Below are 140,623 nucleotides of genomic sequence, written 5' to 3'. Positions count from 1 at the left end.
CTAAAGACGAGACTTGAATGGGGCACATTCTTGGAAGGCATGTAAAGAAGAAAAGAAGGAAAACATTTGGTTATGCCATTGATGATACCATAAGTAAAATGTACATAAATTGTATAAGTTAACATACCCCAATCCCCATCAACATGGAGGGTGACCATCGTCCTGCAATTGACGCTTTCTCCTCACCAGTTAGCTTGAATATGAAGACGTCTAAACGCACGGCAGAAAATATCATCTCCCTTTAAGTAAATTTGAACTAGCCTGCATCGAATCACAAAATCTCTTTAGAATTTCGCATTTCTGTGGTAATAAAATTTGCGATGGGTGTGAATGCAATCAACATTTTTTCTTACCTGGAAGGCTGTGAATTTGAAAGGGCTTTCTTGATGCAAATGGCCATTTTCGTCAAGCCATCTATCTGGCCAAAACACTTCTGCGCCATCACCCGGTAGATAATTTCGCCGAGCCATCCCTCCTTTTGACGTTAATTTCATCTGGCCAAGTATCATTCGGAAAACAAGTCTTTGCATCCTATGATAGCATGCTACAGTTGGCTGCCAGCTTTGTATTCCATGGTGAGCATAACACTGGAAGGAATTCATATTGGCTGGCCAAATTGCTGTGACAAATTATTAAGGGTACAAGTCAGTAATACAATTAGAAATACAGTTAGCAATACAGTTAATAAGTTTGTTAGTATTTGGTTAAAGTAGTTAGGATTTCTCTTATAAAAACAGTGTGTAATTTTCATTCAGTAAGTCAATATAAATCATATTTCTCTCTCTAAACTCTCTCTCTCTAGATCTCTGTATTCATCCTTCTATTCATCATTTCTTCTTGATTTTTTCTTCAATTCCCAAACATTTCAATGTAGTTAACACAAATGCCCTCATCCCATAAATATTGCTTGGCAACAATATACAGTGAAATAATTTCGTGAGCAAATGAGGACAAATTTGGAGTACGGACGCTGGCTACCTGCCAAATAAAGTAAGAATGTACTGTGATGAAGGCCTGAATTTTAGGGAGGTGGATTCTCTCTTCCTCATCTCTCTCAATTTTTCTCCATTCTTACTTAAACGTTACGATTAAGCAATATTAAGATTTTATATTGATTTTTACATAGAAACAATAAAATAAAAGGGAGAGTGTGAGAAGAGATGAAGGAAAAAGAGATGAAAAAAAGAGATAAGAGAATCTTACTCTGAAGTGTACCTCAAGAAAATTCTTCCACAACTAAGTTCATTCCATAAGCAAAATTATAGTTCTCATCCGTGTGAAATATTTCTTTAGTAAAGAGATAGACTTCCATATCCTCATACTGAATTTTCATCTCTCACATTACACTAACGTTTTTATTAAAATTTTAATTAAATTTTAATGATTTAAATTATTTTTTTAGAAATGTTTAGGAGACTCTCTCAAAAGTATAACTCTTTATGGACTCTCTGCTACTTCATAGTTTAACTTTAGCATCAATGCATGTGTCAACATTATAAAATATTGTTCTAAAAACATGAGGTGAAAGAGAATTCATCGAAAGTCCCAATTATGAGAAAGTCTTCTTCGCATTTCTTTTTACTTTTTATGGGAACTGTTATTAGCACTCCAAAAATCTTATTCTACACTCCTGACAAGTGCATTTTTCTTCTTAATTATGGAAAGTTGGAGTGCAAAATAAGATTTTTAGAGTGACAATAATAATTCTCATTTTTATATAGTTTTGAAAATTTATCCATGTAGCACTATTTAATTAGACTCACAGGTCTCGCATATGTTCCACATAAACCACTAATAGAAGTTTTGACAAAATTTTAACAGAATGACAACATTGATTAGCGTCATTCATATTCAGGAACTACAATGATTAATTTTTAATTTTAAAAATCATCTTAATTAAAATGGGTCAATTTTTAGAGATTATTTGTGATAAATATCCTTTTTTAAAGTATGACAATTCTTTTAGCCCAAAAGTTTGATGTTGAGAGTCTTGATACCTAACAATTTTTATTTTGTAACCCTTCTCCTCTGATTTTATTTTTGTTTTTTTATTTCTTATATGGATAAAATTGGAAGAAAAAAAAAAGAAGAAGAAATTCTTATTGTTGCATGATGGGCTTAGTTGCACTCTCCTTTGGTAAATACAATTAGTGGGTAAGAAAATTAGGCCCTTAAGATGATTCATATCAGCCCAAGGTTTATGGTCTGGCCTGCTAGAGGTCAATTTCACACGTGACATTGCATGGGAATTTTTTTTGGTAGAAACTTCCCTATCACGTTATTCGTGCGCCCAAAACGCGCGTATGGAGATATCCTGCATTCCGATCCTCTAAAATGGGTTGTTACAAAATCTGAATGCGGGAATCTCTCTATATGTGTATCTTGAATGAGGGAGTGATCTGGTACAAAAATCCCTATCCAAAAATCTCTTTTTCATTGCTTTTGTAGTTTTATTTTTGTTTTGAATTAGTTGTATGAACATGGTTGTAGTTGTATCCTTATTTTATGTGTAGCCGAAGCATATGAAACCTTACAAAATCGCACCTAATTATAGTGACAGATTGTCCTTGACGATCCACAACCTAACCCCATTATGTGGCCTTCATAGTATTTGAAATATCTAAGCATGTTTCACGGTATGCTTTGCGTACATCAATATTCTCCACTAAAGCGTCCATATTCTTCTTCTAGAAAGACAGTCACTGTGAGAGATTTTCACACATGACATTGCATGGGAAATTTTTTTGGTAGAAACTTTCTTATCACGTTATTCGTGCGCCCAAAACGCGCGTATGGAGATATTCTGCATTCCGATCCTCTAAAATGGGTTGTTACAAAATCTGAATGCGGGAATCTCTCTATATGTGTATCTTGAATGAGGGAGTGATCTGGTACAAAAATCCCTATCCAAAAATCTCTTTTTCATTGCTTTTGTAGTTTTATTTTTGTTTTGAATTAGTTGTATGAACATGGTTGTAGTTGTATCTTTATTTTACGTGTAGCCGAAGCATATGAAACCTTACAAAATCTCACCTAATTATAGTGACAGATTGTCCTTGACGATCCACAACCTAACTCCATTATGTGGCCTTCATAGTATTTTAAATATTTAAGCATGTTTCATGGTATGCTGTGCGTACATCAATATTCTCCACTAAAGCGTCCATATTTTTCTTCTAGAAAGACAGTCACTGTGAGAGATTTTCTCACCCTCCAAAGTCAATAACCCATGTAATGGAGATGTTCTGTTTTGCAATATAGTTTCCGTCGCGACACTTTTATGATAAATACTTGTAGAATTTTCAAAATATGAACTACTCATCTAATAAAAGCTTGTTATGATAAATTGGTGATGGGAGATGTTTATCCATACAATGATCCTTCGCCTATGCACTCAGACCAAAAGGCAAGAAATCCGTGAACGATTGTATCACATGCAACAACAATTGCAAAGATTAAGTGAAGAAAACAAAAATTCATGCAGAAAAAGGTTGCTTGGTGTCATGCATGTTTGGCTTTCTTTATTGGGAGAATATTCTCTTACATTACATGTGTTTGGTCCCTCTATTCCCACTTCTAAATAATTCACTTTTCGTGAAGAATTATTAGTTGTTGTTGTTGCTTTCGCATTTCTCCATCAATCTCTCCATGCTTGGTCCTCATCTACATCCTTTTTAGTTTATAAATGATTTTCTTGGACATTTTCCCTTGATTTTTTTTTATTGATGTATGCTTGTTTAGTTGTTTTCATTTGGTTGGGTTTGTTTAGATTGTTTTCATTTTAATTCTAAAAATAACAGCAAGTTTGAGCTGAGAATCAGAACAATGTATTCACATGCACTCAAGTTCGAATATCTCTCTTCATAGATTAAATTGAATTAGAAAACCGCTAGAATAGAAAAAGAAACCCTTAAAATAGTAAATACTCTAGCAATTATAATGTACATGCAAGAGTTTCAACAAGAAACAAAACTAAAATTGTGCAAATTAAGTAACATAAACCCAAAAAGATATATAAGAAAGAAAAAGAGAGTGAGATAAACCCTATGAGGCCAATTTCAACTTCTGGGATTTATTGTGGTTACAAAATTTCCAGTCCTATTTAAAAGGTGCTAAATAGACAACAAAGAAAAGAACTCAACAGGCCAAGGCCATTATAATTATGGCTAAAATATGGTGCTCTTTGTGGATAATCGCATTCTTTCAGCTGTGCACTTGCACCTTCTCCAAGCTTGAGCAAGTCCCAACACCTCCACTGCCAATCCTGCCCCTTCCCACATACGCCCAGCTCAAATGGCAGCAAAGGGAGATCATCATGTTCCTCCACTTCGGAGTGAACACATTCACCGACTCCGAATGGGGAACGGGGCACGAAAGCCCCGGAATATTCAACCCAGTCGGTCTCGACGCCAACCAATGGGCCAGAACAGCGTCGGACGCCGGCATATCACTGATGATACTGACTGCCAAACACCACGATGGGTTTTGCTTGTGGCCTTCAAAGTACACGGATCACTCCGTGGCAAATAGTCCTTGGCGAAATGGTCACGGGGATGTTGTGCATGAGCTGGTTGATGCAGCAAATCCCCGTGGGATTGATATAGGGCTCTATCTCTCACCGTGGGATAGACATGATCGGAGATACGGGCATGAGATTGCCTACAACCAGTACTACTTAGCTCAACTGCAAGAGCTCCTCAGCAGGTAAGGCCTCGCCGCATTGATCAACTGATGTAACTCAAGTCTGTTACAAAATATTAACTTTAATAGTTAAGAATACTAAACTTCTATTGATTTTTGGTTTTGTTGTTGATAGATATGGGGGTGTGAAAGAGATTTGGTTTGATGGGAATAAGGGGAAGAATGCACCAAACATGTCCTATTATTTCACAGATTGGTTCTCCATGGTGAAGGAGTTGCAGAGCTCCATTAACATATTTTCGGATGCTGGTCCGGATGTTAGATGGGTTGGAAATGAGCAAGGGTTTGCCGGGAGTACGTGTTGGTCCACCATTAATCGGACCTCACTATCAATTGGCAATGCAAGCATTGAAGAGTGAGTACCATTTTTTTTTATTTTCTACTTCACGGAAATTCACTTTTCTTCTCTTTGTAATAAAATCCCATCATTTTGGTATATCTTGTTTTATATTTGTTTTTTTTTCCCTGACAATGCAATATTTTGAACAACTCTAGTTTACGAAAAAGTAGATGTACTTGAATGCAAGACAGACTGATACGTTGTCTTAGTCAACTATCCTAACCCGCACCTGTCATTTGGTTTTGTTTAAGATGGAAGTGTTTAGGCCGGCGAGCACTGCCTAACTTACAAGCTTAACCCACCTCTGTCATTTTATTTTGTTTAAGATGGAGTGTTTTGTAGATTGCCAAACTCTTAGCATTACAGATTAATTGAAGTTGTAGCTAGTTTAGTGATGGATGGGAGGGTTACAAGTTAGAATTAGGGTAGATTCAGGATTACGATTCATTTCGATATAACTCGTAACTGTAGCTCATTTGGCTTAACGTGTATACAGGGACACTGGTTGATTGATTGATGTTATTGTAGGAAAGTGACCTCTCTCATATCTTAATCCACCACCTAACGAATGTCTTGTTACTGAATGCAGTTATCTCAACAAGGGCGATCCAAAAGGGACGGATTGGTTGCCGGCAGAGTGCGACGTTTCGATCCGAGATGGATGGTTTTGGCATAAATCAGAGTCACCCAAGAGGCTAAGCAAGCTACTTGAAATTTACTACAACTCGGTGGGGAGAAATTGTGTGCTGCTACTCAATGTGCCTCCTAATCCGACTGGGCTCATAGCCGACGAAGATGTTCAAAGACTGAGAGAATTCAGAAGTGCAATCGACGCAATATTTTCTACCAATTTAGCAGAGAAATGTTCTATCAAAGTTAGTAGCCGAAGAGGAGGCAAAGGAGGAGGTTTTGGACCTGAAAATATGCTAGACAATGACCATTTGTGGACATATTGGGCTCCAAGGGATGATGAAAAGGAGAGCCATTGGATTGAATTTAGAAGCACAGGATCAGATGAAGGGCTGAGATTCAATGTGATTCGGATCCAGGAGGCGATCGGGCTTGGTCAGAGGATCAAACGGCACGAAATTTACGTGGACGGTAAAAGAGTGGTAAATGGAACCACAGTAGGGCACAAGAGGCTTCACAGACTTGGAGGGGGAGTTGTACATGGCAAACTTGTAAGAATAAAAATTGGAGATTCAAGGGGGCTGCCCTTAATTTCTTCCATTGGCCTGCATTTTGATCCCTTTTGGCACCCAATTGGGCAGCCATCGCAATAAAAATAGGGCTAAAACAATAAAAAATAAAAGTGTAGGCTCTGAGAATTTCTCTTCGTATTTTTTTTATGCCTTTTCTGCATCTGTTGTCTGAAAGGGCTCTGTTTTTTTTATAGCCAACGGACCATGCTCTGCGTTTTCTGTAGACCAAGACAAAATTAAGGCACGTTTTCTAACAGTAATCGGCTTCCTAAGTTCGTTTTGACTCCTTAACGACACATATGAAGAAATCACTGTTTGACACAGGCAAAAATATTTTGTTAAAAACAAGGGAATTGTTATTAGCACTTCAAAATTTTCTTTCACTCCAAACTTTCTATATTAGGAAAACAAAATACACTTGTGAAAAGTGTAGAATGAGATTTTTGGAATGCCAATAAGGGCTGGTTTGGTATTGCTGTGCTTTGAAAAAAAAACTGTTTTTGATATACTGTGAGAATAAGCTCATTTTTGCTGCTTCACATTTTCAGTTTTTTTTTTTCATCCAAAACTGTGAAAATAAGCTGTTTTTAAGTGTTTACCAAACATTTTTTTGAGCTCAATTTTTTTTATACCCACTTTTTTTATAAAAACATCTCAGTACCAAACTGGAATTAACACTTCCCAAAAACAATAAGAAAAGCTTGTGCGCAAGTCTCAAGTTGTGGTTAGTAGTTGAGTTTTTTTTGGTCAATTAGCAGTAGGTTTTTTTTTTTTTGTCAAAGGTTCAATTATTAGTAGTTAAGTAGGACAGAATACTTTCAAAAAAGGAGCCTGTATTTTCCATTTTGGACGACATTATTGATGGAGACACATTACCTGCAAGCTCCAATACCGAATGCGAGTTCGGTAATGATTACTTTCTTAGACATACAGTCAGAAACTTCGATAGGGCTCGTTTACAAGGATAGGTTTCACCTGATGAGATAAAAAGTTCCGTGTTTAACTTTTTGTGATGATTCGGTCGGAGTGTCCTACCCAAGTTTTTCTCTAAGACTTGAATGAGGCACGTTCTTAAAAGGCAAGTATAGAAGAAAAGAAGGAAAACATTTGGTTATGCCATTGATAAGAAAAGAAGGAAAACATTTGGTTATGCCATTGATGATACCATAAGTAAATGTACATAAATTGTATAGTGATGACACTGATGAGGAGCAAGTGAGCAACACACTGCCTACAGTAGAGTTAAGCGGTAAACTAAATACCCCAATCTTGTAGAAGAATGCACATAAAGGCCCCCATCAACGTGTAGGGTGACCATCGTCCTGCAGTTGATGCCTTCTCCTCATCACTTAGCTTGAATATGAAGCTGTCTAAACGCACAGCAGAAAATATCTTCATCTCCCTGTAACTGAATTTCTTTCGGATACATATTCTTGGACTCTCCTGCGTAGAATCACAAAATCTCTTTAGTATTTTGCATTCCTGTGTTCAAAGGATGTGTGATGGATGTGAATGCAATCAATATTTTCCTTCTTACCTGGAAGGCTGTGAATTTAGAGGTCGCACTTGGTGCGATGGCAAGTGCCTTCGCCCATGAGCGGTAGGTCTCGGGTTCGAGACTTGGGAGCAGCCTCCTCATAAATAGGGGTAAGGCTAGCCGACATTCACCTCTCCCAAACCCTGCGTAAAGCGGAAGCCTTGTGCACTGGGTACGACCTGGAAGGCTGTGAATTTGAAAGGGCTTTCTTGATGCAAATGGCCATTTTCGTTGAGCCAGCTATCTGGCCGAAACACTTCTGCATCATCACCCAATAGATATTTCGTCGAGCCATCCCCCCTTTTGACACTAAATCCATCTGACCAAGTTTCATCCGATAAGTCTTTGCATCCTATGATAGCATCCGACAGTTGGCTGCAAGCTTTGTATTCCATGGTGAGCACAACACACATTGGCTGGCCAAATTGCTGTCGCACATGCCCTCATCCCATAACTATTGCTTGGCAACAAGACACAATGAAATAATTTCATGAGCAACTGAGGACAAATTTCGAGTACAGATTTTGTCTACCTGCCAATAAAGTAAGAATCACGTGGTGATTAAGGCCTGAATATTAGAGCATACCTCGGGAAAATTCTTCCAGCAACTGAGTTCATTCCATAAGCAAAATTATTCTCATCCGTAAGAAATACTTCTTTTGTAAACAAATAGACCACGATATACTGAATTTTCATCTCTCATTACAGTGATTCCCTGAAGCGTGTGTCATTGTCTCTAGATATATCGTTATTCAACTGATTCAAGATCCACAATAATCCCTCCATTTCGACATTTGGTGATCCTCTCACGGAGAATTCAAGAACAAACCCATTGATTTCAATCATGCTACAGCCCGGGACTTCCTTTTTTATACCTCTTTCTTTCATTAATGACTTGATTCGCTTTACGTCATTAAATCTACAAGCTTTGGCATATATATCGCACAAGTTCACATAAAAAGCATGGTTCAGAGGCTCCAAATCAATTAAATACTGTGCCACCCTTGCTCCTAACTCCACCTTTCCATGTATTTGACAGCCTCCAAGTAATGCACCCCAAACAAATGTGTCTGGTTTCATTGGCATACTTCTTATACACTGTTCTGCCTCTTCAATCAGCCCGGCACGGCTGAGTATATCAACCATGCAAGCATAATGATAGAGCTGTGGTTCAATTAAGTAAACATGCTTCATTGCATCAAAACACCAGCGACCTTTCTCTACAAAACCAGAATGAGCACAAGCTGAAAATAGCGCAACAAATGTCACATGGTTCGGCTTCACCCCGGCTGTTTCCATCTGTTTAAAAAGACCAAAAGCCTCATTACCTAACCCATGGAGAGCCATCACTGAAATCATAGCTGTCCATGCCAGAGTATCCTTCTTCGGCATTTCCTGGAATACCTCATATGCTTTGTCCACAAATCCACACTTACCATACATGTCAACCAGCGCTGTCCCGATAACCACATCACTGTCCAAACCACTTCTCCTCAGATACCCATGAACCCATATCCCATGATCAATTGCACCAAGATGAGCACAGGCTGCTAGCACACTAGCAACTGTAATCTTATCCGGTCTAACAATATCACCACCGGTGATCTGCATTTCGTGAAAAAGTTCCAAGGCCTGCTTTGGTCGTCCACCTTGAACAAACCCTGTGATCACGGAATTCCAAGTAAAAATGTTTCTCTTCTTCATCTTCCGAAACAGCTTCAATGCCTCATCAAGACTCCCACTTTTCAAATACCCCTTAATCATCGAGTTCCAAGAGACAACATCCCTCCCCGGCGTTTCATCAAACAGTTTACGTGCACTACTAAAAAACCCGCACTCAGAATACATACTCATCAAAGAATTCTGAACAAAAACATCACTGTCCAACCCATACTTAACGGCTTGACCATGGATGCTCCTTCCTGCGCTGCCATCAACCCTGCTCGTGCATTCTTTCACAAGGAACGGAAAAGTGAGACAATTCGGCGAAATCCCATCACAGAGCATCTGCTTATACAGCAACAAGGACCCAAAAGAAAGAGCTTCATCCCTGCCGCCGATCTTTCTACACGCATATGTTCTGATCATGACGTTATACACGTAGAGATTCGGGTTCTCTATGGCTCGAAAAACATCGATGGCGTAGCCATGAGAACCCGAATCAGAAATGGCCGAGAAGAAAAGGAGACGAGTAATGAGAAAATTTTGGTCATCTTTGGGTAAAAGTGGAGACTTTATGATTTGGGTATGGATTTGTTTAAGCTCTCTCATGTTCTTGCATTCATGGAGCAAATGTAGTAGTGTGCTCCTAACACTTGCCATTTGGGTTTCAATCATCCTCTCTAAATACAGAGAGTTCTAAAATTGGGCGCGAGGCCATTGTCGTGTTAACATGCTTTTTCTGAATAAAAAAAGGGAAGCAGCGGCGGGCCCAAGATTTGAACTTGGGGTTCCTAGTGTCAAAAAAAAGTTTTTAAGATAAGAACAGGGCACGAAGTGCAAAAAAAAAAAAGAAAAAAAAAGTTTATTAACTTAGTGGGATATGTCAACAAATATCGGTATATGCCGAAGTAATCTAATGAGTGATATAGAAAACTTGTCAAGTACTATCAACGCAATATGTCGAGATATCCCTCGCATGTATTACATCAAACTTTTAGTAAGCACAAAAAAGACGCGTACCAAACATTAGGAGAGTCCTGAGAAAACCTTCACATGTATATTTCCAAAACATTAAAGTTTTGACATGCCAGGACAAATGTGGCATGCACCATGTATTTCACAAATTGTACACATAGATGTGACTCATCGAAATTGGACGAGTCATCAAGAATGACACGTGTCAGCATTTGACGAAAATGAATTATTTGATTTTAATTTAATTTAATCAAATAATTCATTTTCGTCAAATGAATTATTTGATTTCATCAAGAAGCACTACTACCCGTGCCTGTTCTTTAATCACCACAAGCTAAATCCTTACGGCAATCGTGCATCTGATATCAAGTCATCATGACCCTCGGATCAACAAGTCATATCTACACATCTTCAGAGATCGAATCAGAGGAACTTTGTAAACAGAGATTGTAACTCTACATTTACATTAATACAATAACAATTATTTGGTACACGTGTTCTTGTTTCATTTGTCACAGAATTTTTGTGTTTACACTTATATTGTTATATCATGAAAGAATGCAAAAGACGATGATCGTAAAAGAAGTAGGCTAATTTTAACAGCACAAAAAAAATCAATGGAGAACCCTATTTCTATCAAAAGGACCGATCACAAGAGAAATGACGGGAAAAAAAGAAAAAGAAAAGAGAAGTATGAGTTTGAGAGAAGATTTGAAGGAGTGGTAGGTATAACTTTATGTAGAAGAGTGAAAGGTCTTGGCCCTTTATCTCCTCTTTTAAATAATTTTTTTTTAATAAACGATATTATTTACATTAAAAGATAAAAGAGTGTTCTAAGCCTTACAAAAAAACACCTTTTAGCGAACACAAAATTCGTTCTAATAATTCCAAAATTGTCGTACAAATGGTTCAGCGTTTAAACAATTCCTCACGAGGTCGTAGGCCCCCGGGGAAAGCCTACCGCGAAGAAATATGTTTGGTTGACCATTTAGTAGCAAAACGTTTCCTCCCTCAAAGTTCCCATTTCTCGCTATAATCTGTTTCCCCATAGGATATAGCGAGAATAGGAAAAACCTGAAAATTTTAAGGGAAATCAGCGAGGAAAACATCACTCGCCATGCTATTCCTATTGCTAGAAAACTAAATTTCCTACAGTAAGATGATCATTATTATTTTTTTCTTTTTGTTTACAAATACCCAATAATTCAGAATTTAAATGGAAACAAAAATATCTTATATTGCAAATCAAACTTAATGTTTTACAACCAAAGTTACTTATTTTAATGTAACCAGCACTACATATATATATATATATATATATATATATATATATATTTATTCTGACACAACGATTGAATATATATTATCATAGGACATACATGATTATGATCGAATACGTAAAGAAGGCTTCATTTTAGTAACTCTTCTTTTATTATCTAATACAGTAGTATATATTCTGATAATTATATATTAAGCAAACTGCATGGGGGTGGAAAGGAGGCATCTGTTTAAGGCCTTGGAGAGGCATGCACATAAAGTCCCCCGTCGATATGGAGGGAGATCTTGGTCAAGTAATGAGCCACCCACTTCTCGTCACTCAGCTTGAATTTGAAGCATCCTACAAGTGTGGCACACATGATCTTTGTCTGCCTATAGGCAAAGTCCCTTCCTATACAAATTCTTGGCCCAGCCTGTATACGTGAATGACATATATATATCAAAATTCTTCAGAAATAATCTCATCCTTTGTGCATATTTTTTCATTAATCAACATGCATGTAATTTCTTACATACATTAAAAGCTGTAAATTTGAAGGGGCTTTCTTGCTGGAAAAGGCCATTTTTGTCTAGCCATCTCTCTGGTCGAAATTCTTCTGCATCATCACCCCATAGATATTTCATCCTGCCCATTCCGTAAACATGGAATCCCACAAAATCCCCTTTTTTCACACTAAATCCATCTGGCCAAGTATCATCAGCTAAACAAATTTTTGCATTCTATATATGACAGCGTGCATCGCACAAAGTAAATTGTTAAATATTTAAAAAGTAACACGCAACGATTCAAATACAGAAAATTGATGAAATGTTTGATGTATTTGTGCATGCATTTAATTTTAGATAATAAGTACTTAATTACCAGTGGAACTGAAGGGTACAGCCTGAGTGTCTCAGACAAAGCTGCATGTAGATATTGCATTTTTTCAAGAGCTTCTTCAGTAAGGGTGGCAACAGCCTCATCAATGCGTGAACTGTCTTTCAGATTTGTTGCCTCTCTAACTTCCTTTGCAACCTTTTCTTGTATATGAGGATGCTTGCATAGCATATAAATAAACCACGTAAGAGTGCTCGCCGTTGTGTCTCTTCCGGCAGCAATGAGACAAAGGATCAAGTCTCTCAAGTACTTTGGATCGGCATCTGGAGATTTCAAAAGCCTTGAAATGATGTCTCCCTTCTTTAACTGCCAATATTGCCAGTCATCCACACTATTAACTTTATTATTTATTTTACAATAATACTACTCATACTAAATTTATTATTCATTTTGGAATTAATATAACAGTTCATGGAGTGGAAGGTTAAATACTCACTGCCAGTAGCTCATCTTCTGATGAAGTATCTGTTTCAATCTTTCTTTTGATTAAGTTATAAATAAATTGATCTATCAATTGGACATTCTTCCTTAGCAGTGCTTCTGATCCAATGTTTAAGAACCTTCTGATCTTCCAGGAGAAATCAACATAACGATAGATGGTCATTTCGTTTGCTACATCAAAAGCATGGGCAAACTGAATACCTTCTTCATTTGTTCCGTACATAGTGTCTAGTTCAATTCCAAGCAGAATCTTGACGATGGCGTCTAAGGTTGCTTTCATAAACAATTCCTTCGTTCCAAAAAGAAAACGCCAAGAATTCAATATATATACGCCAAGAATTCAATATATATATATATATATATATATATATATATATATATATATATATATGTGCGTGTGTGTGTGTGTGTGTTGTATTTATGTACAGGAATTAGGAACCTCATTCAAAGATAATTATCTTTACAAAATTAACCACATCTCAAAATCATTAGTCCATAAATAGACGAATGCAATGTTTTAAAAGACAATGTTTATAAATATAATCAAATCAAACTATTTGGATTCTAATGATTTTAATTTACAAGGTTGATTCTTGGATGGAGATCTAAAAACTAAACGGTTCCAATTATTTAATCCTCATTGCATAGTACTCCAGGTTTTGGTGATAACTAAACATGTGTTTGCTATTGTGCCGTGGGATCTCCTTCTGAAACTCCTAATATATATAAGGAACTAATACTAATCATGCTAAATATATAAGGAACTAATTCTACATGGCAAGCTTACTTGGATCTCAACTGCTTTGTTGCAGGTTGCAGCTTCAGAAATTATCCGGGCCAGTTTTACTGCATTGGTTTTGAAGACTGTACTGCTGAAGTCTTTCAAAACTTTGGTGGTTAATTCATTGCCCGCTACCTTTCTTTGATGCAACCATTTTTCTCCGTCCACAGCAAAAATCCCGTCTCCTAAAACATCTGACAGCACGCCGGAATGGTACCAACCCTGCAGCAGCTCAGGAATTGGAACTTCTGTTATTAGATAACTATGGTGATTAACATAAATATTATCCTTATAAAATCATTAAGATGTTCACCCTTCAAATATACACGCGACAAAGAATCAAAAAAATACTTTTGAAATTTTATAATATCATGAACTTCTCATTTAACTAGTCAGAGACAGCATACCTTGCCATAGTTTGCAAAGTTTGTTTTGAGGATGTATTCAACATTTGCAGGATCCGTGGTGATAATGTAATCTATGATCACATTATAAGCCCTGTAACTTTTGTGTTTGTGTTCAAACTCGGTCATATAATGGTGCAGCCTAGGGAAGTTGATGAGTGTGTTCAAGAAATTTGTGACGACAGGATGGTATCTCTTTTTTTTCTCAGCACCCAACCTTCTAGCACGGAATCTTATCACAAGCACAGTTAAAATTACTACCGCTAAACTTATTGCAATGGGAGGAGGAAAACGAAAGGAAAGAACATCCATGGTACTCGGTAGGATGGTGAAGAACGTACCTCCAGAAACACTTTGTATTACCTATATATAATATAGAGAAGATCGGCTCATTTAATGGAAAGCAGGGCCGGTGACGGACGAGAGACAAGTGACAGCTTCACCTCCTCAAAACCTTAGACCATTTCCAACGGAATGAGGGTCATTTTAGCCTTCTGGCCCTCCAAGATATTAATATTTTAATGAACAGTGCAAAACTATATTTGCCTACATATCCAACCAAGGGTCATACATAATTTATTATTAAAATTTAATGTTGTTTCATATTGTTTAATGTTACTTAATTTAATTTAATGTTGTATAATGACTTAGGAAGTTATAAGAAAAACATAGAATTAAAAAAAAATAATTTAATTTTGTTAAAAAAAAAAAAAAAGACCTACTATTCCTGTCAGATATAACCGACAGGAATAAGTACAATGCTATCGGATATAAGGCCATCTCCAACTGAATGGTCCATAGGGCCAGAGAGCCGAAAATAACCCAAAAATCGTCTCCAAACAAGGGCTAGGCCAGAGGGCTCGTGGCTCCCACGGGGCCGAAAATAGCCTAAAAACCGTCTCCAAACTAAGGCTAAGCCAGATGGCTCGTGGCTCCCACAGAATTTGAAAGGGGCCAAAAGGCCAATTGGCTAGCCCAATCCAGCCAGCCCTTGGTTGGGCCAGAAATTCTAGCCTTCCTGTCGGATATAACCGACAGGAGTTTTAGGCCAAATTTCAAATGCAACGGTTAGCGGACGTCAGCTAGCCGTTATTTTTTTTTTACACAATTTTTTTCCTATAACTTCTATTTTTTTTCTATAACTTAAAATTTGTTTTATATTTTTTCTATAACTTCTATTTTACAAAATTTGTTTCATATTTTTTTTAATTATATATTTTTCCTATAACTTCAATTTTACAAAATTTGTTTCATATATTTTTTAAATTCTATTTTTTTCCTATAACTTCCTAAGTCATTATACAACGTTAAATTAAATTAAGCAACATAAAACAACATTAAATAACATTAACAAACATAATAATTATACAACATAAAACTTAAATGCCTACTCCATGCTATTTTTGGCCCAAAGATGTGCAACAAGATCCTGTTGTAGGTACTTGTTTGTGGCACGGGAACGTATCATTCTATAGCACCTCATGTACTCATTTATAGAAATACTACCAGTTCTTGGATTGAAAGGCAAATTAGGCCCATCATATATTTTTGCACGAGCCCTTCTTGACATATTTGGATCTTCTTGGTCATCATCGGACTCTCCATCAATATACCCATCTCACTCATCCTCCATTATCATATTGTGTAATATGATGCAAGACATCATGATGGAGTCCAAATTTTCTCGACTCCACCCTCTTGTCAGTTCGCTGATGATCTTCTACCGTGCTTGTAGAATGCCGAAAGCTCTCTTAACATCTTTCCGGTATGCCTCTTGGTGTAAGGTAAACAACTTTTCCTCGTCATTCCTTGGGTTTGGAATTGCTTGGACAAGTGTCGCCCACTTTGGGTAGATGCCATCTACCAAGTAATACTCCATATTGTATGGACGGTCGTTGATGTAGTAGTCAAGTTAAGGTGCTTTACCTTCCGTCAGGTGATTGAAGAGGGGTGAACGCCCAAGAACTGTAATGTCATTTTGGGATCCAGGGACTCCAAAAAAAGCATGTCAGATTCATGTGTCATATGAGGCAACCGCCTCTAACACAACAGTTGGCTTTCTCGACCTTTCGCATAAGCCTCATTGCCATATGGTGGGACAGTTCTTCCAATCCTAATGCATGCAGTCTAATAACCCTTTCATGCTCGGAAACCCATGGTCTTTAGCTTTGCGAATGAGCTGATTTAGATCTTCTTGATTTGGCTCACGGAGGTACTAGTCTTTGTAAACATGAACAATTATGTCACATAATTGTTTAAGAGTATCAAGGCATGTAGACTCAAACATATCATGGGTTTCATCCATCGAATTAACTGGGGAGCCATAGGCCATCATTCGGAGTGCAACAGTAACCTTCTGATGAGGTGAGAAACCAGGGCGGCCTGCTCTGTCTCGCTTCTGTCGAAAGTATGGATTGACCTGCTGGATATCACGAAGTAAACGCTTGAAGACATGACGCCTCATTTGGAAGCGTTGTCTGAAATCCTTTTCTGTGTACACCGAGTTGAGTTTGAAGTAGTTGTTCATCAGATTGGCATGCGTCATCGCTCTGTTTTGTGGTTTGTAAGAGTAACCAACAACAAAGCCACCCCATTGAGGTTGTTCCTCAGTTGGCTGACACACCATGGCCACAGTTATGGCTGCTGCTCTATTTTGTTTGTTGCGCCTTACTTGAACTTCTTCATCAGACTCCTCATCTTCTCGTCTCATTTGCACCCATTTTTCTTCCAATTTGGAATTGGATGAGGACCCCCAGTTATAATCTGAAGATGATCCAAAGTTGGAATTCATTGCAAACTTGAATTGAAATAGATTGAATTCAAAGTTGTGTGAATTATAGCCCAATATCCACCTTATTTATAGCAAAAAATAAAAATAAAAATTCAAATCCAACGGCTAGCTGATGTCACTTAGCCGTTGGATTTGAATTTAAGTTGTAGTTTTTTAAAAATAAATTATGTTTGGCCTTTTGGCCCTCGGTTGGAGACGATTTTTTGTGATAAGGCTAAAACGAGCCCTATGACCCTTTAGCCCTCGGTTGGAGATGGAGGCAAATATGATCCTATACTGTTCATTAAAATATTAATTTCTTGGAGGGCCAGAGGGCTAAAACGAGCCATCTGGCCAACTTTCGGTTAGAGATGGCCTAACCGACAGGAATAATGAAATTTTTGGCCAGCCCGAGGCTGGCTAGCTGGCTGAGTTGGGCCAGCCGGTTAGCCTTTTGGCCCTTTTTTGTCCAGTGGGGCCTACGAGTCCTTTGGCCTAGCCCTCGATTGGAGACGATTTTTGGGCTATTTTCGACCCTCTGGACCCTTCGGTTGGAGATGATCTTATACCCATACCAGATAGCACTTATGAGATATTTTTTTAATTATTAAATGTAATCGAAAAGGTAATCATTTATTCATTCAGTTTGAATAAACAACGACCATATTTCTAGCATTTTGTCGGAACAACCCTATCCAGATTTTAATATGAGGTTCATAATTTTTTCCTATTCAAAATTAGTAAATAGTAGGGAAGAATAATGGAGGAGACAACCGACGTACAAAGAATACTCATCTTGTGTAAAAATTAGAGACTCTGATTTGGGTAATGACCTTGTTCAAGCCCTCTCCCGTACGTTCTTGCATTCACATTCGTCCAGCAAGTGTCATAAGATTGTTTTCCTATAGGACTTATGCATAATGTTGTCAACACAATGTACATATATCTTACCTGAGAAAAACAAAGTAGAGGATTCAAATCCATTTTATAAGAACTTAAGTGTGATGTGAGAAAATTACAACACTGTCATTTTTAAAATAAAAATTTAATTTATGGTCAATAAATCATTTTATATTTCAGATATTTTATTTCTAATCACATGTCAATTAAAATAGTTATCCTCTTCAACTAAAATCAATGAAATTTTTTGTCTCACACTATAGTTAAATCAATATTGAAATAAGTTAAGGTTTCATCGTTAAACAAATTGGTAATATGGGAGCAGCCTAACTCTTTAAAAGCATATGTCACGTCTCTTCTTTCTCCGGTGTATTCATTTTGAACATGTCATCTCACATGTGACGAAATTTCAAGTCTGACACGTGAATAAAACAAAGTGGATGACACGGAGAGTGTGTGCTCGTTGGGCTTTCTACATGGGTTAATCTGCTCTATAATACAATGAAAGAAGTTGAAATGAGTAGCCAAACTTTTTATAAGCACATGAAATGCCATTTCTTTCACCATATTGGCCTAGTTTCAAAATGCTTCAATGTGCGTGACAAAAAATCTTGCGGTGCTAATGTTGGAGTTAAAGTTGATACAGCTAAGGCTTTTGATACCTTAAATTGGTCCTTCCTATTACGGGTGCTTACTAATTTTGATTTCTCCACTTGTTTTGTGGACTGGGTTTCTACTATCTTGAGATCAGCTAAATTGTCCATCTTAATCAATGGTTCCCTGCATGGATTTTTCTTTTGTTCTCGAGGAGTGCAACAAAGGGATCATCTCTCTCCATTGCTTTTCTGCCTAGCTGAGGAAGCTCTATCCAAGGGTCTGAGTTGGCTCCAACTTGATAGGCTTACTAAACCAATTTTTGCTCCAGGAGGTTGTATTTCTCTTTCTCATGTACTTTATGCAAACGATATTTTCATTTTTTTGCAGAAGTGATGTCGTCACTTTGTGTAATTTGCAAGGTTTCGTAGACAGATACAGTAGGGCCTCTGGTCAATATATCAATAAGGACAAAAGTACTTTCTATTTGGGCTTTACTTCAAAGCATCGCAAAGTTGTAGTCGAGTGATACTTGGGGTTCTAAGAAGGTAAAGTACCATTTGTTTATTTAGGAGTTCCAATTTTTCATGGCAAGCATATGAGGTGTCATCTTTAGGCCTTGGCAGATAAAGCTAAAGCTAAGTTAACAGGTTGGAAAGGAAAACTTTTAACAATGGCAGGAAAAGTTTAGCTTATTCAATCTATGCTTTTGCATATTATCTCTGTTTATCAGTGACCTTCTTCCTTGCTGAGGTCTCTTTCGCGATGTGCTCACAATTTTATATAGTCAGCTGACGTGACTTCAAAGAAAATTGTCACAGTTTCTTGGTCTCAGATTTGTGCACAAAAAAATAAGGGTGATATAGGATTGTGTGATCTTGAAGGGAATTATTTGTCCTAGTTAAGAACATGTGAAAACATTTGAACACATAAGCAAACTAACAACACTTTAAAGTAGGCAAACATTAAAAAATAATTCTAAAACCCATGACTTTCAAAGCCTGGCGAATGGTGAACCACAAGACTCTTTAACAACATTAAAGAGAAGACAGGATTTTGAGATTCATTACCCTTGAAGCTCATCCTTGTTTACACAAGGTCTTCAACCAAATGAAGGGCCTTCAAGTCACCTCCTAGCTCCTCAGATCTTCCTTGTGATTTTCTTCCCTTTTGATGCTCCTTTGCTCCTTGAGGATATGAGGAAAGGAACTCCAAAGATACCAAAAGTTTGGTACCTCTAATTCTCCACACCAAGGATGATGGTGTGAAGATAAAATGGATTACCTAGAGGAAGTTGGATGCTAGTGAACTCCCCTAGGAAGGCCGGCCTTTATTGAGAAAAAAAGGGAGAAAAAATTTCTCTTCTTTGCCTCAAGAAAACCCTAGTGAGAGAATGGCTATAAAGATGCCTTTATACCACCTCACATGTGAGTGGCAAACTTGCAATTAACCCAAGTTTGCTACCATTCACCCTATGGCTGGTTTTGACTTTGTCTTTGGGTTAATTTCTATTTAGTTTTAGTTGTCACACAACTTAAACTCAATGGGCCTTGTGGACCAAAACCCTTTTGGGCCCCGAGACCCGAAATGAACTTGAAAGCGCAATACGAACCTTTCGTATAATTAATTAATCTTGACCATTCTCAATTAAACCATTTAATTGCTTATCCATCTCATTTTTATTTCTTCACTTTTATCCTTACTCGATGTACGATCCATTAGGTTCCAATTAGCGAGGCAGTAGGCGATTGTTACTCTTAACGATTGATTGTGAATTGAAACTACATTTCAATTCTCCCTTTAATGAAGATTAGTGTTTGCTAATCTTCAGGGATTCCACAAATCATGAGTGACACCTAGCAGTATGTCATGGCTACCCAGGCTAAGTAGAAGTGGTTGGAGAACCTATCCAGTTACAATTACAATGCAATACGGTCATTCTCTAATACAATACTTTTAATCACATTGTTTGAGTGATAGTTTGTTTCATGTCTACTATCCAATGTGATACTTTTCTATATGATTCAATTGAATATGATTTGGGAATAGCTTTCTAAGTTATATTCGTATGTTTTGGCCAAAGACTCCTGAATCATATCTCAGAGTATTATCCCTCTACCATGAAAGGTTAGAGATCCCTTGTTGTGCATTCATATGCCTACATGACTAGATAACTTGACCCCAACAATGTCGTGGACACTCTCAATGGAATGCCTTTGACATGATCAAAGATCAAGGACCTAACCATTAGACATCTATGATGTCTCAAGTCAAATGACTAATTTGCATATTGCAACTTACGAGTTCTTACATGACATGTATGTTTGAACTCTCTTTTGATCGTAGTTCAGTGTACTCGATTACCATTTTGAGCACCTATGTGTTTGTCTCAATGTCCAACACTAAATGACTTGACTAGTCATACTCACGCTTGAATTAATATAACACATACTAACCTTAGCGGATTGTCAATGCCTAATTGGCAATCCTATGGCTATGAACGTTTTAGGAATGAACACAAGAGAAAAGTCTCGTGAATCTAACTTACTTAGATCACTTCTCTCTTAGATTAAATACATTCCTTGGATTCCCTTATTGCTTAAATACATAATACAATAAATAGTGATTAACAATAAGCTTTGCTCTTCATTAAACATATAATAGTTTAACATAATAAGTATTCTAAAAGCTATTACATCAAATGAGTGGCTTTGTGGGCATACTTCCAAAAATTTCCCACTTGCACTCAAAGCCACCTTTCCATGTATCTAACACCCATCTTGTCCATATGACGGTTAAGTTGGATTTGAGACATTGGCTTTGTCAGTGGATCTGCTATGTTATCGGCTAAGGCAACCTTGAGGATGTTGACTTTCCCTTCGGCGGCATATCGTCTAATGATATTGAAGCGTTTATCAAAATGCTTGTTCTTTTAATAAGCTCTAGATTCCTTAGCTTGAGCTATCGCCCTACTATTATCACAGTACAAAGTTATTGGTAATGTAATGGTTGGAACCACTCCAAGTTTAGTGATGAATTTCTTCATCCATAATGCTTCTTTGCTGGCTTTAGTTGCAACGACATATTCTGCCTCCGTCGTGGAATCAACAATTACTTTTTGTTTCTTACTCTTCCAGATGACAACCCCACCATTTAAAGTGAATACATATCCAGAGTTGGAACTTCTATCATCGACATCAGATTGAAAATCTGAGTCAGTATAGCCTTCCACTCGCAACTCTGATTCTCCTCCATAAACGAGGAGCATATCCATAGTTCTTCTTAAGTACTTAAGGATCGTCTTGATAGTTGCCCAATGTTCTGATCCTGGGTTAGATTGATATCGACTAGTAATGCTCACAACATAAGCGATATCAGGCCTTGTACATATCATGACATACATGAAACTTCTTATCGCAGAAGCATAAGGAGTCCTACTCATCTGCCGTATCTCTTCAGGCGTTTTCGACCCATGGACTTAGAAAGGTGAATTCCATGTCTCACAGGAAGAATACATTTCTTAGATTGTTTCATTTGGAACCTACTTAGCACCCTATCTATGTACATAGATTGGGATAATCCAATTAATTTTCTGGATCTATTACGATAGAGCTTTATCCCCAATACATAAGATGCATCTCCCAAATCTTTCATATGGAAGGTTTTGGACAACCATACTTTTACAGAAGATAGCACTGCAGTGTCATTCCCGAATAGTAATATGTCATATACATATAGCACTAGGAATACTGCTGCATCCCCAACGACCTTTTGATAAACACAATTGTTGTCTTTATTATGAGTAAAAGCAAACAATTTGATTTCAATGTCAAAACGAATGTTCCAGCTCTTGGAGGCTTGCTTAAGTCCATAAATGGACCTTTTAAGCTTGCATACCTTAGTCTTTTCAGACTTGGACACGAAACCTTCGGGTTGAGTCATATAGAGCTCTTCCTCTAGGTAGCCATTCAGAAATGTTATCTTCACTCCATTTGCCATATCTCATAATCATGGTATGTAGCTATAATAAGCAGAATCCGAATGGACTTAATCATGGCTACATGAGAGAAGGTTTCTTCATAGTCAATCCCTTCTCATTGCCTGTAACCCTTGGCTACTAGTTTAGCCTTATAAGTCTCCATGTTCCCATCAGCGCCTATCTTCCTCTTGAAGACCTATTTGTTTCCAATAGGTACTATACCTTATGGAGGGTCTACTAGAGTCCATACCTGATTTTGATACATGGAATCCATCTCAGATTTCATGGCCTCTTGCCATCTCTTTGAATCAATATTGGACATTACTTTAGTGTAATCTCTAGGGTCCTTATTTGTGTCATTGTCACCTAGAAGGTGCAATTCTCCAAAGTTGTCATTCATACCATACCTTTGAGGTGGCTTGATGACCATTTCAGATCTTCTTGGAGCTTGAGGTTCAGGAACATGGTTGTCAACTTGTCGAGTGCTTGTTTATGGTTCATCATTAATCTCATTAATTTCCATCGTTTTACTTATAGTTCATTTGAGAACAAAATCGTCATTTAGAAACTTAGCAATTCTGGCAACAAAGACTTTCTAGTCGTCAGGATGGTAGAACTCATATCCCATATTTTCTAAAGCATATCTCACAAAATAGCACCTAATTGATCTCGCTTCAAGCGTAGTAGCTTCAAACTTCTTGACATATGCTTCACAACCCCAAATCTTAATATGATTAAAACTTGGCTTTCTGCCATGCCATATCTCATAGGGCACCTGTGAAACTGACTTGCAAGATACTCTATTAAGCAAGTAAGCTGCTGTACATAGAGCGTATCCCCAGAATGTTAATAGTTGATCGATAGAACTCATCATAGAATGAACCATGTTCATCAAGGTTCGATTTCTCATTTTAGAAACTCCATTAAGTTGTGTAGTTTCCGGTATAGTCCATTATGATATTATTCTACACTCTTTGAGATAATCTAGGAACTTGTTACTTAGATAGCTTGACCCCAACAATGTCATGGACACTCTCGATGGAATGTCTTTGACATAATCAAAGATCAAGGACCTAACCATTAGACATCTATGATGCCTCAAGTCAAAGGACTATTTTACATATTACAACTTACGAGTTCTTACATGACATGTATGTTCAAACTTTCTTTTGATCGTAGTTCAGTGTACTCGATTACCATTTTGAGCACCTATGTGTTTGCCTCAGTGTCCAACACTAAATGACTTGAGACTAGTTATACTCGCGCTTGAATTAACATAACACATACTAACCTTAGCGGATTGTCAATGCCTAATTGGCAATCCTATGGCTAGAAACGTTTTAGGAATGAACATAAGAGAAATGTCTCGTTAATCTAACTTACTTAGATCACTTCTCTCTTAGATTAAATACAATCCTTGGATTCCCTTATTGCTTAAACACATAATACAATAAATAGTGATTAACAATAAGCTTTGCCTTTCATTAAACATATAATAGTTTAACACAATAAGTATTCCAAAAGCTATTACATCAAATGAGTTGCTTTGTGGGCATACTTCCAATAGATCTTTGCTCTCTAAATATTGTGGCTCTTTTAAAGCTTGGATGGGTTGTTATTACTTCTGATTCTTTATGGAGTGTTTATTTTCGAGGGAGCTTTCAGCTTCATGGTCCTTTATACTCTACTTGTTACAAACGGTCTTCTATATGGTCTGGTATTAGATCTATTATCCCTATCTCTTGTCTTCTCTTGTTTCGCATGCAACTCCTCCTGTAAAAATTCTTCCTTTTCTGCATTCAGATTTCTTAGGCATGCATGTCGGCTTACAGATTTATCTCTTCTTCTTGATGTGTGATTTTCTTTTTTACCTAATCTTTTTGGGTTTTCCTTTCTGTTTTGCAGTTTATCTTGCAGGTAACTTTTAAGCTTTATTTTAGTTGGGATTGACTCTATGTCCCCTTCTATTACTTGTATTTTTTTTTTTCAAAAGGGATAAGGTTATATCCCCCCTCTTTTCCTATATTTTCTTTTTCAATAAGGGTAAGGTTTATGTCCCTCTCTTTTCTTGTATTTTGGTTTTCTTGTGTTATGAGGGATAAGGTTATATCCCCCCTCTTTTCCTATATTTTCTTTTTCAAGAAGGGTAAGGTTTATGTCCCTCTCTTTTCTTGTATGTTGGTTTTCTTGTTTTATGAGGGATAAGGTTTATAGTCCTTCTGACTAGGTGTAACTTTTTTTTTTTCATATCAATAAGATTTCCTCGTACCGCTGAAGTTTCTAAAATATATATAAAAGAAGTAACTCAACTTTTTAGAGCTTTCATTGACCTATCAGTTGAGGCAATAAATTGTTGATTGACGTAATCAATGTAAAGAATAATTTATAACCTTAAACAAAGGGTGGTGATATGCCCACCCAGTGTCTTATTTCTTCACCCACCTTATATGTACACCCACCACGAAAAGTAGAAAAACATATAAACTATTTTCCCACCCACCATTATTCCCAAAATAATATATTTATTCTTTAATTTTTCCTTTGCTTTAAAAAATTATCATAATTTAAAAAAAAAATCATAATTAAAAAATATATATCATTAAACAGAGGGCGAAGCCACGTGAGGGCGAGGAGTGGCGGCCGCCACTCCCCTGGCCGGAAAACACGCCTGGAGCAAAGGTTCAGCCCCTCCCCTTGTCGGAAAACTGGACTGGTTCATCCCCTCTCTGTTCCGGTGCAGTGGTTATGCTGCTGCGCAGCAGAGGTGAATCCTTTCTCTTTTTTCAAACATCCAGGCTAAAACGAAAACGAAACCGTTTTGTATATGTTTGGAAAAAATAAATATATATAAATAGGGGGGACCGCGTGTCCCTCATTCCCCTCTCAGTCTCAGACCGTGTCCACTGTCCTCCTTTTCTTTTTCAATCTTTGGCATTCACCCAATTCCCATTTTAATATTTTATATAAGAGACCCTAATAGGTAATCCTAATGCCCAATCCCTTTTTACTCTCCCCAGTTTCCTTTTTCTTTCTAACTCCATCTGACCATGCCACACCGCATGTCCACCTCCTCCTCTCAACCACCACTTCATTTCTTAATTTTATTTTTTTTATATTTTTAGCTCCATTAATTGATATGAATTTTTGTTTTAATAATTAAATGAGTAGAAATTAGGAATATGCAACACATGAAAATTATACTCGATTAGTTTAAACAATGTTATTCCGATGGAGGAGGGATGTTGGACGAGAAGGTTGAGTGGAGGGAATGAGGGTGAATTCGACGAAGGAGGGATGTTGGAGGAGAAGGTTGCGATGGTATTGATGAAGGGCTTCGATTTTGCAGATTTACCATGGTAAGGGTAATGGTAGGAGAAGGGAGGTGTTTGGTTATCAACATAGCAAAAGGTTTGGGAAAATATTAAATGGACGGGTGTTATAATGTTATTAGGGCACCTGTCTATTTTTTTGTGACCCACTTTTATTATTCTTGTATGTATTTTTCTCCCTCTTTTGAAGACCCCCAGCGTATCTATCTTGAACTTTTATATTATCTATAAATATTGTTTAAAAAAATAATATAAATATTGTTTAATGCTTATTTTACGATAAAAGAAATTTATTTAAATTCATCTAGGCTCCTACCCAAATCTTGCCTAGGCGCCTAGCTGCTACGCCCCATTTCGCTGACTGACTAGTGCCTAACGTTTTTTAGAATCTAATTCTAACCAATTTAAGCTTCTTACATGACTTTGATATTTACCGCTTACAATCTCTTTGGTAAAGAGACTGTTTTTTATATGAATATTGACTCAAAACTTTGCACTTTCTAATGTGAAAGCAACCGCTTCAATTGAACCTTACACTCTTTTGAATTTCGCCCATCCCCTCGGCAAATCCTAGCTTCGCCACTGGAGGGTGGTAGAGGTAGATAATGGAGTTATCGTGTACAACAAAAGAATTACTTTCAGAGATTACCCCATTGTTGCAGCAAACTCAACAATGAAAGCTTTTGTGGAAGATTATTGCTAAAGATTATGGGTTATCATGCTTTTGAACACCCATACCTGCTTCTCCTCGGCACTTGCGAGCGGGGGTCTTTACCTTCACAACATTAAGGGCTGGTTTGGTATTGCTGTGCTTTGAAAAAAAAGCTGCTGTGAGAATAAGCGGCTGTGCTGTGAGAATAAGCGGCTGTGAAATAAATCAGCAGAGTGTTTGGTAAACTTTTTTGTAAAAGTGCTTTTGGAAAAAAAAGCAGTCTAATAGTGGGTCTTTTTATTAAAGAAGCACTGTAGCTTCGAGTGCTTTGAAAAAAAGCCAGTTTTCCAAAGCTACAAATAGCAGCTTCAGCTTTTTCCTTTGATTTCAGCTTATTCTCACAGCAGCTTCCAAAATAAGCCTTTTTTTTTCAGTTTACCAAACACCTAAAACCCTCACAGCTTTTTTTCATGTGTGCTTTTTTTTTAAGCACCTCACTCCCAAACTAGGTCTAAGTCTTCTTTGCTAAAGCCAAAATTCAACTATTTCTTAAAGGAAATCTCTCGCCCAAAAAAGGCAAGTTGCTCTTCTAGTAAATCATAGGTCGTCTATTCGGATATTATTTATATTATCACGAACCTCCAAATATCACCAGCAGCCCCATAATTTCAGAACCGTCACTATACCAGCACCCCCAAAACCTCAACCCTCATAATTTGGTGTTGCTCTGGCTTTTTCCTGACATCAGATTCCTCCAAATTCAATATATGGCAGGTATCCAAATTGTTCCAATGCTTTTTCTTTTTCTCATTTATGATATTTTAGGTTTTTTTGTCAATATAACTAATGATGTGGCAAGACATGATTGATTGGTCTTTTAAGTTTTTGAATGTCATTTTACACAAGGATAAAGTTGTCAATTAAATTATTATTTCAAAATGAATGGAAAAATAAGACATTGATGTGAGCTTAGTAGCACTCTAAACATATAACTCCTAAAAACCACCTAACCCGGACTGGAGATGCGCTTCCTGTCTCTTTACAACCCGTTTCCCACGCCTCTTGTGTAGTCCCCTCTATCATTCTGTAGTTTATCTCTTTCTATGGCTGCTGTTTTGGCTTCTTTTATTGTCTCTAGTTGGTTTGTCCTTGGGGGTTGGAGCGTGTCCTACCTCCTTTATGCGTTCCTTGTGGGGTTCCCCCACAATATGATCTCTCGTTTTCGAACCAAAAAAAAAAAAAAACACCCTAACCTTAAGGATTGTAAATGTGGTTAATAATAATGTTTTCTCGTCTATTTTTTCATGCAGCCTTTATGACTGAAACATGAACCCCACACCCCACTTGGTGAAATATATTTTAATCAGAAAACCCTATCAAGTATATATCTATCATTTTGTCAGAAAACCATATCAACGTTTTAATCAAAGGTTCATATTCTTTACGATTCGAAGCAGTAATAACAAGAATAATAAAAAAATAGCAGAAAAGAGACAGACCATTTTAAAAATTTGTCTTCATATGCGTTTATATTGTTGTTTCATATTTATAGTTATTAAAGGCTTACAGCTCACCCCGCTCACAAATATAATTTTTGCCTACCGCAAATATTTGCAAAATGGAACATGATCTTTTATATATATAGGATCAGGATCCTCTCTTGAGCCAAGGGTAAGGATCTTCCTGATCAAGCCCATCGGTCTGTTGAAATTTTATCTAATGGCTACAATTATAATAATTTTTAGAGTGACCTTCTGTTTGTAACCGTTGAGTAAAATTTCAACAGCCTGATGAGCTTAGTCAGGAGAATCCTCACCCTTTACTCAGGAGAGGATCCTGATCCATATATATATGTTGGGAAATAGTAACCATTAATCCAAGACAAAACAGGACCTAGTCAGATGACTTGAGGTAATTCACTCTAGGGATCTCATGATCTTCTCATGAATTATGGAGTTTTTCAATTTTGCTTTTTATTAAGTTATAAACAAATTGATCTACCACTTTCACTCTTCTTCAGCACTGCTTCTGATCCGATGTTTAAGAACCGTTTGATCCTCCACAAGAAATTAGCATAATGACAAATAATCATTTCGTTTCCTTTATCGAAAGCATCAGAAAACTGGGTACCTTCTTCATTTGTGCCATTCATTTGTGCCAAATGGTGTCTAGCTCTGTTGATGCACAAAATCAGCGAGGATTTTAGTACAACAGAAAGTGTCAAGTTTGTGACCTTCACTAGACTGCTCTGGTCACTAGTGCAGATAAGTATGTAAATGGATAGAGACAGAGAAGCAAACACAAGATGCACGTGATTCACCCAGACTGGCTATGTCCACGGAGTAGAGGAGTTCTTATTAATTGTGAAGGGCTTACACAAGTACATAGGTTCAAGCTCTCCTTTAGTGAGTACTTGTGAATGATTTAATACAAATGACATTAGAGATTATTGTGGGAGAATGATCTCCTTTTATAGAAGAGGGTTTCTAGCTTTGTTCTGATATTGACACGTGTCGTGTTGTGATTGACCTCTGATATTGACACGTGTCGCGCTGTGATTAGCCTCCTGGTTAGAGGGAAACTCTTCTGGGTCCTTGACGGTATAACGTTGACCGGTAACGTTGACCGGTGCTTGGTAGTTTCAGGATTAATCAAGTATGATACAAACAAGTTCCATACCAAGGAGAATTTAACACTGAATCTAAGGCTACTTTAAAAAACATATCCTTTTCCAAACAAAACAAATTAAATGACAATATTGCTACTGATAAATGTTAAATCATACAAGAATTCCATGTCAAAGAATTGATAATATTGCATGCATCCTACCACCTACACATCACAACATGTGGGGTAAGATGAAAATTGGAGGATGTATGTGGCTAGCAGTGATTGGTGGTCCGTCTCTGTAAATCTTAATAAGTGTAACGAACTAACAATTTATGTAGGGTGCGTTTGTTGCGCTGGACTGTCTCGGACTGGACTAGCTGCCGGGACTAAGCTGGACTGGCTTAGACTGGACTAAGCTGGACTAACTTAGTGAAGCGTTTGGTGCAGTCTCGGACTAAGAAGCAGGATAAGAAAAACAGTACTGTTCACCAGATTTGTGTTTGCTTAGACTAGGACTACAAATTTTTGCCATTGTGTAATAGAGTAATGCTACAAATCTCATGATATGGGTTAATTGGAGCATATTTTTGCCATGTATATTATGAATCTTAAAAAAAATTGACAATTGTTTTGTTTCTATTACCTGCTAATAGAATTGGGTTTAATTTGCAAATGTAGCTTGATTTAAACTCTATCACCCAACAGAAGAAAAATAATAGTGGCCAATACATGCAACTTCAACAAATACAAGTACATAAGATCTCCATAATTTAGAAAATCCTAGTTAACATTAGTTAACATTAGCCAAAATAGATCTCCATAATTTACAAAATGGCTAGTTAACATAAGCCAAAATACTAGTGCAAAGCTAAGTTATAAGTCATAACATAAGATTGTATGATTAATAAAATACATCCATGTTAACGTTAATAAAATACATCCATGTTAACATTAGCCAAAATCCTCATCCGCTTGCGTTGTCGCTTAAAAGCCTTTGGACGAACACTTTCTTGAGTTCCGGTTTGATTGCCCTGAACACTCCCACATTTTTTGGTTTATCCAAAATAAGAGACAATGCATCAATTTGATCCATAGGAGAGAGACCCATTGCTTCAAGTTCATTAGCTATGTCAGTATGATCTGCAGTAGCCTTAGCCTTAGCCTTAGCCTTCTGTTTATGCTCCTCTTCTCTGCAACCAACAACTACAAAAAATTGCAATTCAGCATCAACCCCACACAATACAAAACATTCACATTGTAATATCATGGTTATAAACCAAGTACATACACACACACTCATGGACAAATGTGCAAAATACACATACATACTCACACTAACACACACACGGACATACACTCTCACACACTGACAAAGACTCACACACACCCTGCATACATACATACACACACACACACACACTGCATACACACACACACTGCACACACACACACACACTGCGCGCACACACACACTGCATACACACTCACACACACACTGCACACACACACACACACTGCACACACACACACACACTGCATACATACACACACACACACTGCATACATACACACACACTGCATACATACTGTGTTTTTATACTCTGTTTTTATACTCACACACACACACACACACACTCACTGCATACATACACACTGCACACACACTCACACTCACACTTAGACTCACACTCACACTCACTCACACTCACACTCACACTCACTCACACTCACACATACACACACACTGCACACATACACACACACTGCACACATACTGCATACACACACACACACACACTGCATACACACACACTGCACACACACTCACACTCACACACACTCACACTCACCCACAAACACAGTCACACACACACACACACGGGGACAGAATGCAACACACTAACACACACACACTGCATACACACACACACACTGCACACACACACACACACACACTGCACACACACACACATTGCACACACACACACACACACACTGCATACATACTGCATACATACACACACACACACTGCATACACACTCACACACACACTGCACACACACACACACACTGCATACATACACACACACTGCATACATACTGCATACATACACACACACACTGCGCACACACACACACACTGCATACATACACACACACACACACACTGCACACACACACACACACTGCATACATACACACACATACACTGCATACATACTGCATACATACACACACACACACTGCATACACACTCACACACACACTGCATACACACTCACACACACACTGCACACACACACACACACACACACACACACTGCACACACACACACACACTGCATACATACACACACACACACACTGCATACACACACACACACACACTGCATACATACTGCATACATACACACACACACACACACACACTGCATACACACTCACACACACTGCATACATACTCACACACACACACACTGCATACATACACACACTGCATACATACTGCATACATACACACACACACACACACACTGCATACATACACACACACTGCACACACACACATTTTACACACACAACTCACACACAGGTTACACACACAACTCACACACACACACACACACTGCAAATAACACAAGTTACACACACACACACGGATAGATTACACACACATTTTACACACACAACTCACACACACACACAGATATTACACAGGTTACACACAGATTACACACACACACACACAAACACACGCACACACACACAAACACACAGACAAATTACACACGGTACACACAAACACACACACACAGAGAGCACACACCTGAGACTAATCTCAATTTCATCTTATGAAAACCCCAAATTCTAATCTCAATTTCACCTAAATATCAAAACCCTAATTTGTTCAATTGCAAATCCACTTGTATATTATGAATTTCTCAAACCCAAAACAACAAAATCAAATAAACCTCAGTTAATATCACAAACAAATCCACACAAATCGACGAAAAAAATCCAAGATTCGAAGCTTACCAACTTGAGGCAGATGACAGCGACCAGATGCAAGGACGACGATGAGCGTGAGGACGATGTCGGAGCACGGCAAGGACGACGACGAGGGTAGACGCAGAGATGAGGACGATGTGGGATGTGAGATGTGGGAAGACGCGGTTTCTCTGGCTTACGAGTCCGCCCCAAATTGAGATCCCTCGTGAAGAACGGCTAAGCCCCCCCTTAGTCCTAGCGAATCCCACCTAAGCTCATTAAAGCTAATCCCGGTGCCCACCAAACACTGGACTATAGTCTAGTCCAGTCCAGTCCCAGCGAATCCTGTCAAACAAACGTGCCCGTAGTGTCTTATAATTCATGTTTGCCGTGACTAGTAACGACCAAGCTCTCAACTAATCAATTTAAAGTGGAATCCATAAAATCTAACCAACCTTTTTGAGGTTTGGAGATCTATAACTATAATCAATGTTTTAATAGATTTTGAAATCTGCCCAACAACCAACAGGGTTAATTTGTTTTTAGCTCAGATAATATATTCATAATTAGAACTGAGTCCATCAATATTTTGTGTTTTAAAGAAATGTCAATAAAAGAATTAGAATTGATATTGAACCTTAGTTGAAAAGGAAAAGAAATTTTTTAATATTAGTCCTTGCAAAAGATTAGAATTTAAAAAAAAAAAAAAAAACCTAATGTTAAATCACATATTCCATTTAATCCCTTAAAATGTTACTCTTATTAAAATTTATATTTTATTTTTGAATATTAGTATAACGACCAAACTCTCAACTAATCAATTTAAAGTGGAATCCATAAAATCTGAAATTATGGGACAGCTGGTGATATTTGGAGGTTCATGATAATCAAAGTAATATCTGAATGGACGACCTATGATTTACTAGAAGAGCAACTGGCCTTTTTTGGCAAGAGAATTCCTTTGAGTAAGAAATGGTGGAATTTTGGCTTTAGCAAAGAAGGCTTACGGTTACTGTTGTAAAGGTGGTCGTAAAGACCCCGCTATCAAGTGCCGAGGAGAAGCAGGTATGGGTGTTCAAAAGCACGACAACACATAATCTTCCACGATAACATTAATATTCGTTGTACAAGATAACATTAATATTCGATGTACATGATAACATTAATATTTCTGCAAATTTTATCAAGTAGTATTAAGGGAAATAATGTACCCCAATAAATTTATTATGGGTACATACAAAGACAGTGAACCCATGAACAAAAAAACGTACCAGGAAACATAAAAATTGTACGTACCCAACAACACATGAATACCAAATGATCTCTCGTTTTCGAACCCAAAAAAAAAAAAAAAAAAAAAAAAACGTAACCCTAAAGATTGTAAATGTGGTTTTAATAATATACAGCCTATATGACTGAGACATGAACCCAATCAACGTTTCAATCAAAGGTTCATATTCTTTACGATTCGAAGCTGTAAGAACAAGAATAAAATAAAAAATAAAAAGCAGAAAAGAGACGGACCATTTTAAAAATTTATCTTCGGATATGTTTATACTGTTGTTAATTTAATTTTTTTATGACAAAATTATCCCTGCTATTATGTTTCTATTATTTTCAGTTAGTTGCGGATTTTTTTGTTTGAGGCGCTTTATAGTCCAATTATTTTTTGATAAAGCGTTGAGACACTAAACTCTCTTGATTTTATAATCCTTTATCAAACAGGATCCTGATTTTGGTTGAAAAATGGGGATGGCACGGTGAGCCGTCTAATCTCTTTTAATGAGGTCGTGCAGCTGGGCTTTAGGTACCGTTTGGTACGTGGGACGGAACAGGACGAGCCGTTCCGTCCCACGTTTGGTGCATCTAAAAACTATAGAACGGGTTGTCCCATAGGACGAAATTTGGCTGATTTTTCGTTCCACCTCTTCCCCTTGGAACCACCCGTTCCACATCCGTGGAACACAAATTTATAACATTTTATGACAAAATTTCTCCTTATCTTTTTCAATATTTACATCATCTGTTCTGTCCCGTCCCGTCCTGTTCCGTCCCGTCTGCGTACCAAACGGTACCTTAAAGATGCATTTATTACATTTCTTGTTCTTTCTTTTCGTCCTTTCCTTTGGTCCTTTCCTTTCTCTGCCTCGCGAAAACAAACCAGAGGTTCAAATTCAATCAGACCCCAATCTTTCCATCTCTTCATCACGTGTTGTTTCTCAAATTCAAATACGGGTTAAACGATTTGATTTTTATTTTTTTTCTTTATAATTTTCTGGAAAAATGGGTTCAAGGAATTGGGATGTTGGGTTTTCCAGTTGGACATTGTCTGGAGAATGGATTTGGGTGTCCTCCTGCTTGATTCAAATTGCACAACACACTAGGTATCTCATGATCTTCTCATGAATTATGGAGTTTTTCAATTTTGCTTTTGATTAAGTTATAAACAAATCGATCTACCACTTTCACACTCTTCTTCAGCACTGCTTCTGATCCGATGTTTAAGAACCGTCTGATCCTCCACAAGAAATTAGCATAATGATACATAATCATTTCGTTTCCTTTATCGAAAGCATCAGAAAACCGGGTACCTTCTTCATTTGTGCCGAATGCTGTCTAGCTCCATACCAAGGAGAATTTAACACTGAATCTAAGGCTACTTTAAAAAACATATCCTTTTCCAAACAAAACAAATTAAATGACAATATTGCTACTGATAGATGTTAAATTATACAAGAATTCCATGTCAAAGAATTGATAACATTGCATGCATCCTACCACCTGCACATCACAACATGTGATGTGGGGTAAGATGAAAATTGGAGGACTTATGTGGCTAGCAGTGATTGTTGGTCCGTCTCTGTAAATCTTGGCAAGTGTAACCAACTAACAACTTGTGATTTTGCTAGTGTCTCATCATTCATGTCTGATGTGACTGGTAACAACTAAGATCTCAACTAATCAATTTAAAGTGGAATCTATAAAATCTGACCAACCTTTTGGAGGTTTGGAGATCTATAATCAATGTTTTAATAGATTTTGAAATCTGCCCCACAACCAACAGGGTTAATTTGTTTTTAGCTCAGATAATATATTCATAATTAGAATTGAGTCCATCAATATTTTGTGTTTTAAAGAAATGTCAATAAAAGAAACAATAGAAAACACGATTAACCAATCTTTCCAACATTTGATCAGTGAATGGCAATGAGAAATGATCTTTTCTAGTACCTACATTGGTCTTTCTGTAATCAACATACATACGCCACCCAATAATCAAATATGTAGTCACAAGTTCGTTATTATCATTTTTCATAATTGTAATTCCAGAACGCTTAGGAACCACTTGAGTTGAACTAACCTACTTACTATCTGAAATTGGGTAGATTATCCCAGCATCCAAAAATAATTGGACTATATATATATCTTAAATATTAGAAAGCGTGAGAGTTTGATGTCTCAAGACTTCACCAAAAATAATTGGACTATATATATATATATATTATTTATTATTAGAAAGCGAGAATGAAAGTTTGATGTCTCAAGTCTTCACCAAAAATAATTGGACCATAAAGCCCCTCAAACAAAAAAATTCACAACTAACTGAAAATACTAGAAACAAAATAACATGGATAATTTTGTCATAAAAAAATTAAATTAACAACAGTATTAACATATACGAAGATAAATTTTTAAAATGGTCCATCTCTTTTCTGTTTTTTTATTTTATTTTATATTTTATTCTTGTTCTTACAGCTTCGAATCGTAAGGGAATATGAACCTTTGATTAAAACGTTAATCGGGTTTTCTGACAAACTGATAGATATATACTTGATAGGGTTTTCTGACTAAAATATATTTCACCAGGTGGGGTGTGGGGTTCATGTCTCAGTCATAAAGGCTGTATGAAAAAATAGACGAGGAAACGAGAGATCATTTGGTATTCATGTGTTGTGGGGTACGTACAATTTTTATTATTATATTTTCTTTTGGGTTCGAAAACGAGAGATCATTTGGTATTCATGTGTTGTGGGGTACGTACAATTTTTATGTTTCCTGGTACTTTTTTTGTTCATGGGTTGTCGTGCTTTTGAATACCCAGACATGCTTCTACTCGGCACTTGATAGCGGGGTCTTTCCGACCACCTTCACAACAGTAAAGGTTGGTTTGGTATTGCTGTGTTCTGAAAAAAAACTGCTGTGAGAATAAACGGTTGTGCTGTGAGAATAAGCGGTTGTGAAATAAATCAGCAGAGTGTTTGGTAAACTTTTTTGTAAAAGTGTTTTTGAAAAAAAAAAGCAGTCTGATAGTAGGTCTTTTCATTAAAGGAGCATTGTAGCTCCGTGTGCTTTGAAAAAAAACCAGTTTTCCAAAGTTACAAATAGCAACTTCAGCTTTTTCCTTTGATTTCAGCTTATTCTCACAGCAGCTTCCAAAATAAGTCTTCTTTTTTTTTCAGTTTACCAAACACCTAAAACCCTCACAGCTTTTTTTTATGGGTGCTTTTTTTTAAGCACCTGACTCCCAAACCACCCCTAAGTCTTCTTTGCTAAAGCCAGAATTCAACTATTTCTTACTCAAAGGAAATCTCTTGCCAAAAAAGGTCAGTTGCTCTTCTAGTAAATCATAGGTCATCCATTTAGATATTACTTTGATTATCATGAACCTCCACAGGGCCCTGATAATTTGGAGGCCCTAGGCGAGTCTTCAAATTGGGGCCCTAAAGTTCTCGGACCTCCGACTCTTTGTATATTGGTATGTAGTAAAAAGAATTCGCTAATTACATAAAAAAATCTATTTCTTCATCGAATATCATTAAAAATTAATATCAAAAGAAAAAATATATACTAACATTACTTAATATACATGTCACATGTCTTTAGACGCAAATGCACTAAGTGTTTGCAGTCAAGATTGAGAGTGAAGAGCAATAAAACTTGATAATCAAGAGAGTAAAAAAATAATAAAACTTGATTGACAAATATAATAATTCAACAACGCCAATTAGTTCTCTTGTGTTCTTTCTAAAATCAACAGACACTAGCGAATTAAATTTTAGAATAACCTAGTTTAACAATAAATTATTGAAAAAGAAAATTTAAATTAAAAGTTATGGTTACCTCAAATTACAATCTTCATGACCAAGTTATAGTTGCTTAAACATTCAATAGAAATAGAAAGACTGGGAAGTTGAAAGAAAAAGGATTACAAAGTTATGATTATTCTCGTTTTTGTTATTTTTTTAGGTTATATTCAAAAGCAAAAGAAAAAAAATGCATTTGGACAAATTGAGGCCATTAATTTCACTAGCCTCTTGTCACACGAGTAGGCCTTTGTATGTTTTTTATTTAAGAAACTCAAGGTTTTTCTATTTATACAATTTTTATTTAAAATATTTTTGAAAATAAATAAGAATTTAAAAATAAACCACCCACTAACATGAGGTTTTGTTTTTTTTTTCTAAAGTTGAAAATTTTAAATTCATTCAAAATTAATATTTGTTGAATTATTTTAACTCCTTTTGATTCTTGTAATTTTAAAATTTTTAAAGAGCAATTTATCTTTAATTTTAATCTTTAATTTCATAGATTTGAAAAAAGCAAAAACTAATGCCTACAAGGTGTTTCAAACTGACCACCCCAATAAAAATGGAGTGGAACCGTTCCCACTACACCAATGAACTAATTGTAATGTTTCTTACATTTTCTTTATTTATATTTTATATACATGATGTATAAAAAAAATTGGGCCCCCCCGAACTTGGGGGCCCTAGGCGGCCGCCTACCTCGGCTACCCTAAGGGCCGACCCTGAACCTCCAAATATCACCAGCTGCCCCATAATTTCAAAACCATCACTACCAACACCCCCAAAACCTCAACCTTCATGGTTTGGTGTTGCTCTGGTTTTTCCCTAACATCAGATTCCTCCAAATTTAATATATGGCAGGTATCCAAATTGTTCCAATGCTTTTTCTTTTTCTCATATATGATATTTTAGGGTTTTTTTTTGTCAATATAACTAATGATGTGGCCATACATGATTGGTTGGTCTTTTAAGTCTTTGAAGGTCATTTTACACAAGAATAAAGTTGTCAATCAAATTATCATTTCAAAATGGGTGGGGAAATAAGACATTAACGTGAGCTTAGAGCAACTCCAGCATGGGAGTTTGCTTGGGGGACAAGCCAAGAAAAAGGGCCCGAGAGTCCGGGCTACACACTCCAGCGTGGGGGAGCCCGAGTGCCAGGCCTGTGGGGAATTGCCAGCCCGCAAGCCCGAGCTGGATCTGACGCAGGGCTGACGTCAGGGCGACGTCAACCATAATATAAAATTAATAAAAATATAAAATATTAATAAAAAAGTAAAATTAAAAAAAAAAACTAAAACCCAGGCTTCGAACTCAACGACTCTCGCCGAGGTTATGAACACCCACAGACAAATGGCAGAGATGGGTGGATGAGGTGTGGGAGCTGCTGAGCTTGAAAAATGGCACAGAAAAATGGCAGAGATGGGTCGCCGGAGATAGGGATCGTTGATGGAGGCTGAGGTAGGTGGGATGGGGAAGATGGAGGAAGAGAGGCGGCGGTGGGGTGGTGAAGATGGAGGAAGAGAGGCGAGGAGGGATTGGTGCTTTGGGGGCGCGGGGGGGGGGGGAGACGGGTTGAAAACTGGGTGTGGGAGCTGCTAAGCTTGAGAAAAAGAAAGAAAAAAATGGTGCGTTGGCACCATGTGAAAAGAAGAAAAAAATAATAATAAAAAAAAAGTTTTGGAATGGTGTGCTGCACCATGTGAAAAGAAATAATAAAAATAATTTTTTAATAGAAAATGGTACAACGAGACCGATTAAAAATCCTATCCGAAATTACAAATAAAATTATTTTGTATTATTTAGAAAAAAAACTAATATTTTATTGCCTATTGTCAGGGCTATTGAAGTGCAACGGTAGAGATGCAAAAGGTGATTACTGTTCATTTAGAGCAGTTACTGTTCACTTGGTGGATAGTATAGGGTATTGCCTGGGAGAGGGCTCCCACGGTGGAGTTGCTCTTAGTAGCACTATAAACAAATTACCCGTTTTAAAAACCACCTAACCTGGACTGGAGATGCGCTTCCTGTCTCTTTACAACCCGTTTCCCACGCCTCTTGTGTAGTCCCGTTTATCATTCGGTAGTTTATCTTTTTTAATGACTGCTGTTTTGGCTTCTTTTATCGTCTCTAGTTGGTTTGCCTTTGGGGGTTGGAGCGTGTCCTACCTCCTTTATGCGTTCCTTCCGGCGCATGTGAAATGCTCCAACTGTACATTGCAGCACAGTGCCTGACCACTTTGACAGCTTCGGGGTTCGAACCTAGGTTGGGGAGCAAACCCAACTAGGCAAGAACCACTAGTGGTTTAAAAAAAAACACCTAACCTTAAAGATTGTAAAGATTGTAAATGTGTTTTTTTTGTGTTTGTGTCCGAACTCATCGATATAATCATGCAGCCGGTTGAAGTTCAAGAGGGTGTGTACGCAAGTTGTGACAACAGGATGATACCTCTTTTTCTTTTCAGTACATAGTCTAGTCCTAACTATAGCAAAAATTACTGGTGCTGTGCTTATTGCTATGGTAGTGAAAGAAAATCCATGACACTCCCAGTGGGGATGGTGGATAAAAAAAAGAACCACTTTGTAGTATCATATATAGAAGAGAAAGCTTCTCCTTCTCCTGTTTTTTTTCCTTTTCTTTTTTTCTTTTTTTCTTTTTTTCTTTTTTTCTTTTTTTCTTTTTTTGACAAGATAGAAGAAAACTTTTATTTGCTCTAGATATAATGAATTTAAATTTATTTAGTCTATCTTCCCACATACAGTTTCAACTCCTCAAACCTTATCCCCATTCCACTTGTGAGATATTTTTAAGGAGAAATTAGGTTCACATCCCTCTTTTTGTTACTCCATTGATTAAAACCTTATTTCTTTTCAATTTTTTTTATCAATGTCCTTATGTATTAATAAACGTCATTAATTATTTCGATAATAATTTTTTTTTTCTAAATATATTCATTTAGTGTTAGAGATGTTACATTTGGTATATTTATATTTACGGCTAAATTTTTTATCATATATTTTTTATTTTTAGTTTGTAGCCATTTTTAATTTGCAACCTTTTTTAATTTGTACCAATTTTTTTTTTAGTTTTAATTTGTATTTTGTACCCATATATTAATTTCTTTTTGTGCCTATATTTTTTACAGTTTTATTTGTATTTGTACCCATACTATTTAATTTATTTGTACCCATTTTTTTATTTTTCTAAATGTACCCATGCTAATTATATATATTTATTTTATGTTTTAAAATATATCGGTAGTTATTTTTTAAAATATGTTAATAATTATGTGGGTACATTATTTTCTTGCTATAATTTTGTCAAGAACAATATTATTCTAATATATGTTTTTAAGTATTTATTATATTTTAAAAATATATTTGAATTTGTTTAAATTTCAAAATTTGTGGGACATTAAATGCATAAATACATTAGTTAAATCTCTTAAATGATGTTAAGAACCTCAATCAAAATATTTAAACAAACAAGGTTTCAGTCTAACAATTAGGTTGATAGGGACCGGAACCAAAATGACCCATCTTTTAATTATTTACAGTAACCAAAAAACTCATTTTATTATTGAGTTTGAACAAACAACAACCGTATCCAGTATCTAGCATTTTGTTAGACAACCCTATCCAGATTTGAATCAGAGGTTCAGATTTTTTTCGATTCGAAAAGAACTTGACTCAATAAATAGCAGGAAAGAATGGGAGGAGACAACCGAAGTAAAAAAAATACTCATCTGCGGTAAAAACTGGAGACTGTGATTTAGGTATGAGATCAAGCATCTCTAATGGGGATTCTAAATGAAGTCCCTATAATCGTATAGTTTATAAATAAACAAAGGGCTTCTAATGAGTCGGAATAGAAGTTTTCAAAGTATACCAATATATAAGGATTCACCGGATACTTCAAAGAAATCTTCAAATGTGAGGATTGTCTAGGAACTCAAAGAATGGACTCCATGTTGCTTGTGAGTGGGAGAAACAAATCTCACTCACGTGTGAATGTTGCACATGCACAACAACCTCTCTTTTTTGTTTTTTTTTCTTATTTTTTGAACCCCACCCATGTGAATGCTTGTAGCCATTCCTACCGCTTTCCTTTTCTTTCTTTTTTTTGAACCATTGGTTTTTATCAACGGCCACAATACTCCAATAAAATAAACAATAATATTTTTGTTGATGCACAAAACCGGAAGGTCTTGGAACAACGTAAATCCGACCGTGAATCATGCAAACGCCCAAGAACATAAAGATGTATCGTGGTTCATCCTAATGTTTGGGTTACGTCCACACTGATGTTGATTGTATTTCTCTGTAACTGTATGTATGGATTACAAGCTCAAGGGGAGTCCCCCTGAGGAAGAGAGTGTTGTCTCTGAGTTGTTTGAGACTTGTATGTTTTGGGGTATCCCAGAGTCTCATTTGTGAAGGGGGAAGAGTCCCCTTTTATAGAATAAGGAGTTCCTCCTTTTACATAATTATGGGCTGGGTAATGAAGCCCAAATGTTGAGGCTCAATGTGTCAAAGTCTGAGGCCCAATATGTGTGGTACCAATAGTAGTCCCCCAAGTCTTCAGTCAAGAGAGTCTTTTGGCTGGAGACTTCAAATCCAATCCATGTATGGGCCGAAATGGCTAGATGTCTTGAACCAGTACTCAACCCAAGGCAATGCTCAACATAAAGCAATACTCGGCTAAAGGTATCACACGTTACGAAACTGCTCGGCTGGAGGCGATGCTTGTTGCGAGGTTGCTCGGCTAGAGGCTATGGTCGCGGTGAGGCGTTTGCTCGGTTAGAGGCAATGCTCGTTGTGAGGCGGCTCAGTTAGAGGCTATGCTCGCTGCGAGTCGGCTCGGCTCGTGGTATTCCTCATTACAAGTATCTACTTTATGTCGACATGCACTCAGTATGAGTTGATTATCAACATGACTCGGGTCTGCTTGTCGGGTTCGCATATTGGGTCTATGTGTCGGATCCGTGGATTAGGTTCGCAAGTCAGGTTTTTGAGTCGGGGCCATACGTAGGGTCATCGAGTTGGGGCTATCTGTAGGGTCATCGAGTTGGGTCCAGGCACATAGGTGTCCCAATAAGCGAATGTCCGAACAAGTGGGTGTCCGGTCAGACAAGAGATCATTATGAGCATGTGGCTCATCAGTCTATAAGTTGGTAGACTTCTTTAATCAGCAACAATATAATTCCTGACAATAAATCGCAGCATAAATATGACTGTATAATGAATATATCAAATTGACAAAGTTTGTCAAGGCAAAATATTGTATTATGTGCCTTCTGTGAATAAATGATTTATTCAGTTCGTGTGATAAATCATATGTTGTATAAATCAACAATATATTAAGCATATAATATATATATATATATATATATACCAACGACAATTTTTTAAAGTGGAGCTTTAACATACAAGCTTCAACAAAAGGAAAAATTCAAAGAACTTAGTGAAAAAGGCCTTGGTGTATTTAACACAATACATTGAAATGAAGCAAAGCTTGTTTATTGATATCTCTGATAAGTTACAAATATGTACATATACATGAATCAAAATAAACAAACAAGAGGGAGCCTTCACAAAGGTTGCTCAAGAGAAGTCTCAGCAGTTGGCAGAGCCCCAGAAAGAGGAAGCACTAGAGGATGATTATTCGGAACCTCAGTACTAGGCAGAACCCCAGAAGAAGGAGGCACCGAAGGTTGATCATTTGGAGCTTCATTACGCGGTACAGCCCTAGAAGACGAAGGCAATAAATGCCTTTGGAACAAACCCACAAACCTCTGATGATCAAGTAAAATCTGACCATCAGATTTCTGCACCTGGTCGAGCTTCCTCTTCATGTTTATAGCATAGTCATGTGCGAGCCTGTGCAACTATTTATTCTCATGCTTGAGCCCTCTGATCTCCTGTTTGAGACTTATCATTTCAGCCGCCAATGATTCAACTTGGCGGGTTCGAGCAAATAGGCGTTGGGCCATATTAGACATAGAATCTGCACACTGAACACTGAGAGCCAGAGAATCCTTAACAGCCAACTCATCAGACCGTTTGGAAAGTAGTCTGTTATCTTTGGGAGTAAGAAGGTTCCTGGCCACCACCGCAACGGTCATATCATTCTTTATCACAGAGTCCCCAACGGTAAGAGGACCAGTAGGGGATAAGAAGGATGGGCGTCATATGTTGTCTTGAGAAGGCATGGCTGCCTCTTCATCAAAGTTCAAGTAAAAACGACGGTCAGATGAGCCAGACATTCTCAGAAATGATAAAGGAGAAATGAGGTGCAATAAATCTCTGAAGTAAGAGGAAATTTCCTACAAGCAATAACTCTTTGAATGTACTTCTTGCACATAATTGGTGCCCTTATAAAAGAAAGGGCAACAGGGTCGTTAGTTCAAAAATCGAAGATGCACCACTTTCCACACGCAACATCAGCTCCTCGGGTACCACAGATAACTTTGCCAAAGATCTCTGACAAAGTTTAAACACATAAATTTTGAAGGTCCAGCTACCCTACTATTACCCACAAGGGTAAAGGAACAGCATCACTGCTTGATAACTAGAATGTCCCAATGTGTGTCAACCTTCGTGCTTCGTGGCATGGCAGACTGGCAAAAATGCCCAACCTTTACTCATATTCGAGAAAACACTCCCAACAAGATTGCTTGCTCAAAAATCGAAGAGGTACCGCCCTCCGAATCTCGAGAGCCAAACTCCCAACATGATTACTTTCTCAAAAATCGAAGAGACACTGCTCTCCAAATCTCAAAAGTCAGACTCCCAACATGATTGCTTTCTCAAAAATCGAAGAGGCACCGCTCTCCGAATCTCGAGAGCCAGACTCCTAACAGGATTACGTGCTCAAAAATCGAAGAGGCACCGCTCTCCGAATCTCGAGAGCCAAACTCCCAACAGGATTACTTTCTCAAAAATCGAAGAGACACTGCTTTTCGAATCTCAAGAGTCAGACTCTCAACATGATTGTTTTCTCAAAAATCGAAGAGGCACCGTTCTCTGAATCTCAAGAGCCAGATCCCCAACATGATTACTTGTTTGAAAATCGAATGCACTGCTCTCTGAACTTCGAGAGCCAGATTTCCTTGGATAAAGCTTGTCTGCAATCTTCACACGCAACATCAGCTTTCCAGATACCACAGACCACTTTTTCAAAGTGCTCTGACAAAGTTAAAACATGTGAAGCTTGCAGCTCCCACTACATTGTTATGACCAAGAAGGGTAAAGAAATAGCACTACTACTTGTTGTTAGGGAGACTCCTATATATGTCGACATCCATCCTCCACAGCCAGGCAAACCTGCAAATAAAAAAAATGCTTAACTTTTCTTCACATCCGAGAGGGCACTTTCAGCAGAGTCTCTCGAAATACTCAGTTTCTTTTCCTCCCGATAATACCTCTGCAAACAAGCCACACCAGAGCAAAAGTATCTTATATCATCAGGATTAAATGCAAGAGTATCCCATATCATGCTTTTCCCCTGTCTTTTCCTTTGGCCTTGTTCTTACCTGCAAGACAAGGAGAAAAAGAGCAATCAGTCAGCATTTGGAATCAAGTTTCCAGTCAGGAACTGATTGCTTGGAACCCCTTGCCTAATTACTTACCTGGCATTACTCTTGAGTACTCATCTTCAACATCTTATGCTTCTAGAGAAGATACCATATCTACCTGAGGAACAGATAGGGCAAGTGAGAAGGATACAAGGAAGCATGTGGAGACAAGCGTAACAGAACACATGCCGATACATCCATTACTTTGTCAACGGCAAAAGTATCTCATATCATCAGGGTCGAACGTACTCTAGATTTGATGGACTTGTTTTGACCCTTAAATTCTTGAGTCGGCCTTATACTCTGGAGGAAACCAGAAAACCCTCCAACCTAGTTCAAGAATAAGTCTGTGGAAAGTTACTTCTTCAAAAGCAAAAGTATCTCATATCATCTCTTCTCCATTTGCTTCTCCTTATCCTTGTTGCTGTTTACGACACAAGGAGAATGAGAATAATCAACCGGAAGCCGAAATCGAACCTCCGATCCAGGTTGCTTGCTTGGAAGTCTGATTGCTTACCTTATCTGTTACCTTCTTCGGAAAATCTCCTAGCTTGGCGACTTGGGGGACTCCTACTATGGATTTTGTATCGCACTTGACCAAGCCCGAAACTACAAGTAAGCTTCAAGTGAAATTGATACATTACCTTGTGCATCTTCATCGGTTAAAGATACCACCCCTGGATAGAGGAAAAGTACTTCCAGAAAAGATGCCACATCTACATATGAGACAAATAAAACAAGTGAAAATGATACCACACTTCGGTACTTAGAAGTTTCATGATTACTCAATGGCTTGGATCTTGCAAGTCCTCAACTGAGGAGCTTCCCTCACTCGGGAACTTAGGGGAGCACTGTTTGTACCATACTTGACCAATCCCGAAACTACTGAGCACCGATCAACGTTATACCGTCAAGGACCCAGAAGAGTTTCCCTCCAACCAGGAGGCCAATCACAGCGCGACACGTGTCGACATCAGAAGCCAATCATAGCGCGACACGTGTAAACATCAGAAGCCAATCACAACATGACACGTGTCAATGTCAGAATGAAACTAGAAACTCTCTTCTATAAATAGAGATCATTCTTTCACAATATTTCCTAATGTCATTTGTACTAAATCATTCACTAGTACTCACTAAAGGAGAGCTTGAACCTATGTACTTGTGTAAACTCTTCACAATTAATGAGAACTCCTCTACTCCATGGACGTAGCCAATCTGGGTGAACCACGTACATCGTGTGTTTGCTTCCCTATCTCTATCCATTTACATACTTATCCACACTAGTGACCGGAGCAATCTAGCGAAGTTCACAAAATTAACACTTTTTGTTGTACCAAAGTCCTCACTAATTTTGTGTATCAACAATTTTAATATTTTAGTTCCTACATTTAGGGATTATATTGTAAAGACGTCCCATAAAGACAATATTCAGGAACCGAATATTCTCTTGAAGTCCCTAAATGAGACTCCAATCGGGTGGCACTTAAAACTGAAAACCGAAACATGGACCAAACCGAACCGCACCAAACGAGTTCAATTTTTGCTGTTTTGAAATGGTTTCGGTATGAAACAGAACCACAGGAGGAAAAACCGATTTTGGTTTTGATTCTAACCATCCAAAACGGAACCACACCACAAAAATTAAAAAAATATTTAGTTTAATATCCATATTAGGTGTTGGGTTTTAATTGGTTGTTTAGTCGAGTCCATACATTTAGTATGGGCTCAACCACATCATAACATGGCTAGAATCTCTTCCACTATTTTCTATTCGACTCTCGGTCTCAACTCAAGTCCATACATTTAGTACGGGCTCAACCACATCATAAAATGGCAAGAATCTCTTCCACTATTCTCTATTCGACTCTCGGTCCTAACTTGAGTCCAGACTTCCCCTTCAACTCCTGTCAACATTATTCATATACAGTGCAAATCCTTCCACTTCAATTCCATTCGATGATGATGATATGATATGGTTGAAGCATTTATATTTTGAAATTTGTTATATTCTGTTTTTAATTTGTTCGTTGTTTCAAGCATTTAGCTTGCAACTTTGATCATGAAACATAGTTCATGTGCTTAATTATTAACGAAAAATAAAGCCAATTTACCTTGTGATATTTTAGGGGGGAGTTTGAGATCGCATAGATGTATAAAGGCCATTTCTTGTCTCCTTTGTCGTTCAATATCTCTATGCATGACTTTCTTGTTGCCCTTTGGTTTTTTATCATCAATTTCATTAAAACGGACGGACGATTATATTGGAAGGAATATAATCCATGTATAAAGCTCCACATACTTTCTCTGATCTCTAACCCATCTTGCATTTCATTGATCGACTATATTTATTGTTGTGATGAGTTTTTTTTTTTTTTTTTAACCGGAACGGTGATAGGAAGTGACCTTAGTAGCTATTGCTACAATTCAAAGCTAACTAAAGTTCAGCAAGGTGACCTCAGTATATTGTCTCTTTTTGAAATATCATATATAATAGTAGATGTGCTAGCAACTATACAGAGCATCATTGGTGGTGTGTCGTGGCATATATACAGAAAGTTGTTGCGGATTATCTTGCTCGTGGGTCATGCGGAAGATATGGGACTGAAAGTTGTTGCGGATTATCTTGCTCGTGGGACCAGGGCCGGTCCATAAGATTTTTGAGGCCCGGGACTTCGTAAAAAAAAGTGCCATAACTTCATGTAAGAAAATTATTTATTTTCACACATAAGACATCGAAAAAATTATAATTAGAAAAACACTTCAAACTCAATAATTTAGAAACACAAAATGACTAATTTATTTTGTATTGAGAGAGGGAAACAAAAAAACTTCGGGCTTACAAGTAGATAGATGATGAATTTTGTTTTCCATCTGAACTTTGAATGTATTTTTGAATAAATCGTGAGATGTTTTTTTCTTATTTACTAACCTTGTCAATATGGGACTAAAAAATAATGATGTTTTCAAGTCTTTAATTGATATGTATTATTAATGAATGTGCACTAAATTAAACATTTTGATGACACGTCATATAATTTGCAAATTTGGTCTACGTATTATTCTTTGTTGAAGATTAGACTTAAATTAAAACGAATATTTAAAAATAACAATCCACATAGCTACTAGATAGTAACTAAAAATAAATTAACAACCAAACAAAAATTTGTAAAAATTGAAAAAAAATAAACATGCACATAGCATTTCGAACTTAGGATCTCTTGTTAATTTTAAACAACAAAAATCATTGTTTCTAATTAAACTTCTTGATCCTTTAACCAAATTTTATAAATTTATACTCTTATAAAAAGAAATTTGTAAAAAATGGAAAGTAAATAAGCACACATGGAGTTTTGAACCCAAGACCTCCTCATTATTTTCAAATGACAAACCACCACTTCTAGTTAAATTTCTGTGTCTTTGAACCAAATTTTATAAATTTATACTCTTATAAAAACATATATAAATATACCACCCTAATAATTTTGGTGCCCCTAATTTTTTTGGGCCCTGGACGGTCGCCCTGCCTGCACTGGGCCTGGGCCGGCCCTGCTTGGGACATGCGGAAGATATGGGACTACATATCCTGCATTGCATGGCCTGTTTTGGGGGGGGGGGGGTGTATGGGGATCCAAGGAGTTAATTTGTTAGATCCATTAAATGAAAAAAATGTGTCATTTAGTATTACGATCTAGTGGTATTCATCTTCACTTGTAAGTGAGAAGTCTTTAGGCTCGATTCTCATCAAAGACGAATTTGAACCACATTATTGCTAGCTCACTCCCTCACCCCATAGTGTACATAATATCATTTGTTCAAAAAGACAAAAGGTAAATTACATAGTACCCCCTCAGGTTTGAGGTCTATTACAACCCCATACAACATCTTTAAAACATTTCACTTTCATACCTCACACATTATTTTATTTCAAAATAATACCTCCGTTATATTTTTCATCCATTGTTCCGTGAAGAGTTGACGGGGTTGCCACATTTGTGTCACGTGGTAAAAATAATAATTTTTTATGCATTTAAAAAAATAATTAAAGAAAAGTTAAAAAAAAAAATCCCAGAAACCCATCCCTTCCCCTTCCCCCCCCCCCCAGACCCCACCCCACCCCACCCCTACCCCTCTCCTCCACTCTCTTCACCTCCCCCAACCGATCCCTTCCCCTTCCCCACAACCCAAACCCCACCCCCCCATCCCACCTCCCCTGCAACCCCCCACCCCACCTAGATTACCCACATTTGTTCTAAAACAGATTACCCAGCTTTCCCATCAATTTTCCCTCGTTTTCTGGGCAACCAAACAGTAAATAAATCCAAATATTCAATGGATTCCAACCTCAATTTTCCAAAATCCGAACCCAAGAACAAAAATGCAAAAAAATCAATTTTTTGTAGAAGATTAAAACTTAAAAAATCTGGACCCAATGCCAAACAACTCCCAGTAATTAGCCCACCCTCCCTCTCTCCACCTTCTCCTCCACATTGAACTTCGTCTTCTCCTCCATGACGGCAGGGCCTCACCCTCTCGTCCACTCTCTTCACCTCTCCTCCCATCCAAAAACCCACCCCATCCCACCCCACCCCTACCTCCCCAGCAACCCCAGCAACTACAACCCTAGACTGCTTTTCCACTTCCAGCGCTCCAACCCATTGTCCCCAAAATCCCCCTCCAGCTTCTCCCTCCTCCAAGTCCACCCTACGCCTCTCCAAAGTAAGCATTTTTTCCACAATCCCCTTTTCATAATTTCCTTTAAAAAAAAATTAACACAAACCTTTATTTTCCACAAACCAACGCCAATTTCATCGCCCAAGAAGCCCAGAGACGCCAATTTCATCCGTCCAAGATCTCAGTCTCCAACTTGGTGTCGTTTTGGGTTCAAGCTCGGCCAAGATCACCGATGTGTATTCACTCACAGGTCGACTCGCTACTCTAGGATCCAGGTCGATCCGATTCGAATATGTGTACGCCGGAGATGAGCGAGAGTTGTTAGTCGAACTGAAAGTACCGGTTTTCGCCACCAGCGTGGCTGCCAAATTTGTGGGGTGGGGTTGTGGGGGAATTAAAGAGTGGGTTTGGTGGGGTGGGAGGGAAAGGAGGAGGCGACGGGTGTGGCGGGGAGGTGAAGAGGATGGAGTGGGAGAGAGAAGGGAGGGGAGGTGAAGAGAGTGGAGGAGAAGTGGGTCGGGGAAGATGGGTTTTAGGGTTTTTTTTTAATACTTTTTTTAATTATTTATTTTTAAATTCATAAATAAATAAATAAAATTGTTACGTGATACAAATGTGGCAGCCACGTCAACTCTTAACGGAACAATGGATGAAAAATTTAACGAAGGTATTATTTTGAAATAAAATAGTACGTGAGATATGAAAGTGAAATGTTTTAAAAATGTTGTATGGGGTTGTAATAGATCTCAAACCTAAGGAAGTACTATGTAATTTACCCCCAAAAAAAATACAAATGAAAAAAGGTAAACGATTTTGGGGACTTTAGTTTTGGTGGATGGCCATAGGCACATGTTTTGGTGACATAGCGGTGAGAACGGGGATCAGAAGTGGTCCAAAAGACTAGGACATTAATAATGAGAAGCGATCGGCATGGTTACTAAGTTTAATGGTGGAAAATGTCACATCCCGGCCCGGGGTGGATCACTTCCTGGGCCCGCACCACCACCGTAGCACGATATTGTCCGCTTTGGGCCCCGACCACGCCCTCACGATTTTGTTTCTGGGAACTAACGAGCAACTTCCCAGTGGGTCACCCATCCTGGGAGTGCTCTAGCCCCCCTCTCGCTTAACTTCGGAGTTCCTACGGAACCCAAAGCCAGTGAGCTCCCAAAAGGCCTCGTGCTAGGTAGGGATGGGAATATACATTTAAGGATCACTCCCCTGGGCGATGTGGGATGTTACAATCCACCCCCCTTAGGGGCCCGACGTCCTTGTCGGCACACCACGACCAGGGTTAGGCTCTGATACCAATTGTCACATCCCGGCCCGGGGTGGATCACTTCCCGGGCCCGCACCACCACCGTAGTACGATATTATCCGCTTTGGACCCCGACCACGCCCTCACGATTTTGTTTCTGGGAACTCACGAGCAACTTCCCAGTGGGTCACCCATCCTGGGAGTGCTCTAGCCCCCCTCTCACTTAACTTCGGAGTTCCTACGGAACCCAAAGCCAGTGAGCTCCCAAAAGGCCTCGTGCTAGGTAGGGATGAGAATATACATTTAAGGATCACTCCCCTGGGCGATGTGGGATGTTACAGAAAAGGAACCGGATTCTTTTTCGAGTGATTTTGGCGTTTATTAAATTTTGAGAATAAAAATATGAAAAATTGTATTTGAACTCTTATAACTTCTTTTTACATTTAAATTATTATCTACACTCATATTATTTTTAATTAAAAATAATCTCTCTAAATTCAAATTTACTACCTAATCTACACTCACAAACTCAATTCAACATGTAAAGTTATCTTTACATCAATTTAGAAGATAAAATTTCCAATTAAATAATTTTTAATTAAAGAATTGATCTCTTTAATCCCAAATTGCATAAACATAAAGCAGTATGGCGTGCTTTCGTTAATGTAATACAGCATTACGTCGTAGTTGATGTAGTACAATGCTATGAAATATAGGAATTAATAGAATTTCTTGAGATGATGTGCCCCGTTACTAGAGTTGCGTACATCACTATGGCTCCAATGCCTACTGCTGTTGATTTGTTTGTACTTTGGTGTTTGTGTGTTACATGCTGCCTCCTAATGAACCAATTTTCAATTATTCCTAAGGTAAGTGATACCAACCCACATGCTGATTTACTTTCGTAAGTGGTAGTAAACCCTTGTTTCTTTAGGTTAGCCCTAGATTTTCAACCATGTTGATGGAGTGGATTCAAGGAAACCAAATTGGTAGGGGAGGCTTCGCCACCATTTACACAACGAAACACAATAACTCATCTTTTCAACTTTCAACGTTAATGGTTGTGAATTGAAATTTATAAAAACTCATCTTCTCAACTCTAAAAAAAATTGAAATCAACCGAAAAAAAAAGTTGCACAAATCAATTCATACCTTAGTTGGAGGATTTAAAACTTCAAAATCACCATCTATCAATAAAAATAAATAAATAAATAAATAAAAGCATGTTTTCTCTATAAGAGCTCTTAGGATTTTAGCTGGAATGAACGTAGGATAAACATTGCATGATCCTAGGGTTTAACAATTGGGTATGAGTTTATTGATAAATTTTAGTTTTATTGTTAATCCTAATGTGTATTTGATGGTAATTATGCAATAGATAAGAAAAACAATTCACATTTAAAATTTAAGTTGAGTATAGAAATATGTTATATGGGTTCATCTAACTAAAAATTAAAAGCTAAAATAAAAAGTTGGTTTTTTAAAATCATGACTTTGAGTTCTAATTTTACAAGAATAGTAAGAATTAAAATTCTTGATGAATTTATTTAAGAAAAAAGCCAAAAAAAAAGTTTTATTAAAAATAAATATATTAGAATAAATAAATCCTGAAAATGTACTATAGTTCTTCTTCTTTATTGGTTAGATAACAGTTGAGTAAATTATAATCATACATCACGCAACTGATGATCAAATACCGAAATACATAAAGATCAGTAAGGAGAAGGGAAGGATGTTTAAGGCATCTAATTAATCAGTTAAACCAGTTAAGAGTAGCATTTTTAGAAGCAACACTATATTATAAGTGTTGGAGAACAATTCAGAAAATAAATAAACTAACAAAAATACTGATTCTTTTTAATGAAAAATACTTGCAATACATAATGAAATAAAGAAAATAATTACAGGAATTAAAACGGTGCTAACTTGATTGAATCATAGATAGAGGCTAGCGCAAAAGTTATGTCCTTGGAACAGTATTTTTGTCCCACTCTTGTGCTTATGGTTCTATGACGTCTACTCGACCAGGATACAACTATTTAATTTTACAACCCTTACTGGATTATAGAATTTTGGCGAATTGTTTTGTGTGTTTACTATTTGGTAATTTTTGTACAAAAGACGAAGAGGAAAAGAATGATTCGGTTGGAAACTGAGACTACGAATATATAGGTTGTTTTATACCCATTCAAATATATGTTGAACGTATTTGAAAGTGCACAACTCTTTCAAAAAGCTGTGTCTCTTAATCAAAACAGTTTTTAATTAATATGTTAATGAAAAATTTAATTTGAAATTAAAATTAATGAACTCTAACTAATTTTAACTTCCAAATCCCAAGGTCATTGTCTTGATTAATTAATATTAAGCTATTTTAAGCTATATTACACAAGCCTAACTACACAAATATAAGGCCCAAACCTTCAATCTATTACCAAATGGTCCAAATCCTAAATATTGGTATAAAGGACAAAACATATAGGGTAAATTACATAGTAGCCCCTCACGTTTGAGGTCTATTACAACCTCATACAACATCTATAAAACATTTCACTTTCATACCTCACGTTCTATTTTATTTCAAAATAATACCTCCGTTACATTTTCCATCCATTGATTCGTTAAGTGCTGACATGGCTGCCACATTTGTGCCACGTGGCTGCCAAATGTGTGCCACGTGGCAAAAAAAAATTAATTTTAAAAAAAAAAAACCTTAATCTTTTAAAAAAAAAATTATAAAAAAAAAAACTAGAAAATCCCAAAACCCAGATCCCTTCCTCCCCCCCCTCCCCCACCCTTCTGCAACTCCCAAAATCCTCTCTCTTCCCGCAACCCCCAAACCCATATCCCCCATCTTCATCTTCTTCCCTGCAACCCAGAAATGATAACCCCCCACCCCAAAACCAGAAACCCAGAACACCCCCGCCCCCCCCCCCCATCCACGACCCTCCCTGTGCACCCCCTAACCCGCGACCCTCCCTCCCTCCGCACCCACCCTTTTTCCTTCTCTACACACCCTCCACTCTCCTCTACACACCCCTACCGCCAACCCAATTGCTTGTTCTACCGCCACATACCTGCAACAACAAAAAGAAGAAGAAGAAGAGGGAGGAAGAAGAAAAAAAAGAAACCCCCCAGGCCCTGCCGCGACCCACGACCCACCTCCCTTCCCTCCACTCCGCCGCGACCCACGACCCACTTCCCTTCCCCCCCCCCCCCGCGACCTTCGCGCGAACTGGGCTTTTTTTTTCTCTTTTTTTTTCTCCCTCTTCTTCTTCTTGCAGATTTTGGGGGGGACGAACTGGGGGTTTTTTTTTTGGGGGGGGGGAGGGAAGGATGTGGGTTTCTGGGTGAGGTGGGTCGTGGGGGAGGGAGGGTTGCGGGGGGGGGTGGATTTCTTCTTTCTACATTTGGAGATCTGGGGCGGAGTGGTGACGAAGAGCTGGCGGCGAGAGGCTGAGCTGGAGAGGTCGGCCATGGATGATCAGTTGAAGTTGCAGAGAGCGAGCAAACCAAAGAAACCCTTTTGCGCTTTGATGGTGAGGAAAATGAAGGGAGATAAATGTGAATGGGAGGTTCTGGGTGAGGTGGATCGAGGGGTGGGGGGTGGCGTGGTGGTGGGGGGATTTCTTCTTTCTGGGTTTCTGGTTTGGGGGGTTCACGGGGTGGGGGTTTCTTCTTTTTTGGTTTTTTTTTTTCCCTTCTTCTTCCAAGGTTCAGGGGTTGGGGGATAATGGGATATGGGTTTCAAGTTTTCAGGTTTTTTTTTTTTTTTTTTAAATTATTTTTTTGCCACGTGGCACACATTTGGCAACCACGTGGCACAAATGTGGCAGCCACGTCAGCACTTAACTGATCAATGGATGGAAAATGTAACAGAGGTATTATTTTGAAATAAAATAGAACGTGAGGTATGAAAGTGAAATGTTTTAAAGATGTTGTATGAGGTTGTAATAGACCTCAAACCTGAGGGGCTACTATGTAATTTACCCAAACATATATAAATGGCCTCGGGAAACCTATGTTCCCCGATGTGGGACATGGAGTCTCAAAACTCCAACAATAAGTTGCTACGTACATGCCCTGCTATAGTTTGCAAAGTTTGTTTTGAAATGTATTCAGCATTTGCAAAATCAACGGTGTAAACATAATTTACAATCAAGCTAAGACACCTTAAAGTTTTGTGTTTGTGTGCATGGTCAATGATAAATTAATCGTGCAGTCTGGAGAAGTTGACGAGGGTGTGTAAGCAGGTTGTGACAACAGGATGGTATCTCTTTTTCTTCTCGGTACCCAACTGACTGTAACTATAGCTAAATTTACCAGTGCTACACTTGTTGCCATGAGAGTGGAAAGAAAAATCCATGACCACCCTAAGTGGGGATAGTGGGGATGGTGATAAGAACCACTTTGTTGTATCAATAGCCTTCCCATACAGCTTCATATATGAAAAAACCAAAATATTATGACAGGATAAAAAGCCCAAATGCATGCCGATGCTAACCGAATTCTTTTTCCGGAATTCTAAATCTAACTGATATTTACGTATATTTTTTCACCTAACTGATGTTTACATCGATTTGAAAAATCTTTCAAACAGTCTCTTGAATTGCAGTGTAACTTCATGCTTATAATAAATATACTCTAATTTTGATGCAGATTATCGTTTGGAACATGCGAAAGAGATGGAGTTCACATCTTGGATGAACCTCCCTATGAGAACTCTGAGTTTGGTAGAGGATGATATCATGATAGGCATGGCCTTGCATTTCTATGTTTCCATTGCTTCTGTTATGAGCTAGGCCAAAATGTATTCTGTTGGAGTTTTAATTGGGTATTTCAAAATATTACCGATGTTTGACATCTATAGATTTATTGTGGCATCTTAATTCTCTGTTAATGATATTAAAGATGGCTCCGATCAAGATCCAATTCTAGCCGTTGTAGTTGGTAGCCTCAATCAACCAATTTTGTTATGGCGGTTACTCTTGCAATTTATTATTATTATTGCTCAAGAGTTTTAATACCAAATGCTTAACATCTTTATTTCCAATGTCTTATTAAAACATTCCTATATATACGTACTTGTAAATCTCTCAATAAAGAAGGAAAAGTTGGACAGCCTTTCCTCTCCTTTCTTTTCTCCATCATTATTTCCTCTCCATGTTCACCATTAATATGTCAATTTATCAGCTGGTAAACAAGCACTATAAAACTAATATATTTTTATTACAAAAGAAAAAAAAACACTGTTTTTTATTATTCAAAAACCTTTTAGCAAGAACATAATTCGTTGCTAAAAATTGAAAAATTGTCGTAGAAATGATTGAACAATTAAACGTTTCCTCGCTAGATCGTAGGCGGCTAGGGCCCTTGGGGGGAAAAACTGCCCGAGGAACATGTTTCATACAGCCCTTGGGAAGAAGCCTACGGCGAGGAAAATATGGTTGTTGTTGACCATTTAGCGATGAAATGTTTCCTCAGTTCAAAGTGCGCATATATCGCTATAGTCTGTTTCCTCAGTTCAGAGTGCGCATATATCGCTGTAGTCTATTTCCTCACTGTGGGATATAGCAAGAAATTGAAAAACCAGACAGAGGAGGAAAACATTAACCGCCACGCCATTCATATTACGACAAAACTAAATTCCTCACTCCACAACTAATAGGAATTTCCCCCTAGTCAGATGATCATTATTTTGTTCCTTGTGTTTACAAATACCCAATAATTCAAAATTTAAATGAAAACAAAAATATCATATATTGCAAAATTAATTTTTTATAACCAAAATGACTTTGTGAATGTAACCAGCACTGTAGTTTTTTTTTTTTATTTATTTATTGTGATATAACGATTGAGTATATAATCATAGGACTTACAATTGTGATCATCAAATACGTAAAGAAGGCTTCATTGTAATAACTCTTTTTTAATTATTAAATACAATAGTATTCTCTCATATATTAGGCAGATGCATGTGGTTCAATCTAGTTGATAGATTGTTGAATTTTCACTCATGTGTTTCTGATTCGAAACCACTCTTCTCATAAACTATTCTAATAATAATAATTTTAAAAAGACAAATTGCATGGGAAGGAAAATATATTTAAGGCATCTAATTAAGGTCTTGGAGAAGCATGCACATAAAGTCCCCCGTCTATATGGAAGCTGATTTTGGTCAAGTAATGGGCCACTTTCTTCTCTTCACTCAGCTTGAATTTGTAGCACCCTAAAAGCACGGCACAGATGAGCTTTGTCTGCCTATAGGCAAAGTCCTTTCCTATACAAATTCTTGGCCCCGCCTGTGTACGTGAACGACAAGTGTGTGTGTATATATATATCAAAATCTTCAGAAATAATATCATCCTTTGTGCATGCGTTTTAATAAAATGTAACATGTCTAATGGTGATCAAAATTATATCAACATGCATTTCTTACGTACATTAAAAGCTGTGAATTTGAAAGGGCTTTCTTGCTGGAAAAGACCATTTTCGTTGAGCCATCTCTCTGGCCGAAATTCTTTTGCATCATCACCCCACAGATATTTCATCCTGCCCATTCCGTAAACATGGTATCCCACAAAATTGCCTTTTTTGACACTAAATCCATCTGGCCAGGTATCATCAGCTAAACAAACTTTCGCGTTCTACATATGATAGCACGTGTTGCATAAATTAACTTATTATATACTTAAAAAGTAACACATAACGTTTCAAATACAAAAAAGTGAGGAAGTATTTGAAGTATTCGTACATGCATTTTAATTTAGATGATAAATACTAAATTACCAGTGGAACTGCAGGGTAGAGCCTGAGTGTCTCAGACAAAGCTGCATGTAGATACTGCATTTTTTCAAGAGCTTCTTCAGTAAGGCTGGCAGCAACCTCATCAATGCATGAACTATCTTCCAGATTTGTTGCCTCTCTAACTTCTTGTGCAACCTTTTCTTGTATATGAGGATGCTTGCATAGCATATAAATAAACCACGTAAGAGTGCTAGCCGTTGTATCTCTTCCGGCAGAAATGAGACAAAGGATCAAGTCTCTCAAGTACTTTGGATCGGTCTCTTGAGATTCCAAAAGCCTTGAAATGATGTCTTGTTTCTTTACCTGACAATATTGCCAATCATCCACACTACTAACTTTATTATTCATTTACAATAATGCTACTTATACTAAATTAATCACTCATTCTGGAATTAATATAACAAATCATGGAGTAGAAGGCTAATTACTCACTGCCAGTAGCTCATCTTCTGATGAATTATCTGTTTCAATCTTTATTTTGATTAAGTTACAAACAAATTGATCTATCACTTTGATATTCTTCCTTAGCAGTGCTTCTGATCCAATGTTTAAGAACCTTTTGATCTTCCACGAGAAATCAACATAACGATAGATGGTCATTTCGTTTGCTACATCAAAAGCATGGGCAAACCGAGTACCTTCTTCATTTGTTCCGTCCATGGTGTCTAGTTCAATTCCAAGAAGAATCTTGACGATTGAGTCTAAGGTTGCTTTCATAAACAATTCCTTCGTCCCAAAAAGAAAACGCCAAGAATTATAAATATGTGTTGTATTTATACACAAGAATTAGGAACCTCATTCAAGGATCATTTTTACAAAAATTAACCGAATCTCAAAATCATTTAGTCAATAAATAGACGTACACAAAGTTTTAAAAGACGAATGTTCATAATGATAATCAAATGGTCAACCGATTTTGGATTTTAATGAATTTTTTTTACAAGGTTGATTCTTGGATGGAGATCTAAAAACTAAATGGTTTCAGTTATTTAACCCTCACTGCAGAGTGCTCCAGGTTTTGCTACAGTGTCGTTGGATCTCCTTATGAAACTCCTCATATGTACAAGGAATTAATTCTAATCATGCTATAAATGTTATTATTGAAACATGGCAAACTTACTTGGATCTCAATTGCTTTGTTGCAGGTTGCAGCTTCAGAAATTATCCGTGCAAGTTTTACTGCATTGGTTTTGAAGACTGTACTGCTGAAGTCTTTCACAATTTTGGTTGTTAATTCATTGCTCGATACCTTTTTTTGATGCAGCCATTTTTCTCCATCCACAGCAAAGATCCCGTCTCCTAAAAGATCTGACAAAATGCCGTAGTGGTACCAACCCTGCAGCAGGTCAGGAATTGGGACTTCTGTTATATATTAGATAACTAAGGTAATTAACTAACATAAATATTTTCCTTATATATAGAATCATTAAGATGTTCACCCTTCAAATGTACCTTGCCGTAGTTTGCAAAGTTTGTTTTGAGGATGTATTCAACATTTGCAGGATCCGTGGTGACAACGTAATCTATGAGCACATTGTACGCCCTGTAAGTTTTGTGTTTGTGTTCAAACTCGGTCATGTAATGGTGCAGCCTAGGGAAGTTGACGAGGGTGTTTAAGAAATTTGTGACGACAGGATGGTATCTCTTTTTCTTCTCAGCACCCAACCTTCTAGCACGGGATCTTATCACAAGCACAGTTAAAATTACAACCGCTAAACTTATTGCTATGAGAGGAGGTAAGGGAAAGGAAAGAACATCCATGGCAGTCGGGAGGATGGTGAAGAACGTATGCAGAAACACTTTGTAGTACCTATATTAATATATAGAAGAGTACTGCTGTAAAAGCCTGTGAAGTGTGTGGATGCCTCCGCGATAGTACGGAACAAGATTGGCGCATTTAGTGGAAAGCAAGGCCGGTGAGTTTTTGTTTGCAACACATATTTTCTATCGTTTAGCATGAGCATCTCCAACAATGCTAGCTTTTTTTTTTTTTTTTTTATTAATTATCCATCCCCTACATTATTTTATTATTTCGACTTTTCACACTCTTTCCGTTTACCTATTTTTGGGTCTCTATCTCACTCATCTATCCTCCTTTCCTTTCGCCGGGTTGGAATTAATCCAAAAGTCGTGGACTCCCAATTGCCACCACCAGAATTGCCGTCTCTCTTCCTTTCCTTTCTCCCACCTGAAATCAATCAAAAATCGAAGAGCCATCTCTCTCTTCATCCTATCTTAAACGAGTTGTTTCATCGCAACTCTAATTTTGCTGAGGTGGGAATCGATACGAACGGAATAGAGGAGAGTGCTTGTCGATCGAGTTCAGAGGGAGAGCTGAGAGAGGGAAGCGATGGAGGAAGGAGAAAGAAGTGTTTAATATTATTGTAAGTTTAACTTGTGTTAAATTCTCTCTCCATTTGGTGTTAGATTTTGTTGAGAATGAGTCTCACATTGCTAGGAGGAGGAACATTGCATGGGCTTATAAGAGGTTGAGTTACTTCTCATATTGTCAATTGATTTTATGGAGGAACCTCAACTTCGTCATGGTATTAAAGCAGGTTGTCCCATGTGTGAAGCCAAATGGTCACACGCACTCCACATCACCCTAAAAATTTGTCACACATGAAGGGGCATGTTGAGAATGAGTCTCACATTGATGGAAGGAAGGACCTTGCATGGGCTTATAAAAGGTTGGGTTACTCTCCATATAGCCAATTGGTTTTATAATAGAACCTAAACTTCTTCAGATTTAACCAACAACAGTCCATTTGGTTGGGCAACTCCTCATATAGCCAATTGGTTTTATAGTGAAATCTCAACTTCTTCAGATTTAACCAGCAACAGTCCGTTTTGCTAGTTTAAACTAGAGGATAGCTAGTTCCTTGTTGGTGGGAGGAGGAATAGAATTTAAAAGGGTAAAAAGTCAAAGAAAAAATGTAGACATCCATTCGAGATCTAAGTTCAAGGTCAAATGAGGATTTGGACTAACCAAAATATTTGAAGGAGGATTTAAACAAACAATTTTATTTGACGGAGGATTTAAGCACCGTTTCTTGTTATATCGTTCTAAAAAGACGCTAACTGCTAATCAGACAGTGAACATGACTTAACGCTTAGGCAGGACTAGGCAGATTTAAATAAATTTATTATATATCCTTTAAATAAGTACCTATTTAGTATATAGCATATAATATGAAAAATATTGATTATAAAACACATAATATATAAAAATATTGATAAATTTTTTTATTAGTTTGTATGAATTTATAATGAATTTTCAGAAAATAGAGGTGTCAAACATGGGGCTTAAAATTCATTGAAAAAGTGTAGGCCAATTAATTGGACAATAATTTTTAAAAAAAAAATATTCCAATATAAATCAGCACATGTTACTAGCAAGCTAATTGGTGCAAATTGATTGGAAAAAAAAAAACAAATTGGGTGAATTTTGAAAGGGTGCGTGGGGTGGGATGGGAGAGAGTCTCTTCTTCCTTCCTCTTTTTCTTCATTAGAACCTGACCAAAAAATCTATTTCTAGAAGCTGCAAAATGGAGCTCTCCATTCTTCCTTTCTTTGGCCTGGGTATTTTGAAAAAGAAAAAAAGAAAGAAAAAAAAAAGTAAACCCGCACGCAACCTGCGTTGTACAGCAACAAGAACTCCTCACGAAGTTGCAGGTTTTCTAAGGGGATCAGAGGGGTGGACCATTGCTTCTGGGCATGTTTTCTGGCGAGGTGAGGTGCGGCTGCACCTCTTTGTGCCTTTGTAGCTTCGCCCCTAGTCTATTGAAAGTAAATTTTTGTAGTTTTTACATTAGAACAATGTTAGCTAGACCACTTTTAGACCAAATTTATAACCAGATGTGTTACCAATAAGAAGTAAGTGTGTTAATCAACATTTAAATAAAAATTCAATCATAAAAAATTACGTCATATAATTTACAAAATTTAGGGGGTGTAGTCAAACTCGGATTTGAGATGATTTTAAAAGACTTTAAAATCCTAATGTAGTCAATTAAAAGATTTTAAAGGATTTTATAATTCATTCAAAATCTAGGTGTAGTCAATTAAGGGATTTTAGAATCCTTTAAAATCTAGGTGTAGTCAATTAAAAGATTTTAAAGGATTTAAAATCCATCCAAATCTAAGTGTATTCAAAAAATTAAGATTTTGAAGGATTTCAATAAGTTATGGATTTTGTGAGATTTGAGAGCCAAAAGTATATATAACCAAGACTAAAAAGAATACAACCTCACCCCCTAGGATTTCAAATCCTTCCACCACAATCCATTCAAATTCTTTAAAAATCCATATGAATTTTGTAGGAGTCTTTAATCCTCTTAAATCCTATCAAATCTATCACTATTAAAATCCTTTAAAATCCTCTTAAAAATGATCTCTCTATCATCACCTTTAACGTTAGTCTAGCCAAACAGGCTGGGATAGCTAGCATGATGTGGATCTAAAAACTAAACGGTTTCAATCATTTAATCTCCTTATGAAACTCCTCATATAAGGAGTTAATTCTATTCATGTTATATTTGAGTATTTAAACACGACAAACTTACTTGGATCTCAATTGCTTTGTTACAGGTTGCAGCTTCGGAAATTATCCGGGCAAGTTTTGCTGCATGGGTTTTGAAGACTGTACTGCTGAAGTCCTTCATAATTTTGGTTGTTAATTCATTGCTCGATACCTTTTTTTGATGCAGCCATTTTTCTCCGTCCACAGCAAAGATCCGGTCTCCTAAAACATCTGACAAAATGCCGTAGTGGTACCAACCCTGCAGCAGATCAGGAATCGGGACTTCTGTTATTAATTAGATAACTAAGGTAATTACTTAACATAAATATTGTCCTTATAAAATCATTAAGATGTTCACCCTTCAAATATACATGTGGTAAAATAATATAATGTACTTGTCATTTAACGAGTCAGACAGCATACCTTGCCATGGTTTGCAAAGTTTGTTTTGAGGATGTATTCAACATTTGCAGGATCCGTGACATTATCTATGAGCACATTATACGCCCTGTAAGTTTTTTGTTTGTGTGCAAACTGTTGAATGATATACCACATCAGCAATCCACATCAGCAATCCACATCAGCAAGGTTGTTATTCTGTCAGTTAGATAGTTAGTTGGGATTGTAGGAAGATATAAGGTGGTTATGAGTTTGTTAGAAACTGATTAAGACAGAAATGAGCATGTATAAATAGAAAGGTTCTCTCTAAGACTTGTATTCCAATACATTCTGAAATATACAAATCATCATTCAATCTTTTGTTCTCTCTTTCTTTTCTCTGCTGCTTTACTTAAAGACTGCGATTTGGCATAAGAGGCTGGGCCACCCTTCTGAAGAAATATTGACTGCAATGCTAAAAGCAGCCAAAGTACCAGTTAGTCTAGATTCTTCTCAGATGTTATGTACTTCCTGCATTTCCAGTAAAATGTGTAGGCAGTCTTTTCCTGTAAAACAAAGTAGTGTTACTTTTATGTTTGAAAGAGTACATTCGGATGTATGGGGGCCTTCTCCAAAAGTATCAATTGAAGGATATAGATATTACATCAGTTTTATTGATGAGTTTTCCAGATTCTTGTGGATATTTCCTTTGGTTAATAAATCTGAAGCTGTTTCTGCATTTATCAAGTTCCATGCTTTTGTATCCAATCAATTCAACACTGCCATTAAATGTTTGCAAACTGATGGAGGAGGAGAGTATATGAGTAAAGTGTTTGGTGATTTTCTAGAATCAAAAGGGATTGTTCATAGAATATCATGTCCATACACTCCTCAACAGAATGGCATTTCTGAGAGGAAACACAGACATTTGGTAGAAACAGCATTGACTTTAATGTCTGAAGCAAACTTGTCTCCATCTTTCTGGTATCATGCTTGTTCATATGCATCGTTTTTAATCAATAGAATGCCAAGCAAAGTGTTACAAATGAAGTCTCCATATCAACTGTTGTTTGATAAGGTTCCTGATATTCACAACTTAAAAGTTTTTGGAACTGCAGTATATCCATTTCTTAGACCTTATAATGCTAATAAACTGCAAGCAAGGTCTGCTCAATGTGTTTTCCTTGGTTATGCTTTGGGATATAAGGGTGTTGTATGCTACAATGTGGAAACAAGGAAGATGATTTTATCCAGGCATGTAATTCATGATGAATCAGTCTTTCCATATACGATCTTGCACAGTACTAAGGTCAGTGACAGTTCAAAGACTTCGAGTATAACTCAGAGGCCTATTGTTGTTCAGATTCCTATTGCTACTGTTCTAGAGGATCAGAATACTCCGAGGACAAATAATGGTGAGGCTGTCCAGGATATGTCTCTCTCTATATCCGATCATGGTGCACATTCTGCTGACAGATCAGGTTCCTTGAATGAAGTATCCGGTTCAGAATCTTTATCACTGTCACAGGGTATCTCATCACTTCCAGATTCCTCTCTCATCACTCCTAGCTCTATTGGTATACCACAAATGTTGCCTGTCCACAATGATACACAGCTTGAGGTAATTTTACCTTTTTCATCTCCTATATCTTCTAATCTTGGTGAATCCAATAATGCTTCTGTTCATCCAATGGTCACTAGGTTGAAGAGTGGTACAATACCACAGAGGAGTTATAAGGGCTATTTAGCTACATTTCCTGAACTTCAGTCACTCCAATTGGCTGAAGACACTTACTTTGGTGGAGGTTTTTCCTTTTTGGCTGTTCATAGTGATGATGCTGAACCATCAACTTTCAGAAAGGCTGCTACAATGCCACAGTGGCAGAGTGCTATGCAAGACGAGTATGACTCTCTTCGGGCTCAAGGAACTTGGGAATTGGTTCCACCTCCTAGTGATAGGACTATTATTGGCAGCAAATGGGTCTACAAAATCAAAAAGAATCCAGATGGCACAGTTTCAAGGTACAAAGCCCGGTTGGTGGCACAAGGTTTTTCCCAAGAGCAAGGTGTTGATTATTCCGAAACCTTTAGTCCAGTTGTGAGACATACCACAGTTCGAATTGTCATAGCATTGGCTGCTATTAACCATTGGGACTTACGCCAGCTTGATATTAAAAATGCATTCCTGCATGGTGAATTGCAGGAAGATATATACATGAAACAACCACAGGGATTTGTGGATGTCACTAAGCCAACACATGTCTGCAAACTGATTAAATCTCTCTATGGGCTTAAACAGGCTCCAAGAGCTTGGAACTCTAAGTTTACAAGCTATCTACCTGCCATGGGATTTAAAGCTTCAACATCAGATTCCAGTTTATTTGTCAAACAGTGTGAAAAAGACATGGTCATTCTACTTCTCTATGTAGATGACATTATTATTACTGGTTCCAATTCCAGTACAGTTCAGAGGATAATCACAGAACTGTCTGAGGTATTTGAGCTAAAAGATATGGGTAGATTGACATATTTTCTTGGTTTGCAGATCACTTATAAATCCAATGGAGATATTGGGGTTAATCAGTCTAAGTATGTCAAAGATCTTCTTCACAAGGCCGGTATGGACTCCTGTAAACCCGCATCAACACCATGCAAACCTCATACTCCTTTGCTTCTAAATGAAGGAGATCCTTTATCAGATCCTACTTTATATCGCAGTATTGTTGGTTCACTGCAATATCTAACCTTTACACGGCCAGATATTGCATATGCAGTAAACACTGTGTGTCAATTCATGGCTAAACCAACTGAGGTCCATTTTGGGGCAGTTAAAAGGATATTACGGTTTTTGAAAGGCACTATGCATCATGGAATCACATTCTCCGCTCATACAGAAGTGGGAATTCATGCATTCAGTGATGCAGATTGGGCTGCGGATTTGAATACCAGAAGATCTGTTACTGGTTATGTGGTCTATATTGGATGCAATCCAGTTTCTTGGCAATCGAAGAAACAGGATTCTGTGTCCCGTAGTTCTACCGAAGCTGAATATAAGGCCTTGGCTCATACAGCTGCTGATATAGCATGGATCAGAAGTGTGCTCAAAGATATGGCTGTCATTTTAAATTCTGCTCCTGTGATCTATTGTGACAACAAATCGGCTATTGCTATAAGTGCAAATCCAGTATTTCATTCCAGGATTAAGCACTTAGACACTGATTACCACTTTGTACGGGAGAAAGTTCAACAGGGAGATCTCCAAGTTCACTACTTGTCCACTGAAGACCAAACTGCTGATATTCTGACAAAGGGGCTGCACAGTCCATTATTTCTCAAGCATTCTTTCAATCTCAAACTAGGAAACCCAGTTGAGATTGAGGGGGGATGTTGAATGATATACCACATCAGCAATCCACATCAGCAATCCACATCAGCAAGGTTGTTATTCTGTCAGTTAGATAGTTAGTTGGGATTGTAGGAAGATATAAGGTGGTTATGAGTTTGTTAGAAACTGATTAAGACAGAAATGAGCATGTATAAATAGAAAGGTTCTCTCTAAGACTTGTATTCCAATACATTCTGAAATATACAAATCATCATTCAATCTTTTGTTCTCTCTTTCTTTTCTCTGCTGCTTTACTTAAAGATTGTTCTGTTCTTCTTCTTAGATTCATAGTGTAGTGTTAATACAAACTCGGTCATCGGGTCATGTAATGGTGCAGCCTGGGGAAGTTGATGAGGGTGTTTAAGAAATTTGAGACTATAGGCTGGTATCTCTTTTTCTTCTCAGCACCCAACCTTCTAGCACGGGATCTTATCACAAGCGCGGTTAAAATTACTGCCGCTAACTTATTGCTATGGGAGGAGGTAAGGCGAAGGAAAGAACATCCATGGCAGTCGGGAGGATGGTGAAGAATGTACCTACAGAAACACTTTGTAGTACCTATATATATACAAGGGTCCTGCTGTAAAAGTCTGTGAAGTGTGTGGATGTCTCCGTGGTAGTACGGAGTAAAGATTGGCTCATTTAATGGAAAGTAAGGCTTGTGAGTTTTCAACGTTGTAATTCTTACAATATATTTGTATCATCATTTATATCTTTTTTTCTAATAGTAATGGGACTCACATGTGTTAGTGTGCCCTACCTCTATTAAAAAAATGATACAAATATATTATCAGTGTAGCATTACTCGTGAGTTTTTGTTTACAACACATCTTTTCTAACATTACATTAGTGGCTTTCATTTAATTATTTTTTTATCTTCCTTGTTTGCATATGGTTGAAGAAATAGAGCATCTTTAACAATTCTAGCTATAAGTTTGTTAGTTTATTATGAAAATCACTCAAAAATTATTATAGCTAGCCCGGTTATAATAAGCATCTCCAACAATGCTAGCCATTTTAAGAAAATGCTGAATATTTTATTATTTAACTATCTATCCCTCAGACTACTTAGTACTACGATCTAGTGGTATTCATCTTCACTTGTAAGTGAGATCTTGGGTTGAATTCTCGTCAAAATCAAATTTAAAACACATTATTGCTAGTCCATTATGAGGCTAAACTCATACTCTCTTCTTTTTACGCTTTTATTGTAGGAGGAGGTGTTTGATATCTTTGCCTAAAAAGATGTATTAAATTGGACGTGTGTGGAGTTATCTCTTCCATTGGACGTGCGTGGAGTTATCTCTTCCCTTTTCTGTCATTCGTGCAATTATCATTTTCCCGTTGGAAGAGAGATTGCTCTTCATCATTATGATTGGTAGCCATGTCATCTTACCCTTCCTACAAATATTATCAACCTACATCTACTTGTGAGCACAAAATAACAAGTTGGTTGTGGCTTGTTAAATTGAGGTGGAATAGCTATATAAGTAATATGGAGACATTCTTGTGTGTTTCTGACACACTACGTTAATCAGGTATCATTTCATTTCTGTGAACGCACCTCAATGCTCAGATAACTAAAATGTGAACCATCTCTCTTGTACTCATACCAACACTAACCCACAAATTTTTTAGATTTTGATATCTAGCCCATGTTTACTGGATCGTGAAATCACCAGATTTAACATGCTTAACTAGGGTAGTTCAGGTTTATCTTAATTACAGTTGAATCAGACATTTTGAGTTGGAATACATTAGTGTGAGTTTAGTAGTTGTAGCGAACAATATTACAAGAATCAAACTCCGAAACTCACATACTACACTCAACAATTGTGAAGACGTTTATTGAACTCAAGTTTTCCAAAGTTATTGTACAAGTTTGATTCTAATTTATAGAAATCATCGCAAATGCTGGACTCGAGTGAGCAGGTCAATTGTGTGTGGACAACACTGGGCATAACCAACTGATAAAATAACTTAAACACAAATAAGGACCCAAGTGTAATTAACTCTATCAATTTAATGCGTGGTTTAATTGATTAATCACAAGGATGGTATCATTTTTTCATCTCACTTAATCTTCTACCGTAGGATTTAATAATGATTATCTTTGTATATAGGCATTTTAGTTAAAATAGTTTTTGAGATTGACATAATTTCTTAATTTGACCTTTGACATTGTCCACTATCAATCATTTTGGTCATTCCGTAAAAAATCTTTGTTAAACAATGATCAATATGACAAAAATATCCTTAATCTAATAAATAATGGGTCAAATATGATTTGACAAAATTTGAGATTATTTTTGTCATCTTAGTCTTATTTAGCTGAGATTTTTTTACGAAATGACCAAAATAATTGACGATAGACAAACTCAGAAGTCACTTCAATCGATTTAAAATCTATTGAATCAAAATAATGAGTTATGTCAATCTTTAAGATCATTTTAACTCAAAAGCATGTATATATAAATACGTGATTAGGTCACTAGATGACGATCAAGCTCTCAAATAGTTAATGCCAAGTGAAGTGTTCATAAAAGCTGTCCAACTTTCTTCAGATGTTTGATAGATTTGAAAGCTGCCCGACAATTCCCGGGGTCAATTAATTAGAACCAATATTTTGTGTTTTAAGGAAATGTCAATGAAGAGAAATATTAGGACGGACGATGGAGTATTGACGTTAGTTGGAGAAGAAATTACTTTTTGGGTATAGTTATCTGTACATTCATTTTTATTTTTCAATTTTTGTCCATCAGGTTAAATAAATTGAAGAAGATCAATAGTTAAAATGTAACAAGAGTGTGAGAGATAAAAATGAATATGAATAGTAATGTCCTATTTTTGTTGACTTGGTTGAACAGAAGAATTGATTCAAATGACTAGTTAAACTTTCCTGTCATGTCCAAACTCTCTCAAACACGAGGTGTTCATATACAAACACCCCTTTTCTTCCTTACTGTCAACCCCTCTTCTATGTCCAATCCGGCCGTCTTCTCTCCTACGGCCACAACCGTAATTCCTTTTCTTTTCCGGCGACCACCTCCAATCCCTCGCTTCTCCAACAACCACCTCTGATTCTAATTTCTCCAGCATCTGCGACTCTACAATTAACTTAACATGAGAAGTGGCAAAAATACGGAAAGAGATTCTCTCCGAATCTCTTCCACCAAAGCCTACCAATCAATTAATCCGGACCCTTGAAACTTGATTTAACAGCTACAAACAGGAGACACCTTTAAAAATTATAATAATTTTAGTTGTTGGATCAAATTTCAAGTGTCCAGATTAATTGATTGGGGAGCTTTGGCGGGAGAGATCCGGAGAGGATCTCTTTCCGCAAAAATACAACCCTGTCCAACGGTTAACTCAAAACACTTTACGCTCTGATAACGACGTTACAAACATAGTGGGTCAGTTGCGAGAAGAACAGGAGACTGACTCCTCGAAAATCTATTGAGCTATCAAATTCAAATGATTCAATGCCATCTTAGATACCAAACGTGGCGCCAACGCACCTACATTCGAATCTTGCTTCTAGGTTTCTATCACAATGAAGAAATACACAGATCAGAATTTGGGCGTGAAATTTATACAACTTTTACAGGAAGCCCCGACTGTTAAATCTTAACCACCATCCAAAGCAGCATGAACAGAGCAAAAACTGTAATCTCAATGAGAACCCCATTATTCACATTTCTTCGGGCATCTTCAGTATAAGTTCTGGGCATATTTTCAGGGCTACCAAAGTATTCGGATCACCTAAACTTAACGGAAAGAATTCTCCAACTGCAAACATGCAGATATAGGAACATCTTTGGAAAAAACGAAAAAAATGGAACTGTAGTTGCATGGTGATTACCGACTATACTAAAGAAAGCCTTCAACCCCACGTCCTGCTCCTGCATCCCTGTATATAGCGAGTGCTTCTTCCATGATCTTAGCTTGAGCCAGCAATTCAGCTCTCTTTTTCCCGGATGGATGGGTTGAAAGATAATCTCTGAGTGCAGATTCACCACCAGTAACCTTGCTCAACTTCTCGTACACAGTTGGAGCCACTCTGGGATCATATCCAGCAGAAGCAACCAACAGAAGCCCAATGTGATCCGCTTCAATTTCCATCCTGATTAAGTGAGAGAGCATAAGCACACAAACATGGAAAATGAAAGGATTGTGTTCAGCATTTTGTGTGAAAGGATTGTTTTCAGCATTTTGTCAAGCTCTCAGCTGGTTCACAAGCACTATGATGTAATAATCATTAGAAAATAAAACGTAAAACAAAAAACTTCACATCCAAGCTTTAATCCAAAGAATTCTCAATAGATTCGCTAAAACTGATATATTGAGTAATCTAACAAGACCAATCCAACGGTATCACATAGCATTTAACGGATCTTTCAGTAAGGTAGCAATGGAGGTCACTATTATCTTTTCCAAGGAAGCATCAGTGATCAAAAGCACTAACAGGAAACTTTAAATCATAAAACCTTTTATCTTTTCAGTGAACTGGGGGAGTGGGGGGGGGGGGGGGGGTGTGAAACAGCCCCCAACAAACAAAACATCATAGAAGCTTCTTTTCACATTAAGATAAACAGTTAAAATATTTCCCAAGGCTCTAAAACATTTCAGGGAGATTCCGCAAGTTTAAACATCTTAAAGGGCCAGACCAAATATTTCACTGAACAAACATGACCTATTCCAGCGGAAGAGCCAGGTTTTAGTTGGGGCCATCCTCAAATTACATGCGTATTACAAAGCCTCAAGCTTGTATTACATGTATTTCAGAAATATAAAATTTAATGCTTGTCCTGGTAAAACAACAAATTTGTTCTAACAAACATAAATTGCAAAAAAAATTGCATTTTACTAGAAAGAGAATTTTGATATAGGACGGCTTGACTAGTTCACATAATACCTTGGAGTAGAGAAATTATGAATTAGCAACAATAGAAACTTGTAGAAGGATAATCATACAGGCAATACACAAAAGCAGAAAAACAATTGCCCGTCAAAAACTTGAAAGGGGAAACATGCCCCCCTGGGCGACAGTAGCTCTTCCGCTAACCCATACCATTTGATCAACTTCCTAGTACAGTAATTAAAAACCTTTGCTGAGAAATAAATAACAAGACCCTATTCCTTATTTGCAACCAGAACACGCATGCATCCTCCTTAAGCATCAGAAAAGAGAGCAGTAACAAGAAATGTTCAGAAAAATCATAACGTTATGACTAAAGAACTGTAAAGTACCTTCGGGAGAAAGGAAGCCTCAAGAAAAGATTGGACATTGTGTTGACAACATCAGGCGTAACAAATTGATAAAGCACCAGTTGCAGAATTGCAAACCACAGGTTCTTTGTAATAGTCTCTGCAGAATGTCGAGCCACAGCATGGCCAACCTAGTTTTTATGTGCAATGAGAAAAATATCAACTTTTTAATCTTATTTTCACACAATGCCAAGCAATGAAATCTTCCTACCTCATGACCAATGATCGTCGCTATCTCGGCATCACTTGTAAAATGCTTGAGCAACCCCGTGAAGACGACAATCTTCCCACCCGGCAAGCAAAATGCATTGACAATGGGCTTATCCACCACCAAAACCTCCCAATTCAAATGATCCAAATGCGAAGTGGCAGCTTTCAAACCTCTCTCCCTACTTGTCTTCCTACTCTTCTCAATCCATCGATCATCAAGAATCTCATCCTCACGGGACCACTTACCCTCCTCCGGAGGATCCTGCAGTGCCATCAAAGTGTCCTTGCCACCACTCTCATGTGCCAGCTCCACTTTACCGGACGCATAGTCCACGTCAGTCCAGGTCACGTCATGGCTCAACCCTCTCTGCAAAGCCTCTATTATATCCTTGGCAATCAACCGAACCCGCACGCTATCCGGATGTATGGCGGGCAAAATGTCCCCCTTGAAACTCTCTTTCATTTGCTGGAATTGGCTCTCCCCCAACCTCTTCTCCAAGGCTTTCGACAAAATTATAAAATGGGTTCGCTTCGTGTACGGAATCGTCTCCAAATTCCCAAAATACACGGTGATAAAAACCCCAGAACCCACCAGACCCACAATCAAAACGTTCCTGGGACTCTCAAACCACCTCCGCGGGCCTCTCGGCTTGAAGTGGTGAACCCGCTTCCGGTCGACATAGTAATATCTCCTAGTGCAATCAAGAAAGGGGCTTCTGTACTGTGTTGTTCTTGTGATTCTACCAAGCTGCGGAATTGATTTGTGTAAAATTGAAGAATTGGAAGAAAACCCAGAAAACTTAGCTGAGTTGGAGACGGAAGCGGAAGACCCAGTTGAGAAAACGCGAGAGATGGGCTCTCTGGCGGCGGCTTTGGGGGCAATCCTCGCCGTGAAGCCGCGGAAGGCGTCGAGTGCGAGCTTTGCTCTCCTGTACGATCCCATGACGAATTGGGTGTCTCGAAGAAACTAGAAAGATGAATGATTTTTCAGAAAGTTTAGAAATTGGGTTTTTGGAGTGGTGGGTTTTGTGGGTTTAAGTTGTTTGGTCAAAATTCTTCTGTTGCTCTCTGTCACTTTTAAAATGTGTTTGAACTTTGAAGCCTTTAAAAGACGTCTCGTCTCTGAGTTATTTGAGCTCATTCACGATTTAGGAGCGTATTCAATTGAGATTTTAAGGGTTTTTAATTCTTTTAATAAATTTAGGGTATTTTATCAGGATTTCAAGTGATTCTTTGAAATTTTAGATGTATTCAATTAAAATTTTAAGATAGTATATTAAAATCCTTAGAAATCTGGGTGTATTCAATTAAGATTTTAAAAAAGTTTATAACATTCCAGGTGTATTCAATTAGAAATCGATTTTAAAGAATTTGAGAAAGTTGAGGAATTAGAGGGAATTTGAGAGATTTCGTAGTGTATTTTAAGCATCCATAAATCTCATATCTTCCCATAAGATTTCAAGGGAATTGAATTAAAATTTTATATGGAATCTTTACAAATCAATTAAACTCCATAAAAATCCATGGATTTATAAATCCATTAAAATCTCTCACATTCTTAATTGAATACACCCCTTAATGTTTTAGTGTAAAAAATATCTTTTATTCAAAAAAAAAAAAACTTATAAATTTGTTTGAAAATATTGTTAAAATCAAGGTCAAAACGCTTTTAGTAAAACTAACTTTGGGTTTTGAGAGCATTTTAAGTGCTTAGTTGAAATCCAAATAAATTTTTACTGAGATTTGATTTTAAAAATATTTTCGCTAAAAGTGCTAAAAGTACTTCTAAACGAGTTAATTGTTATGCAAAGGACTTCAAATATGTTCCTTCCGTATGTGAAGTGATTATCACAAACGGATCGAATCTTGGTTCAACTTAGTTTGCTACTCTCAACTCATAAATAAAAGAACAGTTACTAGTTACTACTGAAGACTAAAAGTAAGTTACCACAAATAACATTAGAAGTTAAAAAAAACACTTGTTTTACTTTCTAGTAAATAGAAAAGTTACAAGTTAGAAAGTTCTTACGCAACACGAACTTGGGAAGCAGATGGGAAAAAGGAAGATCCCATCCACTCCTAAGGGCAAAAGAAAACAGAAGGGCAAAACTTATAGGCCTAAAAAACAAGAACAAAATTGAACGATAAAATAGAGAAAAGAGTTGACGGAATATGCTATACGCAGAAAAAATGATCCTATAACGAGCCAATCAAGGCCGTCGATCTACCGAATATTTTCTTCATTGTCAAAAATATACTCCTGCCTCCGCTCAGATCAACTGGCTTTTAGTCCCTCCACCCCTTGAAACCATTGTGAATGCAACCATTTGATATTGTTAGTTGCTCGCAACAGCTTACTTGAAAGGAGCCGGTTTACGTGCGCTTCACCATCTGTTGCCGCGACCTCTCCCACCACCACCGGATCGGTTGTTGGAAGACCTATCATTTCGAAAACCTCCACCTCCACCACTACGGCCAAACCTTCCACCACCGCCAAATCTTGAATTCCTTGATTCTTTTTCTTGTAAATCAGGCAGTGATTTCAACACCTCTATGCTCACATTAGCTGCATTTTCCTGACCTGCACCCAACATACAAGTTAACACAACTACAAGAATCGGCTAAGAACTGAAAAATATCAATTTCTGCTTGAATCTTTAATATACTATCATGCTTGATGAGAATGTAATACGTGATCATATCGAAATATGATAAGAATAATACCAGCAAGAAACAAATCCAAATCTTCAGCTGCTACATCAAACACTGCACCATTTCCATCAGCTGTTAGCGCCATACCCTTCACTGACTCAACCTTCTCCTCTGGCAAGAATCTCCTCAAGACCCCAAAAGCAAAACTGAGAAAAGGTTGGTAGAAATTAAGAGTCAAACACGATCAAATCGAAACGCTAACTCTAAGACAAGAACACAAAGTAAACCTATAAAAGATATAATTATGGATATATATCTAAACAGCTGATGGTATCTTGGGATGACAAAAGCACATTGTGACAACTTTAAGACAATCGATATAGTTCCCATCATTAGCTAGTGTTTGTATCCATATGTGGAAATAAAACAAAAGAACATAAGACATAATGGTTTCGAACACAAGGCAACTAGTGATAATTGCTTACGACGGTGAATAAATGGGCTTTCCAGCCTCGAGAAGTATTGTGACATGGTTTTCCATAGAGCTAAGAAGTGACCTCTTCTTTATCTCGGTGTAGCCCTGCACACCATACCATAAACAACTCATAAACTGATAAACAAACATTTACGTGAAGCACATCAAGTAGGGAAGAAATAGCAAATCTTACAGCAGCTTTAGCAAGTGCTTTTGCCAGTAGATCTACTGCAGATAGGCCAGAGGTGTTAAGTAGCTCCTCGGCAACAGATTTGAAAGCAGGAATTACACTGTAATGAAAAACGTATTAATATTTGAACTTTTTTATTGGGTAAACGTGTTAATATTTGAACATGATTGCATCAAAATCTAACCAGCATTACACTGTACCTGTCAGAGATTTTGGTTATCATTTCTGCTGCATCTTGACCAACTGCTTTGGCAATATCAAGTGGCTGAGGAGCAGATATGTGTTCAAATTTCACTCCCGACTCTCTCTCGATTTTTGAAAAATTTGACCTTCTGGGATCATAAAGCATGACTGCAACTCCAGAATTGCCTGAAAATATGGACACATCTCTTAGTACTACCACAAAACACTAAAGACATTTAAGTAATAAAATACAAATGAACAAAAAATGCCACATTTTTTCAAGATTTACCTGCTCTCCCTGTGCGTCCAGATCGATGAATATAGTCTTCTACATCACGTGGGGGTTCACACTGAACCATAAAAAATAAAAGTAAGTATACACATTGACAAACATTAGAAAGCTCCCCAATATGCACACTGACAAACCTGAATAATTAATTGAACATCATTGATATCCAGTCCACGCGCTGCCACATTCGTGGCTACTAATGTCATAAACTTGCCAGACCTGAAACCGGCAAGTGTGACCTGAAAATACATAACCACAAAAAAGGAAAAATAAGTTCTGCCATCTGGGAAAAAAATCTAGCTTTTTTAAAAATGAAATATCAATATGAAAGGAAAGGAGCAAGAAATAACATAGTTCAGTATTATTGTACAAAACAGAAAACAATGCATAATCAAACAACTCACCTCACGTTGGCCCTGCTGTATGTCCCCATGCAAAGCTCGGGCTCCAGGCAGCGCCTCAGCAAGTCCAGAAGCAGCTTCCTTTGTCTCGGTGAAAATGATTGTGCGGCCTCCACTGAACCGGAAACAAACATATCAAGTACATGAAAAATGATTTCCAAACAAACTACACCCAAAAATAAAATTAGAAAGCATACAGTACTTGTTGACTAGAAAACGACCAACCTGCTGTAACAACGTATGATATCAGGAATAAGTTCTGATCTTGCTGAACTGGAGCAAGGAAGAACAATATGCCTAACATTGGTGCTGGCCTTCATTTTTTCATTACCAACAAGATCTACAGTTTTCTTATCTGGTTTGAGAAACCTAGAAGAAATCTGGGAAAAAGAAAAAGAAAATTTCATTATATGTGTCAACAACGGAAGGAAAGATCTAACATTGCAACATTATCCATCTATGTTTAACTGAATTCAGAAGAACATCCAAATTCAAAATCTCAGTTAAGATACTTACGCCTTTCACCCAACTTGGCAAGGTTGCACTGAAGAGAAGCGTTTGAACTTTACTTACATCCTTCACCTTGCCTGAAAACCCAAAGAAGAGACAATCATTGCCATATAAAGTTCTTACCGCCAAAAGAAAAAAGAAACAGCACGCACAACATAACACTTCAAACATGTAACCAGTAACACAAATATGCAAACACGGTACAAAAACAGATGTTGGCATTACCAGAAAGACATACCTAGAATGAGTTCAACATCATCAACAAAGCCCATCCTCAGCATTTCATCAGCTTCATCAAGGATCCTAACCTTCAAGGTACTCAAGTCGATATTGCCCCTCTCTATATGATCCTACATATTTCCAAAAAAATCAATTTAGCATCATACGTATATTGCATAGGAGGACAGAAATGACACAAGAACTCAGCTATCATGGGCAATAGTCAATACCTTTATGCGGCCAGGTGTTCCAATAACAACATCCACCCCTCTCCTTAGCTTACTTTCTTGAGCCCCGTAGGGAGATCCACCATATACACAACACGCTGCTAGCCCCACAGCACCACCATAAGCTTCAAAATCGGCGAAAACCTGATTGAACCAAAAATTGTCAAAGTGGATACTCTAAAATCCAAACCATTGCAAGCATAAGGTCCAGGGTAAATAAAAATTACCTGTTTGGCAAGTTCCCTGGTGGGTAAAAGCACGATAACAGTTGGAGGTCTACCATAACCAGTCTTTCTAAATTCTCTTGCAGGCCCATTTGTCAAAGACTCCAAAACGGGCAACACGAAAGCTAGAGTTTTACCCTGAAATATTGCAAAAACAATAAGCATACGATTCCAAAACTGAACAAAATCACATTAATAAGCTGAATATTCCAATTCAAATCAACAAGCCACAAAACAGTGAGTAAAAATTTGTGCTTGATGGTAAAAATTTGTGATTTATGAGTAAAAAATTGTGCTTCTTGAGTAAATTAAATTTACCTGCCCTGTTCGAGCCCGGCCGACCAAATCCAAACCATCCAAAATGGTATCGAATGTCATGGCCTGAATAGGGAACAAGGATTCGATCCCATTCTCCTTCAATTTGGCCCTCAAGGGCACCGAAATCCGAAACTTAGACACCGCGTTAGGATCCTCTTTAACCATCTCCTCGGTCTTCTCCTCGTCCTCCTCCTCCGGCTCCACCTTCGCCTTCTTTGACTTCTTCTTGCTCTTCTCCTCGCTCTTCGGAGGCTTCACATTCACGGGCTCGCCCATCTCGGAGCTGGTCTCGCTCCTGTCCTCGTCATCCGAAGCCTTCCGCTTTTTGTGCTTAGACTCCTTCTTCGACTTCTTCTCAGTAGCTGGCGAGTCGGCCGCGGCGTCTAGGGTTTCGCTTATCAATTTCTTCATCTTCTTCTCCTTCTTGTCCTTCGGAGTGGTTCCCGCGAGTAGATAATCGGAGACTTCTATCGAAGGCATGGTTTTCTAGAGAGAGAAACGCGTCAGTGTCAGCGAGTTTAGAGAGAGAAAGAGACGGTGGGCGCGGCCGAGAGAAAGAGAGGGGTTCCTGGTTTTCTCCTGCTACAGAAAGTTATGGCAGTGAGCCGCGTTTAGCAGGAGAAACTAGGAAGAGAGGGGAAACAGAATTAGGGTTTTGCGCCTTTTATGGTTTAGCGGTGGATGCTTCTTGGGCCGTTGGATTGAGTGCCGCGACGAAGTTTGTTTTTGAGCCGTTGAAAAGAAATATCTACTGGACCTGGTCAACGACTCCACACCCGCAAATAAAACGTGGCACCCGACACTTTTTGGCTTTTAGAAAACAGAGAACGACGTCGTCGATGGCCGATATGTGCTATTTCCTTTTTAATTTTCTTATTCACTAATATTGTTTTTTTTTTTAATATCAAGCAACAGATTTATACGTTAGATTAGTCACTAATAGTATTTGAATTCACGCTGTCATATAAGGGCTCAATACATTTTTACTACTGTGGTAGGACCATCTTCAACCCTTGGGGACAAAAAATTTTAAGACATAACCCATAAGTTGTTTTTTTTTCCTCCAACCCTTATAGCTTAAAATTTTAGCTCGAGCTTATTAAATAATGATTTTAGCCTAATTTTTTTTTTCGTTAACTTTTTTGAAAATAAAATTTATGTAGATTATCCTAATTTATTTTTATCAATATTTTAATTTAAAAATATTTAAATTCTGATAAGTACTTAAAAATTATACAAATACATAGATATTTATAAAGTTTTAACTCAAATTTGATTTAAATAATTTTCTTAAATTATTTTAAACGTTAGACTTAATTTTGGGCTGTCAAATTTTTTTCTACTATTAGATTTGATCTCATTTGATCATAGTCGTTAGATTATGAGTAAAAAACAAAAAAAATATTTGAAATATGATAGTTTGGTGGGTCCATAACGATTTAAGCTAGGCTTAAATTCTGTGAGGAATCTAGCCCAAAGATATATTTTCTCCCGAGACGTATTTTAGCTCAATGGTTGGATATGATTTTACAGCTTATACTTTGAACTTTATAGTTGGAAATGGTCTAAAAGGTCACTTGCTTATTCACTAAAATTATTGATTTGTTGGCTTCTTTTGCATCCTGGCCCATAAATTTGGATTTTGGTTCAATTTATTTCTGTTTAAACTCGTTCAAGCTCGTATGTTAATGCAATAGATTTGTAACTATCATAGTTAAAAACATTTAGTCCAGCACTCGAAGTCCTACACTTGATCTCTATATCAAGTGCCACACAAGCAAAGTGTCTCCTAATCGAATTATGCTGGTTTTGGAATAGTTGTCCTATCCTATCTAGTCCCTCTTAGCAAGGCGTACCAAACGAGCTCTAAGGATCCACTTCAATCCTTCGAGAGACAGAAGTCGCCATAGTGAGTCTCACGTGAAATGGCTCTCACTCAACGAATCAGAGATACACCGAGAACAATAAGGGAATTCATATATTGCCCAATCCACAAGTACAAAGTGTACACTTCTTTTTTTCTTCTAAAATACTGACATACAAATAAAACTAAGCAAAATGTAAGAGGCTATAGACATAAGGGCAAATGCAAGATTACAATATAAGAAAAACAAAGAGCGCAGCTATGGCATACATAGGCCATCTGTGAGCAGATTTCCGGGCGGAAGAGGAGGCGGTGTTGCACCAGTTAAAGCCGTACCAAAGATCACTGGGAATGAAGGTGTTGTAGCTAAATGTAACAGCCCTGGAATTGTGACCATAGATTTTCACATTCTCAGGCTTCCAACCATCCAGTCCGGTTCTGTAGACATACAAATAGCAGATTTGGTATGCACAGGGGCCGTAAATCTCAAATGTGTCTGTAGAACACCGTTCAAATGTTCTTGAAGATGGATCATCCAGTCGCGGTGCATAAATCTGAACAAGAAAAATGATCCTGATAATTTGTATATGCAACCAAAATCTAACATGCTAATTCACATTCGTTCGCATTAAGTTGGTTCTGTAAGTTTTAGATGTATATGCAACCAAATCGAAACGCTAATGCACTGGTTTCACATTTAACACATCAAATTCATTCTAATCAGTTTAGATGCGCATGCAACCATATATAAATTCCTAATACATTGGTTTTGCTCAACATACTAAACCCAAACTTCAAAAAGGTGCACTTTGCTAATGGCCAATTTGAGACTGTTATGCGCAAATGTCTTGAAAGGCAGGCAATTGAACGCCTTGCGGCAAGGTGTCACCGAAACGCCCTAGGCACAGCCATCAAAGGCGAAAATTCAGAAAGGCGTACGCCTAGAGTTACGCCTTGCAAAGCCCTAACTGCCTTTGCCTCTGAAAACATTGCTCTGCGCTATTGCTAGAAGTGTTATTATTCCAAACATGCCAAAACTCCTAAATATATACGTACATGTGTTTCTACACAAAGCGCTTCTACGAAGAAAACAGGCCCTAAGACAACAAAATACAATTCCTGTTGAGTAGGATTTTGAAAACACTTTTTTTTTTTTGCTTGTTTCTTGCTCCACTTAATCATAACCGAGCGCAATGGCGTTATCGGATTCATATAACCGCCCCCATTTAGTGGGAAAATGTTTTGTTGTTGTTTCTTGCTCCACTTAACACAAAAAAGATTAAGCTTAATCCCTTCACTGAGGTTAAAACAATAAAAATTGAAACCCAAATTCCTTCCATCTTCTAGAAAAATAGAATTAACAATAATTAGGCTTTCAATTTCGACAAACGGATCGGTCTTAAATTCGAAGATAAACCCAAATTTTCTTTTTCAATTTCAATTTTTCTTCTTAATTCTTTGACAACCCAAGTTCGACGATCAATTTCTAAACACGATCATATTACATGATTAAGATTTCAACACTGTTTTCTGATAAATTAACATGAAAAACTGAGTAGGTAGAAGAACAAACCTGGTTGCCATAAGCATCCCCAAAGGAGAGACTGATCTGATCCCTCGTGTACCTCGTCGAGGAGCAGCTCGTGGTTATCACCGCCGTGTACGAACAACTCCCCGCATTCTTTAGCACCAAAACAATCAAAATTATCAACCAAAAAAATCACAAAAAATCAAATTAAATCAAAGAAAATTTAAGCTTTGCAAATTGCTGTACCTGGACGTTGCTGACGTTGAAGCCCTTGGCGGCAGCTTCGGGATGTATGATGCTTAGCTTGGCCTCCGAGAGCGTGAAGACGATGGAAGCTTGGAGGAGAAGAAGAAAAGAGAACGCTCTGAACATGTTTGATGATTTGCTGCAGATAGAATGTGACGGCGACGGCGACGACTTGCGGGATGCGGAGGAGTCAAAGAAAAGCATGCGTCAGGGAGTGGAAGATGATATTTTTGTGGACACCGAGTGTTACGGCGGTTTATACTTAATACAGTAAATCATTTATGTCCGTCAAGACAAGTAAGGGCAAATCCGTCTTTAGAAAATATTTGCTATATTTTTTGAGTTTTTATAAATCGGAAAATCCTTTTTGTTCTAGAGACAAAAATACACCGACAAATACGTGGATATAATTGTAAGGTGTGGCGGGTGGAATACAAATTCTTTTAACAAAGGGATTTGGGGTGGTTTTGTCGTGGCAGTTCAAATTTATAGGATTCAAAAGACTTGCTAAAGTATTTTAGTCATTCTTTACCTATTATCATGTGATTTGCATCTAAAATAAAATCAAAACATGTTGTGTAAGATACGTGTTTGGAGTTCATCTTCAATCACATAGGCGACTTGTGATGGTTGGTGGATTACAAAAGTTAGGCACCAACAATTAGTGCTGGACATAAACACTCTTTTAACCAATTGCACCAACAATTAACAGTACGTCGTTTATCAACACATACAAAATTAAAAAAGAGTGACGCCTTGATTCCTCTCCCTTTTTTCTCTCATATTATCGACCGCTCCATTTCATGACTTCCCGATTTCCACCATCCAAGTAAACGGGAAAGAAGAAAGTTCGAGGCAACTTCGATCTATTTGTTGTTTGGTGTACAAACAACTCTCCTTTCCCTTTCTACAAGTTCCATGTGAGTCGACTCACAACAATATTAAAACAATTGAGTTTTAACGAAACACTCTTAGTATGTTTATTTTTAAAGAAAAGTTACATTTTTACATTTTCCTGATATTATTTACTACACATTTATTTGTCTTTTTTCATTAAAACTAAAGTTTTTTTGAACATTTGTTAGTTTTCCTTAAAAACAACTATGTTGTTGCATGTGAAGTGCAAATGGGCCAAGAAACTAACCCAACCAAGCTATCAGCCCAAATATTGTTTGGGCCAGTTATCAGCCCAGTTGTTTTCCAATATCATAAATATTGGTCCACGCGTCCATGTCATACTGAAAGAGTTTGAGTCCACTATGTGATTAAAAGCATTTCCGATCGATGCAAATTGTTTGTCTCCTGTTTGGGTGTCAATCTCATCCATTCTTATTTTGTGTGGTCACGGTTAACTCACATTAACATTTTATATTAATTTTTTTATAGAGATAATAAGATAAAAGGCAATAAGACTATAAAATGTTAACGTGGCTTAACCATAACCGCACAAATAGGAAGGGATGGGAAGTGCACCTAAATAGAAGGGCAGACAATCTACCTCCACAAAAAATGAACAAAAGGTTTGGGTAGGCACAATGTAGAAGAGAACCAGTCTATACAACTTCGACACGCATTGACTCCCATTATTTGTGAATCGTGAGAGTGCCTACTTTACGAATATCTAGTTGTGATGGTATGTCAAATTATCATGTATTGACGTACGTTTAGATGCTTATATTCATTTAAATAAATTAGGTTCAGGGTTTTCTTAGCTTCTTCTCGTCAATGGACTCTTGACGTAAATGAAAGAGTGTGATTAGTTCGATAAATTCCTACCTTTCTATCTCTAAGATGTTTGGATTTTTCAAAACTTCATGGATATGCAAAAGAAAAATACTATCCACACTCAGACCAAAGCATAACTTTTACTTGTTTTTTCACACGACAATGCACAATTATCTCCTTTAAATGGGATTATTCTCCTTGAAAGACTTCAAGTGGATATTGGGTTGCTTTATCAACATAAAGGCATCACCACCAAACTCTTTCCTACCAATAATGTGAGAATTGTTAATGTGCCGATAACACAATCATGTATACCAATTGTCATAATATAAATGGTTGGAAGTTTTTTTAGCATCCAACACTTATATGATGACACTTTGTGTACATGGTCATGTGGCCCGACATTGAAAAATCTCTACAATAATGCACCTTACTTGTCAATGTAGAATGTGAAACTATTAAGCACCATTCATATGCTCATTTAGCAATTCATTATCTTCTATAGTGGTACATGAACCATTTTTTTGGATACATATAAAACCTACTTGACCACTTTATGTCCCATTCTTTGTTTGTTGGTCCACACTTATATACTTTATCACACACTTTGCATCATCTCCAAAGTTTAAAGTGCCCACCTAATTCAATTTATGGAAAATGACATTTGCAACTTGAAAATTTAAAGGAAGATGTAAAATACACAAATCTCCCCAACTCGCACTTTTGTATTGCAAAAAATTAATTTATACTCCCTCAGTCACATCAAAAATTAAAATAACAACTAGGTAAGTAAAATCTACGTCAACAAATCAAAATACATACGCGAGCATTACTAAACACTATTTCAAAATAGTTATTAGACCTTTTTAAGTAAACATGGCATTTTGGACCCGACCTGTTAACCTGACCCTAACCCGACCTGTTAATATTAGTATTTGGGTGGATACTTAACGGGTCGGGTCACTAACGGATGAACCTGTTAAATAACGAGTCATTTTGGGTCAACCTGTTAGATCTGTTAGCACCCGTTAGTTGAGGATGTTTTAGTAATTTCAGTAAAGTCTTAACAATAAAAAATAAAATCTATGCAAAAAAAAAATAATAATAATTGTTAACAGGTGAAACGGGTGATCCGTTAGTTTAACATGTCGGGTTCGAGTGCCTCATTAAACTACTGGGTCGGGTTCGGATAACCAGTTAATTTAATGGATCAGATTCATTCCAACCCAAACCCAATAAACCCGACTTGGTTACAGATCTACTTTTAAGTGCAATGCATGATAAAATTTTAAATGGATAATCAACTTGCTATATGTGAGGCGGTTTTTCGCTTGACAGTGTCAAACATATATCTCATCTCCTTACTAGCACATTACGAATTGAATCACACCCTGCCTCTTCAAACACCAAAACTCGAAACAATTTCACGATATATTGATACCTGTACGTCCATCACACATGCTAAATGTAGCACAAGAATTGAACAAAAAAACAAAAAAGAAACTCCCATCATGATAATTTATTCTTCTCCATCCTTGTCATCCACTTCCAACAAAAAATAATGGAGCACTTATGACTTCACCATGCCACACCACCAAACCATTGCTACTAATTAAATTGAATTAGAGCTTAGCCAAGAAGGGTTGAATCAGTTGATAAAGTCCATGCTTTGTGTGTCACTCCGTCAAAATTCGAGCGTCTTCGTTGATACGCAATATGTAAATTTTAGCGTAAATCCATACCCGTGACAACTGGTTGTATTTGTATCTAGTAACTAAAAATATCACTAAAATAACTATGGTACAATGTAGCAAAAATTTTGATACACAAACTGTAATAACTAAAATAATTAAATGACTGCTTCCCCGTTCCCAACTTCCCATGGCCCTTATCCCACAACTCTGGGAATTTGTTTATCCCCCCAATTTATCTGACAGAGATAAATAAAATTAACAAAAAGTGAAAAAAAAATTAAATAAATAATTTACTCGCCCGACTCTACCCCGGCCAGTTTCTTCTATTTCCACCTGAACCCCAACTCTCCCTGCTGCTTGAACCTCCTGAAGACCCCTTCAAGGGCAATGTCAAAAGCGTCTTTTACCGTCTCCAACCCCTCCTGCGGTTCCGCATACAGAAACTTCGGTATATAATCGATCACTTTCTCTCTCATTTTTTTCACCTCCTCTCTGCTAAATCCTTGTAGAACGTTTTTTATCGAGGCCGTACCGTTTATAACCGCGTTACGGTCTATAAAAACGGAGTAACTATCCGGTTCGCCTGGTAAAAACCACTCGTACTGTATGTACGCGGTCCGCCTCCAGAAAAAGACCGGGATCGAACCGGCCACCATGCAGTCGAAGATGGACCGGCGGGTGAAGCTGTCGCCCCGCGGCTGCAAACAGAAATCCGAGTCGAGAAAGGTCTCGAGAATCGCGGAGGTGCCGTTGGAGCACTTGGTCCCCGCGCAGTCCACGACTCGGCACGCGTCCGATTCCTTCTGGCAGTGACTCAGCAGCAGCCCCCTGAAGTCATTCTTTATCGCGCCGCGCTTCCCTCCGGCGAAGGAGAAGAGCTTCGAGCGGCTGCGGTTTCGGACGAAGTTCTGCCAATCGGCAACGTCGGAGTCCGACCTCGGGTGGAATCCGGTGGGGTAAGGAATACCGACGTCGAAATAGTCCCACGGGTTTCGCTCAATCAGGAGGCGCGTGATGTTTCGCATCCCCGGGAGGTAAATGCAGCTAGAGCCCCAATCGTCGTTTTTGGACCGTCGAAAGTCCCACGTAATCCGGCCCATCGTGATAAAGTGATCCCAGCCATCTGATTTTTTATATGACGGCTGGTCCTGGACCCACCGCAGCATCATCTCGCAGTGGCGGTCGCGGTCCTGCGCCGTACTGGAGTTCGACCACAAGTACTTGCCCACCGCTAGTCCAACGTAAAAAGGGATGTAGAACGCCGTAGCAGATTCGGGCTCCATGACCCGACACTTATGATTGAGGATCCGATTGTGAAAAATCACCTCCGAAACGAACTGGTCCGTCCAGTACCACGCCGGCACAAGATTATCCGGCACAATTCCCTCGATCCCCGTCGCTTTCTGCCCGAGGCCGTCGTTCGCTAAAGCTTTGCAGCGCGAGCTCCACGGATTGAGGTCGTCGCAGTTCTGTAAAATCTCTTGGTTGAGGGTTTTGGGGAGGTCGTAGACAAAGACCCGACCCGACCCGCATTCATCTTCCGGTTCGGGTACAGTTAATGGTAACCGGACAGGTTGAGGGGAGTAGGTAGGCGATAAATGTTGGCGGGCGAAGGGGAGGGAGCGGAGAGTGAAGAGGAGTAGGACCTGGAGGGCAAGTATAGCGAAGAGCAGGCATGTCCGCGGCTGGTGGATGAGTTGGAGGATCGAGTTGAACGAGTTTACCTTGTCGAGGCTTTGGGGCCGCTTGGGTTGGGGCTCCGGAAACTTGTTGTCCGATACCGAAAACATGTGGTGGAGCTGGTAGGATTCTCCGGCGAGCTTAACCGGAAAAAGTGGTGTTTTGTGGTGGATGTTGGGAGAGAGAAAGAAAAGTGGAGCTCTTTTGTTTGTTTCGAGTGGGAGGAAGTGCGGAGCCGAGAAGATTGAAGAAGGGAGATCGAGGAAGGGGACACGTGTGCGGTGTGACGACTGGCTGCTACTGGAACCGACACAGTGTGAACCGGCACGTGGCAGCTCGTAATTTGGAAGTACTTGTTTTTGAAGACGGTGGAAGACGAGGAAGGTGTGAAATACACGTGAAGGGTTTGACGTAGCTGTGGCACGTGGTGCGTGAGATGCGCGCCGAAGACGGAGATTTTACCGCCTGTTAGATTGTGTAGGATACGCCGTCGTTTTGGAGTACGTTCGGCGTATGCAGAAGCGTAGAATACGGAATACGGAATACGGGGGCGGAAGAAGTATAGCTGGTTCGTTGGCGAGTCGAGATTGAGTGGCGTCGGTGGTGGGCGTGGCAGCTGTAACGATGGAGACTGTGGCCCCTTGGGGGTGGACCGCCGACGAAACAGTCGTCTCTGGTGACTGGTGGTGATTTTCCACATCCAATTATACACGTGGCAGTTTATTGACGGTGGAGATGGTGTAAGCATTTCCCAAGTGGTTCTATTTGAATTTTGCAAATTACTTAAAAACTTAATTAACAAGTTTATTTTCTACAGGTTACATCTTATGGTCTAATTAAATGGTCTTTTTAATATTTGTCTTTAATTAATAATCACAAGTAGTCCAGTGTAAATGCGGTAGCATTTCATAATCAAGTTTGTTGTTTGGTTCAAAATTCAAGGCACGAAATTGACAAAAATACGAATGATTCTCTGGTTGAAAACTTAAAAGGATGTGTGCTATTGTTTTGAGGGCTGCATGGAAAATTTGTTTTCATCTTGGCCATTTTTTTTATTGCTGAGTGTGATTGTTCACCATAAACAAATTCCAACCTTGTTTAAGTTCCAGTGCTAATCAAAATACTAGTTAATTAGTCGTTGGAAAACGTTAATTAAATGGGGTGAGAATCCTAAGATGCTTCTGAGAATATATTTTTTTTATTTCTTGCACTAATGAGAGGGAAATTTTAGAGAGAAGTGATGATATAAATATTTATGTTCTGTCTTTTTAAATGCGGAGAAATATCACGAACTACGGAGTGTGTGATTGAACTTGAATGCGTGGATTAGAGAACATATAATATTGTTTTAGTCAACGACTAAACACAAGACTACTATGTTTATATATGATTGTTGGTTGCTTTCAGATGTAAAATCCGTAAATGTTTAGATTGGATCATTCATCGAAGGTTTTGTCTTAGTTTAACACTAGACCAAATATCGTGGCGTAAATCAAATTTGTACTTTAATTTAAGTTAGAATTTGATTAATAATTAAAAAGTTTTTATAGCCAAAATGATCATTGAGATTGATATAACTTCTCATTTTGGTTCATAAAATTTGAAATCAATAACAGTGGTCCCTGAGTTTGTTTACCATCAGTTCTTTTGTTCCTACCATGAAAAAAATTATGTTAAATAAGGACCTATAAAATGACAAAATACTATCAATTTAATAAACAATTGGCCAAAATGATTTGACAAAAATTGAGAGCATTTTTATCATTTTATCCTTATTTAATAGAGATTTTTTCACGGAATGACCAAAATGATTAATGATGGACAAATACACGATCACTTCTATCGTTTTCAAATCTCATGGACCAAAATGAAGAATTATACAAATCGCATAAGCCATTTTGGCTGAAAAGCCTAGTTAAAAAATTCATATGGTATAAGATGTGCCAATATTTTTATATTGCATAAGATTGGAGCGTTGGACACGGAGACACCATAGTTGCTGAAACCTAAAAATAGGGTTGCATGTGGAACAACTTTCATGTGTTTTCTATAATTGGTGCTTGCTAGTAGTTTTTCAAGATCTAACAAATGGAACAGAAATTAACAACTAATCCATGCGACTTTTTTGAGATTTAATCAATGTTGAAATATAATATTCTAATGACATTGAGATCCTAAGAGAAACTTACATACAACCGGAATGTTAGGGTAGCAGTCACATATATATCCTCCAACATTCCGGTGAGCTTATGGTTGAGCCTCTTACTGCGTGGTTGATTTTCTCACCTCGTCTTTTTTACTTTTCCGCGTAACATAACATGATTAAATTGTCATCATTGTTACGTTACAATTGCGTGTAAGGGACTTAGATCCACTATAGATCTCGGTGTCTGAAACCACCCACAGACTATAAGATCTGAGCCGTTTAGGAGAGAGAGAGAAAAATATATGAGACGTCATTTTTTCAAATTTTGTGAAAGAAACCAGTGGGATAGACTGACAAGGGTTTGTGATCGAAATTGAGAGATCCAAATCTCTTGTTTTGAAAACTCAAAACATAGAAATTCCAAGTCCACTCACTGGTTTTGGAATCGTGGACGGTTCTGATTAAATCAAAATTTAAATCCTCGTATTAGAGGGATGATTAGAAATGATTATGGTGTTCTTTTTTCCCTTTCGCTTTTGAACGGAACATGCACAACCCAACAACATCTGTTCCGCTTCTTTAGCATGGTCATTTACTTTAATCATTGCTCTTAATCGTCATTATTATTTAATGCCTCCCTCCACAATGACATATTTTTTAACGTGCAGGAAACACGATCCAGTAATAATATTAACGAACTTTATAGTTCGAATGTATTATTTCAAGTATTTCACCGATTTTCCTTCCGAACTTGTACCCTATAGCTGATTTCGCCCTTCAACTTTTATTGTGACCAATTTTCCCCCAGGATCATATTTTTCAAGCAATTTTCCAACTTTTTAGTGAAAAATGTCACATCTCAAGAAAAGAACAGTACCAAATAACGTTAAAGTAAAGATAGCAAACCAAAATAAAATTTAAGGTTAATCTCAATTTACTACTTTGAAGTTTCTTGATTTTCAACATTTGATACATAAAGTTTTTTTCATCCCAGAGTGTGAGACACTTTCAGACATTCGTTAAGGTTGCTGTTAAATGGTGACGTGACGCCTATATGAATAATAATTAAGCGTCACATGTCAATATAGGCCCAAGTAAATATTAAAAAATTAAAAAAAGAAAAAGAAAAAAATCAATTGGGCTACTCTCTATTGATCCCGCGCCTCACCCAACCCCCCCCCCCCCCAAAAAAAAACCCTCCCTCCCTCCCCTCTCCGTCCCCTTCCCCAAACACCCCCGCTCCCCCCCCCCCAAAAAAAAAGAACTTTAACGAAAAGCACCTGGTACTGTTCACTTTAACGAAAAATCACATTTTTACACTAAAAAGTCAATCTTGGTACTATTCACTTTACCCTTTATTTTGTCCTTATCATTAAAACTCAAAATTTTCAAACCCTTTTCATTAGTTTTCCTAAAAAAAAAACCCTCCCTCCCTCCCTCTCCATTCCAAAATTCCACCATAACTTTTTTTTTTTGTCGAACCATCATAACTCATTTCACCAAATCACCAAATGAGCAGAAAAGATACAAGAAAATCTTCAAAGAAACTTATAACCTTAGGAAAAGATCTTGACCTATACATTGGATCAAATATGTGGGATGCACGAACACCAGAAGGAATTCTCTGGCAAGTGGGTTTTGGACGAAATGTGGCTAAACATGGGTTTAGGGGGGTTGGGCAAAATAAGAGTCTTCCACAGTAATTTGAGCGAGTGCGACACCTATATATAAGAATGTCAGCCTATCTTTGATCCCTACAACACTACTGCTACACTAGTGTTAGTTCAATTTATCGTTATCACACTCATGAGTTCAATATATTTTGTACAACACTTTACAACCCACGTAGTGTGATTCCTATATGAGTTCAGTGTATTGGTATCGAACTCACTTTTCCGGCCTAGTGTGAAGGGGCAAATCGGTTCAGGAGAGAAATTGGCAAAATACTCTTAATAACTATGAATATGCACATTCTCGCAGAATTTCTAACATCGTTCTAACATAATCTTTTTTTGGGTTCTATATTCAAGAAAGTACTTATACCTTTGGTAATTTAGCTACAACCTCCTCACGTTTTTGAACGGCGGGGCTTTAGAATTTAAAGAGTTACCAAAAACAAAAAAGGGGTATTTTGCCACGGTACAAGTACTTTCTTGAACTGAGAACCCGAATACAGTGCAAAATCGATAAGGTTCAACACCCACAATCTGAAATCAATGAGCTTTAATTCACAGATGCTTCTAGCAATAGCGACCGAAAGCAAGACAACGATGACCCGTCACACAAATCTCGGTGCATCGCTTTAAAGTGGCAAGTAAAAGAAAGAGTGTGAAACTGCTAACTTACTATTTGAAACGTGAAACGATTAAATGGCTCTACTAACATGTTCACATCACATATTATTCAGATTTCAAACGATACATTGAACATATTCTTTCAACTTCAACATGATATAATCTCACATTTCAAAACCCATTTGAAATATTGGCATACCTCGTCCAGCATCGAAATGCAACTCACTGCTTCTTGACGAGTAATGGTCCAACATTATCACCAGTAGCTTTATTGTGCTTTACATGACTTCCATCGCACAGCGGGAAAGTCCCTGACCTCCAACACCTATCCAACCACAAAACCGAAAACCCTAATTACTCTACTGAGCCTTACACTAACATACAAGCAATCAAGACACGTTTTATCCAGGCGCGCATAAAAACAAATGACGGAGTACGCAAAACGGAAATAGAATAAGGCAGTGAATGAAAAATGACATTGAAATATACCACACACATTCAGCAATCAGCAATATCAGTCATGACAACTAAGACTAGAAATGTTCAAAAACCAATTTCGAGAGTAGCTCGTCTAGTTAAAGAAGCACTAATTGTATCAATCGATAATTACGAAACTAAAATTTCGATAATTTCTTCTCCAAACCACGAAAATTCAAACAATGCTAATTGCTACAGTCTAATTAGCGGTAATCCTACAACAAAACTTCATAATTATACACTTCACATCAAAAGAATCAGTCACCAGAACTACCAAAATTTCCACAACTAACATGATCAAATAAGATAAGATGAGAGAAAATCGGTTAAAGCTGTTTGGACATAAGAACCAAAGACTTTAAATGCTCCGGTTAAAAGATGGGATTACGTGGAAACAGATTCCAGTAAAAGACATAAAGTACTTGAAGTTAGTGGAAGAGTTGACGCTAAATTGAACGTAGTGACAATTCTAAAATTCATATAGCCGACTCACTTAATGGATAAAACTTTATTGTTGTTGTTCCACAATTAACATGATAAAACAATGAAAAATATAGCAAAACAAAATTAGAACTTACCTGCAATAAACAGTGAGGGGCTTAGAGAGCTCAGGGACCAAAACAGTGTCCACAACCTTCTCCTCGCCCTTCCTGATTTCAGGGTTTATATGCTGAGCCTCCGCCCTCACAACCACCACGGCCGGCTTCAGCCTCCTGCTACAACCACCGCCGAAAGAAGAGGATAAAGGGTAGGCCAACCGGGTCCCGAACGTGGTGCTCGATCTCCCGCTGCTCCGGTTCAAACCACCGCACGAAATAAACCCCGCAGTGCTCACAATCGACGCCATTGAAATGGGTTTCAGAGATTTCTAGCCCTTTCGCCCTCGAACGAGTGATGGGTTGGTTAAAGGTGGGATTTTTTGGTTGGTGGTGTGGATGGCACACTCCATTGTCTCGATTTATAGGGTTGGGTGGGTGGTCATTGGGAGAGCCACGTCACTCGAATCTTATCGGTCGTTTTGTAGCTTGGGCCTTTTGGGCTTTGAATCTTTCGCAATGGCAACGGCCCAGTGTTGATAATAGTTTGGTCTTTTGGATATTCTTGTTGAAAAGTGCTTCTAGAAACACACCCTATAAACGTTTTTGAAATATATGATAATTCTCACTCTACTACTCTTAAATATTGTGAAAAGATAATATACAATTAATATATGGAAGATTTCACCCTTAATTTTATTGAGGTTTTTTGTAATAAAACTCAACACCTAATAATAGGTGGTTAAGTTGGAACAATATCAAAGATATTAGTGGTAGACTGAGATTGGTCTATAAAGTTTCACAAATTTGTGGAAATATTAATGGATAAAGCGATATGGATATCAGTTGTCTTTAATGTAAATGATGGAAATGAAATATTAAGGACTGTCATATGGCAGTTTGTGGATATTTAATTAATATATCAAAAATATCTGCAAAAACAATCGATTTTAATCAAAATTTAAAAATTTCTCCTGTATCTTGTGAAATGTAAACATTACCCTCCTTTTCTATATATTTCAGATTTTTTCACAATTTCTACAAAAATATGAAGCGTATACAAGAAATTTCAAATCATTATGTTGCTTAACCGAAGTTCCTATGCCTTTTTTTTTTTTTTTTTTAATCTCATTATTCAGAACAAAAGAAAAAAAAATAGAAAGTAAAAAAAAACCGAATTATATGTTTTCGGGTGCGCAGTCCCGCCCTCAACGACTAAAAAAATCCCAAATAACAACCAAAAAGTTGGAAAACGAACACACTGGACTTTTAAACCAACTCGTTTCTTCATCCTTTGCAATCTTCAGATAAAAGCCTTCGTCTTCCTTTTCTCTCACGCTTCCAATTCAATTCAATTCAATTCAAATCCTCTCTCTCTCCCTCTGAAAATTTCCAAATCTCCGTTCCAAAAATCTAGAGAGAGAAATAAGAGAGAGAGAGAGAGAGAGATAGATTGGATTGGTGTAGCTTTTCTTCCACATTTGATGGCCAAGAGAAAACGATGCGTGTTTGGATTCTGCTATTGTCTTTTGACGATTTTGATTTGCGCTAGGGTTTCGGTTTCCGCGAGATCTGATAAGGAAATTCGGGAGAGGTTCTACGGCAACATGACGAACTCCTCCGCGCCGGATTCCGGCGACGGCACCATTGCCAAAATGTTCGATCGCGTCCTCGAGAAGGAGTTCTCCGAGAACGACCAGCCCGAAGGTCTAGCTCTTTTGCATTTTTTTGTTAACTTGCATTTTGCATTTTGTAGTTAATTCTTCGTTTATTATCGTAATTGTAGTTAATTAACATTTTTTTGGCTTCAACTTTGTGTAGGATCTGACGGGGCCAGCTTTAACAGCAGTGTGGCCGATCAACAAGTAGGTTTTTGTTACTCTTCTGATTTTTCTTGTACCGAAATGCAATACTTTTCGGTTATTTTTAGGCCAAAACAATTCTGCAGTGTGATTATGCCGAAACAATTCAATTTAGAAACTTTCGATTATTTTTACGCCGAAATAATTCTGCATTGTGATTATGCTTTGCAGGCTGTACTAGAGACTGTGGCGAAAATCACTCACGAGAAGGGCAAGAAAAATGATACACACGTTGGAAAGTATGTGAATGTAAAAATTAAGTCTTTTGATCCTAAGATGGTTGTTCCTTGACAAGATATTGAATTCGTAGTGGAATAAGATCTTGCTATGTTGTTGTAATATCTGCTGCTTTTTCTACTTGTCAGCGGCACAAAACCATTTGATTTTGAAGGTGTTTTTTCCCTGGAGAATGAAGATTCTGAAGAAACAACAACCTTGATTGACAAAAAGGTACTTTGAAAAGCCGTTAGTTGTGAATTTTTTATGTTAATAGCTCTGGCAGGGATTCGTGGGCATAATTATTATTGTTTTTAGCTTTACTTTAACCCTATTAACTTATTTCACTTGTTTAATGGTAGGATAATGTGTTTGTGATGTCAAACAAGAAATCCAAATATCCAGTACTTCAAGTAGATTTAAGGTATCTTTACGTATCCCTTTCCTGATTCTCCCCAAGAACAGTTAATTGCAGTTCCGAGTTTTTATTGTCTTCTTGATGCATATATGACTGATGGGTAACACTTGGTATTTTGGCAGATTAATTTCTGATCTGGTGGTTATCATAGTGTCTGCTGCCATTGGTGGAATTCTGTTTTCTTGTTTGGGACAACCGGTACGTCTTTAAATCTAACTACTCTTTTCATATTTTTTTTCGTCAGCTCTAGCTTAATGTTCCTTTATAGTTCATGATCTATATGATCCAACTTTATAAACTTTTCAGCATAGTGATTCACATGATGCGACTTTTAGGTTATCTGTTCTAATTTATATGCATATGATAGGTTATTGTAGGATACCTGCTTGCCGGTTCTCTCATTGGACCAGGGGGTCTGACGTTCGTCAGTGAAATGGTGCAGGTTTGTTGTTAATTATGATCAGTTAAAAGTTCTTTGTTTTCTGATTTGGAGTTCAAGGTTTCAGTATAGTTTTTTCTCTTCTATGTACTTTGTTCAAATTCTCATTCATGCTCATTTCAATATAAAATGACCTTTATGAAATATTACTTATTAGCAGTATCTATTATTCAGCAACACTATATTAAAGTTGCCCTCTTCCTCCGGTTTAGGAAAGTGGATATTTTTTTCTTAAAAGAAAACCCCTATTTCCTGTAAATTTTTTCAATATGCATTGGAGTATTAACCAAAGGTTTTGAACGTCAAATTTAGTAAAGTTTAGAAAGTCAGAAGTGTAAAAAGATTGCTCCGTATCTAGATTTCTGCAAAATTTAATGCCGTTTATCCATATCAGAATGTCAATTCCTCATTGACAATATAGAAATAAAAGAATAATAGTAGAAAACTAGTATTAGCCACTTGTTTTCTTGAAATCCATGTTTAATTATTTGCTTTTGGTCAACCATGTACCTGAAATCCGAGCATCGGTGTCCGTTTTCTTCTATATATAATCTTGTTTGATTCCTTTTTGTTTTCATTACAGGTTGAAACTGTTGCACAGTTTGGTGTTATATTTCTTCTTTTTGCTCTAGGTTTGGAGTTTTCTTTGGCTAAGGTATGTTAGACTTGGGAAATTTAGGTTTACTGTCTGTTATGCTGTATAATTTATGAAAAAATTTCCTTTTGATATTCTGAGGGAGGGAGAGGATGAAATTTGCCTTTGTTTACGGTAGTCATTTAACCTGTCATTGGTGCAGTTAAAAGCCGTGGGCCCTGTAGCTGTTCTTGGAGGTCTTCTTCAAATCATGACATTTATGTTCCTGTGTGCCATAACTGCTATTGTACGGTGTTCAATCTTGATAACTAAATTTGCATACAAGTAACAAGTTAAATCCTGTCAAAGTGAACAATAGGCTTGCCCTTTTTCTTATTTTTCAGTTATGTGGAGCAAAGTTATCTGAGGGAATTTTTGTTGGTTCCTTCCTGTCAATGTCATCAACAGCAGTGGTAGGTTTTCTATCCTTCAATAATATGACGCCACTTTACTTACTTCGGTTGCTTGTTTCTTAATTTCAACTGCACTTCATTCCTTTCTCATTTCCTTTTACCAGGTGGTGAAATTTCTTGCAGAAAAGAATAGTAGTAGTGCTCTTCATGGTCAAGTAACAATTGGAACACTCATTTTCCAGGTAGGTTTTGAAGTCTGAAAACTTAGGTGGTGGGTTTATTGATAAGTGAAGGGAATTTTGGTAATAACCCTTGTTTCTGATGCATATCCATACGTTCCTTCACCGTGGCTTATTTCAGGATTGTGCTGTTGGTTTACTGTTTGCTTTGCTCCCAGTTTTGGGTGGTCATAGCGGTCTTTTCCAAGGAATGGTATCAGTGGGGAAGCTGTAAGTCTACTTCTGCGGCTTCTATGACATATTTTATTTTTCCTTTTATTCTTTTCTGTTCCGAATTTTTTTTTTTGCTTTGCTGCCATAATGAAAATGAGGGTCATTTTTATCTGGTTTTCAAAAGTAGTTCTTTTTCCAATCCAATTCCAACATCCTAATAAAGAGCTTGTTGTAAATGATTATTGTAATTTGTTGTTACTTCAGGTTGCTGGTGTTGTCACTATATCTTGGTGCTGCCTCAGTATTGTGTTGGTCATTTGTTCCTCGCTTTCTGAAACTGATGATGCATTTGTCCTCTCAAGTAAGTTTTGATGGTGTAGTAGAGTAAGATAGTTAGCTTTTTGTCTTGAGTTTTAATAATTTCATTGGCTCATTTATAATTCTTATGGTGGATCAGACAAATGAGCTTTATCAGCTTGCTGTTGTGGCTTTCTGCTTATTATCTGCTTGGGTAAGTGGAAATTGTTATTATTTTTTTCAAGTTTCTTATTTCAAGGGTAAATACTATTCAAAATGCTAATGGCCTCCAGATTTAGTTTTCCTGCTCCATCTGCTTACTTTTAAGTGCTGTTCTGTTTTTTGCACATTGTAATCAGCATAGTTGATTGTTGGTCCAATGTTGGCTGAGTATTGGCTTCTGAGTTGTTGCTCAACTTGAATTTCCAGAATTTCTGGTTACACAATAACAGTAGTATGGTTCTTATGCAGGGATCTTTCTACATATTTGTAATTCTCAACGCTATTTTAATTCTAGTTCTCTTGTAACCTTTTCAGTGTAGTGATAAGTTGGGCCTTAGCCTTGAGTTGGGTTCATTTCTGGCTGGGGTTATGATATCAACCACTGACCTTGCACAACATACTTTAGACCAGGTACTCTTCTGGATTTCTAATACTTACGTATTGCAGTCATGTTTATTTGTTACTTTCGTTTTTCCCCCTGCTCATACTTAAGAAATAACGGTGGTGGACTCTTTTGGGGCTTCTTTGTGTACGTGTTTGATAAACCTAGTAGCTTTAAAAAAATGTGTGGATTTCACTGTATGATTCATGTTTAATGCTTGTATTTGATGTTCTTGAACATTGCAGGTGGAACCAATTCGTAACCTATTTGCTGCTCTCTTCCTTTCGAGTATTGGAATGCTCATACATGTTCATTTCTTGTGGAGCCACGTCGACATACTGCTAGCATCTGTTATTCTAGTTATAGTTGTAAAGACTGCCGTTGCTACTATTGTTACCAAGGCCTTTGGATATAGCTTTAGGACATCATTTGTGGTAAGCTGATTTATAAGATTCAAGTCATATCTTATTTCTGGCAGATCAAGCTGATTTTGTAATTTCCTAATTTTTAAAACTCACTTCCTTTTTATAGGTTGGAGTCTCACTTGCTCAAATTGGAGAATTTGCTTTTGTTCTCTTAAGTCGAGCCTCGAACCTTAATCTTGTTGAGGTAACTTATCTTTCTTATGGTTCATCATAGTAATCTGGGGATGGACCACATGCATTAGCATTTTAAGTTGAATCGGATAACTTATTGAATTTCTTTACCTGGATTTTGTTTTGAAGCCCAACTGTTATGGTCCTGATTCTTGAACGAAAGAAATCACATCTTGCAGTCAGTTTGAATTCACAAAAAATAGCATCTACATATTTTCCTCGGTTTCATCTTGATTTTCTAATCATCGTCTTTTCAAACTATTTTTCACAGGGGAAAATGTACCTGCTTCTTCTCGGAACAACAGCGCTTAGCCTGGTAATTTTATTTTGATGTTACCTTTTGTGAAGAACAACTCCAATAATTCTCTCGCGCAGTCTCTGTAAAAAACTTACTCGAGTAAATGATATTACAGGTTACAACTCCTCTCATGTTTAAGCTGACTCCTGCCATAATGAATCTAGGAGTTCTTATGCGCTGGTTTCCTTCTGAGGGAACTCCGTACAACGAGGTCTCTCTCCTTCCCCCTCTTCGAAGCACATGCCTCCCATCTCTCTTTTAAAATGCACATCCGCGCAGCGGGATGGATTTACATTCAGTAGTTATAACTGTAAAGTGCATCTGAAAGCTAGCACAGTTCGAGTCTTGGCTTATTTCCTTCTTCCTCCGCTTTTACAGGAGAAAGCTGCGATGATTGACGCACAGCACAACCGAATACTGTGATCTTCCCTGTCTATCAACTATCCGGTTTTGACTCATACCAGGTTACGAATTCAGTTGTGTATGATTTGTGAATATCTTCAAGATGTTCAGTTCCTGCTTCGAGAATTATCGTGTACAGAACATATAATTTTTGTAATTTTTCTGAGGATTTTTGTAAATAGGACTCTTTATGTAGGGCTCCTCTTCAAGTGTGCATGCTAGTCTATTTGGAGAAAAAAGTTGCTGCAAATACTAGAGATTATTAGGAAACTGTATCGTACCCGAAAAATGGACTTCAGAATCATTTTTTTTAAGAAATACTATGATTTTCCTTATGTTATGGAGCAATGTTCCGATTTTCCCTTCAACTTTCAATTTAGTTATGAACCCTCTAATCTCTAAAAACGCGTCAACTTTTCTCATACAATCAAATCTATTAAATTGAAGATTCTTTTGTAAATTCTAGTAGGAAAAGCCAACACAAAATGTAATAGGTTGGCGAATCATATCGAGACATAGGTAATATTCTCAACAAATCTAAATTGCTTAAGGAGGATTCGAACAAAGGTACAGAAGTAGTTTTGCTCCAACTGCTTTAGCCAATGTGACTACGCCGCATTTGCCCCATATACAGGGGACTATGGATACGAGAAACATACAAGTACAATTTTCACGGAACTTTCTCTCGCGGGCCGGGCCGTAACCGGGCCAATGGGCTCCCGAGTCCAATGACAAAGTAAAAGGGCACAAGGCAGGCGTACTTTCTTGGAAAAAGAGAGTGGGAATATCAAGTACGAATCTGTTTTTTTGAGCTCTGTTGGACGACTTCCCCAGTTCCAATTCCAAGTCAGTCTTTTTCTCCTCCCCCTCCCCCTCCTCCTCCTCCGTCGTCTTCTTCCTCTTCTTCTTGTTTTCCCTTCTCTTTTTTTTTTCTGAGACAGACAGAGAGACCGAGGAGTTGAGAGGATGGAGGGTCAGCGGACAGCTCTGTTGAAATGCCAGCGAATTGGCTGCAACGCCATGTTTTCCGACGACGACAATCCCGAAGGTTCCTGTCAATACCACGATTCGGTACTCTCTCTCTCTCTCTCTTACTGTGCTCTGGTTTGGATGTGAGAGAAGCAAAGAAGATTATCGTTTTCCCTTTTTCTTTCGGTTCAATTTGAATAATTACAATATCCCAACAGCTGACTTGAATCTTAAAAGTAATCACCTTGTAATTAGTTTACTCTAATTTCAAACCAAATTGGGTTTAATTGATCCAAATTCTGCACATTGTGTATCTAATTAAGGTGTTCCCTTGCTTGCTTTGTAAACTATGAAGGCTTTTAATTATTGTGCCTTTTAATTCAGTTTAGATGTTAATTCAGTTTGTTTTCTTGCATGTTTGGGGTTGGCTGACTGCATCGGCATCGTCGAACTTTTCAGGGAGTAAGTATTGCCCGTTGATTTAGTTGTTACATCGTGTTTCGTTAGATTTGCATTTAGTTCGATGCCATAAATTAAGCACAATGTGTTTGTTTTTCCCAGCCTATATTTCATGATGGGATTAAAGAGTGGAGTTGTTGCAAGAAAAGAAGTCATGATTTCACCTTATTTTTAGAATTGCCAGGGTAAGCACCGATTTCGCTGGTATTTTTAAGCATGCCATGGCACCCCACAACATAGTTGAATGGTCGCAACGCTGACATTTGAAGCAAATTTTGATTGTTTGTCGAATTCTTGAGTCCTGAATTAATTGCGGATTTTAGATTTTTGTTAGTTTCAGTTAGTTACTTAAGTCTCATTTTCTTTCTTTTCTCTCTTTGTTGAATGCAGATGTAAGGCAGGTAAACACACAACAGAGAAACCAGTGTTGGCGAAGCCGAAGCCTAAGGCTCCTGTTCCTGCTCCTACTGCAGCTCCTGCTACTGATGCATCGTCAAAACAGTCCTGCTCTAGGTGTCGCCAGGGTTTTTTCTGTTCAGAACATGGTACGTTTCATTTGACGCTTGTTGCTTTTAGCATTGGATTACTGTCTATTCTTCATACTTGGTGTAATGTGTCAGGAAGTTGGTTCATTTTTGCATGATAATTGTGTTAAAAACTAAGGGGTTGTTTTGTATTCAATTTGAAAACACAATTTATCGGTTTCAAAAATGAAGAATGTAGCTAAATTACTCAGTACTCATTAGTTTCAAAAACAAAAAATTAGATCCAAGAAGGATACCAAACAGCCCCCAAGTGTTCTGAACATGTTATCTAATCTGTACACGAATGCTAACTATGATACAACTATTAGAGATTGTAATATTGCCTTCTCATTGTGATTGGTGAATTCAATCTCCAAAGCCGTGGTAACGATCCTTAACATTTATAGATATCAGTAATAGGAAATTTAAAAGGGGGATGTTCTTGGCGCTCCAGAAAAGTCATTGGCACTTCTCAAAAGTGTATTTTTGTTTCGAAATATAAAATGTTTGGAGTGCACAATGACTTTTTTGGAGAAATAATGACATATCCCATGTAAGAAAGGTAACTGTAATAGGATTTGATACAAGGTGATTGAAACACAATTTGGGGGAAATAATGAATATTCCACTCGTCTGGTTTTGGGATCGTTTTTTGGTCAGTACCAGTCCTTGGCCTCGAGGAGATGCAAAACACAACAAAGGCCTTGTGTAGTTGGATTTGTTGTGGTTTTAATCTTCTTGAATCAAACTAGCTGTGTATTTTATTCTGCATAAAATACACAATCTTCTCAATGATTGAATAGTTTATCCCTGATTTCTAGCAACTTGTATTGCATTTCGGGAAGCTGAGCGATGTTCCTTTTCCAGGTGCACAAGCCAAAGAACTAAAATCAAAGCCTGTAAATGTGGAAACAACTCCAATTCCAGAAAGCATTACTGACGATCAAGGCACTTCTGCTCCGCCGAAAAAGATTGTTGACATAAACCAGCCCCAGACGTGTATGAATAAGGGGTGTGATCAAACTTTCAAAGAGAAAGATAACCACGAGAATGCATGCAGTTACCATCCCGGGCCTGCTATTTTCCACGACAGAGTGAGAGGGGTGAGTGTACTACTATAATTGTCAATTCAGTCCTATATAAGTATGTATAATTTGAATAACAGTTTTTTCTTTTGGTATTGCAGTGGAAGTGCTGTGACGTTCACGTAAAGGAATTTGATGAGTTTATGAGCATTCCTCCATGCACCAAAGGTTGGCACAATGCTGACCCGGTATCTTAACATCAGATGCAGGGAAGGATGGTTTGTTTTTACCGTCGTTTTTTTGTGAAATTTTCTTTTTGTTATTGAACTGAAAATACATTTCTTGCAACTGTTTTCCAGGAATACTTAGCTTCTCTCTGTATCACCTTTAGAATATGAATTGTCTTGTCCTGTGTTCTTGTTGAATTGAAACAAATTCGTTGTGTGGAAATCGAACTTTTTACGGCTCTACATGTGATCATTTGATTGTCGTTCACTCTGATCATCTCGGATTTGCTTGTTTCACTGTCTTCTCTCGTTCGTTGATGTTTTGGTTTTATCTTCTTCTTGTACAAGTCAAAACTGGTTCGTCACTCAATGCTATTGCTGGGGATCTATATGAGTAGCAGGTTTAACTGTCTGATAACATGTGTTTGTACGCCGTTATTCAGTAAATTAGTGTGTGATAGAAGGCAGATGGATGGTAAATAAGTGAAAAACTGCTGTTGATAACCTTTGCCTCCAAGGTGAATTTGCTCATGTATAGGGACACATGGTCTACCACCCTGTGTTTCGGGCACACTGAAAGATCTCTGGCTTGTTAAAGAGGATTAGCTTAGATAGGACTATTTGCTCAAGTTCGTGCCCTCCAGGGTGGACTCGGATCCTCTCTAGAACCTTATGTGCGGAGCCAGCAGACCAGTTAATCCTAGCCATTCGTAAGAAATCATACTTTATAGGTACAATTCGTGTTGTAGCATCACAATATACGATAACCAACTTCCAAAATCATGCTAAAGTTTGTTTTCTAATCGAGCAATCCTCTCCTCTCCTGTTACTCACACAATGATATACTGCTTCCCCGCCGAAACACCGATTTTTCCTTCACGACATTTTGCCGTCTTCAACAACTTAGAACCCGCTTAATAACCATTTACATATCACGAAACTACAAGCTTTACGCAGAAGGACGAATTCAGTTTAGTCAAATATATCTGATGGTCTGCTCCTTGAGCAAAATCAATGAGCCAGAGAAAATAGTAGATGATATAAACGTATAATTTACCTCATTATCTTGGTGCAAGGAGCTTTGGCCTGTTCACTTTTGTAGCCTTAATTCAATTAGTGGAAGCAATCAATCGTGTATTAGTATTACAAATTCGGAGCTTGGTCTACTCTGAGTTTCACTAATCACGTTTACTAAGAGAGATTAGTGGTTAATCTTAGCAGGCAAAGGCACTTTTTGACTGGGGTTTTGTATTATGCTGTGCATCGGATGCAAGGGAGAGCTGAAAAATGTCAAAGATAATGAGGAGTTAGAGTGGAAAAAGTTCAATAAATTTAAAACAACAGGAGAAACTTACATGCAATTATTAGAGCATTTCCAATAAACGATGCAAATTACCTTGAAATTGACATTTTACATTTTTATAGTTGGCCGGAAGACACTCCAAGAGCGGAATGTAAGATGTTCATTTTTGCCCAAAGATGTAAATAAAAATATAAATTTACATCTTTGGAGGTTGACCCTCCAATCAAAGAGAGAACAATAAATAGAATCTGAAACTTACATCTCTTCGATTGGAGTAGTTACACCTCCTGGGAATGTAAATGTGATGTTTGCATCTCTTCATTGGAAATGTCCTTAGATGTCTTGCTGGCGATATTTTAAACTGATTTATTTGAAATATCGTCATCTTGACGTTCCAGTTGCATGCATGTAAATTTGTACGTGAAATTGTTAAACCTAGATATTGTTCATACCTTACTAAATAAATCTGTTGGTGGCTCCTTTAGGCATCTCTTGTCGATTGCAAACTTCAATTCCTGCATACAACTTAAAGCATGGCCATTAAAATTATTCACATACAAAAAATGAAAAGACAAGAAGGGCAGAGTTAGATTTACCTTATTTTTAAGAGAGCAAGCTACGCACTTATATATCATTTGACCTTTCTCTTGCTTTAAGGCATACACAGAGTTTGGCCTGTGCAAAACTGTAATATCAAAACATTTAATAGCAACAATGATTCTCATTTGCTGACATGTTTACTTACTTAAAACGGGAATTATATTTGTTCCAATTCTTAATTTTCAAGCGTTTACTGTTGAAAGTATTAACCATAAAAGTAAATATCAAGCGTTTTGGAGACCAAGAAAAAAAAAAGAAAAAAAAAAGCGTTTGGGAGACCAGAAAATTCTACAAGTGCAAGGTTACACTATATCGAAATGAAACAAGATGGGATTCAATTGACAAGTAAAGAGGCAGATATAGTTACCCTTTGATCTCTGTAGCTTCATTTTCTGATAAATAACTAGAGTCGGGTCCATTTGTTACCTGAGTGACAATATTATTTCGTCGTAAGAGTTGAGAAAAATTAATAAGTTCAAATTCGAATAATCGGACAGGTTTCAGAAGGTTACCTGGTGATTAAATGTCTGTTGCATAGCTCGCGCTGATGTCCGAAGGCGGAACACCTGATAGAAATCAAATTAAGAACGTTATGAAGCGCATTTGTAACCACTAGTCAAGTCATTTTGCTTTTGGTAAGAGAAAAATTTGGTAGGAGTTGCTAGCCATGTCATGAAACATTATGTATTTTAGTCTCGTCCGACCCATGACAAGGGCAGCTTTGCCGAAGTTTATCTCATTTGCAAAGACACACCAAAGAAATACATTACAACGTTTTATGATTACCTGAAACTCTGTTGCTGGAATTGTGCTCTTTTTCGGGCTAGGCCATGGAGGAGCCCTATGAATCTGCAGATCAAAATATCAACAAAACGAAAGATCATGAAACTGAATAATATTCCAACGTCTTCAAACCGAAACGAACAATTTCAATTTGAGCGTTGAAAGGACTAGCAACTTGCTTTTGATTGTTCTCCTGGTTTGGTGTTAACCTTGTACCTGAAGATCAGTGTTATAAGCTCAGTAGGTAGACCTTCATAGATCAAACAAAATATTTTACTAAAACCACGCAAGAAGTGAATGTACCTACGTCTTCGTGCTCGATTTGCTGTTTCAAGATTTGGTTCTTTCGGAACTGTAACTTTAGGTCTAGCAGCATCAGCTCCGACCTGCAGGACCCCACGAAAAACTATTTTTTTTCTTATTTCGAATGAAGATAAAATGTCCTTTTCACGATCGAAAGCACATCATCCTTTTTCGGTGTTACCTTTTTTGCCGCCTTATGTAACCAGAGAGGTTGATGCTTGAGTTGTTCAGCAACCTGCGTCACAAGTATATCGTGAGCCCCTTGGAAATTCTTGTGAAGGATTCATAAACTATTGAACTTCATGATTAAGTACGCTATTTGGATTGAGTGGAACAAGCTCATAGTCATAAAGATCATATTCACACACGCGATTAAACGAAGATAAAATAAATCGCAGATGCCAAACTATCAAATGAAAAAATGTTCCAAGTGCACCTTGCGTACATAGCCAGCCTCCAACTTCTGCCTTTTCGTAGGTGGCGGAGAATTCTGTGATTTCTCATCAAGTTTCCCGAGCTTTTTCGCGACTCTGTAATCAAGAGTCAGAAAATCGGAGAAGTTAGAAAACTAAAACACCAAACAATTAGAACAAAAGATACATTGATGACAACAGAAACATCATAGAAAAATAATAGCACCTCCTTAATAATCGATTGGAGTGAACCGCTCGGTGGTGATTTTGCTTGGCCAACTGACTCGCCGTGGGTTTCATTAACGTTGAACTCCTTGAGAGATGTGGTGACTTGCCCGGGGACTTCAGTTTAGCTTTTGGAGTGTCTTGAGCCATGTGATTAGAAAACTCTAATTGTGTCGAAACATGAATATAAAACATAACAGTAGGATAAATTCCATGTACTAATTCATGTGAAGCAAAAGGCAAAGCCGATTCAGAAAACAGAAATAAAATTTTCCAAGCGTAGGTGATTTTACAACGAACTATCGCATCGTGTAAAAATTCTAATACGAAATGAGTTGATGATGCAGAAGAAGTTGACGGTAGTAAGAAATGAAAATGTACTTTTGTCATTATCGTCTACCGCTGCAGAGACCTCCGCTTCCAAGCAATTATTCGGGTTACTGCATCTAGTAACTTCAACATCTTTCGATTCCACGAAGGTTTTTACAGGTTCCGGATGATTCTCTTTTTGCCAATTCAACAATTTTTCAAGGAAAGCTAAAGGATTTGAAACAAATTAAACAAAGAAAAAACAAAGTTAGTGGTAACAAATTAATCCAATCAAATTACAATATTTATAATTCAATTAATCTCTAATCTGTTTATATAAAACAACGTAACCTAATTAAAATGCATGAACTAAACATGTAGATGTTGAAATTAATTAGCAGAAAACGATAATTATTAATGTGGTAATCATAGGAGATGATCCAAAATTCATTGTTTTTGGGACATGATAAGAAACCAACAAACAAATGTTCTGGAAATCGCTTACGCGAGGGCTGATAGCCTCCGGCTGACCGGAACCATTCCTCCGCCTCCTCGGCCTCCCAATCGGATTCCGGCCTAGTGAAGTCGTAGAACTTGGGCGCATCGAATTCGTAGTCCATGTCAATTTCATCCCCCTCAAAAGCCTCCCTCGCGAACTCCACCATTTCTTCGTCCATCTCTCTCTCCCCTCCCTCCATCTCTCTCTATCTTAACCAACTTTCAGGCAAATGAACCAGCCAATTCCATGCGTGTTTTAAAAATTATTTCCATTTTTATATCACAGATATTTTTTACTTTTGTTTTGACGAAAAGCTTTCGGAGACTTTCGAAGAAACGATCGGGTTGGAAACTTTCCCGGGAAATCAAAATTCAGAAACAGAGTGAGAGAGAGAGAGAGAGAGAGAGAGAGAGAGAGAGAGAGATTATATATAAATATATATGTATATATATGTACGTATAAGTTTTGATTAAGGTTAATGTGAAACCCTACATGGAAATTTGTGAAGGGAAGAAATGGAAGATTTGAATATTTGTATGGGGCGAGAATTTCGGGTTGGTTTAAGAAGGCAAACTCAGCCAGAAAAGGAAACACGACGAAGACAGAGGACGAAGACTTTTTTTAGCGCCCAAGTTTGGGAGAAACGTCCCCCAAAGCTGCGTTTGTGGGCTCTCACCTTTACATCTTGTATCTAATTTTTTAAATTTTTTTTTTCAATCAATAAATTTTTTTATATTAGATATTAAATTAGTTACGGATGGAATTTAAACCTACAATGTATGCAAGGACTCAAAATCTTTCTACCACTGTGCATATAAAATATGTGTGGCTGGATCAATCTGTGCATACAAAACGAGAAGCCTCAATCGTGATTCATGAAATTTCTATAATCAACAAAATCTACCCTTTGATTAACAAAATAGCTTAGAGATTACAAATTAATATAAAGAATATAAAATAGTAAAGAATAGGTAAGATAAAAAATAGTAAAAATTTAATATTTTAACTTCAATTATCAAAGTGAGGTTAAAAAGTGCATACGGTTTATCATTTTCTTAGAGAAAATTAATTAGATAGGATATTTTTGCAACCACCAATAAAATTACAAGGAAAATGCCAGGAATGGACGACACAAAGAAAACAGAAGAGAAAGAGCCCCTCCCAGTCAATCTGCAAGAGAAACTAGGATACCAGAGCTAACAACCAACTCTTAACCAAAACATGTCCCATTCCCATGCTTGGTTTCACAAGTTGGAATCAAGCATTCGACCAATGAGCAAAGTTGGAATCACGCAGGGCGTGAGTTTCATATACACCCCTCTTGGTCCGACCTTGTAACCAAAACGAACATTTTGTATATGTTCAACAATCCAATAATGTTGGCCATTTTTTGGATCCATCTGTCGCGCAAACTCCTTTGGCATGTCATAGAAATAAAGATATGTCAGATTCCGGAGATGTTGGATGCCAGAGGGCACCTCCTTCAGTTGTGGGGATGGTCCAATGTGAAACTCTTGGAGAAGAGGCATGACATCATCGTCTGTGATCAACAAATTTAGTCCCATCATTTCCCTCAGATGTAGCGTCCTAAGTTTCTGAAATCCTCCTTCCTCAAAATGCAGCTGCACACCATCATATGCATTGATACCCAAAGTTAACTCCAACAGATTAGGTAGATTTTGAAGGGCTTTTAGTGGGGAATGTAGAAAATGTTGAAGAAGATATTTTCATTACACTCTTAATTGTCAGTACACAGGGATATATATAGTCACACAGACTCTTTACACAAGTGACCTTATCTTCTACAACTAATTACATAAATACCATAACTAACTATTTACTGTTGTAACTAACTTGTGACTGGTTTAGTTCTCTCAATACACCCCCTCAAGCTGAGCTTGGGAGCAGGTGAAGAACCAAGAGGAAGCTTGGACTTGAGAGCAGTAAAGCGACTTTTGGACAGAGACTTGGTGTGGATGTCAGCAAGCTGATCCTGACTGCAAACAAAGTGAACCTTGATGAGATTAGCTAGGACCAACTCACGAATATAATGATAGTCAATCTCCACATGTTTGGTGCGGGCATGAAAGACCGGATTAGAAGCAAGAGAGATGGCTGAAATGTTATCACACCAGAGAGTGGGAGTCTGTGAAAGAGGAAAACCAAGGTCACGAAAAATTTTACAAATCCAAGTCAGTTCGGCTGCAGTGTGGGCTAGAGATCTGTATTCGGCTTCTGTTGATGACCTTGCCACAGTAGCTTGTTTCTTGGCACTCAAACTGATAAGATTGGATCCCAGAAAGATATTGTAACCACTAGTAGAACGTCGATCAAAGAGACAACCAGCCCAGTCCGCATCGGAGAAGGTTGTGAGATGAGTGGCACCCTTTCTGAACCAGAGACCCTCAGATACTGTACCCTTGAGATAACGAAGAATGCGTTTGGCAGCTTGCATATGTTGGTCTCGAGGAGCATGCATGAACTGACAGATTTGATTCACAGCAAATGAAATATCTGGACGTGTCCATGTCAAATACTGTAAACCACCAACAAAGGATCGATACTCAGTTGGATTGGATAAAAAAGGACCACTGTGATCCAATTTGGTAGAACCAAGGGGAGTGCAGCAAGGCTTTGCACCAGTCATATTAGTTTTCCCGAGAAGATCCAGTAAATACTTTGTTTGATGGAGGAAGAGACCTGTGGAAGATCGTTGAATCTCTAATCCCAGGAAGTAGTGCAGTGGACCCAAATCCTTTACTGGAAAGATAGCACTGAGGTTTTGAATGAACAGAGTGCATAAGGAAGAGTCAGGTCCAGTGACTAATATATCATCTACGTACACAAGCACCATGACAGGAGTAGGACCAGGGAGAACAAATAAGGAAGCATCAGAAGACGATTGCTGAAAACCAAGTCGAAGAAGAGCTTGAAACAGTTTGTCAAACCAAGCCCGAGGGGCTTGCTTAAGACCATAAAGGGATTTCCTTAATTTGCAGACATGATGTGGCAGATTAGGATCAGAGAAACCCGGAGGTTGCTGCATGTACACATCTTCCTTCAAATCACCATGAAGAAAGGCATTACTGATGTCCAATTGATTTAAAAACCAATTGAACTGCACAGCAAGGGACAAAATGATTCTAATCGTGACTGGTTTAGCCACAGGACTAAAGGTCTCTTGAAAATCGATACCTTCCTGCTGATGATATCCCTTTGCAACCAAACGAGCTTTAAAACGCTCAACAGTACCATCAGGATTCTTCTTGATGCGGAACACCCACTTGCAGCCAACAACATTGTAGGAGGATGAGGGAGGAACAAGGGTCCAAGTGCCTGTGGATTGTAATGCATTAAACTCATCTTGCATGGCAGATCTCCAATGAGCATGCTTAGAGGCTTGTAGATATGTAGTCGGAATATAGTCAAGATCAGATGGAAGAGGATGTTTGGTAGCTGCATATACCTTGGGTTTGAAGATACCAGCTTTGGAGCGAGTGATCATAGGGTGAGTATTGGGTGGGGGCAGTGATGTAGTTGGTGCAGGGGAAGAGACGGATGCAGTAGACAGAGAATCTGTACGTGAAGCAGCAGTAGGAGGAATGGACCCTTGAGGATGGACATTGTGGGGACTTGAAGGCAAACACTCAGAGGTAGAGTGCAAATCTGGACCCAAAGAGCCAGGAGAGGCACCAGGACGCTGAGGAACCGAGAACTGTAGATCCATAGGGGCGGAAACAGAGGCTGAAGACATAACAGGGATGGTAGGAGAAGACTTAAAAGGATATGTGGCTTCATCAAACTGCACATGTCTAGAAATGTAGAGACGATTAGTGACTGGATCAAGGCATCGATAACCCTTGTGCTGTAAACTGTACCCCAGAAAAACACAGCTTTTGCTTTTTGCTTCTAACTTGGAATGAGTATAAGGTTTGAGCCACGGGAAACATCGACAGCCAAATACTTTCAGTCTGGAGTAATCTGGTGGCTTGAAGAATAGTAATTCCCAAGGAGAGGTAGAGAGGCCAGAGATGGGCAACCTGTTAATAAGATACACAGCTGTGGAAAAGGCTTCCACCCAATAGAGATGTGGAACATTAGAAGCAACAAGTAATGTACGAACAGTCTCCACAATATGGCGGTGCTTTCTCTCAGCACAGCCATTTTGTTCAGGAGTGTGAGGACAGGTAAATCGATGAAGAATACCATGAGTGCGAAGGAAAGATTCAAATTTAGCACCAATGAATTCACCCCCTGAATCAGAATGCACAACCGTGATTTTATTGCCAAGTAGATTTTCTACATATTGTTTGAATACAACAAAAGTAGAATAAGCATCAGATTTTGCCTTTAATGGAAACAACCAACTATATCTACTGTAATCATCTACAAGCAACAAGTAGTACTTAAAGCCACTAGGAGAAGTGATGGAGGCAGGACCCCAAATATCACAGTGTAGTAGTTGAAGACTGTGAGTACTTGTAGAACTGGCAGATGCAAAAGGAAGCTTGTGACTTTTAGCCAAAGCACAATCTGAGCAGAAAAGATCACCAGTAGGTTTGCCGTGCACGACAAGCTTATTTCCTGAAAGAACCTTTCGAAAAATGGAAGAAGATGGATGACCAAATCTTCGATGCCAAGTCTGTACAGGAGCTTTGACACTTATTAAAGCCGAGGGTGATGAAGAGATGAGATGACCAGAGCCTTGAAGAGGATAGAAGCCATCTTTAACTTGTCCCCGCAAAAGCGTCTTCCCCGAAACTCGATCCTTTACAGTGGATCCATCAGGGTCAAGAGTCAAGACACAATTATTATCTTTTAAAAATTGATATGCAGATAATAAGTTGTGTTTCATAGCAGGTACATGTAAGACATTACTCAACTTAAAAGAAGTATGAGATGTATCTAAAGAAGAGGTACCAATATTGTGAATAGGCAGACCTTTACCATCTCCTATATAGACCTTGTCTTCACCAATGTAAGGAGAGGCAACAGAGAGATTTGCAATGTCATTTGTGATATGGGAGGTGGCTCCAGAATCCAATAGCCAAGATGAGGATGGTTTGGAGGAGTAGTGAGCACAAAGAGCTGCAAGTTTGGCTGGTGGCACTCGTCCAAAGATCTCAGGATTCATCCTGTCAAAACAATCAATTGCTTCATGGCTAGTAGAACCACATATTTGACAGGTGGTCTTGTGACTGGATGAAGAGCCTTGGGTGTGAGATCGGGAGCCTGGATGAAAAGCACGAGGCTGACTTGGACGAAAAAGACCAGTGGAGTTGCCACGGGAATTATTGAAATTGCGATTTCCTCTGAAATTGCGATTGGTCCGGCCTCTGTTAGAATTGTAACGAGAAGCAGATTGAAGAGGCTGACTATATGCAGCGAAGGCCTGTGAAGAAGGCGTTGGGAACAAAGGTGCTTGAGACTGAACAGAAAATGCTTGAAAAGCCTCAGTAGTAGGAGTGGACAGAGTGTTCTTACGACGAGCCATGGAAAGCTCTTTAGTCAGCAACAGACCATGTAATTCATCAAGAGAAGTTGAAGACAACCGCAGCATGATGGAGTCAATAAATGACTCGAATTCATCAGGAAGACCGTGAAGTGTTGCAGCAATGAGATCACGATCAGAAACAGTTGCGCCAGCAGCATTGAGAGAATCTGAAATTTCCTTGAGTTGCTGTAGATATTCCGAGATCGATTGAGAGCCTTTTTGAATTGATTGAAGACGAGAACGAAGCTGGTGAATATGAGCTTCAGAGACTCCACCAAAACATTGTTCAAGCTTCTGCCAAAGCTCTCGAGATGTGGACACCCCTACCGTGAATGGAATGAGATCTTCAGATAGAGTCGAGTTGAGCCAAATCAAGAGGTTTTGATCTTTTTCAAACCACTGCTCAAAAGCCAGATTCAAGGAGCGATCAGGGAGAAGAGGATCCGGACATGGCTCAGTGCCGTCAACGAGGCCAATAAGTTTGTACCGGCGCAAAATCGGAGCAAACAGTGCGCGCCATGGAAGGTAATTGGTGCGTTTGAGTTTGATTGGCACCATGCTACCAATGTTTTGGATCGTAAGAGACATATACGAGTTCTGAGGTTGAGGATTTCCAGAGGGATTAGGGTTTGGTAGTGACGATGAGATCGGCGGAGACGAAGAGCCAGATGGGGAGGCCATGATAGACAAGCTCAAAATGCGAGAGAGGAGGAAGAATCAAAGACAGAAAGCACAAGATCGATCACGAAATCGATCAAGAAATCGATCAAGAAACAGAGAAAACGATCGAGAAATCACCGACTCAAATATATCACCGACGCAAATTGAAAGAAATTGCTGATGAAAACTACCAAGACAGATCAAGAACAGTGATCAGAAGACCAAATCAACGAAGAAAGTTGATCAATCTGAACAGAAATCAGAGGAGTAGAGCGGAAGAAAGGAGGATCGAATGCCGGAAGGCGAATGGCGATGAAACCATGTAGAAAATGTTGAAGAAGATATTTTCATTACACTCTTAATTGTCAGTACACAGGGATATATATAGTCACACAGACTCTTTACACAAGTGACCTTATCTTCTACAACTAATTACATAAATACCACAACTAACTATTTACTGTTGTAACTAACTTGTGACTGGTTTAGTTCTCTCAATAGGGAATCTCTCAACCTTGACCAAAAAATGCCTATCCTGACGAGGTGTTGAAGATTTGAAATCCAACCTGGCAACTGCTCTAAACGCCCTATCAAGAAGAGAGCACGAATAAATTGTGGTGGAGTTGAAATGGATTCTAGATCAAGGACTTCATCTTCATTTATTGCAGTTAAAATTAGAGATTCAAGGTGGTTCATCTTTTCAATAGAAGCACACACAGCCCTTCCATCTTCACTTTTCAAGTTTTTTAGGCCTAACTTCCGCAGCTGTCTTAACTTTCCCAGTTCTTTGATTATCCTGATCCCTCCATGATTCACCTCCACATGGGACAATTTTTGCAAAGCTTGTAAGCATCCAATACCTTCATGTATCTTCACTCCTTTTTCCATATTCAAGAACAAACCCAAGTCGTAGTTGTAGTCAAGATGGTAGGCCAAAAGATGCCGCAACTTAACAAGCTTGTTGATCTTGGCTGGTATTTCATACACCAGAGACTGTTTTAGATCCAGGGTTTCCAAGTTTTGTAGATTGCCTATGGAGTCTGGAAGCAACTTCACCTTTGTATTCCTCAGGCTTAAGTACGTCAAGAGATATAAATCCCCCACATATTTAGGAAGTTGATTGATTGGAGCAGCCGTGAAATCCAATACTTTCAGAAGTTTAAAGTTTCCACTCAATGTATCGAGAAAAGACTCGGGCCATTCTTCTAGGTTGAAAGTAAATACAGAACGAATATGAAATTGTGTAATGCTTTCCAAGGCCTCAGAGGGATTGATGTCCATTGAGAGACGTCGAGTTGTTGGTTTAAAAGTCAACTTGCCTTTTGATAACACATGACAGAAGCTGGAATCCAACCCCTTTTTAAGGAGGACGTCGTGCAATAGATCATGAACTCTACAACCTCGAGCTTTTCCATCAATGTAAACTTCTGAAACTTGAACCAGGCTTCTGTGAATTAGCTCCATCAAGTATTCCTCTCCAACCTCTTCTAGTGTCTTGCCCATCTTCGGTTTCACAAAGCCTTCAGCGATCCACAACCGAACTAATCTTATGCAACTAACTGAGTAATCCTCAGGAAAGATGCCAAAGTATAATACACAAGATTTGAGGTAATACGGTAGATGGTGATAGCTGAGGGATAGGATTCTTGTGAGGCTTGTAAGGTGGGGATTGCTTTCTAACTCTGAACTTAAGCTATTGTATAACTTCTGCCATTCAGACACAACTTTAGCTTTGGTTGACAGCAGACCACCTACGGAAACAATTGCCAAAGGTAGTCCTTCGCATCTTTTGACGATGTTAAGAGACAACTCTTCCAACTCTTCAGGACACTTTCCCTCCAATTCAAACTGAAATGCCTTCCTACAAAACAATTTCCATGCCTTGTTTGGAGGCAGATGCTGCAAGTGATGAACATGAACAAAACAAGATCTTTTGCAAAAGTTGGCAACATCTTGAATCCGTGTAGTGATAATTATTCGTCCGCCTTCATTATCGGGTAAAGCATGTTCTATTGCCCCCCAAAAATCTACTTTCCACACATCATCAAACACAACAATGTACCTCTTTTGCTGCAAATACTCTCTCGATGTGCTAATCAGGGACTCCTCATCCATTGTGTCAATTTCCTCTGGGAAACGCTCCTTCCTTGAACTGTAGAACTTTTTGATTACCGTCCTCAGAAGATCCTCAACCCTGTACGACTGGGACACTGTAATCCAAGCATAGCAATCAAAGTGTGCCATCACCTTCGGCTGGTCATACACTTTCTTGGCAAGAGTGGTTTTCCCAAGTCCTCCCATGCCAACCACTGATATCACTTCACGTCTCGTCGCTCCTTCTACCAACAAACGAGTTAGCTCATCTCTGGCAGATTCAATCCCCACAATTTCAGCTTCCTTAATGAAAAGGGAAGCCACTCGAGGGTCGTTCGACAGTAGAGTCTTTTCTCCACTGCTCTGGCCTTGCTGATCAATGGATTTGAATCCATATCTTTCACTTCTCTCCTTGATTTCACGAACCAATTTTTTTATACTGTCAACTTTCGAAACTATCCCATCCTTTGATCTCATTTTTTTAGCCAACCGGATAATTTTGTGGAAAAAACGAAGGAATCCATGGTGTTGATGATGCCATAAGATGCGGAGCAAATATTCATCAATGACATCTTCAATGTAAAAAGCTGCTTCTCTTACTTGATTGACCCAAGTTTTGACACCGTCATTCCCCGTCTCTCCATCTGCTGCTGCAGCCATAGCATCTGCTTCCTTGAGGAATGATCGGATGCTTTCGAGTTCATCTTTGATGAAACCAACTTCAGTACGTGCATTTCTCGAAAGGTTTGCTTCTGTGGCGATGAGTAGTTGAATTAACTTGTCGATCACAAAGCATACAATCTGTTCTGCCATTTTGTATCCTGCCCTTTTCTGGCAGACAAAGCATCTATAATTGATGAATATGTGCTCAATTATATGAAATTTTGAACATTTTAGAATTCTGTGTGCAGTATTTCTGGTTAGGTTGCAGACGGAAGAGGATCCTCTCCGGATCCACTTTGTAGGAATTTTAGAAATTCTCATATCCTAGCTATTCATCGTACATCATGCCGGTAATTTTCATCAGGTACTATTTATGTTTAATTTTAAATAAAAATCAAATAATTTTTTACCAAACGATGCACGATGAATAGTTAAGATGTGAGAACCTCTAACATTTCCACATTTTGAATCCGGATGGGATCCGAATCCGTTGCAGACGACTTTCTAGATTGTAAGGTGAATTAAAATATGAAGGTGATGTGATAAGGCAGCAATTGGCTCATATTGAATTATGATGTGATAAGGCAACGATTGGCTCATATTGAATTGGAGGCAGATTCTCTGCCCTCCCACTTTCAGTGTCCTTCCGTACCCTTCTGTTTTGTGTAGTTACGGTTAAGCTATGTTAACATTTTATATTATTTTTTATAAAGATAATAAGACAAAAAAGAATAGTAATATAAAATATTGACGTGGCTTAACCGTGACCACACAAACAGGAGGGCATAAGAAGTGGGAGGGCAGAGAATCTACCTCCTATTGAATTAGGTAATCCATAAGGAATCCATCAAATCAGAAAATTCGTGTCGTTGAAATTTGATTTAACGGTTACAAACAGATAGCCAATTTAAAAGTTATAATAATTTTAATGATTTGATCAAATTTCAACTGTACGAATTTCCTTATTTGATGGATTCGGAGGAAGAGATTCGGATTCCTATCCAATCCATTATATCATATTGCAGACTTTTTCTGATTCAATTTTCAATAATTCAAGAACTGCTGGTATATTATGGAAATGGATCCAGAGAGAATCAATGTCAGTATATTATGTCCTGAACTTGGAATAATGTATAAGGAGAAATTTTTTAATGTGACTAAAATACGGAACTGAGCATCACATGCCTTTATACAAGGCACACCAAAAAGTGAGACCAAACCAACCATTCCACCAGCTGGCAGATGGGATTGACTAGTAATTGCATGCTTAATGGTTTGCCTTACCAAAGCCAACAAGGTTTCCTGTGGCTTTGCATCAATAGTAATACCTATCCAAACTCTCTTTTAAAAAAAAAAAAAAACAAGAGCAGTATGATATTTTCATTCATTTATAGAAGAGTATTATAAATATATATCATGAAGAATTTGGCTTCAAAAGGGTCTTTATAAACTAGATCTAAAAATATTACAATAAGCATCACTACTTGCAAAGCAACAAGTAAACTTCAACCATTCATCTGAGCTCATTGGGAATCACATGATTACACAGATAAAATGGGAAACTTCATGTTACAAGATGATCATGTGAGAACAAAATCTCAAACCATAAATTGTGATTGAGAGTACGATGCTTATAGGTCTATCGCATCGCTTAATCACCACCATGATTCCAAAGCAACAAATTAATGAAGTAGATCCTACAAATAAAAAATCTCCATCCTTCATACATAGATTCAGAAGAGGCAGCACAACCAAACGAAAATTAAAACAAGCACTCTCCTATAAACAAACAACCACCATTTTATACTTGGTAAGCCTGCCGTCATTCGTCAAACCTTTCAAATTTTCAATTCAAAATTATCATATTTTTTAATAGAAGAAGGCCTTCAACACATGTGGTCATATCTCTATTAAGAGAGAAATTTCAATGTGTTCAAAATACGGACGGCACCTCATGTTATTGTACAAAATGTTGAGAAGTTTTATTTTTCAAATGTTTATCTACTTGTATAATTACATATGACGTAGGTGTCCGTGTTTCAAACGCTAAAAAATTTCTCTCTATTGTAGACGTGGTACAAATGTGATATGAAATGTAACAAGAGTATCATTTTGATTAAAATTACATCTTTACCCCCAGAAAGATTACATCTCTGCAATCACCTAAAGTTCAATGAAATTTTATTATGACATTTGAGCATTTTGTGTTTCAGACGCTAAAAACTTGATTCATTCACCTAAAGTTCAATGAAAGATTACATCTCTGCAATATAGTCAGCCGAGCTGGAAAATTGCTATGTTGTAGCAATAGCAGTCGTTGAGGTCAACAAGTGAGGCCACACCAACCATTGCACCAGCTGGGTATTACAACTAAACAAACAACCGCCATTTTATATTTGGTACGCCTGCCATCGTTCATGAAGTTGTTTAGAGATTTTTTTAGTGTATTTGAAACACAGAATAGTATCAAATATTATTTTGAGCACATTAAAAATTTTCTTAATTTTTCTAATAGAAGTAAGATCCACACACATTTGCATCATAACGGTTACAAATACAGTAAGAAAAATATGATAAGAAAAGACTTTGATTCAAAATTACATCTTTACCCCAAAAAGAATGAAATTTCGTTCTTTTTGTTATTATACGAGGATGGTGTTTGTACGCCAACAAAAGATGCAAAATGGCTTCCCTCGCAGGGCTCTCGAATCTCACTCAATCCCTCCACTTGTATAATGACATATGACGTAGGTGTCCATATTTCAAATACTAAAAATTTTCTCTCTATAGTTGATGTGGTAAAAATGTGATGTGAAATGTGACAAGAGTAGCATTTTGATGAAAATTACATCTTTACCCCCAAAAAGAATGAAATTTCTTTCTTCTTGTTATTATTCAATAGCCCAGCTAGCGCCACACCTCAATGGATGCCTGCCTCTTCTGTGATGAAAAATGGTAAGATTTAGTTTACTAAATCATGTTCTTCAGTCTTATTACTCTTGATAATGAATCCTACATTGATCGAATGAGAGATATTACATGTACTTATAAGCAATTGGGTTACTCCCCATAGTACCAATTGATTTTACGATGGAACCCAACTTTTTCATGGTATCAGAGCAAGTTGTCTCATGCGTGAAACTCAACGGCCACACGTGCTCTTCGTCATCCCGTTTGTGTTGTCTACGTGTTCGGATTGAAAATTCGCTACACGTGAGGGGGCATATTGAGAATGAATTCCATTGATGGAGGGCGAGATCTTGCATAGTTGGACTACTCCCTATGATGTCAATTGGTTTTATGATGAAACCTCAACTTTCTTCAATTACTTTTCTCAATTAGTTGAATTGTTGATTTAGGGACAAAACTCACCAGAAAAAAAAAATGAAGGAATTCTTCATTTTTACAACAAAGATTTGAGGTAAATAGTTGCCATTTATCTTTGTAAAAACTTGATTCATTCACCTAAAGTTCAATGAAAATTTATTATGGTATTTGAGCATTATGAGTTGCACGATACCTATTTATTTTTAATTTTTATAAACAAACAGTTTTATTGCAACCACCAATAAAATTATAAGGAAAATACTAGGAAGGCCACTCGACTGGAAGACACAAAAAAAACAGAAGAGAAAGAGTCACTCCCAGTCAACCTCTAACCAAAAACTGTACAAAAAGAGACCATCCCATTCCCATGCTTGGTTTCACAAGCTGGAATCAAGCATTCTCCCAAAAAGAAAAGTTGGAATCACGTAGGGCGTGAGTTTCATATTCACACCATCTTGGTCCGAACTTGTAACTAAAGCGGACATCTTGTGTATGTTCAACAATCCAATGTTGCAGTCCATTATTTGGATCCATATGTCGTTCAAACTCCTTTGGCATCTCAAAGAAAACAAGATATCTCAGCTTTCGGAGATGGTGGATGCCAGAGGGCACCTCCTTCAGTTGTGGGGAAGGTCCAATGTGAAACTCTTGGAGAAGAGGCATAACCCCATTGTCTATGATCAATGAATTTAGTCCCTCCATGTCCCTGAGTTCCAGATGCCTCAGCTTCTGAAATCCTCCTTCCTCAAAATGCAGCTGCACACCATCATATGCATTGATTTTCAAAACTAGCTCCAACAGATTAGGTAGATTTTGAAGGGCTTTTAATGGGGAATCTCTCAACCTTGACCAAAAAATCGTTATCCTGACGAGGTGTTGGAGATTTGAAATCCAACTTGGCAACTGCTCTAAACGCCCTATCAAGCAGAGAGCACAAAGAAATTCTGGTGGAGTTGAAATGGATTCTAGATCAAGGACTTCATCTCCATTTAGTGCAGTTAAAAGTAGAGATTCAAGGTGGTTCAGCTTTTCAATACAAGCACGTAGAGCCCTTCCATCTTCACTTTTCCAATTTTTTAGGCCTAACTTCCGCAGCTGCCTTAACTTTCCCAGTTCTTTGATCAGATTGTTCCCTCCATGATTCGCCTCCACATAGGACAGTTTTTGCAAAGCTTGTAAGCATCCAATACCTTCATGTATCTTCACTCCTCTTTCCATATTCAAGAACATATCCATGTTGTAGTTGTAGTCACGATAGTAGGCCAAAAGATGCCGCAGCTTAACAAGCTTATTGATCTTGGCTGGTATTTCATACACCAAAGACTGTTTTAGATCCAGAGTTTCTAAGTTTTGCAGATTGCCTATGGAGTCTGGAAGCAACTTCACCTTTGTATTCCTCAGGCTTAAGTATGTCAAGAGATACAAATCCCCCACATATTTCGGAAGTTGATTGATTGGAGCATCCGTGACATCCAATACTTTCAGAAGTTTAAAGTTTCCACTCAATGTATTGAGAAAAGACTCGGGCCATTCTTCTTGGTTGAAAGTAAATACAGAACGAATGTGGGATTGTGTAATGCTTCCCAGGGCCTCAAAGGGACTGATGTCCATTGAGAGACGTCGAGTTGTTGGTTTAAAAGTTGACTCGTCTTTTGATAACACATGACAGAAGCTCGAATCCACACCCTTTTTAAGGAGGACTTCGTGCAAAAGATCATGAACTCTACAAGCTCGAGCTTTTCCATCAGTGTAAACTTCTGACACTTGGACTAGGCTTCGGTGAATTAGCTCCATCAAGTATTCCTCTCCAACCTCTTCTAGCGTCTTACCCCTCTTCGGTTTCACGAAGCCTTCAGCGATCCACAACCGAACTAACCTTATGCAACTAATTGAGTAGTCCTCGGGAAAGATGCCAAAGTATATGACACACAATTTGAGGTGATACGGAAGATGTTGATAGCTGAGTGATAGGATTCTTGTGAGGCTTGTAAGATGGGGATTGCTTTCTAACTCTGAACTTAAGCTATTGTATAACTTCTGCCATTCAGACACAAGCTTAACTTTCGTTGACTGCAGACCACCTATGGAAACAATCGCCAAAGGTAGTCCTTCGCATCTTTTGACGATGTTAAGAGACAACTCTTCCAACTCTGGAGGACAATTTCCCTCCAATTCAAACTGAAATGCCTTTCTACAATACAATTCCCATGCCTTGTTTGCAGGCAGAGGTTGCAAGTGATGAACATGAACAAAACAAGATCTTTTGCAAAAATCGGCAACATCCTGAATCCTTGTAGTGATAATTATTCGTTCACCTTTATTATCGTGTAAAGCATGTTCTATAGCCCCCCCAAAAATCTACTTTCCACACATCATCAAACACAACAACGTACCTCTTTTGCTGCAAATACTCTCTTGATTTGCTAATCAGGGACTCCTCATCCATTGTGTCAATTTCCCCTGGGAAACGCTCCTTCCTTGAACTGTAGAACCTTTTTATTACCGTCCTCAAAAGATCCTCAACCCTGTATGACTGGGACACCGTAATCCAAGCATAGCAATCAAAGTGTGCCATGACCTTCGGATGGTCATACACTTTCTTGGCAAGAGTGGTTTTTCCAAGTCCTCCCATGCCAACCACTGATATCACTTCACGTCTTGGCACTCCTACCAATAAACCACTCGAGGGTCGTTCCACTGTAGAGACTTTTCTCCACTGCTCTGGCCTTGCTGATCAATGGATTTGAATCCATATCTTTCGCTTCTCTCCTTGATTTCACGTACCAATTCTTTTATACGGTCAACTTTCGAAACTATCCCATCCTGTGATCTCATTGTTTTAGCCAACCGGATAATTTTATGGAAAAAACGAACGAATCCATGGTGCTGATGATGCCGTATACTCCGGAGCAAATATTCATCAATGACATCTTCCACGTAAAAAGCTGCTTCTCTTACTTGATTGACCCAAGTTTTGACACCGTCATTCGCCGTCTCTCCAACTGCTGCTGCAGCCATAGCATCTACTTCCCTGAGGAATGATCGGATGCTCTCGAGTTCATCTTTGATGAAACCAACTTCAGTACGTGCATTTCTCGAGAGGTTTGCTTCTGTAGTGATGAGTAGTTGAATTAATTTGTCGACCACAAAGCATACAATCAGTTCTGCCATTTTGTATCCTGCCTTTTCTGGCAGACAAAGTATCTATAACTGATGAATGTTTGCTCTCATATGATAAGAAATCATGAACATTTTTCAATTCTATGTGGAATATTTCTGCTTAGGTTGCAGATGACTTTCTGGATTGCAAGGAGACTGAATTTATGAACGTGACGTGATGAATCAGCGTTTGTCTCATGCATTGACTTAGGTATCCATCATATAGCACTTTTCACACTCGTTCCGATTCAATGTTCAATAATTTCAGAAGTGCTGGTATATTATATGCCCTGTACTTTGGAAGATTCATTATATGCTGTTATATTATCAATACCGTAAGAAAGAAAAACTCGAATTAGAGGGGTGATTAACAATGCGATCTGGATGAGAGTCGGAGATGAATAAAAATAAAGTTTACATCTTTGCAATTTAGTCAGCTGAGCAGGAAAATTGCTATGTTGTAGCAATAGCAGTCGTTGAGGTCAACATGTGAGACCACCCACACCAACCACTGCACCAGCTGGGTTTGACAAATGAACAAATAACCACCATTTTATATTTGGTAGGCCTGCCATCATTCGTGAAGTCGTTTACATTTGTACCATCTTTCTGACAAATATTTCAGTATGCTTGAAACACGGCATAGTATTCAGTATTTGTACCATAACATATGGTACAACTACTATTACGAGCACATTAATAAGTTTTTCAATCTCTCTAATAAAAGCGAGGTCCACACACACACACACACACGTCTCATAGAAGAATTAAAAATACGGTATAAAAAATAGGGTAAATTTCCATTTGACCCCTTTAACTATAATTCCAGTTGAAATTTATCCCCTGAACTATTTTTGTGGTAAATTAACCCCTAAATTATTTGAAATCAGCCAATTGACCCCTTGTCAGTATATTCCATCAACTATTTTGTCAAATTCAAAAGAAAATTAGTCATTCCTTCATCAATTCTTACTTGTCAACTATAACCACCAATGAAATTATGACATGTGGACACAAAATAATGTGTAATGACAATGTGAGATGGTCCATTATATAAAAGTTTGGTTTTTTGTGTTTTCTCATTATGCTATATGTTTTTGAATTATTATGTGTCCATGTGTCATAATTTTATTGGTAATTATAATTGCAAGTAACAATTGATGATGAAATGATTAATTTGCCCTTGAATTTGACGGAATTGATTCCGCAATCTAACGAGAAGGGGTTAATTGACATACTTTAAATAGTTCAGGGTGTTAATTTACCAAAAATATAGTTTAAGGGGTCAATTTCAACTGGAGTGATAGTTCAATGTGTTAAACCGTTATTTATCCTAAAAATATGATAAGAATAGCATTTGATTCAAAATTACATCTTTACCCCAAAAAGAATGAAATTTCGTTCTTTTTGTTATTACTAGATGATAAGTATGCGTGTTGCGGCGGGAAGCAACTGTTTCAGGCGTAACTGCATGAATAAGACACATTAACCTGAATAAATTCAATACAATCATGAATGAACAAAGGGACACATGAGTGAAAGCATGAATAGTTTCGACACAAAGCAACTAAAAAGACGTTGTAGTACCTAAGAACAAATGAAGTCAAAACTTGCTTGCTATATATGGATAGCTATAAGAAACATTCATTTGTAGACCGTACTGTGTCATCAATATCATAGTTTCAAGTAATCAGCCCACTACATGGAGGAAAAACACAAAAAGGGGAAAGTAGAAAAGTAGAAGACAATACTTGAGCATCTGGCAAGAATATTAAGTTTATGAAAAAACTGCTAAACCGTATTACAAATTCAATCGTTAAACGTGATACTGTATCCCAAGACAAAGGTAAAATATATAGTTTGTTTACAATGGTCAGAAACTTCATTTTAAACTAACATTCACACAATCCTAATCATTTGTGAATTACCATATTCTAATCATTATTTCAATATCTCTTCATATATATAGGGTGAGCTCAGACCAGTCACTAAAATTGCTAATGTAGTAATGTATATAGTGATTAGGCAAGACTTACAATCTTCTTCAGTATCATCTCCATTCCATTTCTTCCCAAAACCCAGGGATTTGGTCCCAGAATTGCATCTTCTCAGTTGTTGCATATTATCTTGCAAATATGTCATTGACTTCTCACGCCTAGAGACCAAGCCATCACGCTACAAACATGAGTATCTCTGGTCAGAAACTTCATTTTAAACTAACATTCACACAATCCTAATCATTTGTGAATTACCATATTCTAATCATTATTTCAATATCTCTTCATATATATAGGGTGAGCTCAGACTAGTCACTAAAATTGCTAATGTATTTAGTGATTAGGCATGACTTACAATCTTCTTCAGTATCATCTCCATTCCATTTCTTCCCAAAACCTAGGTGCCAGAACTGCATCCTCTCAGTTGTTGCATATCATCTTGCATATATGTCATTGACTTCTCACGCCTAGAGACCAAGCCATCACGCTGCAAACGTGAGTATCTCTGATCAGCATCGAAGGGGGTTGACTTGGAAACTGAGAGCTGAGTATCATTCAAGGGATTATAAAAACTATACTGCATGAACATGAGGAAATGCGAACAAATAAGAATTATAAAAACTAAAGTGAATCAAACTCATAGATCTTATTGGGATTACCTTCATAAAAGCTAAGCATTTTGGAAATAACATTTTCATTTAAAATTAACTTTGAAAATGTCTTTCTATTATGTTGGCCCAAAATTAACTTTGAAATAGTCATAGCAATGGACCAATTTTAAAAGCGCATAATTTTTCAAGTAGCGGTAGAACAAAGGGAAGCTAAGGAGCTGACCTTATGATAGATGGATGGTTTGAACAATTCCTACACATGTATATTATAAGAACCAGTGTCTTAGGCTTATTATTCTGAAGCCACTTCGAAGACCCCAGGGCCGAAAGGGATATACTCAATGCCTGAATTAAGAGAGGGAACATGAACTTATTAACAACGGAGCAAATTTACTCCATATCCATATCAAATAAGTAGAAACTCTAAATTTTGTTAGTCCAGTTCAATAAAACAAAACATATGCATCCTATATGATATGTGAGTTTCAGCAGCTTAGGGGGGGATATAACATCATACTTGCATTTGTATAACATGTACAACACAAAAAAAAAAAGATATATACATAGTTACACACACACACACACACACAAATATATAATTATCATTATGCAAGGAGGAAGCGGAGAGAGTATTGCTCTCTTAAAAATAGCAGAAATGTCGCAAGACTATAAATCTGGCACCACACGTTAAGCAAACACCCATCTTATCAATGGTTCAGAATGATAGTCTGACCACATATGCCAAATTGTAAATCTAAACCATTGATCATGTAAACTTTTGCCAGAATGTGTGGTCCATATACACTATCTGGCAACATAAGCACCTATGTTGCTAGAATGTCTAGCAATAGGGGATTACGCTATATATTCAAAAGTTAAGAAACCAAGGGAGAAGGATTGCAAATTGTCTACTTCTGCTTGTAGTGTGCTTTAACTACATCTTACATGAAATTACTATGATTGACAACAATGAGAACTCCAGCTATGAGAAACCCTGTTCTTAAAGCCTCCAGCCTTAACTCTTCAATAAACATTTCATTCAGTGCTGACAGCATACTTATAGGGAACAGTCCCACCTTCCAGCGGTGTTTTGATTGCAGGATGATGTTTGAATTTCTATCAGGAATAAAAATAAAACCAATAAATGTTAGCCCAGAAGTAGGACCAAATATTTTTTTCAGGTCAGATAAATGACTCAGAAATTGTAAGTAAAATATGGGAAATCACAACCCAAAACACAGATTAACAAATGCTATCATTTCAGATTTTCACATACAACACAGCATACAAGGAAGAGTAAAGAAAATTAGAGCGAAATTCGAATAGAGTAAGGAAAACTAACTATGCACAGGTGTATACATTTGGTGACAATCATACATTTGATTCCTACAATATTTCATGTCTTGCATAAAAATTAGACAACAACAACAACAACAAAGCCTTTTCCCACTAAGTGGGGTCGGCTAAATGAGTCCTAGAACGCCATTGCGCTCGGTTTTGTGTCATGTCCTCCGTTAAATCCAAGTACTCTAAGTCTTTTCTTAGGGTCTCTTCCAAAGTTTTCCTAGGTCTTCCTCTACCCCTTCGGCCATGAACCTCTGTCCCGTAGTCACATCTTCGAACCGGAGCGTCAGTAGGCCTTCTTTGCACATGTCCAAACCACCGTAACCGATTTTTTCTCATCTTTCCTTCAATTTCGGCTACTCCTACTTTACCTCGGATATCCTCATTCCCAATTTTATCCTTTCTCGTGTGCCCACACATCCCATGAAGCATCCTCATCTCCGCTACACCCATTTTGTGTACGTGTTGATACTTCACCGCCCAACATTCTGTGCCATACAACATTGCTGGCCTTATTGCCGTCCTATAAAATTTTCCCTTGAGCTTCAGTGGCCTACGACGGTCACACAACACGCCGGATGCACTCTTACACTTCATCCATCCAGCTTGTATTCTATGGTTGAGATCTCCATCTAATTCTCCGGTCTCTTGCAAGATAGATCCTAGGTAGCGAAAACGGTCGTTTTTTGTGATCTTCGCTAGATTGCTCCGGTCATTAGTGTGGATAAGTATATAAATGGATAGAGATAGGAAAGCAAACACAAGATGTACGTGGTTCACCCAGATTGGCTACGTCCACGGAATAGAGGAGTTCTCATTAATTGTGAAGGGTTTACACAAGTACGTAGGTTCAAGCTCTCCTTTAATGAGTACAAGTGAATGATTTAGTACAAATGACATTAGGAAAGACTGTGGGAGAATGATCTCGTAATCACGAAACTTCTAAGTACCAGAGTGTGGTATCGTCTTGACTTGCCTTATCTGTCTCATAGGTAGATGCGGCATCTTCTCTTGAAGTACTCTTCCTCCATCCAAGGGTGGTATCTTTAACTGGTGGAGATGCACAAGGTAATGTATCAATTTCACTTGAAGCTTACTTGTAGTTTCAGGCTTGGTTAAGCGCGATACAAACCATGTAGTAGGAGTCCCCCAAGTCGTCGAGCTAGGGGATCTGCTGAAAGAGGTGACAGACAAGGTAAGCAATCAGAGCTCTAAGCAATCAGTCCCAGATCAGAACTTTGATTTCGAGTTCCGGCATAAAAATTAGAAATTAAAAAAAAAACACACACAAAGAAGAAAAGGGCACCTCATACTTTCCCTGTAGCTGCTCTTCAAAAGGAAAAATGCTTTAGATCCTAAGTACCAAGCAAATATAGAAGTGATTCAATAATTATTAAAGAAAATCAACCATGCATGGAACAAAACTTAGAAATTAAATAATTATCAAAGCTCGTGAAGAATGCTATATCCAATTAATTCGAAACATAAAGTAACCTGAAAGAGAGAAACCTTATAAATTCTATATAAATTATAATCCTTAACAGAAGGATGGAACAAAACAGGTTCATTCTTGAGAACAGATGTAATTCTGCACATTGCATATATTTAGATTAAAGAGGGTGGTAACATACCTTGTAATTTGTACAAATTAGGATTTTCATTCAAAGAACTATAATAAACACAATTACAAAAAAAGTGATTCAAACTTGTTCTTCTCTTAAGGAAATTACTCACAGTTGAAATTCTGAATGGACAAAGTTTTGGCTTCCCTTTCCGGCTATATTTGATTAACTGGGAACCTTTTTTTAATGCAATGAGTGCCTTCATGAGAGAGAGAGAGGAATATTAGGTGATAAGTATTGCCAAATCACACAGAGATCAAAATCTTGAATACATATGTTTAACCATATCAAAGTGAGTGTGTGAAAGGGTGTAGTCTGCAGAAAGGGCAACACTTTCACTGCTAGAAAGTTGGAAACCAAACTTTTACACAGATATTGGATTTTATTAATTCCCTTTGTGAATCGAAAAGAAAATTGTTCGAGTAATGTAGGTAAATTCGATATACATATGCGTTGATCTATGTAAGACGGTTATAAGTTATAACTGTATCATCTTAACACAAAAATGATCATAAATGTAAGTGTCCGGAAGTAAGGGACTTACAGCAATTGATATGAGCTCTACCAGCAGTCAATCCCAGTAGTCCCTCAAAGTGGCGCAAGGGCTAAAATTATAAATAAGTAATTTAAACAGTTTAACTTTATAAAATATTGTAATTTAAACAATGCCTACATATTCAAACATCCCAAAACAGGAATGAACTTCCAGAAAACATGCGCATGAAAATAAATAGCATTACTCACCCATTGAGTTGGACCAAAATTCCGAAAGGAACCCTACCCCTAGCCCTCCCTCCGTGCCTCGCCCTCTCTCTGCGCACCCGTTGTCGACAACAAACAATCCCAAACTTTCGGGCACCCCTACCGTTGCTTCGCTCATCCTACCCTTCCTTCTCTCCTTCCGTCTTTCCTCCTATCCCGTTTGCAACTCACGACTCTTCCCTCTCTCCTTTTTTCTCACCCACGACTCTTCCATCTCTCCTCTTCTCTCTGCCATTCTGCAAGCTGCAGGTTAGGCTCTGTGGATGTGTCACCGCATCCACCTTACTCCATACCTACACCTACAAACACCAACCAAAACAAACCCAGCCACACCCCAAACCCGCAAAAGCCCATCCTCCCAAACCCAAAAAAATAAAACCCCAGCCCGAACCCAAACCTTCCACAAAGCCTACTCATTAAAGCAATGGCATGGTTGTAATTAAACTGAAATCCGGGTACAAACACTGTTCATTACGAAACGGGAATGAGGTAAGTGGAATCGGAATTGAATTCCTTCCAATGCATTCATGTGTTTACTTGTATTTGGAGAATGAAAATAAAGGTGGGGTCCACCAAAATGGGGAATTCAATTCCGGATTTACCCGGAATCTGATTACCAAGATATACTGGTAATTGAATTCCAGAAGAAAGGGTCCATCAATAATCAAACTTTTCTTTCTAAAGTGGCCTTGTACTTCTTTTGATATCCCAAAACACCCCTGCAACTTCAACACTCTAGTTTCTCTCTCAGTCGACTCGTTGCAACTTCTTCTCCAATTCCTCTTCGTTTTCGCGACTTGGGACTGGAGCTTTCAAGGTCCATCTTCCTCTTGGCCTTCAGTCAGCTGTTGTTTATCCCAAACTTGATTCATGTCCCTATGCTTATATATTCTCATTTCGACTCTTCAATCTGCCGACTCCATGGTTAAAAGCTCAGTCATTGCCTCAACTGGGAAACTCAAAATTGGGGTAAAAAAATCAAGGCTGGGACATGGAAAGAGGGAGCATGAAAGGTTATTGCCAAACGTGGGGTGGGTTGGCAACATAGAAAGATATGTTAGAAAGGGTTAGGTCGGCAGAACGTCAAAAACAGAGAAAGATGGGGACATTTTAGAGCATGTTTGGTACGCTACTTGAATCCAACTTTTTAAACTCAAAAACAATTTTCAAGTTTTAGGCCTTAAAAACTTGTTTAGTAGGATTATTTTCAAAAACTGAACTCAAGACTAACTAAAAAATATAGTCTATTATCTAAAAACACAAAAAGTGAGTTTTTAGAGTTTTTAAACTTAAACTCACTCATTTCTTTTCTCTTCTTCCTCCCCTCTCACTCTAAATCTATCTCTATTTTCTTCTTTCTCTCTCACCCTTCTCTTTTTTATTTTACCTTTTTCGTCTCTCTTCCAATCCGCTCTCTTCATTTTCTCGGTTCTTTCTCTTACTCCTCTTCCTCTCTATCTCCTCCGATCTTCTCACTTCTTTCTCTTTCCTCCAATCATCTCTGACTTTCTTTTCTCCTCTCTCCTCTTTCTCTCTCGACCCCATTTTTATGGATCTTTTTGTCCAGTTTAAGTTGTAAGATTTAAAAATTTTAAATCGCATACCAAACAAGTTTTTGAGTCTTAAAAAAAATTGTTTTCAAGAAAAATTCTTTAGAAATGTTTTGAAAAATTATAAAAAATTTCAAATAGGATACCAAACAAACCCTTAGAAACTTTTTTAGGTCGGGAGAAAGATGGGGAAGAGAGGGAGAGACTGAGGGTCACAAAAAAAAAATTGGAAAAATGAAAGAATAAATTTTTACTACAAAATAAAATAAAAATGTTCTCTATACGAAAAAAAAATGAAAGAATAAAAGTTTAAAAATAATTTGCATATAAAATAGATTAGTTAAACTAGGGTTCCCTAAACACATAAGTTTTTATTCTGATTCCAGATAATTTTAATAAACAACTCCAACAATAATCTGATTCTGATTCTACCTCATTCTAATTCATCTTCAATTCAATTCATTCTTCATTAAATTCCGTTAATCTGATTCCGGAATAGTAAATGTGCTATAAAGTAATACGACGAGGTGTTAGCACGCCAACAAAAGATCCAAATATCGAAACTGGCAGGTGCCAATCGTAAACTGACCAAAAGTTTCTGGAAGCAAAACTGCAAAAACACACACTTCCCTCGCAGGGCTCTCGAATCTCACTCAATCCCTCCACGGCAACCCACGGCCAACCCGAAACCCTCCCACTACAGCTCGAGACCCGGACCCGCGAACCCGACTCCGACCCAACCCGAAACAAGCCCACCGGAGTCACCGCGATGAGACTGATTGTGCCACTCCAAGGCGTCGTCCAAGGCAGAGGCGGCCTCATCCTCGCCTCTCTAATCCCATGTGCTCTCTATTACTGCCTCCAGCTCTACCTAAAACGACGCCGACCCTCCAACCCCGATCCACCTTCCCCCTCCCAGTCCTCCTCCAACCTGGCGGAGCTCCCCAGAACGCCGTCGCGGTCCAGCTTGTCCACCCGCGGGCCCATGGGCCGGGTCCGGATGTCCTCCCGGGCGAGCTGGGTTGCGAAGCCCAATGACTCGCCGTACTATATCGGGTTGGATAGGGCTTCGGAGGAGCCGTACGATAGGGTGGATAATCCGGATGGGGTTATTCAACTCGGATTGTCTGAGAACAGGGTGAGATTTTGTTGGGTTTTGTGTAATTTATGTTTTCGGAGTGGAGTTTATGTAAAGTTCAACTTTTTAATTTTCTGGGTGTGGTTGCAGCTGTGTTTGGATTTGATTGAGAAATGGGTTTCGGAGAATCTGATGGAATCGATGGTGGGAACGGACGGTGGTGATTTGAGCATAAGTGGGATTGCAGCGTACCAGCCGTTTGATGGAATGACTAAGCTGAAAGTGGTATGATTGTTTCTAATCTCTGAAACATTGTTGGATAATTTAGTGAGATGGTACTTTAATACGTTATAATCGCTCTTCTGATATAGTTTCGGTTGCGTAATTTGTAGGATAGTACTATTTACACACTCATTTTTCCAATGACCGAAAAATTGAGAGGGGTGTGTTAAAAGTAAAAATGGACGTGTGGATAGCACTACCCAATTTGCAAAGTGCTATGCTACATTACTTCGAATTTTCGTAGCCCATCGTAGGTGGCGGAGAATTCGGTGATTTCTAATCAAGTTTCCCGAGCTTTTTCGCAACTCTGTAACCAAGAGTCGGAAAATGGGACAAGTTAGAAAACTGGACCACCAAACAATTAGAACAAAAGATACATTGATGACAACAGAAACATCAGAGAAAAATAACAGCACCTCCTTAATAACCGATTGGAGTGAACCTCTCGGTGCTGATTTTGCTTGGCCAACCGACTCGCCGTGGGTTTCATTAACGTTGAACTCCTTGATAGATGTGGTGACTTACCCGGGGACTTCAGTTTGGTTTTCGGAGTGTCTTGAGCCATGTGATTAGAAAACTCTAATCGTGTCGAAAGTTTAACATAAAACATAACAGTAAGATACAATTTCATGTACCAATTCAGGCAAAGCCGATTCAGAAAACAGAACTAAAATTTTCCGAGTGTAGTAATTTTACAACGAAGTATCACATTGCGTCAAAAATCTAATAAGAAATGAGGTAGAATGTACCTTTGTCATTATCTTCTACGGGTGCAGAGACCTTTGCTTTCATGCAATTATTCAAGTTACTGCATCTAGTAACTTCAACATCTTTCGATTCCGCGGAGGTTTTTACAGGTACCGGATGATTCTCTTGTTGCCAATTCAACCATTTTTCAAGGAAAGCTAAAGGATTTGAAACAAATTAAACAAAGGAAAAATAAAGTTAGTGGTAACAAATTAATCCAATCAAATTATAATATTTATAATTCAATCTCTAATCTGTTCATATAAAACAACGTAACATAACTAAAATGCATGAACTTAACATGTAGATGCTGAAATTAATTAGCAGAAAACGATCATTAATTAATGTGGTAATCATAGAAGATGATCCAAAATTCATTGTTTTTGGGACATGCTAAGAAAACAACAAACAAATGATCCGGAAATCGCTTACGCGAGGGCTTATAGCCTCCGGCTGACCGGAACCATTCCTCCGCCTCCTCGGCCTCCCAATCAGATTCCGGCCTAGTGAAATCGTAGAACCTTTAGCGCATCGAATTCGTAGTCCATGTCAATTTCATCCCCCTCGAAAGCCTCCCTCGCGAATTCCACCATTTCTTCTTCCATCTCTCTCTCTCCTCCCTCAATCTCTGTCTCCCCTCCCTCCATCTCTCTCTATCTGAACCAACTTTCAGGCAAATGAACCAGTCAATTCCATGCGCGATTTAAAATTTATTTCCTTTTTATATCACAAATATTTTGGATTTTTGTTTTTTCAAAAAGCTTTAGGAGACTTTCGAAGAAGCGATCGAGTTCGAAACTTTCCCGGGAAATCAAAATTCAGAAACAGAGGGAGAGAGAGAGATTATATGTAAATATATATGTATATATATGTACGTAGAAGTTTTGATCAAGGTTAATGTGAAACCCTAATTGGAAATTTGTGAAGGGAAGAAACGGAAAGGTTTGAATATTTGTTTGGGGCGAGAATTTCGGGTTGGTTTAAGAAGGCAAACTCAGCCAGAAAAGGAAAGACGACGACGACAACTTTTTTCAGCGCCCAAGTTTGAGAGAAATGTTCCTTCTGTCCAGAATTTTGAAATCGTGGGATCCACTCCGCCACGCCCAACGCTTGCATTTGTGGGCCCTCACCTTTACATCTTGCACCAAACTTTTTTTTTTTTGGTCCATCGATAAAATTTGTTACATTAAATGTTAGATTAGTTATTGATGAAGTTTGAATAAATACTGTCATGTAAGCACTCAACACTTTTTCACCACTGTGCATACAAAATATGTGTGGCTGGATCAATCTGTGCATACAAATGGAGAGAGCTCAATCATGATTCACGAAATTTTTGGCCAAAAAAAAAAATCACGATTCATGAAATTTCTATAATCCACAAAATCTACCCTTTGATTAACAAAATAGAGTAAATTGTACAAATGGTCCCTCAACTTTAATCAAATTGGAGCAATGGTCCCTCAACTAAAAATTCATTACCATTGGTCCCTCAACTTATCAAAATGTGTAGCTATAGTCCTTTTCATCAATTTTGTCAAAATATTGTCAAAATAAGCTATGTTGGAATAACCATTTATATAATTAGGGTCCCTTAACTCATCAAAGTGTATGATTATGGTTCTTTTCGTCAACTATGTCAAAAAATTTGTCAAAACGAGTTATATTGGAAGGACTATTGTTACAATTGGGTTAAAGTTAAAGGACAATTTCTCCACTTGAATTAAAGTTCAGGGACCAATGGTAATGGATTTTTAGTTGAGGGACCATAGCTGCACGTTTTGATAAGTTGAGGGACCAAAGGTAATGGATTTTTAGTTGAGGGACCATTGCTCCAATTTGATTAAAGTTGAGGGACCATTTGTACAATTTACTCAACAAAATATCTTAGAGATTACAAATTAATATAAAGAATATAAAATACTAAAGAATTGGTAAAATAAAAGATAGTAAAAATTTATTATTTTAACATCAATTATCAAAGTGAGATTAAAAAGAGCATACGGTTTATCATTCTCCTAGAGAAAATTAATTAGAAAGGATATTTTTATTGCAACCACCAATAAAATTACAAGGAAAATGCTAGGAATACGACTGGACGACACAAAGAAAACAGAAGAGATAGAGCCCCTCCCAGCCAACCAGCAAGAGAAACTAGGATACCAGAGCTGACAACCAACTCTTAACCAAAACATGCAAGAGCCCCTCCCAGTCAACCTGCAAGAGCCCCTCACAAGTTGGATTCAAGCATTCGACCAAAGAGAAAAGTTGGAATCGCGCAGGACGTGAGTTTCATATTCACCCCAACTTGGTCCGACCTTGTAAATAAAACGAACATTTTGTACATGTTCAACAATCCAATAATGTTGGCCATTTTCTGGATCCATCTGTCGCGCAAACTCCTTTGGCATGTCATAGAAATCAAGAGTTGTCAGATTCCGGAGATGGTGGATGCCAGAGGGCACCTCCTTCAGTTGTGGGGAAGGTCGAATGTGAAACTCTTGGAGAAAAGGCATGACACCATTGTCTATGATCAACGAATTTAGTCCCACCATCTTTGCCTTAGCTCCCTAAGTTTCTGAAATCCTCCTTCCTCAAAATGCAGCTGCACACCATCATATGCATTCCTACCCAAAGTTAGCTTCAACAGATTAGGTAGATTTTGAAGGGCTTTTAGTGGGGAATCTCTCAACCTTGACCAATAAATGGTTATCTTGACTATGTGTTGAAGATTTGAAATCCAACCTGGCAACTGCTCTAAACGCCCTATCAAGCAGAGAGAACGAAGAAATTCTGGTGGAGTTGAAATAGATTCTAGATCAAGGACTTCATCTTCATTTATTGCAGTTAAAAGTAGAGATTCAAGGTGGTTCATCTTTTCAATAGAAGCACACACAGCCCTTCCATCTTCACTTTTCAAGTTTTTTAGGCCTAACTTCCGTAGCTGTCTTAACTTTCCCAGTTCTTTGATTAGCCTGATCCCTCCATGATTCGCCTCCACATAGGACAGTTTTTGCAAAGCTTGTAAGCATCCAATACCTTCATGTATCTTCACTTCTTTTTCCATATTCAAGAACAAACGCACGTCGCAGTTGTAGTCACGATGGTAGGCCAAAAGATGCCGCAGCTTAACAAGCTTATTGATCTTGGTTGGTATTTCATACACCAAGGACTGTTTTAGATCCAGGGTTTCCAAGTTTTGTAGATTGCCTATGGAGTCTGGAAGCAACTTCACCTTTGTATTCCTCAGGCTTAAGTACGTCAAGAGATACAAATCACCCACATATTTAGGAAGTTGATTGATTGGAGCATCCGTGAAATCCAATACTTTCACAAGTTTAATGTTTCCACTCAATGTATCGAGAAAAGACTCGGGCCATTCTTCTAGGTTGAAAGTAAATACGGAACGAATATGAGATTGTGTAATGCTTCCCAGGGCCCAAGAGGGACTGATGTTCAATGAGAGACGTCGAGTTGTTGGTTTAAAAGTCGACTCGTCTTTTGATAACACATGACAGAAGCTTGAATCCAGCCCCTTTTTAAGGAGGACGTCGTGCAATAGATCATGAACTCTACAAGCTCGAGCTTTTCCATCAATGTAAACTTCTGAAACTTGAACCAGGCTTCTGTGAATTAGCTCCATCAAGTATTCCTCTCCAACCTCTTCTAGTGTCTTGCCCCTCCTCGGTTTCACAAAGCCTTCAGCGATCCACAACCGAACTAATCTTATGCAATTAACTGAGTAATCCTCGGGAAAGATGCCAAAGTATAATACACACGATTTGAGGTAATACGGTAGATGGTGATAGCTGAGGGATAGGATTCTTGTGAGGCTTGTAAGGTGGGGATTTCTTTCTAACTCTGAACTTAAGCTATTGTATAACTTCTGCCATTCAGACACAACTTTAGCTTTGGTTGACAGCAGACCACCTACGGAAACAATTGCCAAAGGTAGTCCTTCGCATCTTTTGACGATGTTAAGAGACAACTCTTCCAACTCTTCAGGACACTTTCCCTCCAATTCAAACTGAAATGCCTTCCTACAAAACAATTCCCATGCCTTGTTTGGAGGCAGATGCTGCAAGTGATGAACATGAACAAAACAAGATCTTTTGCAAAAGTTGGCAACATCTTGAATCCGTGTAGTGATAATTATTCGTCCGCCTTTACTATCGGGTAAAGCATGTTCTATTGCCCCCCAAAAATCTACTTTCCACACATCATCAAACACAACAATGTACCTCTTTTGCTGCAAATACTCTCTAGATGTGCTAATCAGGGACTCCTCATCCATTGTGTCAATTTCCTCTGGGAAACGCTCCTTCCTTGAACTGTAGAACTTTTTTATTACCGTCCTCAGAAGATCCTCAACCCTGTACGACTGGGACACTGTAATCCAAGCATAGCAATCAAAGTGTGCCATCACCTTCGGCTGGTCATACACTTTCTTGGCAAGAGTGGTTTTCCCAAGTCCTCCCATGCCAACCACTGATATCACTTCACGTCTTGGCGCTCCTTCTACCAACAAACGAGTTAGCTCATCTCTGGCAGATTCAATCCCCACAATTTCAGCTTCCTCAATGAAAAGGGAAGCCACTCGAGGGTCGTTCGACGGTAGAGTCTTTTCTACACTGCTCTGCCCTTGCTGATCAATAGATTTGAATCCATATCTTTCACTTCTATCCTTGATTTCACGAACCAATTTTTTTATACCGTCAACTTTCGAAACTATCCCATCCTGTGATCTCATTTTTTGAACCAACCGGATTATGTTATGGAAAAAACGAATGAATCCATGGTGTTGATGATGCTGTATGATGTGGAGCAAATATTCATCGATGACATCTTCAATGTAAAAGGCTGCTTCTCTTACTTGATTGACCCAAGTTTTAACACCGTCGTTCATAGTCTCTCCATCTGCTGCTGCAGCCTTAGCATCTGCTTCCTTGAGGAATGATCGGATGCTCTCGAGTTCATCTTTGATGAAACCAACTTCAATACGTGCATTTCTCGAAAGGTTTGCTTCTGTAGTGATGAATAGTTGAATCAACTTGTCGATCACAAAGCATACAATCTGTTCTGCCATATAATATGTGCAACCCCACAACCCCAAGCAATGTGCCTTTCGGTTTGGGTGAGCAAGCAGTTGTTTAGAAAAACAGAGAAAATTGAGATGCAAAGGTAGAGAAACGAAATCTGAAAAAGAAGAGGATGCAAGAATCAGGAAGAAATATGAACGATGGGAAGCAGATGGCTTTGGTATCAAGAGAGTCAGAAACATTGAAGCAAATAGATACCTTTCTTATTAACTTGAGACATGGGCTATTGCTTTTCCAATGGTTTTGTTTTCACTTTGTCGAAGGTGAGAATCTAGTGCCAAATTGTGGTGGGCCACTTATTGACCCAATTGCCCATTAAGTTGTTTTGTTTATTTGGTCCATGTGAAAGACACGGGTGGTTTTCCTTTGTTTGAGAATTTTAACAAAAAAACTTCCGATACTGTTTACGTTAACGAAAAATTACATTTTTACATTAAAAGGTTAATTCTAGTACCATTTACTTTACTTTTTATTTTGTTATTTTCGTTAAAACTCAAAATTTTCAAATTATTTTCATTAGTTTTCGTTTGTTTTAATTGGCAGCAATTGCTGCATTTGTTAAAGAAGCCGAAAGCAAGAAAAATAGAATAAGAAAAAGGGGATATAATGATGTGGGAACATAATGAGGAGGCATAATGATGATGTTTGTAGAACAAAAAAGAAAAGGTTGATTTTTTTTTCGGAGGCAGATTCTCTGCCCTCCCACTTCCCGTGCCCTTCTATTTTGTGTGGTCACGGTTAAGGCACGTCAACATTTTATATTATTTTTTTTATAGAGATAATAAGACAAAAAGAAATAGTAATATAAAATATTGACGTTGCTTAACCGTGACCACACAAACAAGAGGGCATGGGAAGTGGGAGGGCAGAGAATCTGCCTCCCTTTTTTTCTTTCGGCATTTTTGGTTGGCGGAGAAGAAAATGTTGCTTTCATCGTTGTGCTCTTTATCTTCCTTGCTGGATCTTGCAGAGAGATAAGTAGAGGAGAGCGGTAGAGTGTGAGGGTGGAAGCAGCAGAAAAGAAGGTGAGTAGAGGAGAGAGCATTCGGCTCTCCCATTTGAAGAAGAGCTGTTGCACTCTCCCTTTTGTTTGTAACTCCCTTTGTTTGTAATCAATCAATCCAAGATATTGGTGCTACAATTTTTCTGGCTTTTGGGAGAAGGGATTAGGTATGTGTTTCCATATTCTCCATTTGTTCTTTGTATGAATGAGAGTTATTGGGTGTATGTGGATTTTGGGATTTGAGAGTTGAACTAAATTTGTAATTTTCATTTTGACTATTAGTGACCTCGACCTGGGCTCCATCACATCCCGAGCTCGATTCCGCCGTAGTACGATATTGTTCATTTTGGGCTTCGATCACGCCCTTACGGTTTTGTTTATGAGAACTTACGCGAGTAGAACTTCCAGTAGGTCACCCATCCTGGGAATACTATAGCCCCTTTCTCGCTTAACTTCGGAGTTCCTACGGAACCCGAAGTCAGTGAGCTCCCAAAAGATTTCGTGCTATATAGAGGTGGGCATGTACATATAAGGCATAAAGGATCCACTCCTCACAGCGATATGGGATCTAACAATTAATCGAATTTTCTCGCCGTCTTTGAACTGGACGTAGGCTTACGTCGAACCAGTATAAATCCTTGTGTTAATTTGGATTATTTGTCTTGTCATATTTTGTTGTATTAGCTTATTGGTTTCATATTTCATGCTTCCACACAACTATCTTTGGTTAAAAATCCACCTTGTCTTGAAAAATTTGCGTAAGGACACCCAACAATAATAGCAACTTACATGAAATGAGTTCACCATCACTGTTGCGCCTCAGTTCAATAAGACAATGTCATGTGGCATTATATTATTAAATTGGGATGCCACGTTTACAATAAATCTGTTCCACATAAGTCCTCACCAATCGTCGCATCTCCTAGAAGAATAAAGTGATGGCAGCTAGGGAAAAAAAATGAAATTTGATCATTTCACTGCGGCATCCTGAAGTGCAGGGTGCAGGGTATTCTGGTGTTAAGTAGGACTCGCCTGTGCGCCTTCACAAGCTGGAATCATGCAGGTTGTGAATCTCGTGTGTGCAGCATCTCGTCCCACGCTTGTAAATACAAATAACATGTCGTTCGTATAAGCTCAACAGTCCAATAACACTGGCCATTTTTCGGATTCACATCTCGATGAATTGTTTCGGCATGTTAATATATCTAAGAGCTCTTAGATTTTATAGATGAAAGCAACTTTAGTGCGTATGTTGATGAACCAATATTTTTTCTATATATTTCGCCTTTTTATTTTTGTTTTCTTGTTTAGTTTAGTTGAAAGTTTTAAGTATTTGTGATATTTTTGCCATGTTGTGTTTCTAGGACCAGCTTTCGGCTAAATAAATAAATAAAATGATGAGGAAACTTCATGATTATGTTTGTGATCATGATTATGTTTCCCTTGATGTGAGAATTGAGTGATGAAAATTATTGGAAGTGTGCAAACATAGAAAACTAATTGTGGAAATTATTTCCACATTTTCTTTCCGCCACTCTCTCTCCTTTTCCTCCTCTATGAGTTCTAAAAATAAGAAGTAAGTTTCAACAAAACACTTTTGGTACGGTTCATTTTAATGGAAAATCACATTTTTACTTGAGGTATTTTGATATGGGTTCAAAGTAATAAAAAATTTGACTTATTTCAAAAGTTAAAAGTCACTAAAAATTGAATCTATTTTAAAAGTAGGCCTATAAAACTGGACCTATTTCAAAATTTTCCTTTTTACTTTAAAAAGTCAATATTGGATATTATTCACTTACAACACATTTGTGTTATTTTCGTTAAAAGTCAAAATTTTCAAACATTTTTTATTAATTTCCATAGAAACTTTGTGTCACTTGTCAATTGGAAGAGGACATGGTAAGCAATTAAAGATATAATATTAGATTGGCTAATAAAGTTGTAATTGTGAGGTAGTGGGTGTGCGCAGAAAGCGGAAGAAGAGTTCAAAAGCTCCAACCTGCTTTGGCAACTGGGAATGACCGAACGTTTTTGGAATTTTCCAAGCTGGGACACGGCAAGTGGAGAAAAAAGAAAAAGAACGGGCACTTTGTGCTTTGCCTTGCCAATCCCACTACCGAAGTGAAATTTGACTTGTCTTCCACTGGGCCTTTGTGGCCGGGAAAAAGCAGATAGCTGCATTTGGTTGAAGGAAGGGCACGAAACAGACGAGGAAAAACAGAAGAGAAGCAGGGAGACGGACGGAAGGCACAGTAGAAGAAGAGAGCAAAGGCAGAGAGAGGAGGGTGGAAGCAGCTCAGCAGGAATAATTCTTGTAAATAAGGTCATCTCCAACAAAAGGTTCAGAGGGCCAGAGGACCGAAAATAACCTGAAAACCGTCTCCAACTGAGGGTTAGGCCAGAGGGCTTTGGAATCTGGGAGGGTCCTACGGAATCGGAGAGGGCTGGCTATTTTTTTTAATGTTTTGTTATTTCTGTCGGTTATAACTGACAGAAATACATGCTTTTATTTAATATAAATGTATTACTGTCGGTTATGTAATACATTTATACTAAATAAACCGACAGTAATACATTTATATTAAATAATAGCATGTATTCCTGTCGGTTATAACCGACATGATTTTTTAAGAAAAAATTCAAATGCAACGGCTAGCTGTTGCATTTGTTTTTTTATTTTACAGTTTTATTATTTTTTTTATTTACAAAATTTTTGATATAACTTCTATTTTCTCCTATAACTTCTATTTCACAAAATTTATTTCATATTTTTTTTAAATTCTTTTTTTTTCCTATAACTTCTATTTCACAAAATTTGTTTCATATTTTTTTTAAATTCTATTTTTTTCCTATAACTTCCTAAGTTATTATACAACATTAAATTAAATTAAGTAACATGAAACAACATTAAATAACATTAAGCAACATAAAAATTATACAACATGAAACTTAAACAACATTTTTAAAAACATTTAAAAACGTTTAAGTTGTAGTTTTTAAATAATAAATTATGTTTGGCCCTATAGCCCTTTGACCCTCGGTTGGAGACGGTTTTTTGTGAAAGGGCTAAAACGAGCCCTCTGGTCCTCGGTTGGAGACGGAGGCAAATATGGCCTTGTACTGTTCATTAAAATATTAATATCTTGGAGAATCTTGGAGGGCCAAAGGGCTTAAACGAGTCCTCTGGCCAGCCATCGGTTGGAGATGGCCTAAAGGTTGTATTCTTTCCTTGATTTTTTATGGATAATTTCTTATGTTTTTAGATAAGTATGTATAATTAATTTTCTTTCACTAGAGTGAAGCCATGAGCCTCAACATGAATACGTAGATTTCTCTTTTAATTGCTTAAGTATTATTAAATGTTTGCTTTGATATTTTCAATCATTAAATTAAACTATATATGTGCCTTGATACTTGATCACCATTAGGATGCTTAGAACAGTCATCGGATGTAATTTTGAACGAATGTCACGTTAAAATTGGTTATGCTTCTTGTGATTGAGGATTGTAATTTCTCCTAAGGTAAATATCATACTTTTAGGGATTACATGGTTTATTAAAAGGATTTTCACCAAGATTAATAAATCACTCATGTTTATATTTAATCTCAATGTCATGGATGAATTGCATGTAGTGGTATGCGTTTTAGCTTGAATGTCACAAGTAAAACTACATAAGGAAAAACTCAACCTTCAAAGCATGTGTGTTTTCGATTACTTAAGCAATTGGAAGAGCTACGTAGGAGTGTTGTTGGTAAAGGTCGAACTCTAGTGCCTTGTCAATCTAATTTTCTTCAATTATTTCTATTATCTTAAGTTTCTACATTTACTTGTTTTGTTTAGTTAAATCACTATTTCTGTAAGCCAATTCTCATTTGATATATTTGTTTAAGTCACGTACAATAGAATTTA

At 37.9% G+C, this 140,623-nt stretch overlaps 14 protein-coding genes, 3 long non-coding RNA genes and 3 pseudogenes across 29 annotated transcripts; 4 read left to right on the top strand and 16 right to left on the bottom strand.

Moving 5' to 3' along the window:
- The first annotated feature begins 3,161 nt into the window (after positions 1 to 3,161).
- LOC103439742 (alpha-L-fucosidase 1-like) lies at positions 3,162 to 6,369 on the top strand. Its single transcript, XM_017333841.3, has 3 exons — positions 3,162 to 4,704; positions 4,817 to 5,056; positions 5,631 to 6,369. The coding sequence occupies exons 1-3, from the start codon at positions 4,163 to 4,165 to the stop codon at positions 6,322 to 6,324; spliced, it is 1,476 nt and encodes a 491-aa protein (XP_017189330.2). The 5' UTR covers positions 3,162 to 4,162; the 3' UTR covers positions 6,325 to 6,369.
- A 1,006-nt stretch (positions 6,370 to 7,375) lies between these two features.
- On the bottom strand, positions 7,376 to 10,183 carry LOC103439726 (pentatricopeptide repeat-containing protein At5g66520-like). The gene is made up of 3 exons (XM_070820008.1): positions 8,367 to 10,183; positions 7,960 to 8,234; positions 7,376 to 7,686 (listed from the first exon to the last, which is right to left on the bottom strand). The coding sequence occupies exon 1, from the start codon at positions 10,115 to 10,117 to the stop codon at positions 8,483 to 8,485; it is 1,635 nt and encodes a 544-aa protein (XP_070676109.1). The 5' UTR covers positions 10,118 to 10,183; the 3' UTR covers positions 7,376 to 7,686; positions 7,960 to 8,234; positions 8,367 to 8,482.
- Positions 10,184 to 11,628: 1,445 nt separating this feature from the next.
- Positions 11,629 to 14,660, bottom strand: LOC103439717 (cytochrome P450 704C1-like). The gene is made up of 6 exons (XM_008378309.4): positions 14,202 to 14,660; positions 13,801 to 14,016; positions 13,009 to 13,302; positions 12,558 to 12,878; positions 12,212 to 12,415; positions 11,629 to 12,108 (listed from the first exon to the last, which is right to left on the bottom strand). Exons 1-6 carry the CDS (start codon positions 14,508 to 14,510, stop codon positions 11,926 to 11,928), a joined length of 1,527 nt encoding a protein of 508 aa, XP_008376531.2. The 5' UTR covers positions 14,511 to 14,660; the 3' UTR covers positions 11,629 to 11,925.
- Positions 14,661 to 16,413: 1,753 nt separating this feature from the next.
- Positions 16,414 to 16,989, bottom strand: LOC139191309 (uncharacterized). Its single transcript, XM_070811952.1, has one exon. The coding sequence runs from the start codon at positions 16,987 to 16,989 to the stop codon at positions 16,414 to 16,416; it is 576 nt and encodes a 191-aa protein (XP_070668053.1).
- Positions 16,990 to 29,801: 12,812 nt separating this feature from the next.
- Positions 29,802 to 32,431, bottom strand: LOC139194923 (uncharacterized). The gene is made up of 2 exons (XR_011579711.1): positions 32,070 to 32,431; positions 29,802 to 30,235 (listed from the first exon to the last, which is right to left on the bottom strand). It is a non-coding gene; the product is annotated as an uncharacterized lncRNA (long non-coding RNA).
- Positions 32,432 to 56,497: 24,066 nt separating this feature from the next.
- Positions 56,498 to 59,203, bottom strand: LOC114826445 (cytochrome P450 704C1-like). The gene is made up of 6 exons (XM_070820002.1): positions 58,876 to 59,203; positions 58,544 to 58,759; positions 57,856 to 58,149; positions 57,406 to 57,726; positions 57,060 to 57,263; positions 56,498 to 56,918 (listed from the first exon to the last, which is right to left on the bottom strand). The coding sequence occupies exons 1-6, from the start codon at positions 59,182 to 59,184 to the stop codon at positions 56,736 to 56,738; spliced, it is 1,527 nt and encodes a 508-aa protein (XP_070676103.1). The 5' UTR covers positions 59,185 to 59,203; the 3' UTR covers positions 56,498 to 56,735.
- A 9,983-nt stretch (positions 59,204 to 69,186) lies between these two features.
- LOC103439668 (mitochondrial metalloendopeptidase OMA1) lies at positions 69,187 to 72,292 on the bottom strand. The gene is made up of 3 exons (XM_008378247.4): positions 71,191 to 72,292; positions 70,962 to 71,110; positions 69,187 to 69,834 (listed from the first exon to the last, which is right to left on the bottom strand). Exons 1-3 carry the CDS (start codon positions 72,130 to 72,132, stop codon positions 69,582 to 69,584), a joined length of 1,344 nt encoding a protein of 447 aa, XP_008376469.2. The 5' UTR covers positions 72,133 to 72,292; the 3' UTR covers positions 69,187 to 69,581.
- Positions 72,293 to 73,155: 863 nt separating this feature from the next.
- On the bottom strand, positions 73,156 to 77,586 carry LOC103439691 (DEAD-box ATP-dependent RNA helicase 7). Its single transcript, XM_008378282.4, has 14 exons — positions 76,878 to 77,586; positions 76,563 to 76,697; positions 76,339 to 76,479; positions 76,128 to 76,239; positions 75,896 to 75,966; positions 75,605 to 75,759; positions 75,383 to 75,494; positions 75,116 to 75,217; positions 74,979 to 75,039; positions 74,707 to 74,875; positions 74,510 to 74,606; positions 74,327 to 74,421; positions 73,914 to 74,047; positions 73,156 to 73,770 (listed from the first exon to the last, which is right to left on the bottom strand). Exons 1-14 carry the CDS (start codon positions 77,355 to 77,357, stop codon positions 73,574 to 73,576), a joined length of 2,061 nt encoding a protein of 686 aa, XP_008376504.1. The 5' UTR covers positions 77,358 to 77,586; the 3' UTR covers positions 73,156 to 73,573.
- A 1,242-nt stretch (positions 77,587 to 78,828) lies between these two features.
- On the bottom strand, positions 78,829 to 80,910 carry LOC103439683 (embryo-specific protein ATS3B-like). The gene is made up of 3 exons (XM_008378270.4): positions 80,516 to 80,910; positions 80,315 to 80,422; positions 78,829 to 79,295 (listed from the first exon to the last, which is right to left on the bottom strand). The coding sequence occupies exons 1-3, from the start codon at positions 80,717 to 80,719 to the stop codon at positions 78,972 to 78,974; spliced, it is 636 nt and encodes a 211-aa protein (XP_008376492.1). The 5' UTR covers positions 80,720 to 80,910; the 3' UTR covers positions 78,829 to 78,971.
- Positions 80,911 to 83,995: 3,085 nt separating this feature from the next.
- Positions 83,996 to 86,544, bottom strand: LOC103439678 (xyloglucan galactosyltransferase XLT2). The gene has a single exon (XM_008378258.4). It carries the CDS (start codon positions 85,722 to 85,724, stop codon positions 84,258 to 84,260), a length of 1,467 nt encoding a protein of 488 aa, XP_008376480.3. The 5' UTR covers positions 85,725 to 86,544; the 3' UTR covers positions 83,996 to 84,257.
- A 3,424-nt stretch (positions 86,545 to 89,968) lies between these two features.
- Positions 89,969 to 91,506, bottom strand: LOC103439657 (CDGSH iron-sulfur domain-containing protein NEET). The gene is made up of 2 exons (XM_008378237.4): positions 91,110 to 91,506; positions 89,969 to 90,379 (listed from the first exon to the last, which is right to left on the bottom strand). Exons 1-2 carry the CDS (start codon positions 91,376 to 91,378, stop codon positions 90,277 to 90,279), a joined length of 372 nt encoding a protein of 123 aa, XP_008376459.1. The 5' UTR covers positions 91,379 to 91,506; the 3' UTR covers positions 89,969 to 90,276.
- Positions 91,507 to 92,277: 771 nt separating this feature from the next.
- Positions 92,278 to 97,918, top strand: LOC103439647 (K(+) efflux antiporter 5). The gene is made up of 20 exons (XM_008378225.4): positions 92,278 to 92,774; positions 92,889 to 92,932; positions 93,101 to 93,168; positions 93,295 to 93,379; positions 93,508 to 93,569; positions 93,686 to 93,761; positions 93,931 to 94,005; positions 94,586 to 94,657; positions 94,800 to 94,883; positions 94,981 to 95,049; positions 95,154 to 95,231; positions 95,350 to 95,438; positions 95,646 to 95,742; positions 95,839 to 95,892; positions 96,216 to 96,311; positions 96,528 to 96,716; positions 96,814 to 96,891; positions 97,150 to 97,194; positions 97,292 to 97,387; positions 97,555 to 97,918. The coding sequence occupies exons 1-20, from the start codon at positions 92,552 to 92,554 to the stop codon at positions 97,597 to 97,599; spliced, it is 1,725 nt and encodes a 574-aa protein (XP_008376447.1). The 5' UTR covers positions 92,278 to 92,551; the 3' UTR covers positions 97,600 to 97,918.
- Positions 97,919 to 98,404: 486 nt separating this feature from the next.
- On the top strand, positions 98,405 to 101,025 carry LOC103439638 (cysteine and histidine-rich domain-containing protein RAR1). The gene is made up of 6 exons (XM_008378215.4): positions 98,405 to 98,649; positions 99,007 to 99,009; positions 99,109 to 99,191; positions 99,397 to 99,551; positions 100,398 to 100,633; positions 100,717 to 101,025. The coding sequence occupies exons 1-6, from the start codon at positions 98,545 to 98,547 to the stop codon at positions 100,810 to 100,812; spliced, it is 678 nt and encodes a 225-aa protein (XP_008376437.1). The 5' UTR covers positions 98,405 to 98,544; the 3' UTR covers positions 100,813 to 101,025.
- A 793-nt stretch (positions 101,026 to 101,818) lies between these two features.
- LOC103439631 (protein TPX2) lies at positions 101,819 to 105,549 on the bottom strand. Of its 11 annotated transcripts, none has more exons than XM_008378204.4 (13): positions 105,224 to 105,549; positions 104,791 to 104,946; positions 104,411 to 104,573; positions 104,208 to 104,301; positions 103,953 to 104,006; positions 103,772 to 103,854; positions 103,648 to 103,684; positions 103,472 to 103,534; positions 103,198 to 103,251; positions 103,053 to 103,111; positions 102,682 to 102,760; positions 102,538 to 102,600; positions 101,819 to 102,062 (listed from the first exon to the last, which is right to left on the bottom strand). In XM_008378204.4, the coding sequence occupies exons 1-13, from the start codon at positions 105,414 to 105,416 to the stop codon at positions 101,997 to 101,999; spliced, it is 1,164 nt and encodes a 387-aa protein (XP_008376426.1). In that variant the 5' UTR covers positions 105,417 to 105,549; the 3' UTR covers positions 101,819 to 101,996. The 11 variants fall into 11 exon arrangements, 5 of the variants coding, with proteins under 5 accessions (XP_008376426.1, XP_070676067.1, XP_070676072.1 ...); XM_070819968.1 differs by having other exon boundaries at positions 101,844 to 102,062; positions 102,538 to 102,610; XR_011579686.1 differs by having other exon boundaries at positions 101,900 to 102,062; positions 102,538 to 102,610; positions 102,682 to 102,770.
- A 733-nt stretch (positions 105,550 to 106,282) lies between these two features.
- On the bottom strand, positions 106,283 to 114,624 carry LOC103439623 (disease resistance protein RPM1-like; annotated as a pseudogene).
- A 3,110-nt stretch (positions 114,625 to 117,734) lies between these two features.
- LOC103441019 (disease resistance protein RPM1-like) lies at positions 117,735 to 120,719 on the bottom strand (annotated as a pseudogene).
- Positions 120,720 to 123,033: 2,314 nt separating this feature from the next.
- LOC139194909 (uncharacterized) lies at positions 123,034 to 124,354 on the bottom strand. The gene is made up of 3 exons (XR_011579671.1): positions 124,168 to 124,354; positions 123,446 to 123,567; positions 123,034 to 123,188 (listed from the first exon to the last, which is right to left on the bottom strand). It is a non-coding gene; the product is annotated as an uncharacterized lncRNA (long non-coding RNA).
- Positions 124,355 to 129,058: 4,704 nt separating this feature from the next.
- On the top strand, positions 129,059 to 136,978 carry LOC103406500 (probable aminotransferase ACS12). 2 transcript variants are annotated; one of them, XM_070819947.1, is made up of 5 exons: positions 129,059 to 129,638; positions 129,729 to 129,863; positions 129,971 to 130,021; positions 130,603 to 130,717; positions 131,535 to 131,797. In XM_070819947.1, exons 1-5 carry the CDS (start codon positions 129,270 to 129,272, stop codon positions 131,780 to 131,782), a joined length of 918 nt encoding a protein of 305 aa, XP_070676048.1. In that variant the 5' UTR covers positions 129,059 to 129,269; the 3' UTR covers positions 131,783 to 131,797. The 2 variants fall into 2 exon arrangements, with proteins under 2 accessions (XP_070676048.1, XP_070676050.1); XM_070819949.1 differs by lacking the exons at positions 129,971 to 130,021; positions 130,603 to 130,717; positions 131,535 to 131,797 and adding an exon at positions 136,677 to 136,978.
- On the bottom strand, positions 130,027 to 130,419 carry LOC114825053 (uncharacterized). The gene is made up of 2 exons (XR_003773841.2): positions 130,277 to 130,419; positions 130,027 to 130,167 (listed from the first exon to the last, which is right to left on the bottom strand). It is a non-coding gene; the product is annotated as an uncharacterized lncRNA (long non-coding RNA).
- On the bottom strand, positions 132,636 to 135,918 carry LOC103441010 (disease resistance protein RPM1-like; annotated as a pseudogene). The gene has a single exon (XR_011579655.1). The product of XR_011579655.1 is annotated as a disease resistance protein RPM1-like (transcript).
- Positions 136,979 to 140,623: the final 3,645 nt, after the last annotated feature.

The sequence above is a fragment of the Malus domestica genome, chromosome 01 (assembly GCF_042453785.1).
Source record: "Malus domestica chromosome 01, GDT2T_hap1".
Classification (NCBI taxonomy): domain Eukaryota; kingdom Viridiplantae; phylum Streptophyta; class Magnoliopsida; order Rosales; family Rosaceae; genus Malus; species Malus domestica.
The sequence above is the reverse complement of the archived record's forward strand: the minus strand, read 5'-3'. Positions and strand labels throughout refer to the sequence as shown.

Excerpts from the sequence above, each read along its gene's own strand:
- LOC103439742 (XM_017333841.3), top strand. The coding sequence starts at position 4,163 with ATGGCTAAAATATGGTGCTCTTTGTGGATAATCGCATTCTTTCAGCTG. Across the intron at positions 4,705-4,816 it reads CTGCAAGAGCTCCTCAGCAG|ATATGGGGGTGTGAAAGAGA; the intron begins GTAAGGCCTCGC and ends TGTTGTTGATAG. Across the intron at positions 5,057-5,630 it reads GGCAATGCAAGCATTGAAGA|TTATCTCAACAAGGGCGATC; the intron begins GTGAGTACCATT and ends TACTGAATGCAG.
- LOC103439726 (XM_070820008.1), bottom strand. The coding sequence starts at position 10,117 with ATGATTGAAACCCAAATGGCAAGTGTTAGGAGCACACTACTACATTTG.
- LOC103439717 (XM_008378309.4), bottom strand. The coding sequence starts at position 14,510 with ATGGATGTTCTTTCCTTTCGTTTTCCTCCTCCCATTGCAATAAGTTTA. Across the intron at positions 13,303-13,800 it reads ACAAAGCAGTTGAGATCCAA|GAATTGTTTATGAAAGCAAC; the intron begins GTAAGCTTGCCA and ends TTTGGAACGAAG. Across the intron at positions 12,416-12,557 it reads TGTACCCTTCAGTTCCACTG|AATGCAAAAATTTGTTTAGC; the intron begins GTAATTAAGTAC and ends TGTCATATATAG.
- LOC139191309 (XM_070811952.1), bottom strand. The coding sequence starts at position 16,989 with ATGAATTCCAACTTTGGATCATCTTCAGATTATAACTGGGGGTCCTCA.
- LOC114826445 (XM_070820002.1), bottom strand. The coding sequence starts at position 59,184 with ATGGATGTTCTTTCCTTTCCCTTACCTCCTCTCATAGCAATAAGTTTA. Across the intron at positions 58,760-58,875 it reads ACTTTGCAAACTACGGCAAG|GGTTGGTACCACTACGGCAT; the intron begins GTACATTTGAAG and ends GACCTGCTGCAG. Across the intron at positions 57,727-57,855 it reads CAGAAGATGAGCTACTGGCA|GTAAAGAAACAAGACATCAT; the intron begins GTGAGTAATTAG and ends CAATATTGTCAG.
- LOC103439668 (XM_008378247.4), bottom strand. The coding sequence starts at position 72,132 with ATGGGATCGTACAGGAGAGCAAAGCTCGCACTCGACGCCTTCCGCGGC. Across the intron at positions 71,111-71,190 it reads CGACGATCATTGGTCATGAG|GTTGGCCATGCTGTGGCTCG; the intron begins GTAGGAAGATTT and ends CATAAAAACTAG. Across the intron at positions 69,835-70,961 it reads AGGCTTCCTTTCTCCCGAAG|GATGGAAATTGAAGCGGATC; the intron begins GTACTTTACAGT and ends TCACTTAATCAG.
- LOC103439691 (XM_008378282.4), bottom strand. The coding sequence starts at position 77,357 with ATGCCTTCGATAGAAGTCTCCGATTATCTACTCGCGGGAACCACTCCG. Across the intron at positions 76,240-76,338 it reads GAACACCTGGCCGCATAAAG|GATCATATAGAGAGGGGCAA; the intron begins GTATTGACTATT and ends GGAAATATGTAG. Across the intron at positions 75,760-75,895 it reads TGCCAAGTTGGGTGAAAGGC|ATTTCTTCTAGGTTTCTCAA; the intron begins GTAAGTATCTTA and ends TCTTTTTCCCAG.
- LOC103439683 (XM_008378270.4), bottom strand. The coding sequence starts at position 80,719 with ATGCTTTTCTTTGACTCCTCCGCATCCCGCAAGTCGTCGCCGTCGCCG. Across the intron at positions 80,423-80,515 it reads TCAACGTCAGCAACGTCCAG|AATGCGGGGAGTTGTTCGTA; the intron begins GTACAGCAATTT and ends TTGGTGCTAAAG. Across the intron at positions 79,296-80,314 it reads GGGATGCTTATGGCAACCAG|ATTTATGCACCGCGACTGGA; the intron begins GTTTGTTCTTCT and ends TTTCTTGTTCAG.
- LOC103439678 (XM_008378258.4), bottom strand. The coding sequence starts at position 85,724 with ATGTTTTCGGTATCGGACAACAAGTTTCCGGAGCCCCAACCCAAGCGG.
- LOC103439657 (XM_008378237.4), bottom strand. The coding sequence starts at position 91,378 with ATGGCGTCGATTGTGAGCACTGCGGGGTTTATTTCGTGCGGTGGTTTG. Across the intron at positions 90,380-91,109 it reads CCCCTCACTGTTTATTGCAG|GTGTTGGAGGTCAGGGACTT; the intron begins GTAAGTTCTAAT and ends GTGGTTGGATAG.
- LOC103439647 (XM_008378225.4), top strand. The coding sequence starts at position 92,552 with ATGGCCAAGAGAAAACGATGCGTGTTTGGATTCTGCTATTGTCTTTTG. Across the intron at positions 92,775-92,888 it reads CGAGAACGACCAGCCCGAAG|GATCTGACGGGGCCAGCTTT; the intron begins GTCTAGCTCTTT and ends AACTTTGTGTAG. Across the intron at positions 94,884-94,980 it reads TGTGTGCCATAACTGCTATT|TTATGTGGAGCAAAGTTATC; the intron begins GTACGGTGTTCA and ends CTTATTTTTCAG.
- LOC103439638 (XM_008378215.4), top strand. The coding sequence starts at position 98,545 with ATGGAGGGTCAGCGGACAGCTCTGTTGAAATGCCAGCGAATTGGCTGC. Across the intron at positions 99,192-99,396 it reads TTATTTTTAGAATTGCCAGG|ATGTAAGGCAGGTAAACACA; the intron begins GTAAGCACCGAT and ends TGTTGAATGCAG. Across the intron at positions 100,634-100,716 it reads TCCACGACAGAGTGAGAGGG|TGGAAGTGCTGTGACGTTCA; the intron begins GTGAGTGTACTA and ends TTGGTATTGCAG.
- LOC103439631 (XM_008378204.4), bottom strand. The coding sequence starts at position 105,416 with ATGGAGGGAGGGGAGAGAGAGATGGACGAAGAAATGGTGGAGTTCGCG. Across the intron at positions 102,761-103,052 it reads GAAGCTACAGAGATCAAAGG|GCCAAACTCTGTGTATGCCT; the intron begins GTAACTATATCT and ends AGTTTTGCACAG. Across the intron at positions 102,063-102,537 it reads CAACAGATTTATTTAGTAAG|CTCTCCCTTGCATCCGATGC; the intron begins GTATGAACAATA and ends GACATTTTTCAG.
- LOC103406500 (XM_070819947.1), top strand. The coding sequence starts at position 129,270 with ATGAGACTGATTGTGCCACTCCAAGGCGTCGTCCAAGGCAGAGGCGGC. Across the intron at positions 129,864-129,970 it reads GAATGACTAAGCTGAAAGTG|GATAGTACTATTTACACACT; the intron begins GTATGATTGTTT and ends CGTAATTTGTAG. Across the intron at positions 130,718-131,534 it reads TTCCGCGGAGGTTTTTACAG|GGAAGAAACGGAAAGGTTTG; the intron begins GTACCGGATGAT and ends AAATTTGTGAAG.